Source organism: Oncorhynchus gorbuscha, linkage group LG23, assembly GCF_021184085.1.
Source record: "Oncorhynchus gorbuscha isolate QuinsamMale2020 ecotype Even-year linkage group LG23, OgorEven_v1.0, whole genome shotgun sequence".
NCBI lineage: Eukaryota > Metazoa > Chordata > Actinopteri > Salmoniformes > Salmonidae > Oncorhynchus > Oncorhynchus gorbuscha.
In genome coordinates, this window is record NC_060195.1 from 34,656,008 (window position 1) to 34,762,300 (window position 106,293).

Genomic DNA, 106,293 nt, shown 5'->3' on the forward strand with positions numbered 1-106,293 from the left:
AAAATAATACAACTGCGTGGAAGGTTACTTCCACTACACTACCACGTTGTGGAAAGCACCTTCCACGTCGTGAATGTTTTTCTATATGTAACTTTACGTCCGTCCCCGCGAACCAGGGACACTCTGCACACGTCAACAGTCACCCTCGAAGCATCGTTACCCATCGCTCCACAAAAGCCGCGGCCCTTGCAGAGCAAGGGGAACCACTACTTCAAGGTCTCAGAGCAAGTGACGTCACCGATTGAAACGCCACTAGCGCGCACCACCGCTAACTAGCTAGCATTTCACATCGGCTACATATAGAACGCATAGCCCCTCGTTGATGATCTCTTACGTAACCATTACAACATGCTGTGTGTATGTGTTGTCACAGTATTGAGTCACCTTGTCCAGCAGGAGCCGTCCTGCTTCCTGCAGGTTGGGCTCCATCTGTAGAAACCCATAATAGTAGTAATACCACTCCAGAGTCTCTGAGAAGTTCTTAGCCTGGGACAGGAAAATTACTTATATCACAACAAACAGACAGGAGGCGTCCTGCTTCCTGCAGGTTGGACTCCATCTGTAGAAAGGTTGGGCTCCATCTGTAGAAACTCATAGAGTAGTAAATACCACTCCAGAGCCTCTGAGAAGTTCTTAGCCTGGGACAGTTGTGACTTATATCACAACACAAACAGACTACGCACATATCACACCTCACTTTTTTCAGCAGTTCTACTGTACCCAAAGTTCTTGGAGGCTTCCAGAGGAACCTCTGACTCTAGCAGCTATGTCACTCCTGAGTGGAGACAGCAAGATGAAATGGTAATGCATTATATAGTACTGTAAATTGAGAACTTGGGAGTCCTTCAATTGATATAAAACTCCCACCCAAGCCATTCAAGAGCAGAAGAGCGAGAAGCTGGGTAAATGTCTATTTATCTCAACCAAAAGGAACTGGCCTCACACTTTTACAGATTGTTGGACAATCCACTTCAAAGTTATAGCACGAGAGAGATAGTTATCTTGAGCCGGTACATCAGTAATTTAAAGCTATATGCCTTTAGTTCAAAATAATCCTAACATTGATGTACGTGCTGGATTGTGAATCCATCTCTAGTTTATTTATTTTTATCTGATTGACTGTTACCTTCAATCTAATGCGTTCGAACAACTGATCGGCAATTGCGATAGAGGTTTGATAACTTCCAATTGAATTAACTAAACATAGCCATTAATAATTGCATAATAACACAAGGCTGCAACAGCAATACATTGAAGTTATAGGCTATTTATTTGATCAGTTTGCCAGCTCCAGGTAGGATACACAAGTGGCACAAATTGATTTGCAATGCCTCCGGTGATAATGTCATTTCAACATATTTATTGTCTCGAATGGTAGCCTACAATGGAATATACATTAATAGGCTATTTCCACTTGCCTGATAGTCAGCAGCAGCAAGTCACAGTGGAATACTTTTTTTAAAGAGAAACTGCAACATTCAAGTAGCCCAAAAACCTGCAACTAATACATTTTCATCCGCGACATCATTTTCAAAGTAGCCCAATTTCAGGATAACCGCGAACATGGCAACCCTGCTCATGTGAGCCTGATAATCCAATAGAGGGCGCTATGCGCAAACATATCCTGTCAGTGAATCGTCTCACATGAAATACACCTCTGCCCTGTCTGTGTCACTGTAATTACACAAAACTCCAAATTCTTATTTCTTTACAGATGGCCAGCGAGACAGGAAGAACTTGGCTAGATTGAAAAAAATAACCCATCTTACTGATAACTTCATAAGTCTTGCTGTCAAAGTAAGCTTCAATATGTCAAACTATACCCTATGATGACTACAGTAGATAAGAGAGCTGATAATCTTCTCAAATTTCTGCCATAAGACTCTGCCATAATACTGAATTCACATGATATATTCCATAACATTATTTGACCAGAGTTTGAAGACATTATACAGCCAACTTACTTCCCGAGGCGATGGAAGGACAGACATCACAAAGTATTGAGGGTATATAAAGTATTGAGATAAACTTTTGTTATTGACCAAATACTTATTTTCCACCATAATTTGCAAATATATTCATTAAAAATCCTACAATGTGATTTTCTGGATTTTATTTCTCATTTTGTCCGTCATAGTTGAAGTGTACCTATGATAGAAATTACAGGCCTCTTTCATCTTTTTAAGTGGGAGAACGTGCACAATTGGTGGCTGACTAAATACTTTTTTGCCCCACTGTATATTATGGAATATTTAAAATATACAATATACTTGCAGTGAAGCCGCTCAACAACTACATCACATTAGTCATCTAAGAGCCTCCCATCCAGAGCGACACACAGAAGCAACAAGGTTCAACGCCCTGCTCAAGGGCACGTCGAAAGATCTCCCACAAGGTCAAAAACAGGGACCCGAACCAGCGATCCATCAGCCACCGGCCGAAGATCCCAGCCACCAGCCCTCCAAGATCCTCCTCACACTTCCCGAATAGCTGCCCCTCAACCATCCGAGACCCACCCTCCCCTTGAATTGTTAAACTAAATGAATTCCACACCCCCCAAGACCGCCCCCAATGCACCAACAACCAACAAAATGAACAAAAGAGAGACAAAGGGAAAACAGAAAACAACAATGCAAAAAACAAGACATCAAGGATAACAAAAATCATAACAGTAAGGCCAACTGAATATGTTTGAGTGCATGTATGGCACTATTTACATGTGTGTCCGTGTATGTGCACGTGTGCATTTGAATGAGAGTGTGTGTATATTGCATGTGCACAAACACCTTCACGGCATCAGCCTCAGACAAACCAGCATTAACTGTAACAACACTGTGTCATTCAAGCTTACATTTTGTTATGTTTTATTTATTTTTAAAAATACCCCTTTTTCTCCTCAATTTCGTGGTATCCAATTGGTAGTTACAGTCTCATCGCTCCAACTCCCGTACGAACTCGGGAAAGGCGAAGGTCGAGAGCTGTGCGTCCTCCAAAACACAACCCACCCGTACTGCTTCTTGACACAATGCCCACTTAACCCGGAAGCCAGCCGCACCAATGTGTCGGAGGAAACACAATACACCTGGCGACCATGTCAGCGTGCACTGCGCCCTGCCTGCCACAGGAGTCGCTAGTGCGTGATGGGACAAGAAAATCCCTGCCGGCCAAACCCTCCCCTAACATGGACGACACTGGGCCAATTGTGTGCTGCCCCATGAGCCTCCATGTCGCGGCCAGCTGCAACAGAGCCTGGATTCGAAACCTGACTTTATTTTTTAAACTTTGATCTTTGACCATCATCAAACACAAACTTGGTTACTGTCAGGCCCTGATCTGTTTCACTTGTCCCTGTGATTGTCTCCACCCCCACCAGGTGTCGCTTATTTTCCACCTGCCTGATCATCCTGCCTGCCCTGACCTTGATTCTGCCTGCCCTGACCTTGATTCTGCCTGCCATTCGGTACCTTTTGGACTCTGAACTGGTTTTTACCGTTTTGCCTGTCCATGACAATTCTCTTGCCTTCCCCTATTGGATTAATAAATATTGTAATACTCCAACCATCTGCCTCCTGTGTCTGCATCTGGGTCTCGCCTTGTGTCATGATAGGACGAACTGGCCATGACAGACCCAGCAGACTTTGACCAGCTCTGCCACGCTGTCTCCCTGCAGGGAGCCACCATTGGGAGACCTCAGCAGTTGCTACAGGGCCTTTTGGAAGGGCTCAGTTCCTTGACGGAATGCCACCACGTGGGTTAAAGGCTATTATGAAGCAAATCAGGGAGTTAGCTCAGAGACTGTTTGCCACCTCTGATAAATCCCAATCACCCAGTATTTTTTTCTGTATCTGTGGTGAGTTGGTACAGCCTATCCCGACACCCGGTAAACCCCGCTTTCCTCCTCCAGAGCGATATTCGGGGAATCCTGGTACCTGCCGGTGTTTTCTTTCTCAGTGCTCGCTTATCTTTGAGCTACAGCCATCTATGTTTTCTTCAGACTGATTGAAGATGGCGTATATAATTACGATTATGTCGGGAAGGGCGCTGTCCTGGGCTACGGCAGTTTGGGAACAACAATCTGGCATTTGCGGGCATTTGGAGAAATTCATGGCAGAGGTGAGAGGTTTTTGAGTTTCCGGTATCCAGGAGACAGGTGGCCAGCAAACTGCTTGACTTACGTCAAAACTTCCGTAGTGTTGCAGACTACACGGTGGACTTTCGCACGTTGGCCGCCGAGAATGCCTGGAATCCGGAGTCTCTTTTCGATACTTTTCTGCACGGATTATCTGAGGAGGTTAAGGATGAGCTAGTTGCTCGGGAACTGCCGGTGTACCTAGACTCCCTTATCGCCTTAATCAGTAAAATTGATGGACGTCTAAGGGAACACAAGGGTGAGAGGAGGTCTGGTCTCGGGAACACTTGTGCACCCGATATGGCATGTTCACCTCCTATGGAATCCGGAAGTTTCCGAAGGCAGCTCTTCTGAGAGGAGTCGAGGCCACCTGAGCTCTCTCGTGAATCTTCGACGGGTGAGTTGGATACTCCTGAGCTTATGCAGTTGTGAAGAACTAGGCTATCAGTTTGGGAGCGCTCACATAGGATGAATAATAACTGTTGTCTGTACTGTGGAGGGGCAGGACATTTTATAGCTACCTGCCCTATTAGGAAACCCTTGTCTCTAGAGGGTACCAGTACTATGGTGAGTCAGACTGGGAGTTCCCTATTTCCCATCACCCGCACACCCCTTTTTGCTCTTGTGCTGTGGGGACACCAATCTAAGTTTCTCCGAGTGCTCATTGACTCTGGGGCTGATGAATGTCTTATGGATGCCACGATAGCTTCGGAGCTTGGTATTCCCACTCAGCCTCTCTCTGTGCCCATGGATGCTAAGGCACTGGACGGCAGCTCTATAGGGGAAGTCACCCATAGTACTGTGCCCATTCAATTACCAGTTTCTGGTAACCACAGTGAGACAATACAGTTCTTCCTCATTACATCTCCCCATGTTCCAGTTGTTTTGGGATTTTCCTGGCTTCAAAAGCACAATCCGATGATTGATTGTACCACAAGCTCCATCCTGATTTGGAGCCCATTTTGCCATTCCCACTGCTTTAAAGCAGCACAGCCTTCCTCATGTCGTCTTCCTCTGGATGTTAGCAAGACTGTGGATGTCTCTGCTATCCCCACAGAATACTATGACCTCCTGGAAGTGTTCAGTAAGGCATGTGCTACTTCCCTTCCCCCGCACCGTCCTTCTGATTGTGCCATTGATCTTCTCCCAGGCACTACACCACCTCGGGGTCGATTGTATTCTCTGTCTGGACCAAAGACCAAAGCTATGGAGGAGTACATAGAGGAGTCCCTGGCCACTCGGGCCGTCCATCAATCTGCATCTCCTGCCGGCGCAGGGTTTTTCTTTGTGGAGAGGCAAGACCCTGCGTCCGTGCATTGACTACCGGGGACTTAATGACATTACTGTCAAGAATCGTTACCCCCTACCTCTCCTCGGCGTTTGAACCTCACCAGGGGGCCACTATATTTTCCAAGTTGGACCTTCGAAATGCCTACCACCTGGTTCGGATAGGTGAGAGGGATGAGTGGAAGACAGCCTTCAACACAGCCAGTGGACATTATGAGTTCCAGGTCATGCCATTTGGACTCACCAACTGCTGTTTTCCAGGCTTTGGTCAATGATGTGCTTTGGGACATGCTAAACCGGTTTGTGTCCGTGTACCTTGAGGACATCCTGTTTAATTCCCAATCTGCACAAGAACATGTTCTTCATGTCAGACAGATCCTTCAGCTCCTCCTGGAGAACCAACTGTTCGTGAAAGCCGAGAAGTGTGAGATCCACCGCTCTACAATCACCTTTCTGGGATATGTCATTGCTGAGGGCAATGTTCAGATGGATCCTGGAAAGGTTAAAGCAGTGGTGGATTGGCCTCAACCAACGTCCAGGGCCCCCCTCTCGGCACTCACCTCTCCCAAGGTACCGTTCAAATGGTCTCCAGCTGTCGACAAAGCCTTTGTAGACCTGAAGCATCGGTTCACAACAGCACCCATCCTCATCCATCCGGGCCCCTCACGTCAATTTGTGGTGGAAATAGATGCTTCGGATGTTTGAGTGGGGGACATCCTGTCCCAGTGATCTGCCCAGGACCAGAAGCTTCATCCCTGTGCCTTCCTGTCCCATCGTCTCAATCCTGCTGAAAGGAACTACGATGTTGGCAACCGAGAACTCCAGGCGGTGAAGATGGCGTTGGAAGAGTGGAGGCTCTGGCTGGACCGACCGTAAAAACCTGGAATATCTCCGTACAGCCAAGAGCCTCAACTCCAGGCAGGCCCGGTAGGCGCTCCTGTTCACCAGATTTAACTTCACCATCTGCTACCGCCCAGGGTCAAACAATGTGAAGCCTGACACACTCTCCCGCCTATACAGTTCCTCTGCCAAACCCTTGACCTCTGAAACCATTCTCCCTACCTCATGCCTTGCTGCCACTGTGGATTGGGGTATTGAGAACCTGGTCCGCGATGCACAATGCTCCCAGCCTGGACCCGAAGAGGGCCCGGCTAACCGTCTGTTTGTCCCTAATCCAGTCCGGTCCCGGGTCCTGGAATGGGCTCATTCCTCCAGGCTGACCTGTCATTTAGGGTCTCGTCATACACTAGCCTTCCTTCAACAGCGTTTCTGGTGGCCCACAACGGTCCCTGATGTCTCTGCCTTTGTCATCGCATGCACTGTGTGTGCTCAAAACAAGACTCCACGGCAAACTCCTTCTGGCCTCCTCCAACCACTACTGGTTCCTCATTGCCCCTGGTCTCATATATCTCTGGACTTTGTCACTGGGCTCCCTCCATCTGATGGCAACACTGTCATTCTGACAGTAGTCGACCAGTTCTCCAAGGCTGCCCATTTCATCCCTCTCCCCAAACTACCTGCTGCCAAGGAGACGGCCCAGCTTATGGTGCAGCATGTCTTCCGGATCCATGGACTCACTGTAGACATGGTCTCTGATCGGGGTCCTCAGTTCTCGTCTCAGTTCTGGAAGGCATTCTGCACCCTTATTGGGTCGTCGGCCAGCCTGTCATCCGGATTCCATCCCCAAGCTAACGGTCAGTCCAAGACCTGGAGACCAACTTAAGGTGCCTGGTCTCAACCATGCCCGGAACGCTCTTCCCAGGTCTGCAATGGGACTCCCACATTTCAAGTGTTTTCCTCAGGGTATCAGCCTCCACTCTTCCCTGAACAAGAGCAGAAGGTCAGCATACCCTCGGCCCAGATGTTGACCGCCGCTGTCGACGTACCTGGAGAAGAGCCAGTGTGGCTATTCTCAAGACCAACTCCAGGTATCATCGACAAGCGGACCGTCGCTGGATCCCAGATCCCCACTACCACATTGGGCAGAGGGTATGGCTGTCCACACGGGACCTGGCCATTCAGGTAGAGTCCGCAAACTGTCCCCTCATTTCATTGGTTCTTTTCCCATCTCCAGAGTCCTGAGTTCCACTGATGTCCGTCTTGTGTTACCCTGTACCCTCCGTATTCACCCTAGCTTCCATGTGTCTAGGATTAAGTCTGTGTCTCACTGTCCTTTGTCTTCTGTTTCCAGGCCTTCCCTCCCCCAGGGTTATCGGTGGCCAGCCAGCGTATACGGTGAGACGCCTCCTGAAGGTTTGACCATGGGGCAGGGGTACCTGGTTGACTGGGAAGGTTATGGCCCGGAGGAGAGGTGCTGGGTCTGTTTCACCTGTGATTTTCTCCACCCTCTCCAGGTGTCACTTATTTTCCCCAGTGTATTTATCCCTGTGTTTCCTGTCTCTCTGTGCCAGTTCATCTTGTATGTTAGTCAAGTCAACCAGTGTGTTTTTCCCGTACTCCTTTTGAAAATTCTCTTTTTGATAGGTTTTGACCCCTGCCTGACTCTGGACTACATTCCACCCGCCTGATCATCCTGCCGGCCCTGACCTTGATTCTGCCTGCCCTACCTTTTGGACTCTGAACTGGTTTTGACCGTTTTGCCTGTCCACAACAGGCAAGGTGTTGATGATTAGATTTCACTTTCACCATAGCTTGTGCACGTCGTGATAGTCTTTGAAGCAGTCCCTCTCTGCCAGGAAACAAAAAGAAAACTGGCATTTCACAATTTCTGTACCCCTGTGTTTTGTGCAATGCTTGTAGTTCTTTCTTTGGCATTTGGCATGTGTGTTGGATAGTGGAGCTCACCTTGATTGGGGGGTATTGTGATGTTTGTAAGGTTGCTTTGGGCCCCCAATTCAGCCATTACCAATACCAGCTGCTCTAGGAAGGCCAACTGGGAGAGAGGGGTTTGACCTTTTGCTTTGGCCATCTGCTTGTGGAGATTTATTTAACTAGCCAAGCCAGTTAAGAACAAATTCTTATTTACAATGATGGCCTACACTGGCCAAACCCGGATGACGCTTGGCCAATTGTGCACTGCCCTATGGGACTCCCAATCCCGGCTGGTTGTGATACAGCCTGGATTTAAACCAGGGTGTCTGTAGTGATGCCTCTAGCACTGAGATGAAGTGCCTTAGAATGCTGTGCCACTCAGGAGCCCTACTGAATTTACTGTAGCAATGTCCACAAAGTGGTAAAAAAAAGTATTATACCACTTTCTGGTCTTGTGGAGGACCTGGTAGTAGCCTATCAGAGTATCAGAAAGTTTGACACTGCCCAAGCTGGCATTGTAGTCCTTCATAGAAACAGGAATGGGGACATTCTTCTTCACCCATGCCCCATTGGCATTTTACACCCTCCTTGAGACATGGTTGTTATTGAATGCCTTATGCTGTGTGGTGAGCATGGTTATATTCCCTAGTGTCCTTCCATGTCACAAAAAGCAGCTTGTCAGTCTTGATCCAACGTATGGTCCCCCTCTCCGATGTCTTTGTCATGTCGTTTACCTTGGTCCTGGGGAAACCGGTTCTGTTAGGACGAATGGTGCCACAAGCCCCTATTTTCTTTTTTCAAGAGGTATATGAAAAGCATGGGAGGAGTATAAAAATTATCCACAAAGAGCTTGTACCCACTTCCAAGTAAGGACAAGTCTATCAGCTGCATGACAGAGATAACTAAGGCCCATACCTGTGGGTGTGGTAGATTGATTTTAAGCAGGCTGGTAGTACGTTTTGCATGCCTCCACCATGTCATGATAAAGGGGATTGACACTTGCAAGACGATCATACCCTGCAGTCCCCTTCTTCTTGGTCATTCTCCTGATCCTTTTGTGGGTCACTCATGTGAAGAGTACGGTTGATGGCCAATAATCGGTTTTCACTCATGATGGAGGTGGGGAACTGGCACCGGTAGAGTGGGGACTCTAGTTGTCAACTACTCTTGATACCTTTACCAGTCCCATGTAAATCACCAAGGAAATGTAGTTGAGCATGTCACCCATGATGACAGGTTTCCAGGACATCTTCCTTCCCCCCTGATGCTTCTTGTCCCCATACTTGTTGGTATTACTCATTTGTGTTCCTAGTACAGAGGTGGTAAAGTAGAGCTCAAACAGCTGTAAGGGGGTGTATGTTTCATCACTAACCAACTGGACCTTCAGGTCCTTTGGGTTTAAACCTAAATTGTTATGGCTCCTCATCATCTTCAAGGACCGTATTCCACCTGTCCTCAGTTTTATCTCCCTCTGTTGTGCTGCTTCCACTGCCTCTCCCTCTTCTCTGTTGAGGCATAGATCTCCTCCCTGCCCCCGCACCTCCAGATGATCTTGCAGAGAGGGGAGTGGTGCCAAGGCCTGCAGTGGGGTGGTTGAAGAGGAGTGGGGTCTTTGTCGAGTGGTGGATGTAGAGCCATCAGATGGGATGATTGACATAGCAGTGGGGGGTGAAGATCTTGACTGGAAGGGGAGCTTGCTGGGGAGGGGTGGCTCCCAAACGTCATCATCCAAATCCTCTGCATCCTCCACTCTCTGGTGACTAAAATAAAGGGATATATTGTTGTAAGACACCCAGAATTACAGTTGACTAAATTTACTAAACAACATAACTGTAAAGTAAGAACACCAAGCCTAAACTTTATCTGTACAGTGACTCACATAGAAGGTGTGAAGCACACACACAATGCGAAGAGTAACACTTTGGAGAGAAAGGTGGAGGTGACAACCACAAAAAAACAATGGCCATGAGAGTTTAGTGGCCTCTCCAATGATGAAACGTAGATCAGCAAACAGTGAACTATTATGAACCAGATAATAAGTTGACATCCATTGATGGAAGATTATCTGCCGTTTTTTAATAAGGGCAAATTATCTCTTTTTTTAATAATGTATATTATAATTGATTTTTTGTTGCCCTTTTTCTCCCCAGTTTCGTGATATCCAATTGGTAGTTACAGTCTTGTCCCATCACTGCAACTCCTGTAAGGACTCAGGAGAGGCGAAGGTCGAGAGCTGTGCGTCCTCTGGAACACGACCCCGCCAAGCCGTACTGCTTCTTGACACAATGCTCGCTTAACCCAGAAGCCAGCCGCACCAATGTGTCGGAGGAAACACTGTACACCTGTTGACAGCTACCTAGCTAGCTAGGCTACCCAGAGTGTGCTCCCAATTTTGAAAAAAGTAGCTATGAACTCACATTTCCCATTTGAGACAGACAGGTCCAGGTTTCAATGTAACAAGGCATTAAAAATACAAATAATATAACTAAGTAGCTAACGTAACCATTATCTTGCTAGCCAGCGAGCTAATGTTCCAGTCAGATGTCACAATGACAGCTGTAATCTTGGCGTCACATGAGCTACTCATGTGAGGTGATGAAGAACTGCACAGGGAGGTGGAGAACAGCCATAATTAAGGTGAGCCACCTGCCAGACTGAAATCTGGATGTGTCTTTATGATTGAAGCATCACATTTTCAGGCAGGCCTAATTCACTTTTTATAGAAATAGTGTTTATTTTTGTCAAAATTATTTTGTAAATGAAATTGAATGTAAACGTTTTAGAGCTGAAAAATAAAGTAAACTGTTCTTTCCCTCTTCTAGTGAAAACTTTTGGTGCAATTCTATTTTACACCCACAAGATGGTGTCAGATACTGGAGCACTGAATAGCCTTCGGCAGTCATTAATGTAGCCTATATGCTCTGATCCAAAATACAGTCTATTGAGCTAGGCCAGTGATGAGCATCGTTGATGGGGGTGGGGGCCACAAGAATTAAGAACTCATGAGGGGTCGCAGTGGCTTGCAGGTCTGCTTACCCTCATTCATTCATATGCGAAATTTTGTTGGCTAACAAAATCAATGGGGGCCACCCGGTCGGAAATGATTACTACAAGTTTAGGTAGCTGGCTAGACTAATTCACAAATTGACTGACATAAGTAGAAAACTGCTGATGCACTACCAAATTTGGAAATTGCACCTTGTGTATTCCACTATTCTAACTCAACAGTATGTTGAGACCCCAACTCAGTTCCAAAAAAAGTATTTTTCTATTTTTTTTGGGGGGGGGGCTACAAAAAGGGGGCAGCGGCCACCAGTTGCATATCCCTGAGCCTGGCTATCCACCATGGTCTATGTAGGTTAAAGATGCAATGAGGATAATAAACTATTTTTTTTAAACAACAACCTTTTTAATCATTTTTTATTTTTTATCAAATGGCTTTAATATAACTTTAATATAAAAGTATTGACATCGCCTACATAAAATGCAATTCCCAATTACTCCAGGTCAAGGTTACAACAGGTAAAAGTTACATATTAATCAAGGGATGATTGTTGGATGATGCTTTGTAAACATCCATCAAAACAAACTGAACATAACCCGATGGCCAGGACACAGTGCAGTGTGTGTCACGCCCTGGTAGAAATATATGATGTTTGTCTTCATTTAGTTGGTCAGGCCAGGGTGTGTCATGGGTTATTGTGGTGCGTTTTTGTCTTGGGGTTTTGTGGGGTGTCTAGCATAGTCTATGGCTGCCTGAGGCGGTTCTCAATCAGAGTCAGGTGATTATCGTTGTCTCTGATTGGGAACCATATTTAGGCAGCCACATTCTTTGAGTATTTCGTGGGTGATTGTTCCTGTCTCTGTGTTAGTTGTCACCAGATAGGCTGTATAGGTTTTCACGGTCCATTTCTTGTTTTTGATTTATCGGGTTTATTCATTACTAAACATGTATCAAAATTACCACGCTGCATTTTGGTCCGACTCTCCTTCGGCGGAAGAAAACCGTAACAGTGTGCTGCATATGTCAAGAGGTTTTCCACCTTCCTTTGCCATCATATGACAAAGAGACTTTTTCAATGAGGGGTATCATTTACGTCCTATTCCCATCATGGTCATTTGGTCACCGGCGGTCAGGGCCTCACTGAAGAAAGCCTTTGTTGCTACTTGCGCTCATTTTTACTAAGCCTTTTATTGTTGGTACAGAGGAAAGACTGCAAGCTGTGTGTGTAGAGCTGGCCCTCTTATTGTGTTTCCAACCGCAGATTCTAAAATAAAACGTCTTAAAACCCCTCTCCTTTCAGCTCTCCACTTCCAGCAATTGTTTCTGCCTGAGTCTTCTCTAGCTGCCCTCCCTTTCCCAAGGGTCATGTGTCCTGTTCTCTGAAGACTATCACATTAGAGAACACACTGGATAGCAGCTAGATCCTCACTCTGGGTGGGACATGGTGACCACATGACCAGTCTCACACGTTCTCATGTGGTCAGGAACAAAAGGTTTGATGAAGAAAATAACATTGTTTCATCATATTATGAATTTGGATTACATACAAATTGAATATATCCTCCTGCCTTTTTGTCCTCTCCATTATCTGTGGTCAATGAGATGTCTCTATTTATTCTTCACTCAGGGTTATGTAGCCCATATTCATGGCCTCTTTAGAGGATTATGTAGCCCATATTCATGGCCTCTTTAGAGGATTATGTAGCCCATATTCATGGCCTCTTTAGAGGGTTATGTAGCCCATATTCATGGCCTCTTTAGAGGATTATGTAGCCCATATTCATGGCCTCTTTAGAGGGTTATGTAGCCCATATTCATGGCCTCTTTAGAGGATTATGTAGCCCATATTCATGGCCTCTTTAGAGGGTTATGTAGCCCATATTCATGGCCTCTTTAGAGGGTTATGTAGCCCATATTCATGGCCCCTTTAGAGGGTTATGTAGCCCATATTCATGGCCTCTTTAGAGGATTATATAGCCCATAATCTTGTGGTAGGCCAATCTATGAGTTATTTTTTTCAAGCTTTTTAAAATTTTTATTGACACGTCAAATCGGGGAAAAAAAGTAGACACAAAACATACCACAGGACAGGGTATTCTTGATGTAGGATTGACTTATGTGCGTCAGATTGAACCGGCATTTCTGGACATATTATTTACCTTCAATAATCTGGTAAGGGTTTTGACGTTTATTATACTGTCACATTCATGATTAATTCATTCTATCTAGAGGTTGAGTTAAGTCATCACACACACTTGCAGAGCAAATGGCATTACTCCCACTACAAGTCAAGCTTTATCAATTCTTTCCCATGTTCTCATGTACCATATCACCATTTTGTCCCACTGCAGGGGAAGGAAGAATGTTGTTCTTCACAGATCATGGCGTAAGTAGTGGGTCTCACCTATCAGTTGCCCAGGGGCCATGAGAGAACACAGCCCAGATTGGCTCTGCGGCACTGCACTGCTGCTCAACTCCTCAGAATGGTAGGTCATGCAGGTCTTGAGTTGTGATGGACGGAAAGGTGAGGCAGGATGTTCTTATTTACAGTTCCTGCCACAGAGAGCTGCCAGAGCCATTTGTTGTAGTGATTGAGGAAAACAGTCTGCTGCACATCCACACACCATGGGGTGCTGCTTGGGAACAGAGGTCTCCTACCACGTACAGTGTTACCGGTATTTACATTTGATATAAAAAGCTGCATATCCTGTTTCCAAAGTTAAAAATAAATCCAGCAAATATTTATTGTAAACATTCTATCAGATATGACAATGGTTGTTTACTTTCTGAAAGAAAAAAAACATCTCTGACATGCTGATGGCTACCCCAGACAAGATCATTTCTACTTTTAAATACTAGGATTACTATTTTCAATTGATCAAGGGCAGGCACACAACCAAAGTAGCCGGTTTTACATTCACTTGGGACTTGTTTTGGGCAATAATGGGCTGTGTAAATTGGTGAATTGGGAAACAGTAAATTCAAGAATTGAAATTCACTGTAATGTTGATGTTGCATTAAATGCATCTGTTTTTGGTGTCTGACTGGTTCATTCAAATTCTTTCTCTTCCTGTCAGTGAATTCTTTCAAAGGTTCTTCACGTCATTCAAAACCAATAAAACAATACAAATGTTGGATGTAGAATAGGTGAGGCCAACACGGCATCAATAAATAGAAATATGATGTAGGCTGTTCACATGTCATATACAGTGAAATAATGTAGAAAGTGATTCTAGAACGTCACACTGTCACTGCATTTTGTCTGACGTTGCGTCCTTCCTCTGTTCTTCACTATAAAGACTCAGCGCGTGGACTGCAAGCGGTGCTGAGTACAGGGGCGGGATAAGAACTTCTCAGACAGCTGCACATGAATTAATCTACACTACCGTTGTTCAGAGGATGAATGGCTGATTTTGCTCTGTTTTGTTTCAAATCTGAGGCGTTTGTTTTATTCTACAAAATATTTGAAGAATCACCCACTTGGTGGCAATGCTTGTTTAAATACCTTTCACTCAGTTCCAAAGAGTAGAGGGAAAACGTCGCACCTGCACTCATCTGTCTCTTCAGTTGCAAGTACTAGTCGGAGTGGAACCAAAACTGCACAGGGGAGCTGTCCTTCAAAACAAGCTATGGGATACGTGGACAACTGCTGAGTTTTTTACATTTTGATCTAAGGATTTTTTTGGATTAAAAACTAAAAGGACACATTTTCATTTATATCACTTTTGGACTGTTACCTGATTGACTATATCGAGTTTTATTCTCAGCCAACACTTTTGTCTCTTTCTTGGGATTTTCTGGGGGTATCACCGGTGGTGGACAGAATGGCCCCGCTCAACTGTGCCAAACTCTCAGTCGTCTTTCATTTAATCACAACTATAAGCGGTAAGAATTATTCCATATGTATCCAGAGAATGTTTCTCCTTTTATAATTATGTTCCTTGAAGTCACGTAAAGTTAATGTCTCTACATTTGGTGATTTTTTTCCCTGTATGAATAAATTAAGATTGATATTCACATTTGCTCTGTTATTATGCTGGAATGCAGAGTATTAATGAGCAGAGGGCGTTTTTCTATTCAATTTGTTTCGAATGGTTTGAAGAGATGAACTAAATTTGTTTTGGACTTGTATCCATTTACGAAATATGAAGTTGATGTGGCAAGGATAATCTTGTTTAAAGCGTGACCATATCACACAATCCAACTGAGTTAAAAAATGTCACCTGTTGCTGAAGTTGAATGCACATGTTGTTTCTTGGGATTGAAATTCCATGTCGTTGAAATTGAGTCATTATGATAATTCAAGTTCATTGAAACATCCAACAATCCAAGGTTGAGGTTCGGCAGTTCGGAATCCACACACGTATGGACATTGCAGTACAACTTGTCACCAGTAGAGGTAGTCACTTTCCAATGAAGAGAGGATGTAATTGAGTAAACGCTGCTGTGGTGTGTTACCTTGAACTTATTACCTATACCTATGAGTTTATTACCTGTACTTACCTATGAGTTTATTATGTATATCTATGAGTTTATTACCTATACCTATGAATTTATTACCTTTACCTATGAGTTTATTGCTTATACCTATGTGTTTATTACCTATACCTATGATTTTATTACCTAATGAGTTTATTAATTATACCTACAAGTTTATTACCTATACCGATGAGTTTATTAGCTATGCCTACCCATAAGTTTATTATCTAAACCTACCTTTAAGTTTATTGCCTATACCTATGAGTTTATTACGATACCTACCTATGAGTTTATTACTTATACCTACCTATGAGTTTATTACGATACCTACCTATGAGTTTATTACTTATACCTACCTATGAGTTTATTACCTATGACTACCTATGAGTTTATTATGAGTTTATTAACTTATGACTACCTATGAGTTATTGCATGACTACCTATGAGTTTTTTGCCTATACCTATGAGTTTATTAGCTATACCTACCTATGATTTTATTTTCTACAGTACTGGTCAATAGTTTGGACACCTACTCATTCCAGGGTTTTTCTTTATTTTTAATATTTTCTACATTGTCGAATAATAGTGAAGACATCAAAACTATGAAATAACACACATGGAATCATGTAGAGCGTCTGCTAAATGACTTAAATGTAATGTAAATGGAACCAAAAAAGTGTTCAACAAATCAAAATAGATTTTATATTTGAGATTCTTCAAAGTAGCCACCCTTTGCCTTGAGGACAGCTTTGCACATTCTTGGCATTCTCTCAACCAGATTCATGAGGAATGTTTTTCCAACAGTCTTGAAGGAGTTCCCCCATATGCTGAGCACTTGTTGGCTGCTTTTTCTTCACTCTGTGGTCAAACTCATCCCAAACCATCTCAATGTGGTTGAGGTCGGGTGATTTTGGAGGCCAGGTCATCTGATGTGTTATGAGTCATTGTTCCTGTTGAAAAACAAACAATTGTCCTACTAAGCGCAAACCAGATGGAATGGCTTTTCGCTGCAGAATGCTGTGGTAGCCATGCTGGTTAAGTGTGCCCTGAATTCTAAATAAATCACTGACTGTGTCATCAGCAAAGCACCCCCACACCATCACACCTCCTCCTCCATGCTTCATGGTGGGAACCACACATGAGGAGATCATCCGTTCACCTACTCTGAATCTCACAAAGACACGGCGGTTGGAACCACATTTTTTAATTTGGACACATCAGACCAGAGGACAGATTTCCACCTTTCTAATGGCCATTGCTCATGTTTCTTGGCCCAAGCAAGTACTTTCTTCTTATTGGTGTCCTTTAGAAGTGGTTTCTTTGCAGCAATTCGACCAGGAAGGCCTGATTCACACAGTCTCCTCTGAACAGTTGATGTTGAGATGTGTCTCTTACTTGAACTCTGTGAAGCATTTATTTGGGCTGCAATCTGAGGGGCAGTGAACTCTAATGAAGTTATCCTCTGCAGCAGAGGTGAATCTTGGTCTTCCTTTCCTGTGGCGGTCCTCGTGAGAGCCTGTTTCATCACAGCACTTGATGGTTTTTGCGACTGTATTTGAAGAAACTTTCAAAGTTCTTGACATTTTCCACATTGACTGACCTTCATGTCTTAAAGTAATGATGGACTGTCATTTCTCTTTGCTTATTTGAGCTGTTAATGCCATAATATGGACTTGTTCTTTTACCAAATAGGGCTATCTTCTGTATACCACCCCTATCTTGTCACAACACGACTGATTGGCTTAAATGCATTAAGAAGGAAAGAAATTCCACAAATTAACATTTAACAAGGCACACCTGTTAATTGAAATGCATTCCAGGTGACTACCTCATGAAGCTGGTTGAGAGAATGTCAAGAGTGTGCAAAGCTGTCATCAAGGAAGAATCTCAAATATAAAACACTTTTTTTGGCTACTACATGATTCTATATGTGTTATTTCATAGTTCTAATGTCTTCACTATTGTTCTACAATGTAGAAAATAGCACAAATAAAGAAAAACCCTGGAATGAGTAGTGTGTCCAAACTTTTGACTTGTACACTATACCTACCTATGACTTTATTGCCTATACATATGAGTATATTAATTATACCTATGAGTTTATTACCTATACCTTTGTGTTTAATGCCTATACCTATGAGTTTATTACCTATACCTACCTAATGAGTTTATTAATTATACCTACAAGTTTATTACCTATACCCATGAGTGTTTTACCTATACCGATGAGTTTATTGCCTATACCTATTTATGAGTTTATTAGCTATACCTACCCATAAGTTTATTATCTAAACCTACCTTTAAGTTGATTGCCTATACCTATGAGTTTATTACGATACCTACCTATGAGTTTATTGCCTATACGTATGAGTTTATTACATATACCGATGAGTTTATTTCCTATACCTATTTGTTTGTTGCCTATACATATGAGTTTATTACCTATACCTATTAGTTTATTACTACCTATGAGTTTATTACTTATACTTACCTATGAGTTTATTACCTATACCTATTAGTTTATTACTACCTATGAGTTCATTACTTATACTTACCTATGAGTTTATTACCTATACCTATGAGTTTATTACCTATACCTACCTATGAGTTTATTACATATAATTATGAGTTTATTATCTATACCTTATTAAGTGAACTGTTCCCACTTAATCTCAAATTTGTTCATTCTTGTTGGTAGTCTTTTTGTGTATCAAGAATCTGTATTGGACATTGGTGGAGATATTTCGCAGATGTGTTACAGTTAACTTGGCCCCTGGAGGAGGTGAAATATATTTGAAAACAGAACCAGTGTTTTCAGTTATGGTGAAAATATTTATTTCAGCATTGTTATCATGTGGATCCAGAGTGAAAGGTTGTTCAACATCTTGAGAATAGAATGTGTTTCACAAAGTAAGCCACATTGTTATCATTTGCCAGTTCCAGGATCATGATGGCTCTCCACATAAGGGAGTGAACATTATTTATAAGGCTTACATGGAGAAAATTGGACCTCTGAAATGGATATTATAGCCCTCCCTTTAGCAAAATATATTTTACGCAAACAATCCCTGAACGCTTAAAAAAACAAGTGACCCTCCCCTATACCAAAATAATAATGAACACATAAATGGGATAGCAAAGAACATGCCTACTGTTTACCCTCACTTCTTGGACAGACCAGAGCCTTAGATATGCAGTTTTAGGAACTGTTTTTTGTCCTGTAAGCATTACATGGCATTGCAGGAATTTTGATAGTGCACAGGGCTTCAGGCCAGATGGTTGTGGGTTCACAGAACCACCGTTGACAAGAGAAGGGTTGGAAAGATCTGTAAAAGCATTGAATTAATCTATTCTTGTATTTGCAGGTCTGAGAACGCATGACCATTAATAAACATTTCATGCAATTCAACATTATTTTACATATTAGCAGTGTCTTTTTAATGTAACAAAAATTACCGACATTACAGGCTAAGAATGGACAGAGAGCTAGGCCTATGTGTTCATCTCATCATATTTCTCTAATGCCAAATCAGTGTGTCTTGTTTGCAACAAAAATAATTAAATCTGAGATGTCATTAGGAATCTGAGCATGGTACTTTCAAAAGTTATGCCTACCTTTCCACCCCAGACAGAGTAGGCCTACCTTTCCACCCCAGACAGAGTAGGCCTACCTTTCCACCCCAGACAGAGTAGGCCTACCTTTCCACCCCAAACAGAGTAGGCTTACCTGCTACATAGAAAAGCTTTAACTGCTGGCTACTCTTCTTCCATTGCTTAACCCAATGAGAGAAGTGTTTCCCCAAAATCTGTCTGGGTTTAAACTAGGTATGCACGATATATCGGTGAACATATTGGAATGGGACGATATTAGCTAAAAATGACAGCATCAGTATCGACCCGATGTCTCGTTTCATGCCGATGTTAAAAACCGATGTCAAAGCTGCCGTACATGCTTATATAATGTAGGTACATGACGTAATAACGCCACATCAAATTTTGCTCTACACATGCAACACAGCGTCCCTAACCTAGCCCACAATATCTGCTGTGTGGCTCGAGCAATCAACAAGTCGAGCAGTCATTTGAAAGAGGAAGAACATTTCAGCAAGACAAGTCAAAGGCGAAATCCATTAAAGCCAAGATAATGGAATTCATTGCCCTTGACAATCAACCGTTCTCTGTCATGGATGATGTTGGCCTTCGTCGACTGGTCAAGCACTGGTACACAATACCACGTGCGCTATTTTTCAGATGTTGCCCTATCGGAGTTACACAGTAATATCGTTACTGCTTTTAGCTTCACAACATACATACTATGGAACGCCATTTGGTTCTTTGCCTGTCTAATAAGATACAGTAGCACTGTCAATACTTGTACAAAAAAATCTGCAAACAAACCAACACCGGCCACGAAAGATGTGTTTACATCACCGCTTTGGTAATAAAGCATAATTTGTTCGACCGCAACTTCTGGGATAGCTAGCTTTAGCTTGGTACCTAGCTAGCACCAATACAACCAGCCTGAAAACAATGACCAGTAGAAACTGCAGCCATTCTCATTATTCTCAGCAATGATTTAGGAATCCTTGTGAATAAGTATTAGCTAGGTTGCCACTTGTTGTTCACCTATTGAAATTGAACTTCAGCTCATGAAAAAAAATTGCTGGCCAGCTACTTAACCCTGTTGCCCAAGCTAACGTTATAAGCAGTCGGCTAGCTTCATCTGGCTAGTGAGGCTCAACCGGACCGGGTTATGTGTTGTGAAGCTAGCCACAATAAGGATTAGGCACAATAGTGGAATTTGCGGTTTGCCTTTAAAATAAAAGTGTGTCATTGACAGTGATGCAAATTAATATAAATAGTAGAATTATGCCATACTTTTATTTTGAAGGCTAACCACATTGTCCATTATTGTGGCTAATCCTTATTGTGGCTAGCTTCACATAGATGGGTCTGACCACCATTAATCAAATACGAACTGTCTTATGAACGAGGGTTATTTTATATGATGACACCTAGCTATATAAACACAGCAAAAAAAGAAACCTGTCTTTCAAAGATAATTCGTAAAAATCCAAACAACTTCACAGATCTCCATTGTAAAGAGTTTAAACACTGTTTCCCATGCTTGTTCAATGAACCATAAACAATTAATGAACATGCACCGGTGGAACGGTTAAGACACTAACAGCTTATAGACGGTAGGTAATTAAGGTCACAGTTATGAAAACTTAGGACACTAAAGAGGCCTTTCTACTGAATCTGATAAACATCAAAGAAAATGCCAAGTGTCCCTGCTCATCTGTGTGAACGTGCCTTAGGCATGCTGCAAGGAGGCATGAGGACTGCAGATGTGACCAGGGAAATAAATTGCAATGTCCGTACTGTGAGACACCTAAGACGGTGCTACAGGGTCGACAGGACAGACAGCTGATCGTCCTCGCAGTGGCAGACCATGTGTAACAACACCTGCACAGGATCAGTACATCCGAACATCACACCTGCGGGAAAGGTACAGGATGGCAACAACAACTGCCCGAGTTACACCAGGAATGCACAATCCCTCCATCAGTGCTCAGACTGTCCTCAATAGGCTGAGAGAGGCTGGACTGAGGGCTTGTAGGCCTGTTGTAAGGCAGGTCCTCACCAGACATCACCGGCAACGACGTTGCCTATGGGCACAAACCCACTGTCGCTGGACCAGACAGGACTGACAAAAGGTGCTCTTCACTGACGAGTCACGGTTTTGTCTCACCAGGGGCGATGGTCGGATTTGCGTTTATCGTCGAAGGAATGAGCGTTACACCGAGGCATGTACTCTGGAGCGGGATCGATTTGGAGGTCCGTCATGGTCTGAGATTGCAGGCAATCTCAACGCTGTGCATTACAGGGAAGACATCCTCCTCCCTCATGTGGTACCCTCCCTGCAGGCTTATCCTGACATGAGCCTCCTACATGACAATGCCACCAGTCATATTGCTCATTCTGTGCGTGATTTCCCACAAGATAGGAATCTCAGTGTTCTGCCATGGCCAGCGAAGAGCCTGGATCTCAATCCCATTGAGCACGTCTGGGACCTGTTGGATCGGAGGGTGAGGGCTAGGGCCATTCCCCCCAGAAATGTCCGGGAACTTGCAGGTGCCTTGGTGGAAGAGTGGGGTAACATCTCACAACAAGAACTGGCAAATTTGGTACAGTCCATGAGGAGGAGCTGCACTGCAGTACTTAATGCAACTGGTTGCCACACCAGATACCGACTGTTACTTTTGATTTTGACCCCCCTTTGTTCAGGGACACATTATTCCATTTCTGTTAATCAAGATCTTGTTCAGTTTATGTCTCAGTTGTTGAATCTTATGTTATTTACACATGTTAAGTTTGCTGAAAATAAACACAGTTGATAGTGAGAGGATGTTTATTTTTTTGCTGAGTTTAGTTAGCTAGCTAACTGTAGCTACTGAAACAGATTATGTCGTTTTGCTATGTTTTTGGGGAAGAACATTGTTTGCATCCATGAGCTAGTTCTTTTTGAGGACCAGCACTGTAGATGCTCGAAGCAACTTTACCAGCATCATAGCATACGTATCGATGAATCGTTGTGAAATATGAAATACGAGTGATAGTCTAATCAATGTGCAATAACAAAAATGAATGAACTCGTTTAATTATTATGTAACGTGCAGTCATATTCAGATCCTGATTGGTCAACAAGCTTATTTGACACTTCAAATAGTGTTATTATTTGATGTGTATCTTTTTTGACATTAAAAGACCCCAAAGGCATTCCATAGAAATTCTGGTTGAGAATGAAATTACTGAACAACTGAACAACGAAACAGCAAAGCAATTAAGCGAAAGAAATAGGTTTTGATGATGTTTTACTGGAAATGGGGAAATACGTAAATGCCATCAAAATAATGTTGGGGTCAGTGTGGTGTGTGTGTGTGTAACCTTTGTTTAACTAGGCAAGTCAGTTAAAAACAAATTCTTATTTACAATGACGGCCTACACCGGCCAAACACGTACGACGCTGGGACAATTGTGCGCCACCCTATGGGACACCCAATCACGGCCGGATGTGATAGAGCCTGGATTCGAACCAGGGACTGTAGTGATGCCTCTTCCACTGAGATGCAGTGCCTTAGACTGCTGCGTCCATGTGTAATGTGTTAACTGTTTAACTGTAGTAGAATGCTTGAAAGGCCGCAAAAAAATGTAATATCGGTTATCTGTATTAGTTTTTTTGGGGCAAAGAATATATTGGATATTGGTATCGGCCTTTTTCAAGAATATTGTATTTCGGACCATAGCTTATAGGCTATGAATCGTTTGATTGAGACCACACTAAATATCCTATTTGCGGAAAATCAGAGATCAGGGGCAGCATTGGGCACACATCAATATATAGCCTAATAAGCAACTATTTTTTTAAACACTGAGAAATATAGACATTTCATCAATTAGAAAATGGCATGTCTCTCCCCATGACTAGATTTAAAAAATACTAAACCCTCCCCTTGACTGAAATTGAATAGCATGGCCCTCCCCCATTTTCCTCCAGGTAACCATTCTGTACATTATGATCCGTCCCTAAACAAGATCGAGCAGTACTTTCTCTACATTCTGTCTTGCCCGGTGTGCAACACAGATATGTCTTCCTCCCAATGTCCAAATTAACATCACATCCAAACAGAGGAAATACTAGCCCCTCCCTCCCCTGCTACTTTTTCAGTCTCTCTAGTTTATCTACACTGTTTCCAAGTAGATTTCCTTCACTGTCCACACGCAGAGCATGGGAAAAACACAAGGAAGAAACAGACAAGGGGTGGGGGAGGGCAGGAGGCACCCTGGAATTGTTCTGGCCCATAGAGGTCACGGAAACATGACACGCTACATTCTCATTGAAGCACCAATGTATGTCAAGCCCCAATCTCAAGACAATGAGGCTGAGCAAAGGTGGACCATGGTTTCTGCATGGCGGTTGGCTATATGGTAGAGCCATTAGTAGTAAACTCATCTCAAGACTGAGGCAGATGTGGAGAGGTTTGGTCAGTGGGACAGGTACGGTACAGCACCACAGAGATGGGGGGGGTGATTTGTCCTCTACAATCTGAAATAAACCCAACTAAGTTGAATAATAGGCATCTATCTATTCCTTGGGTTAAATGTGGAACACACATTTGGGTTGAATGCAACTGACTAGGTATCCCCTTCCCCCCTTTACAGTATAGAATTGGTGGTGCTACCTTGTTTAGCATTGAGATTGTTGGTGGATTTGTAAGGCAATGCTGGTGACAGGTGAAATAGGAAGCGTCGATTTCACTGTAGATGCTTGAAATTGGTAAATCCTCTTTCCTATTGCTTTTCCCCCTGACACACACACACACACACACACACACACACACACACACACACACACACACACACACACACACACACACACACACACACACACACACACACACACACACACACACACACACACACACACACACACACACACACACCAAGCGCCTCTGTTTCTCTTTGATTGACTGCCAACATAGCCACCAGTGGAGTGTTATTCCAATGTGAAATGTGAACTGAGCTGTTGGTGTTTTGCAGGTTCCTCAGATGTCTTACCTCTCCTGTGCATGATGGATTCTTGTATTGGGAGATTTCTACCAGCACAGCGGAAACACTTCAGTTGAATCTGGATGTTCAGTTGCTATTGCTGTTGTTAACAGGGATGATAGCAGCATCCCCCTCTATAAGACTTGTACATCTCTCTTGCTGAGCCAGCTGTATATTTAGTTTTAACCCCTGCATGGGATTTCAATTTCAAGAATCCTCCTGGCTTACGCAGTGGAAGAGCTCGTAGGAATCTCAATATACAGGATCTTCCTATAGTTAACCACGTTTAATTCTATATAACCAGGAAAAGCTGACTGGCCACCCATCTTGGCCAGATGTTCCTTTATTCTCCTTTTTTAAAGGGGAGGCTTGTGCATTCTGTCTCCAAACTCCCAAAGCTAATCTACGGACTAATAAAAAAGTCTCGCTTACTGTTGTCTTAACCATATTGTTGGCAGAGTGCAGTGCTTTCTGAAGGACCCGGTGTGAGAGTGCAGTCACAACCGTTAGAAACTCTAACTGCACAGTAAATAGTAGTAGCAACTTCTTATTTTGGCAGTACTCTTGTCATGGTTTTCAGGTCTCCGTTGTACATCTGCCAGCAGAGCATAAAACATCTTGTGAGTTTTGTCTTTGTGTTTTTCTGTTCTGAAAGACTCCAACTAGAGACAACTCACCGTGAAATCCCACTGTCTCAGAACGAGATCGCAGCGGGATGGCTGCATCGTCACACTATGAGGCAATGAACTTGAGGGATGTAACAGTACAGGACAGGTTAACCCCAATGTAACCTTACAAAACCAGTATAGCCCACCAACTGTGAGCCGGTAAAGCCTGGAAATGAAGAATGGAACATTTTAAGTTCCTTTTCTGGGAAATTCACAGCAGCATTAAAGCCAGTTGCTTAACCAAAATATATTGTGATAAATGTGTGGAAATAATGTAATGTTCCATTGAGGTAAAAATGGTGGCCCTGAGCACCACAGTGCCATACAGGAAGCCAGTGATCATGTCAGTGGCCACTGACTGACTACCGCTGACTACTGTTGTGCTTCTCTGCTATATCCATGGACACACTGCAGCGAAGATGACTCACAAGCCTCTGACCTTTCTCTTTCATAAAGGAGTGCACCCCCCCACCCCCCACCATCCTCTCTCTCCCTTTGTTCTCCATGTTGGACATACAAAGAGATGGAGTGGCAAGGTTAAACGAGGGAGTCATTATTCCACATTGTTGTTTTTGCCTTGAAGACCCCAAAAAAGATCCTCACTCCAGAGATGGCATTGCTGGTACATGGTAGGACGGGAAGCACAGGGAGACGTGTACCAGCCACAGATGAGGGAATTCCGTACATTATACCCTGCACTTTAAGGTGTGACTGGGGATTTCCTCACAAACACAGTGACAGTACAGTCATCTCATAACGTAATAAAGAATAGGGTTTTATTCCATAGTATCAGATATGAGCTGTTGGCCGCTAGCCCGGACTGCCTGGCACAGCCACATTCAGACTCCCACTCTTGTTCTCTCACTCGCTCTTGCTTTTGTTCTCTCTCTCTGTCGCTCTCTCTTCCTCTTTAAGCAGATTCACATTGGGTTCAGCAGTTTCTTACCCAATGGATTCAACATCATGAGATAGTTGTTGTATTACACAAGTGTTTGGCAGTACAGCTGAAACTATTTTGGGGTTTTTCAAGAGCACACTGATTTCCATGGGGACTAGACACAAAGATAGGGTTTGGATTAGTTTAAAAACAGTCAAATGTTGGAATTGGTCATTGTTTGTTCTCCGTTTTCGGTTTGGCTTGACCACAAACACTTCAGAATAGAACTTGGAATCCCATCATATGGGAGCAAAAGTCCTTCCTGGAAATGTAGCGACTGCAATGTCCTGTGCTGTTTTCCCAGCTTTAACCTGTAATGTGTACGCTAAGAATACAGAGACCACATTTAATAAATAACGGACCATGAAACACAAGTAGCATACAGACATGAAACACAGGAACAGAATCAATAACGCCTGAGGAAAGAACCAAAGGGAGTGACAGATATAGGGGAGGTAATCAGGAAGGTGATGGAGTCCAGGTGATTCTCATGAGATGCAGGTGCGTGTAATAATGAGTAAACTGGCTACATCGAGCGCTGGAGAGCGGGAGCTGGGGAAGACGTGACATAACCTACAGGTGTAGGATCTTAATTTGAGCCAGTTTTCTTCAGCAGGAAAATAATCCTGCAGCAACAGGAAATGTGAATTATTATGTTAATTATAGTTTATGGACTTTTTTGTAGGGGTTGATAAGGGCAAATCAAGTCTGACATTTTAAAGTGGGAATTGCAAACTTTAGAAACCTTTTTAAACCTATAGTACAAGTTAGCATTTCCTGCATTGCAGGAAAATTCTAAGCAACAAAAGAGTAATCAAGTTAAAATCCTACATCTGTAACGTTGCAGGCGTAAAATAAACACCTGAACGGGGTCAAATGAAACCGGAGGCATCTTCTTTGCTTTTCCTCTGAAAATCTGATGCTTCCAGTTTGTACCAACCCTGCTGAGGGTGCCCCAGCTCTGCACAGAGGGAGGCTTGGGACTTATGAATGGGGGGTCCCGGACTAACACTGACAATGTCAACTGCTGTTTGATAACACGCACAAGAGCCCAACACCAGCCAGCAGAGTGAGCTGAATATGGCAACCTAGAGAGACATCAGATAGTGGTTCCATGTCCATAAAATCCAATGCATTTATGTAGGATTCATAGAGAGGAACTGACTGTAAATGGAGGCATGGTCTGGTTCCACGTCTGTCCTCTTCTTTAATGTCTCCTAATGAGAACCAGGCCCTCTGAACTGAACCAGCACAACAAGCACAATTTCTAGAATTTCCAGGCGTTCCACTGGAGGAATGCAGCACACAGCTGTTCACGGGGGGTTGTGGCGGGGGGCCTGCTGAGGTCAGCGCTGGGCAGGCAGGTGGGGGTAGGATGGGATGGGAGGCTGTGGGAGGAGAGCGACAGGGACAGGGCAGGGAGTGGAGGGCTTGATGAAGGGGGTAAGCCGGGGGGGGGGGGCTTTTTAAGTGGGCTGCCGGGGGCCCCTGCTGAACCATCCATCTGTAGTTTGTTATAGTGCAGAGCGGGGAAACTGTTCTTGGTTCCAAAGTTGCTACATTCATTTTTGGACTTCATTTTTGAACTTATAAATGCAGGATATATACACACTGATTCTTGAAGAATATAACTTATAAATGTCTCATGAGCTTAGTTCAACTGTTGTACCTGATCAAAACCTCAAATATAAGCTTGTTTTACTCCAATGTTTGTAAACAATATAAATGTAAACAAACACTGTATAACCTCAAAACATGGTTAAAACTCTCATTTTGATATCATGGATGTTCAGTCCATGACAATCCACGAGAGTGGTTGCATTTCTCTAGGTCCATCCCTTAGCTTGGTAACGTAATATCAACAGTAGTGTCCCAGACACCAATATATATATATATATATTTATATATATACAGTGCCTTGCGAAAGTATTCGGCCCCATTGAACTTTGCAACCTTTTGCCACATTTCAGGCTTCAAACATAAATATATAAAACTGTATTTTTTTGTGAAGAATCAACAACAAGTGGGACACAATCATGAAGTGGAATGACATTTATTGGATAATTCAAACGTTTTTAACAAATCAAAAACTAAAACATTGGGCGTGCAAAATTATTCAGCCACTTTATTTTCAGTGCAGCAAATTCTCTCCAGAAGTTCAGTGAGGATCTCTGAATGATCCAATGTTGACCTAAATGACTAATGATGATAAATACAATCCACCTGTGTGTAATCAAGTCTCCGTATAAATGCACCTGCACTGTGATAGTCTCAGAGGTCCGTTGAAAGCGCAGAGAGCATCATGAAGAACAAGGAACACACCAGGCAGGTCCGAGATACTGTTGTGAAGAAGTTTAAAGCCGGATTTGGATACAAAAAGATTTCCCAAGCTTTAAACATCCCAAGGAGCACTGTGCAAGCGATAATATTGAAATGGAAGGAGTATCAGACCACTGCAAATCTACCAAGACCTGGCCGTCCCTCTAAACTTTCAGTTCATACAAGGAGAAGACTGATCAGAGATGCAGCCAAGAGGCCCATGATCACTCTGGATGAACTGCAGAGATCTACAGCTGAGGTGGGAGACTCTGTCCATAGGACAACAATCAGTCGTATATTGCACAAATCTGGCCTTTATGGAAGAGTGGCAAGAAGAAATCCATTTCTTAAAGATATCCATAACAAGTGTTGTTTAAAGTTTGCCACAAGCCACCTGGGAGACACACCAAACATGTGGAAGAAGGTGCTCTGGTCAGATGAAACCAAAATTGAACTTTTTGGCAACAATGCAAAACGTTATGTTTGGCATAAAAGCAACACAGCTCATCACCCTGAACACACCATCCCCACTGTCAAACACGGTGGTGGCAGCATCATGGTTTGGGCCTGCTTTTCTTCAGCAGGGACAGGGAAGATGGTTAAAATTGATGGGAAGATGGATGGAGCCAAATACAGGACCATTCTGGAAGAAAACCTGATGGAGTCTGCAAAAGACCTGAGACTGGGACAGAGATTTGTCTTCCAACAAGACAATGATCCAAAACATAAAGCAAAATCTACAATGGAATGGTTCAAAAATAAACATATCCAGGTGTTAGAATGGCCAAGTCAAAGTCCAGACCTGAATCCAATCGAGAATCTGTGGAAAGAACTGAAAACTGCTGTTCACAAATGCTCCCCATCCAACCTCACTGAGCTCGAGCTGTTTTGCAAGGAGTCTCTCGATGTGCAAAACTGATAGAGACATACCCCAAGCAACTTACAGCTGTAATCGCAGCAAAAGGTGGCGCTACAAAGTATTAACTTAAGGGGGCTGAATAATTTTGCACGCCCAATTTTTCAGTTTTTGATTTTTTTTAAAGTTTGAAATATCCAATAAATGTCGTTCCACTTCATGATTGTGTCCCACTTGTTGTTGATTCTTCACAAAAAAATACAGTTTTATATCTTTATGTTTAAAGCCTGAAATGTGGCAAAAGGTCGCAAAGTTCAAGGGGGGCGAATACTTTCGCAAGGCACTGTATATAAACATTAATGTAAAGTTTTCTAGGAATCTCAATGTACATTCTTTTTTTCTCAGCTCGTGTTCAAGATGCACCGGCATATTCTTCAAGGCCTTTGTTTATGTACATCGATCTATCCATATGGAAATACACACATGGGCAATAACGACTGAGTAATATCTACAGACTATTAATAACGTGTTTGTCTGGAGATTCTGATCTCTGATTATGTTTCGCAGAAGTAGAAGTATTAAAGAGAGCAATGTAGTATACTTAGACCCTATACTGGTAGTACTCTGTCATACTGAGAGGAATGTTTTCATCACTTTGAAAACCTTTGACCACATCCCTTCCCCTCCAAATAACCTTGGACTATGAAACAATGATGTTACAACATTTTGGAAGGAAATTGATATTTGAGTGCCAACGTTGGCACTGTCAGTTCATTCTTGGACAACAGCTGTTCAGACCCCCACAATAAAACACATTGCAACTCTGTGTACTTTTGAGTGTGTATGCGTGTGTGTGTGTTTGCTGTGTTCACCTGCATTTGTGTGTGTCTAGGTTTCTGGAGTCCACCCAGGGAATTAGCCTTGTTGTGTAATTCCATTGTCTTTCTGGATACTGTCAGCGCTGGGCAGGCAGACATTTGCTCTTAAAGAGAACCTTTTATAAACGTGTTTGCCTGGAAACCACATGTTGACTGTACACAAGCTGCTTGGGGAGTAGAGAGTCAAAAGAAGGAAATCACTTGTGAGACGGTCACAACTCACGGACAGCAGAGAGAATGACAGTGCTTCCTATGCTGAGCACCGCGAGCAGCACCTATCAACAGCTTCAGCCGGCCCACCAACAACTGGGATTTTTAATCCAACTTCCCCTTTTGTCCCTCTTCTCTATAAATGTAATAATAGAATACAGTGCATGCAGCAAAGGTCAGAGGTCAATCAAAAAGTGAATCTGCCCATATACTGTAAGTGTGTGTCAGCATTGTTATAGCATTGAGAAAGAGAGGAAGAGAGAGTCCCCACCAAACTAGATTGACTGATTGAGCTGGACGAAGGACTTGTGGACATGTTGCCGAGCTCATCTGGGTCTGCCCAGTTCTCCCCAGTTCTGACTGGAGTGACCTCTCTGGCTGAGGGGCACAGCTGCTCCCCATGCCCCCCCCTACTCCCCCCTCCCCTTCTCATCTGCCTCACACCCACTCCTCTCAAACACACTCACATAACTCATCACTATCAGACCAGACCAGTATCCTCCAGCACCCTACTCTGCACGGACTGCCCCGTAAACACCTCCCACCCCCTCACAGCAGAATAGACCAGCACTAAGTGAATACACATGGGTTGTACTCAGGAAAAAACTCCCAATGCATTTATCACACCACTGGTGAGTCAGACTGTAGGATTCAGAGAGTGAGAGAGGAACTGGTTGACTGTAAATGGAGGCATGGTGTAATTTGTTGTATGAGAGTACTATGAAGCGCCACTTTGAAGTGTTCAGAGTGTGTTCTTGTATCCAATGACTCAGAGTGTTAGCCAATGTCTGAATGTGGGTGTGTGTGTGTTTCTGTGTTGTACAGGTCAGGTCAACCTTCCAGCCCCTCTGCTGCTGCCCTTTGAGGACACACACCTTCTACACGCAGGGAATTCACTCAACCTCACCTGCAGGTATTATACACACACACACACACACTGAAACAAAATACTTAATGTCAGCTAGGCCAGGATAAAGAGATATATATGAAAAGGACTGCAGGAGCATCAGACCACAGAGGCAGATAGGCAGTGACTCTCCCAGCCAGGCAAACAGTGTGGTCGCAATTTATCAATCTGTTCCAATTGGGGGCCGGTGGGACCCCTGTCTGTCGGAAGTTCACACATTTGTTAAGCGTTTAGAGAGCCTTGCATCATTTTCTAGGCACTCCAGGAATGCTAACCCCTGTGGCCCAATGCAACGCTTCCCTACAAGGCCATGTGCTAAAAAGGCCCCGGACGGTAACTGTCTATGGTTTCTGGCCTCTGGATGAGAGTTTCTTGACCCCAGGCAATGTAGGCAGAGGCAGTGGTATGCAGTGAGACATATTTCAAGCTCCACCGGGGATCGCTTTTAATGGGACCTTAAAAAACGAACACTGGAGATAATGTGTTATTTGAACACATCGTCCCAGAGATCCCAGCCAGGTTCCCATGTAAAAGTCCCCGTTATCAAGATGACTCCAGGTTATTGGCCTTCGAACACTTCCAAATAAACAGAATTTGAGAGGTCCTGAGGGGAGGGGCCACTATCAAAGTCAAGTCAGGTCAACGCCAGCATTTAACACTGATTTCACTATCAATTCTATATCTAAGTAATACTGAGATCGAATATTGAGAGCTGGTGCCTGTGTCCTGTAAGAGCATGTTTGTGTGCATAAATCAGGTGAGACAATGAAGGTGTTTGACCTGGTGATGACATGCTGACCTGAGGATGACGACCCAGAGCTCTAGGGGGTGTAGGAGGGTAATAAGAAAGTGATGATGCAGGTGGTCTGGCTGACCCTCTCAGATGGACCCTCTTTACTTTGTCACTTAACTTAGAGGTTGCCCTTAACCACAGATCTCCAATCAGATGTCCCTATCCTCAATCTAAATCTTAACCATTAGGGATAATAAATAATATCGGATCCTGTGTCAGTTATTATGGATAACTTCTGCTGTCTTCATCAGAGGCGCGTCCCAGCTGCACTGGAGGCTGCCCTGGCGGAACGTCACCTCGGAGGGGGTTCATGTGGAGGAGTGCGAGCCCCGGGCGAACGCCCACTGTAGTAAGCTGCTGGTGAGAAACCTGATCCCCAACGACACGGGGCTCTACAGCTGCAGGTACGCCCAGCCCTCCGCCGACATCAGCTCTACCTACGTATATGTCAAAGGTGAGTCCCGCCTTATACTGTTCAGACATTGTAATGATGATGGTATAGCACCTTTCATACATACAATACTGTGTTTGCATCCCAAATTGCTTTCCATGTACATGCTGACAGAGTAGATCATCATTGTTGAGTTCTATAATGACATTCTCCCATGAACTCCATTGAAATCCAGCATGTGAAAATGGAAATTAAAGGGATCTCACTTTGTGATTAAATCAGTTGTTGTATTCTGTTAACTTTAACGCCGATAAGGAGCTTTTTCACATTTTTTATGTTTTTTTTTTAGTTGGTTTGTTTCACAGCAACATAACTTCAAGACATTCTCTCTAAGAACGGGTGGTGATGTTAAATGGGCCGACACCTTTCCAGTGCAGTGTGGTGTAAACAGAGCCAACCAATACAACCAGCTTAGAGCCTCTTAACGGCCAGGGTAGGGCCACGGTCACTGAACAGCCTGACGTTTTCCTGCATGATACAAGAGCAGGACGCCAGACAGTCCCCCCCCCCCCCAAACAAAAAATGGAATTAGAAAAGAGAGGCTCCATCCATTCCACACCTAATTTAGCCTAGCATCAAAAGCCAAGCTCTCCACATGTTATAAAGAGCATGTCATTACAGGTATATGAGTACATGTAAAAGGGGGTCGTCAAAGACGGGCAGGAGGAGTTGTGCTTCTAACAGGGAGAGGAAGGCTTTCCTCCGCTGCCCAACTCCTTCTGGAACAGGGAAGGAGAGTGTGATCGCATCGGAAGCCCTGGTCATTGACTATTATTTCCTGCTCTGTCCGGCTTCTGTTTTCCAGTCAGTCTGTCCTGGAGCCTCTCACGACACCGGCTATGGTCTCTCCCATGTTACAGGCCTAGTCCTCCCTTAAAATGTGGACAATTGTCTCTACTCAGTGAGAGCAATGCAGGACAACACTACATATCTTTAAACATTGTCATAGTTGAGATTGACATCAGTGTCCCTTTAAATATCGTAGTCTCAGTCTGAGGGATTGTGGTGGGGACACGTCTCATGGAATATCTGGGCAGAGAGAGATAAGAATGTCAAGCCTGATTAATAACCGTTTGTAGAAGAAAAACAGAGAGGTCCTTCTATCTCTCCAGGACATATTTCTCTCCAGGACATATTTCTCTCCAGGACATATTTCTGTCCAGGACATATTTCTGTCCAGGACATATTTCTCTCCAGGACATATTTCTGTCCAGGACATATTTCTTTCCAGGACATATTTCTCTCAAGGACATATTTCTCTCCAGGACATATTTCTCTCCAGGACATTTTTCTGTCCAGGACACATTTCTCTCCAGGACATTTTTCTGTCCAGGACATATTTCTCTCCAGGACATATTTTTTTCCAGGACATATTTCTCTCAAGGACATATTTCTCTCCAGGACATATTTCTCTCCAGGACATATTTCTCTCCAGGACATATTTCTGTCCAGGACACATTTCTCTCCAGGACATATTTCTCTCCAGGACATATTTCTCTCCAGGACATATTTCTCTCCAGGACATATTTCTCTCCAGGACATATTTCTCTCCAGGACATATTTCTCTCCAGGACATATTTCTGTCCAGGACATATTTCTGTTTATGACATATTTCTCTCCAGGACATATTTCTGTTTATGACATATTTCTTTCCAGGACATATTTCTGTCCAGCTCCTGTGTCTTAATGTCTGGCCTTTAGAACAGATGCTGATATTCATGGCCAAAGTAACATTGTGACGCAGAAAAGCACTGGACAGGTTGTGTGTCTTCCTACTGAGGTCCTAGCCTGACTCCCTGCCTTCTCTCTCTGTCTCCCCTGGCGATCTGACAGCCTGGTAGCCAAGTGTTTAGTCTAACCAGGATTCTTTCAAAGCCCTTCCAACTGTTTATTACATCATTTTCCCTGTTTGTTTTTCAAATACTAGTCCCTTTATCATGCCTAAACAGCTCAGCCTGCCACAAATCACTCAAGTATTTGTGTAACCACGAAGTTCCCACAGCAGGTCTGCGAAGGAACAGCCAGTCAGAGAGGCTCTGGATGCCTGCCCTGGTGAGAAAGACTGGAGCTGTGATAGCTATGATAGCTCCGTCTCCACCCTGTCTCTTTATCCAGATCTGCACCTAGCAGGAGGAGCAGGAGGGGGTTTGGAGTAGGAGCGGATCTCACTGGTCTGGAAGATTCTATTTGATCTCTGTGTGAGATGGATGGCCTAACATTATCCTCACTTTGATTTTTAAAACCTGTTTTTTTAAAGAAAATGTTCTCTCCTGCTTCACTTTAGGCTGAGGACCACAACTTTCAACTTTTATACAGCAAAACCATTTAGTTAAATTAAATGATATTAAAAACGTAGGACCTTAAATAATGATTGGTATTTTCTGATTTGTTCTACAGATGAAAAACATCCGTTTGTGGAGCACCATTTCCGCAATCCATCCACCCTGTTTAGCTACAGACATGAAGCCACCCTAGTGATTCCCTGTAGAACAACTTCTCCTGACCAGATCGTCACTCTTGAAGCGGTAAGACTTTTCATGATCATTTGTCATTTGAAATGGGCATATCATTCCCATTGTCTTTCAAAATAGAGCAAATGTTAGCATTTATTATGAGACTTAGCAATGTTAACCAGTTGTATGAGATAGTATGGGCATGAGATTGATGACTTTACCAGACAGAGTGTACCATGACAATGTCTGACAGACGTCACTAAAGTTAAGATCGCAAAGAGACATGGTGAACACAGGCCCTCTGCACAATGGACAACATAGGAGTTCTCACACCCATCAAACGGTAGGTCATTCAGGCATGCGGAAAACAGCCAGGGGACAGTGGCCAGTGGGAAGGGAGGCTCAGGGGCAGGGACAGAAAAGGGAGTCATCCTGTCTGCTTCCTGTTAAGAACAGGAAGGTCTTCCAAGACAGATTTTCCTCAGAATAGAATCTCTCTCTAAATATAGACGACCTCTTTTTAAACATCTTGTCCAGGAAATGCGAATCTAAAAAACAATCCATATCCAATCAGAGGAAACAATAGGCTGATGATGCTCCTGGGTATAGTTAAGTGATTTTTACTATAATTATATCAGGAGGAAATCTCTCTCGATGTGACCAAGCTCCTTGTCTTTTTGCAGTAGCCTTTAACACGAGACGGCCTTGCTATAAATCATGTGCAACAGTGAACAGAGTGGCTCTTTTCCTTCACGATGCCACAGCTCAGAGCCACCACCCTCAACAATAGATGGCTGTGTTTGTATTCACAGGGTTGATATATAGCTGCGTCTCACAATGCCTTGGACATGGACAAACAAGTCTTATTTAGAGGGCAAAGATAGTGGGTTGTGTGACCTTGCTACTGGAAGATCTATGGCATTTCTCCTTCCTGCCTGCCTGCTTCCTTCCTTCCCCTCTCTCCTCTCCTAGCAGCATAACACTTGGCTGGAGAACAAACAACCGCAGTGGTAGGCCTTGGCCACATCCATCCATTTCATCCTTTGTTCAAAGTCAATAGTGCTCCGCGCATCACTGCATGGATAATTGCGATGGTTACACTCCATAAAACCGCAAAAAGGAATTAGATGTCGGCTCTGACGGGCAGGCGTCGCCAGCTGAGATCATTGGAGTGTGGAGTTTCATACCAAACCCAGTTGTCCGCGTCGTACTTCAGTCTGACTGGCTGAGTGCTTTTTAAAGACTGCAGAACTAGAAGCTCCACTAAACATATAAGCCCCTTCATAAACACCTTTCTACCTGTCTCTTCTTTCAGTGGCCACCCTTATCAAAGGAGGTTGAACAAGGGAAGGAATGGGACCCCAAAATGGGCTTCAAGATCCCATACGGTCCCTACAAATCCTATCATCTCCTAACCTGTGTCACCAGCGTCAACGGCCAACGGGTCCAGTCCAAATACATCCCTCTGAGGACTAGTGAGTAACTTCTCCTTCTCTTGTTGAGCTCTTAGAGCGACAGGGAAACTAATGATGGTGTTAATTCACCCTGTCTTCCCTTCTACCTCTGCTTGCATAGCTATCTTGCTGAGGAACGTGAAGATCAACCCAAGACGTATCAAGCTGTTAGTGGGAGATAGCCTGGTCCTCAACTGCTCCGCAGAGACCACCTTCAATGGAAGGATCAACTTCACTTGGGAATACCCAAAGAGAATGGTAAGCTCTAAGTCACTCAACATCCTTTAAGATTACTGGTCGACGAATCCGCTGTTTCAGGGTTGTTGATGAGTGCCTTCGCGTCCCCAGGTCCATCGGAACCCTATCATCAACAAGTCCAAAGAAGATCCGGCTTTGGTCACCAGTATGTACCAAGCAATCACCTTGTCCAACATCACCATGGACAACAGGGGCGTGTACAGGTGCACGGCTGATATAGGGAGCGCTGAGACGGGGAACAAGAAGCACGCCTCAGCCAAAGTCACCATCTACGGTGGGTCACTGTGTTAGAAACTGGTCCTGCGTGAAGGCAAGGTCTCACTGAGCTAAGGCAGAGGCAGACATAACTCCACCGTAATGTTCATCTTCAGCAACGATTGTGTGATCAAGCGATAAGGCCAGAGGGTGTGGTGTATTGCCGATATAGCAAGGCTAGGGACTGTTCTTAAGCACGACACAACGCGGAGTGCCTGGATACAGCCCTTAGCTGTGGTATATTGGCCATATACCACAAACCCCCGAGGTGCCTTATTGCTATTATAAACTGGTTACCAACGCAATTAGAGCAGTAAAACTAACTATTTTGTCATACCTGTGGTATACGGTCTGATTTACCACGGCTGTAGGCCAATCAGCATTCAGGACTCAAACCACCCAGTTTATGATCTCATTTATAATACATTTATGGTGTTGTTTTTCAACAGTCGTTTTCATGCTCTCACTATTGGTCTTCTGTGTGATTTCAGAACATCCATACCTGAATGTGTCCTATAAGAATGAACGGGCCAGGAGAGTGGTCTACACCGAGGGTAGAAACAAGCTGATGTTTGAACCCAAGGTCAATGCACTGCCACCACCCGACACTATGACATGGTAAGACTGAGTTCAGTTGCTGGGACTATTCACTGAATGTATTGTCAACTCCTGATGAATATAATGGCACTGTTGTGACTGTGTGCACTAAACTGGAGCGTACAAGTGTTCGATTTGGGATGCAGAGTTGCTGAACTATTATCATCACAACTTTCATATTAGTATGTTACGATTTGCTGAACTTCTAAAGTAAATGTGGGTGTATCTCGTTCCCAGGTATAAGGATGGCGTCCCCATCAACGAGAACTCCACCTGTTACGAGTCTTCAGGCTACAACCTCTTCGTCAAGGACGTGAAGCAGAAGGATGCCGGGGTCTTCACCATCGCCCTGGGCAACAAAGAGAGAGGCCTCTACAGGAATCTCAGCTACACTCTGATAGTCCAAGGTAAAGCTCTTATATCCCCATGATATCCCGTCCTATATCCATCCTTTATCCCTCCAAATGACTGGCGATCCTGAGGAAATGAAGCAATGCCCTGGACTTTGGGCCTCAGCATTTCGATTAGTCTCAGCACTTTTGGGTTGTGTACCCCCTGGTTGGTGCAGGGCTGCAGGTGGCAGCAGCTCCAGCATGACAGGAACCTGGGGGCTTGTGGGGTTTGTTGTTTCCAGCCGTGGATTGACGTAGTCGGGCCAGCTGGTATTGATTAGCTAGGCTCTTTTTGAAGGGGCTTCGCGGGTTGTGTAAACGGCCCTGTCTCTTCACTCTACCCCACTCTAGACCTAACCTTTATTTACATCATGTGTATGTAGCCTACAGCACCGCTTGTGTAAACAACATGATACAGGGCTATATGTGTACTGTGCGTCCTTCTGTAGCTCAGTTGGTAGAGCATGGCGCTTGTAACGCCAGGGTAGTGGGTTCAATCCCCGGGACCACCCATACGTAGAATGTATGCACACATGACTGTAAGTCGCTTTGGATAAAAGCGTCTGCTAAATGGCATATATTATTATTATTATTATTACTGTATATGATTTAGCATAGCATTTGAAACAAATATATTGTAATGACTGCCATGTAAATACTGAATGGTCGTTAACACTAGCGGTTATAAACGTGGTCGGTATTTTGTTATGGGGCTTTGATAGTGAGTTGGATGGAGAGTCGGGGAGTGCATTGTGCTTGCCGTTAAGAACTGTGTTGAGCAACACATGTGCCACTCAGATACTACTCCAAGCTGTCGATGGGGGGCAAAAAAATGCATCACAAAGTATTCCATTCCGTTCCCTGCACATTATCCAAGAATCCTCCTACTCTGCCAAAGTGTAAAGGTCAGCCCCATATAAATTGTATTTATAGTCCCTCACGTTCCCGTTTGCTCCACAAATCATTATTATTGGAATGACAAAAAAAAAGACTCACTCTCACAGACACAAACAATGGAAGGAGAAAAATAAAGGAAATTCCTGGGAACAGTTAGGGAACTATTTTAAACATCGTTCATCAAGCGTTTGAAGTCCAGCCCCAGTGTTCCAGATCTCAAATGGATTCAGCAGCCGGGGCTTGAACTGAGGACATTACTGAGAGAAACCGTGTCACGACTTTGCACATACGCACACATGTACGCACGCACACAACACACACACACACACACACACTGACTGGTGGAGAATGATTAACTGATGTGAGCAGAGCATTCCTCTTGAGGTGGCATCCAGTCAGTAAGTCCGTCAGTCTGGTTTTGATTACTGCTGTGCTCTCCCACACTGCTGATCCACTGACCTGGGACGGGGCATAGGGCCACATCTGGCCCATAGGCAGCTGGGTAGAGACTGGGCCAAGCTCTGAGACACTGACACCCTGATGTGATGGACAACCCCCAGGGTATCAGGGCTATGCAATCACTCAACCTTTTTCAAGCACTTTACAGCCGACTCTCAGAGGTTAGAAGACAACTGGTGTCCATGGGACCTTTTCCATGGTTATCCATCATGATGACAAACCTCTCTCTCATTATAAAGACATTATTACCGCCAATGGCCAGGTGTAACTGTTGATGCAACAGTGTCTGATCTCTTTGTCTCTATGTGTGTATGTGTCTCCCACAGTGAGACCAAAGATCTCTGAAGAGGAGGTGGCCTCGGAGTACGTGCAGCCCTACATGTTTGGCATGCAGCATCAGCTAACCTGCACCGCCTTTGGAGTGCCCATGCCCAACATCACGTGGCTCTGGCAACCATGCCATCCTGACCCCACCGACAAAGAGTGAGTCACTAACAAAGAGTGGGCCATCCTAGGCTGTTTATCCTGGGCAATCCAGGTGGTTATATTAACTAAATCGTTAACGAAGCTGTGAAGTGAAGCTGTGAAGTGAAGCTGTGAAGTGTCAGTGCCTTTGAGCCTTCCAGTGTGTTCTGCACTTCTTGTTTTTACAATGTTCCTTCGTTCCTGATGTACTTCGATGTGTTCTGTTATTCATTGTAAACCATAAGAATATGTGAGAACTGTGTAGTATCTTGCACAACCATAAAGAACCACTTCCAGGAAACAACCATAAGGCACCACTTCCAGGAAACGACCATAACGCACCACTTCCAGGAAACAACGATAGGCACCACTTCCAGGAAACGACCATAACGCACCACTTCCATGAAACAACGATAGGCACCACTTCCAGGAAACGACCATAACGCACCACTTCCAGGAAATGACCATAAGGCACCACTTCCAGGAAACAACCATAAGGCACCACTTCCAGGAAACAACCATAACGCACCACTTCCAGGAAACAACCATAAGGCACCACTTCCAGGAAACAACCATAAGGCACCACTTCCAGGAAACAACCATAAGGCACCACTTCCAGGAAACAACCATAAAACAACCATAAGGCACCACTTCCCAGGAAACAACCATAAGGCACCACTTCCAGGAAACAACCATAAGGCACCACTTCCAGGAAACAACCATAAGGCACCACTTCCAGGAAACAACCATAAGGCACCACTTCCAGGAATCAAAGCACTAAATTCAGAACTGTGATGAAGTCATATCTTTTTTCTCAAAAACCCAGTCTATGAATCAAAATGTTCTGAGTCACCAGAACCATCTGACTGACAGAAACTGCTGGATCACGGGGAGGGTCACTGTGCATTTCTAGTTATTTCTGTAACATAGACGTGGTGTTCTGAGTTTATAGTTTTGGTTCATGGAAGTGCAAGACTCATACTTCCACGTATCGTCCATATGTCCACACAGACCCTGAGATGAATTGTCCTCTCGTCTGGTCTCTGTCAATGCACATGATTAGTGAAGCAGACCAGCATTGTCCCTGCCAGTGCACATCCTGGTTATGTTTTGGCTGAGTGTTTACGTTTGATCACCCTCAGGGGGGCCTGCAACAAGCGGATGCATCAGGTATTCAGGGGAAATGGAAAGAGAGCCTTTGACGCTACTTCCGCTTTTGGGTGTTAACAAGGCAACACTCCATCTTAACTCCTCCTCCACATTTACTGGATTGGTTCAACAGTGCAGAAGAGAACCTCCCCCGGCAGTTTATTTCTTCTCGTCAGGACTTTTACGCCTGCTGCGTTAAATTAGGGTTTGTTGATGCTGAGCTCAGCTGTCAGAGTATTGGAACTGGATCATACACACACACACACACACACACACACACACACACACACACACACACACACACACACACACACACACACACACACACACACACACACACACACACACACACACACACACACACACACACACACACACACACACACACACACACACACACACACACACACACACACACACACACACACACACACACACACACACACACACACACACACACACACACACACACACACACACACACGCACAAACACACACCACACACACACACACACGCACACACACGCAAACACACACACACGCACACACACACACAGAGTCTGTGAGTCTGGAGTCCAGAACCACCGGGCTAGCCCGAGGCTCCCTCTCCAGAAACAGGCTTGCATCCATTTAATTGACTCTGTCCCAAAATACAGACATTTGTCAAAGAAATGTAGCCCCGGGAGAATTCCCCACTCATTTGTGGCCAGTGGCTCTGTGGGTGGGGAGAGAGGATATTTTAGTCTCAAACTCCCCAAGCTTCTATAGAGCTGAATGGGACAGAGCGTGTGGTATGGGCGTGAATGTCGACCTGCTGGGGAACCTTCATAAACAACATTAACAGTGTATAAGACAGTTCGTATTTGATTAATGATGGGCAGTCCCACCTATGTGGAAGCTAGCCACAACAAGGATTAGCCACAATAGTGGAATTTGTGGTTTGCCTTCCAAGAGAAAGTCCCTCTTTGAACGTGATGCAAATGGATACAAATAGTGGAATCATGCCATATTTAGACTAGATAATGCTAAACAAGGTTAGTAGTATAAGTAGTATATGTTTTTTGACATGCAAAGACCCAACACCGTTCCATATTTATAGAGCTGAACGGGACAGAGCTTGTGGTATGAGTGATTGGGCGGCTAGCGAACCTTCATAAACAACATGAACATTCCCTGAGAGCCAGAGCTGCTATACCCCTGTCAGTGACAGCAGGGGTCCTTTCTGAGGCGAAAACTGAGGCAAACAATGGGCCATTACCGCGGGGTTATCAAGTGTTGGTTATCAGGACCCCACACCGCTAGAAAAACACGGCTCGGGGATGGCCTCACAATGGAGGGCCTGAATTATGTTACACTTCAGGCTCTGTAACTTGACAAATACTTCTGTTAATTATCCATCATTCGTAAAAAAAATATTTTGTAAAAACACTCCTGGTTGCCAAATTTGTAACAGAAATGATGGTGGAGGTTCAAGCTGTGTCAAGGTGCCTCATTTCTGCAGCCCTAAAGATAACCAGCTCTGGCATTGGAAAAAGTTGCTCATAAACGATTGAAGCTGAAAAGGGCCTGTTTTTTCAACAGCTAATGAGGGAGGTGCATCAAATAGAGGTTTCAGCCCAGCCACAGCCTAGTTGGAGGCAGATTGAGCCAAATGTTTGTTTATACAGTTCAGACCCCCTTCAAGTATTTCTCATTGCAAATTGAACATTTACCATTTCAGGATCAGACCTCGTGTAAATCACAGTCCCCTTGTGGTTGGGGAAGCGTAACGTCTTAGATAGCAAGAAAGAGGGATGGGAGAGGTGAAGGAGGCAGGAAGGGTTCTTTCTTTATCAGCAGCAGGGTAAGAAGGTATCAGCTGTCTGTTGTTGACCCACCAAGGTCTGGGGATTAGCCTTATCTCCTCTAGTCAGAGAATGAGGGGGTTTCCTGTGCGAGGTGACGCATAGCACAGCCCTTCCTATTACCCTGCCGTTTCCTCCTGCCTCCCAGCCCGCTTGGCCTGGCCGCCTCACTCCTCATCAGTCTGATTGTTCCCCTCAGTAGACTGGAGGAAAGCGAGGAGTGGAGGAGAGGCTGGCTGGTGTTTGTCTGGTTTAACAATCCTAGGCAGCCTGGGCTTTAGCCCGCCCTAAAAGGCCACACAAAATCTATAATGTTAGTCAGAGCCTCATAAGGCTAAATGCCTGACCGCTCAGAGCGACACATTGTAAAACTGTTTGGGCCACTTTCGCTGGTCCATAGTGTCATTTCTGATTCCCACTAATGAACTATAGGAAAGGATGACATGTCCACACAGCATTCTGCTCTAAGAGTCTTCTGTTTTGTCCACTGTTCTATACTAATTTTCAAAACAGACTTTATACTTTAGGTAACCTGCAGCCGTTTCGTCTAGATCAGTAATGACTGGTTTCCTCTGTCCTATAGGTGTACCCTTTACACTGAGCCAATCCCGGTTCAAATGGACGATAAGGGGAACTACTCACACAACTGGATTGAGAACATATACAACAAAAATCAACTGGTAAAAGGGAAGAACAAGGTATGCTAAGAGTATGGTTTCGATGTCATTAGATGTGTTATGTACTCAGAGAAACTGACACTTCTTAACGTTGGACAACATAGAACAATGATTCATGTACGTGTGCTTATCATATATGATGCATGTTTGATACTGAGCATCAATTTCCCATGACAAAATAGTCCCTTCTGTCGGTCAATACAACAATTGCTTAAAGATTTATATGAAAAGGGGATCTAGATTAAATGTCCAGATAGAGAGAGAGAGCAGTCTGAGAGATCAACACTGAAGTGGGGCTCTCCACGATCGTTCTCTTTGAGACGCCAACACCTAAACTTTACAATACGCCTTATTATGTCACTGTTTTATAATGGTTCATTCTATCTGCAATAGTTTAGACTTATGTAAATGTAGCCAAACGTTACGGAAGGAACATCAATATGCATTTATAATTGTTTTATTTTATTTAAAAACATATAATTTTTTAAAACTGTTTTGGATCAGTCATTATTGGGTGTTATGTGGAGAGTGATGAGTAAAAACATTTTAAAATCAATTTTAGAGTAAGTGTGTAACATAACAAAATGTTGAAAATGTTAAGCGGTCTGAATACTTTCTGTAAATGACAGAAAATAGACACATCAAAATATAAATATAAAATGTAAGCAGAAAGAAAGAAACGGTCATAAAAAACTAACACATTCATCAGTAGTAAGGTCCTCTATCGCCTTTCTGAATCGCCCCAGAGGCACCAGAACATCACATTCGTCAGTAGTAAGGTCCTCTATCGCCTTTCTGAATCGCCCCAGAGGCACCAGAACATCACATTTCAGTAGTAAGGTCCTCTATCGCCTTTCTGAATCGCCCCAGAGGCACCAGAACATCACATTCGTCAGTAGTAAGGTCCTCTATCGCCTTTCTGAATCGCCCCAGAGGCACCAGAACATCACATTCGTCAGTAGTAAGGTCCTCTATCGCCTTTCTGAATCGCCCCAGAGGCACCAGAACATCACATTCGTCAGTAGTAAGGTCCTCTATCGCCTTTCTGAATCGCCCCAGAGGCACCAGAACATCACATTCGTCAGTAGTAAGGTCCTCTATCGCCTTTCTGAATCGCCCCAGAGGCACCAGAACATCACATTCGTCAGTAGTAAGGTCCTCTATCGCCTTTCTGAATCGCCCCAGAGGCACCAGAACATCACATTCGTCAGTAGTAAGGTCCTCTATCACCTTTCTGAATCCTCTATCGCCCTGAATCAGAGGCACCAGAACATCACATTCGTCAGTAGTAAGGTCCTCTATCGCCAGAACATCACCCCCAGAGGCACCAGAACATCACATCGTCAGTAGTAAGGTCCTCTATCGCCTTTCTGAATCGCCCCAGAGGCACCAGAACATCACATTCGTCAGTAGTAAGGTCCTCTATCGCCTTTCTGAATCGCCCCAGAGGCACCAGAACATCACATTCGTCAGTAGTAAGGTCCTCTATCGCCTTTCTGAATCGCCCCAGAGGCACCAGAACATCACATTCGTCAGTAGTAAGGTCCTCTATCGCCTTTCTGAATCGCCCCAGCCCAGAACAGAGGCACCAGAACATCACATTCCTGTCAGTAGTAAGGTCCTCTATCAAAGCCTTTCTGAATCGCCCCAGAGGCACCAGAACATCACATTCTGAATCAGTAGTAAGGTCCTCTATCGCCTTTCTGAATCGCCCCAGAGGCACCACTCAGTAGTAAGGTCCTCATATTTCTGAATTAGAACATCACATTCAGGTCATCACATCAAGTCATGCTGTCAGTAGTAAGGTCCTCTTTCTGAATCGCCAGAACATCACATGAATCGCCTTTCTGAATCCATCACATTCGAGTAGTAACCTCTATCGCAATCGAGAGGCACCAGAACATCACATTTTAAGAATGTTTTGAAGATTGTTCCACGAATAATGTGCTAGAAAACGAAAATAATGTCCAGAGGCAGCCGTCCCTGAGAGCAGGTGTGGTAAATCCTGTCTTAAGTTTAGTAATGACATTAGGTACAGTGGGAGTTATTGTAAACTTGCTTTATAGATGACAACACAGCAATGTATCAAACTACATGAAATCAAAGGAGACCAACTTTCTGGTAGAGAATGCAGTGATGAGTGCTAAAATGGTTGCCCATAAAGCACTGTGCTGTATGATAAACTGCATTTAATGGCTTGAATGAAGTGGCATAGTCTATGACCGATAGGAATGTCGACTGAATAATATGCTTTCTACTATTTAGTGAGAGGCAGGACCTAGTTCTTTAAAAGAAGCCCATTATTATTCTCAGCTTCTTAACTAACTCATAAATATGCTTTTTAAAAGACAGCTTTTTATTTATCTAGATGCCCAGATATTTGTAATTAGGGACATGATCAATATGGACACCATCCAAAGTACATATGCTGAAATCTGTTATTTTTATGCACTCTAGAGGACATCATATACTTAGTTTTACCTGCATTCAATACTCAATTCAGGTCAATAATGTTTTTCTCTAATACAATGAAGGCAGGCTGTAGTTCAGATAGAGCCTAGTCAACCGAGGGGGCAATAGCATACACAACAGTATCATCGGCATACAAGTACAGGTTACACTTTTTTTTTATAGACAAGTCGATGCTGTTAATCTAAACAGTAAAAAGTATAGGACGCAGAATCGTCCCCTGCGGGACACCTTTTGTAATATTCAGGAAACCTAATTTAACACCATCAATAGATGGTTGAGTTCTTTCTGTCAAGTAATTTTTAAACCATAACATGCAGCCTGGTCTAGGCCAATTAAGGAAAGCCTCTGAATTAGCAGCGAGTGATCAACAGTATCGAAGGCCTTTGAAGAGGGCAGCACAATATTGCCTTTTATCCACACAGTTAACCACATCATTTGACCTGGTCTAAAGCCTGACTGATGTACATTAATGATTACATTTCTTAGATAAGGAAGATATAAGCTGAGAATTAATCAAGAATTCTAAAATTTTAGCTAGGCAAGAAAGTTTATAAATAAGGCCATAATTGTTTAGGTCACAAGGGTCAATAATGAAATATATTACAGTACATTGTAAATACAGTTAATTTATACATTGTTGTATAAAATACAGTATGTATAGGGGGAAAGCAATATATGGTAAAGGACATTTACTGTATATCAGTAGGTATATTTATGACAAGGAATCCCACTTTATTGTATACACTGTCTTAACTGCCAGGCATTTTTAAGCAACTCACAAGTCAATTCATATATACAGTAGTCAGCAACAAATAGACCATCAAATCTGTCATTATTTGCTTTTGATTAAAAGAAGCCCCTTAGCCTTCGATTATAGTCAAAGCAAGTTGAGCGCCAGAACTGCCATGAAGAAAAAGCATTTTGGCTCTCTTCAGGGCTGCTCTCCTGAGTCGTTCATTCGTCTGTCCTTCAACTGACAGACACCATTCATTTCACCCTGCTGGAGTGAAAAACACCCTCAGACAAAACGCAGGTCCTTGGATCTAAAGAAGCTAGGCCTGATGCTCCAGCCAAGGCTCTGCCTGCTCTGCCAGAGAGCAGCGTTTATTCTGACATCACTGGATCATTGTCTGTTGGATCACCGAGGGCTGTGGAGCTCTGTGTAGATAGCACAATACAGCCATATGGCTCAAGCCATGCGTGTGCAGACAGAGGAGACTGACCTTTTATAGGTTCCTTCCTAACTCCACTGACCTGTGAACAGATCAGCTGTAATACGCTGAAAACAAATACGATGTCACGCCCTGACCTTTGAGAGCCTTTTTATGTCTCTATTTGGTTTGGTCAGGGTGTGATTTGGGAGGATTTCTATGTTTTTTTGTGTTTCTTTGTTTTGGCCGGGTATGGTTCTCAATCAGGGACAGCTGTCTATTGTTGTCTCTGATTGGGAATCATTCTTAGGCAGCCTTTTTCCCTTTTGTCATTGTGGGAAGTTGTCTTTGTTAGGGGCACTATAGCCTTTGTAAGCTTCGCGGTCGTTTTTGTTATTTCTTGTTTAGTTGGTGACATTTCAACAAATAAAAGAAAATGTACGCTCACCACGCAGCACCTTGGTCTCATTCCGACGACAATCGTGACATACGCTGAAGCCTAGTAGGCTGACCACACCGCTAGTGTCACGTGCGTGAGCGTTGCAAAATAAATGTAGAAATCTATGTTATTCAATTATTTCACCCACACTGCTCGCGTGTGCCAACAAGCGTCTGCGTTGCCAAGGGCTAAAATAGAAGTCATTCCTATTTCTGACGCAGATCACGCTGCAAGTCCTGCCTCTCTCATCTCCTCATTGGTTTATAGAAGCAGGTACACACGTGCCATCTCCTCATTGGTTATACCCACGTGGGTGATTGAAAGACTAAATGTTTTGCCGGTTGTCGTGGTAATACTATGAACGTTTAGATGCCAATCACCATATAAGTTCAAAGATGAAAAAGCCGGGAAGGAGGAGAGATGACTAGAAACGATTCGGTTGGACGTTTTATGTGTGGATTAATTGTCGGAGTAGAGGATCTTGTGCATTTCAGGTAAAATAACAACTCAATGTTTATATCCCAGGACAAATTAGCTAGCAACTCCAGGCTAGATAAATAGGACAAATTAGCTAGCAAGTGCAAGCTAATTAGCTAAATTGCCATACATGTTTAATGCTTTTCGACCTGTCCCCAAATTAATGTCATTGGTTCAGAGTTTGTTTTTATATTTTAACCTGCGTGTCGTGATCGCGTTTGGTGTAGGCGGACAAGATACATTTATGCACGATGGCGCACGCGTGCAGCCGGTTTGGGTTCCGTGTAAGACTAAAGCACTCCTTAACTGTTTCTACCCACAAGCCGTAAGACTGCTGAACAATTAATCAAATGGCCACCCGGACTATCTACTCGCTGTTTATTATCTATGCATAGTCACTTTGCAAGTTACCTTTAGTATATAGTATATAGCTTCGTTATTGTTAAGTAATTTTCTTGTGTTACTTTTAGATTTGAGATTTTTCACTTTAGTTTATTTAGTAAAAACTCTTTTTCTTGAACTCCATTGTTGGTTAAGGGCTCGTAAGTAAGCATTTCACGGTAAGATCTACACCTGTTGCATTCGGCGCATGTGACATATAACATTTGATTTGATTTGAAAATATTGAAACTAAGTTTGAAAATTGGAATAATATGTTATTTTCATTGTTTTTGTCATATCTGTATTAATATGGTATAGCTGAAGGTAATGGTTACATCTCCTCTCACTAAAAATGGCCCACATCTTGGCATGCGTTCCCAAAGCTGAACATGGAGACTGTAGACATTGCAGCACATATCCTAGGGGAGCTTGTTACCAAAACCATTCACCCCAAACGTAATTAAGTGCAGGCCTCAACTGCTTTCCCCAAAAGCCTATTGGATTAGTTGAAAGACAGCCGTTCCAACACACTGGGTCAAATTGGGGCATAAATCCAGTCAGCATATAAATATTTCAACAGCACAAGCAAACCAACCAGTGAAGAAAATACTGGTAATTAGCCATTACCCAAACACATATACTGGTGTAGTAAACTTTTATTAAATGGTATTTCTCCTGCTTTACCCTAAAGGGAGATTTATGAAGGAGTTTCCCCCGGCTGATGATACATGGTTGATGGCATTTAGAATCATGCTAATTGTATACATACACAAGTAGTAATAGAGAGCCTAGACCTCATTCACTTCCAGCACTACCAATCTCTGTTTGACATAAATAGGGAGGCACTCCTTATTTACAAGCGCTTGCGGCCCAAACACCGGTGCTTTATAGGGGTGAGGACTAAGGGTCAGTGATAACAAGCGGCGGTTTAAAAGAGAGGGATTTGTTGGGAGTGAATTCCTCTCTGTCACCCCGCATAAATCGCCGTGCCCCGTGAACGAGAGTAAAGTGTTGGTCAGGGCTGCAGGGCTGGCCTCAGAGGGTCTCAGTGCGTCTGGTCAAGTCACCACTTAGGGACAGAGTGCACTTTCTGAAACAACTGTTTTCCAGCTCAAGTTACATTTATCATTGGTAATGGCAGTAACGCAACACCACACAACTACTCCATCAATACTCTGACCAATGTCATAGCAACTCAGGGTAGACAACGTAACACGACTTTAAACAACTTTAGCGAGCTTTTCCTTCCAAAGATGTTTAAACAGCGCACAATATGAGCTGAGACTTTGAAAACGTACTGAAACAGTGAAAATATGTCACACACAGTCAAGTCTCATGACCAAAGCCCTGTTTCTGAGGGTCAGAGCACAATGCCGCTAGAAACCCAGGAAGTTGACACCACCTAGACAATACAGCCACAGCATTCAGCACCTTTGATGTAGCTGCTCTGAAAACAGATGTCGTTCTGAACACAAAACAGAACCCCACGCGATCTGGCCCCTTGCCCAAATCTTACTCACTATTATGTCTACTTAAGCCGTTAAATGGGTTCCACTCCAACGGCGATAAAATCTAGTGTGGCATTGTAAATGCTCTTCGGGAAATGACATGGAGGGCCAGGCACTCGTTCTGGGGAGCGGTGCTGCTAGGAGAGACGCGGCAGGTTTTAAAAAGTCCAGATGTATCCTTCCATTAATGTGAACTAACTGAAGAGAATTAAACAGGCTTAAGGCAGACCTCTGACCCACCTGCTAATGACAAATAACCACACTGGTGTTGATGGAAAGTCTTCTGAGGTACAGTACCAGTCAAACGTTTGGACACACCTACTCATTCCAGGGTTTATCTTTATTTTTTGCTATTTTCTACATTGTAGAATAATAGTGAAGACATCACAACTATGAAATAACACATATGGAATCATGTAGTAACCAAAAAAGTGTTAAATAAGGTCATCTGATGCAGCACTCCATCATGCTCCTTCTTGGTCAAATAGCCCTTACACTGCCTGGAGGTGTGTTAGGTCATTGTCCTGTTGAAAAACAAATAAGAGTCCCACTAAGCACAAACCAGATGGGATGGTGTATCGCTGCAGAATGCTGTGGTAGCCATGCTGGTTAAGTCTGCCTTGAATTCTAAATAAATCACTGACAGTGTCACCAGCAAAGCACCATCTTACCTCCTCCATGCTTCACGGTGGGAACTACACATGCGCTGATCATCCGTTCACCTATTATGCGTCTCACAAAGACACAGCAATTGGAACCAAAGAACAGATTTTGTGTTTCTTGACCCAAGCAAGTCTCTTCTTATTATTGGTGTCCTTTTGTAGTTGTTTCTTTGCAGCAATTCAACCATATAGGCCTTATTCAAGCAGTCTCCTCTGAACAGCTGATGTTGAGATGTGTCTCTTACTTGAACTCTGTAAAGCATTTATTTGCGCAGCAATTTCTGATGCTGGTAACTCTAATGACCTTATCCTTTGCAGCAGAGGTAACTCTGAGTCTTCCGTTCCCGTTGCGGTCCTCATGAGAGCCAGTTTCATCATAGCACTTGATGGTTTTTGCGACTGCAATGTTCTTGAAATTTTCTGGATTGACTGACCTTCATGTCTAAAGTAATGATGGACTGTCATTTCTCTTTGCTTATTTGAGCTGTTCTTGCCATAAAAAGGACTTGGTATTTTACCAAATAGGGCTGTCTTCTGTATACCACCCCTACCTTGTCACAACACAACTGATTGGCTCAAACGCATTAAGAAGGAAATAAATTCCACAAATTAACAAGGCACACCTGTTTATTGAAATGCATTCCAGGTGACTACCTCATGAAGCTGGTTGAGAGAATGCCAAGAGTGTGCAAAGCTGTCATCAAGGCAAAGGGTGGCTACTTTGAAGAATCTCAAATATATACTTTTTTGGTTGATACATGATTCCATATGTGTTATTTCATAGTTTTGATGTCTTCACTATTATTCTACAACGTAGAAAATAGTCAAAATAAATAAAAATGCTTGAATGAGTAGGTGTGTCCAAACTTTTGACTGGTACTGTATATTGAAGACAATCGGAAAAATGTTCATTAAGCTTTATTTATACAGGTTAATCTCACTGAAGTGAAATCTATTTTGCAGGAGACACATGTACAGCAGATAGGTAAAACATTCGCTGGCTGTACTGTAGATCTAATGGTTGACTTATTCTCTCTCCTCCATAGACGGTGAGTACGCTAGTGGTGGGAGCGGCTCACATCTCGGGGATCTACTCCTGCGTGGCCGAGAATGAACTTGGCAACTGCACACTGAGAACCATTTTCTATGTGGACGGTAAGTGGGTCAACCTAACACTACACAGCGTGGGGAGTTGGTTGAAAGAACAACATTGGAGATTTTTTTGTACAGCATAAGGCAAAATGGCTTGTTGCTTTTTATTTCTACGTGCCAGGCGTGCAGAATAGCTGTTAACATACATGACTTTTAGTTTCCAATGACTTACACATATGCACTGTGATCGCGAGGCGACCGCTAGAATGCACAGGATGTATTGTGTAAAAAGGAGAGCTGCTCCGGGTGGACATTAATTGAAACCGTCTTCCTCTGGAGCAGGCAGGCTTCAGGACCGAACGGAAGAGGCAAACGTCCTGAGCCATATGCTACAGTCTAAAAACCGCTTTGAGCATTCACTGTAGCCGGCAGGTCATCCATCTTCTTCTTTGAGCCTGCTGCTGCATAATTCCCCTAGTTACATGTGTCTGAACAGTTCCAAATGTTGATGAAATGAAAGTTTCATATAGTCCAGTTGTGTAATGACAAGAGAAATCAGCTGGCTGGCCATACAAGCAGTCATCACTTTTGTCCTCAGAAATTACAAACCTGAACGATTTGAAGTTGAAAGATTGATGGTAGTTTGGAATTGAGAATGGTGGCGACACTGTGATTGGGGACACTGCTGATGATGCCAAACTCTGAAGACCCGGATAAGAATAAAGATCATTTTCAGGAAGAAGCACTGCAATGTACCACCATACCTGAGGTGGAGGTGACTGAGAGTGCTGGATTGCTGCTGAAAAAGAGGACGGCGGAATTGTAGTAAGAGCGGTCTTCTTTTACGGAACACCGAATGCTTCCCAGAGCAGTCTGACTCCCCTCAGGCCCGGCCCCCAGACTGATTCCTAATGGACAGCTGTAGGCCACCCATCAGCGTCGCTAGCCGCACACGCCAACCTGCTTCCAATTAACACAGTGATGACACAGGAAATAACTGCAAATTTGAAATTCCTAACATGGTGCAGCTTGATGTTTTAGAGATGTACTTTCCCAGGATAGGACAGCTTCAGTCAGCTGACTATCTCATGCTACGTGTCTATCTCCCTGAGTGAGAAGAGAGTTGTAGTAACATAGATGCTCTTGTAGCCCACTTACATACTGGATGAAAAATGCTCTAACACTCCTTATGACCTAATGTGTTTTCCCCTCTCCCCCACCAGATCACCCTCAGCACCTGGCCATCGAGCCCCAGACTGCCATCGAGGGTGATGACGTCACTCTGACTTGTCGCGGCACTCGGTACCTGTACACAGACCTGCAGTGGTACAACCCTCAGAACTACACTGTCACCCCCGCCAACATCACGGCCCTGCAGCTCAGCCCGTATGCTATCTCTCTCTCCCTCTCCCTGCACAACGTGTCCAGGAGTCACACAACAGGCTACCAGTGCTGGGCGGGTAACCTCCACAGCAAGAGGGTCATAGTCCAGACTGTGCTGACTGTGGATGGTGAGTAGGAGAGGAGGAGCATTGCCTGCTGGGTGATCAATGAGGTCTATCAGAACAGTAATTTCCGCACCACTGTCATGTCATACGGGTATTGCTCAACACTTTCTAAGAGTAACATGGTTGTGTTACATCACATTTTGGTGAAAGGTGACTCTTCCTGGATATAATCACACTCGTGATTATGCAACCCTAGGGGGATGAGTTTGTCTGGGAAAGTCTTGAAAAGCAGAGTGATCTAATTCAGATATGTTTCTGTGGTTGATGCAGAGAGGAAGAGGCCGTGGCTGAGACAGAACCTGACCAATCAGGATGTAAACAGCAGCAGCACTCTGACTATGGCCTGCTACGCCCTGGGTATGCCACCACCCTACATCACCTGGTACAAAGACAAGCTACCAGTACAGGAGGGTCCAGGTAAGAACTGCTGGAAATGACTCATGATTAGGGGCCCCGAGGTTTCCATTGTCGGGCCCTACTCATTGCTTTTAGTGTTTCAATTTAAATTATTATACAAAATTCTTGAAAATAATAGAATATTATAAACAGTATATGGTGGATACAACCTCAGCTCTGCAGATTCTGCTGCGAAGAGGCAAAATCATTAGATCACTTGTTTTGGTATTGCCCGTACGTAGCTTGTTTTGGTCACAGATTCAGGAATGGCTGAAGAATTGAAACATTAACTGGAGCTAACTCTGCAAATTGCACTGATGGGTGATCAGTCAGTCAATCGATCAACAATATAATACTCTTAGCAAATGTACAATCTGTCGAAACTATGAGAATAGAAAGGTTCAGAGCTTGTGTGAAACATCCTAGCACAGTTGAAAGACATATGGCAATTATAAATCAAAACTGGATGGTCTTCAGAGATAGATGGGAGGGGTTTAGGGGAGCTGAAGCTGGAAGGTGAAGACTAGGTATTGTTGTCCATTTCGACAAATCTAAGTTTGAGGTGTTCGGAGCACAAATAAGAACGTTCGTGAGACTCAGACAAAAATGAAAAAATGCTGGAGGAGTGCTTGACGCCATCTGTCAAGCATAGTGGAGGCAATGTGATGGTCTGGGGGTGCTTTGATGGTGGTAAAGTGGGTGATTTGTACAGGGTAAAAGGTATCTTGAAGAAGGAAGGCCATCACTCCATTTTGCAACGCCAATCCATACCCTGTGGACGGCATTTAATTGGTGCCAATTTCCTCCTACATCAGGACAATGACCCAAAGCACAGCTCCAAACTATGCAATAACTATTTAGGGAAGTAGCAGCCAGCTGGTATTCTGTCTATAATGGAGTGGCCAGCACAGTCACCGGATCTCAACCCTATTGAGCTGTTGTGGGAGCAGCTTGACTGTATGGTACGTAAGAAGTGCCCATTAGGCCAATCTAACTTGTGAGAGGTGCTTCAGGAAGCATGGGGTGAAATATATATATATATATATATATTTGGGGCAAAAAAGTATTTAGTCAGCCACCAATTGTGCAAGTTCTCCCACTTAAAAAGATGAGAGAGGCCTGTAATTTGGTCTTGTACGTCAGTACAATACTTATTTTCCACCATAATTTGCAAATAAATTCATTAAAAATCCTACAATGTGATTTTCTGGATTTAAAAAAATAAATTGTCTGTCATAGTTGAAGTGTACCTATGATAAAAATTACAGGCCTCTCTCATCTTTTTGAGTGGGAGAACTTGCACAATTGGTGGCTGACTAAATACTTTTTTTGCCCTACTGTATATACCCCCCACCCCCAAAAATGTGTTTTTTTATAATTTTCTCCATAAAATCTGAGCTGTAGACTTCATGCTGTGTTCCAGGTATTACTCTGAGGGAGGATGGGGTGCTGACGATCGAGAGAGTGAAGAAAGATGATGAGGGCTTGTACGAGTGTCTGGCCAGCAACAATGAGGGGAGTGTGAAAGCCAGTGCTGTCGTCACTGTCGTGGGTGAGTCACTTACCTCTTTATTTCCGTCATGGTCAATGAATCTAACTAAGGTACATTAACCACACCAGTGACCAAACACACCATGAACTCAACCAGCACAGCCACAGCCGGACCAATCACAGCTCTTGGCAAAACTGGGCTATGTTTTCTTGTCACCAGTACAAATAGCTCTGGCCAGATTCAATATGACAACCCTCCCCAGAGAGAGAAGCCAAGAGTCTGCCAAGAATGCCCAGCGAATTCCTCCACTGGCTGGGGGGGGGGGGGCTCATGGAGCTCTGAGGTCCCCACCCATGGGATGTGACCTGCAAGAAGTGTGTGAAGAGTTCCCACTAATGACTGTGGGCACGGCCAGGGGCGAAGTTCTCTCGTTAAAGAACCATGGGACTGGAAACATGATGACACAGACTGGGAGGGGGGGGGGGGGGGGACAAGGTCATGTGACTTATTCTGACGACTAGACTTGGCACCAGACATGAATTCCTGTTCCCTTAAAAAATGTCAATTTCCCTCAACGTCCAACCCCAGTGTCAGCACAATCCATTATATTACTAGAAGAAAAATGTCAAAAATGTGGCATTACTCTATCAAAACTATTTGACAGTTTCGTAAAGCTTTATGAATGTGAGCTGGCTAGGACAGTGAATGTTGAGATGGATAGTTAAGAAAACAGTTTAATGTGAGATGAATGTGCAACAATGTCGGATGCATAGCCCCAAAAAACTAAGAAATAAACAATGGAGTGTGTTTTGACTTTTAGTGCGTACCCAACTTGTCGGAAATGAGTTAATCTAGCAAAAAACGAAGAACTTTCAGAGAAATGCGTTGTTTAATTCCCGTCCTTGCAATCACTTGGCAAAATGGACTTTCAAGTTCTGCATAAGTAGGTCAGTGTCATGTTAGTCTAATATGTCGTAATACAAACAAAACCATTCCTCTGTTGTGTATGTCCCTGTATATATGTGTTGCCAGTTATCATATCGTATTCATTTTTCAACAAGCATATAAAACACCCTATGCAACAACAGTTGACTAATGGTTCCTGTGGTGTCCTTCCAGGTGATGAGGGGAAGCCCAACATTGAGGTGATCGTCCTGGTGTGTACAGGAGCTGCTGCCACCTTCCTCTGGCTCATGCTCATCCTCTTCATCCGCAAGCTGAGGAAGGTAACAAGAGATCTCCCTGCAATCACAGCTGGTTCTCCAGTGTCTCTCACTCTTCTTGACTGTGAAGACATTTGAGAGTGTAAACCGTTTGGATACTGAGCACTTTGCTCACCGCAGCATCATGCCATTTAAAAAATGCTCTTCTCAAGACCTATTCAAACACCCACACTACATTTTTAAGGGTTTTGTATGTGTTTCAGGAGTGGAAGCAATCTTGTTATACAAATTCCACGAACTGCGATCACTGAGTCATTTCTCATGTGAAATGCAAATTACTTTGGATCATTTTATCTCTATGTTTACGAGTTCCACATTTCCTGACATTGGAGAAGTGCTTGTGTACTGCATGTTGAGAAAGAATGGGTTCAGAGACAGCTTCTGTCTCCAAGCAATAAGACTGTGAATAGCTCAGCAATGGCTACCTACACACGGACTATCTGCACTGACTCTATGCACACTTATAGGTCTCTATCCACACACTCACACACACTTCAAATATAATAAAATCAAGTTGTATTTGTCACATGCATCAGGTGTAGACCTTACTGTGAAGTGCTTTCTTACAAGCCCTTAACCAACAATGCAGTTCAAGAAATAGAGTTAAGAAAATATTTACTCAATAAAATAACTTTGAAATAAATAAAAAAGTAACACAAACAAATGACAAAACAATAGCGAGGCTATATACAGGGGGTACCTGTACCGAGTCAATGTGCGGGGGCACAGGTTAGTCGAGGTCATTTGAACATGTTGGTAGGGGTAATGTGACTATGCATAGATAATAAGCAAAGTGGAGTTGCAATTCAGCGGCTCAGACAAAGGTGGCAGGGACTCCAGACAATCACGGATTATAAAGGGAAACCTAGCCACATTGCGGACACTGACGCCTTGCTCCCAGACAAGCTAAACACCTTCTTTGCTCACTTCGAGGAAAACACAGTGCCGCCGCCGCGAGCCACCGCCTCTGGCCATCTCTCCCTATCCCAGTCTATGGTCACCACTTACCAAAGAAATCAAATTCAACGGCTTAGACTCGAGACGTATGTGGCAGGGACTACAGACGGATTATAAAGGGAAAGCTGGACATGTCACGAACGCGTTGCTCCCGGACAAGCTAAACACCTTCTTCGACTGCTTTGAGGAAAGCACTTGATTTGATTTTGATTTGACTAAATGACTACCACCGGTAGGACTCATTTCTGTCATCATGAAGTGCTTTGAGAGGCTAGTTAAGGATCATATCACCTCCACCAACAGATCCACGGATGAGGCAATCGCCTTTACACTGCACAATGCCCTATCCCATCTAGACAAGAGGAACACTTATGTAAGAATGCTGTTCATCAACTATAGCTCAACCTTCAACCCCATCGTATCCTCCAAGCTCATCATTAATCTCAAGGCACTGGGTCTGAACCCCTCCCTGTGCAACTGGGTCCTGGACTACCTGATGGGCCGACCGCAGGCGGTAAAGGTAGGCAACACCACTGCCGCTATGCTGACCCTCAACATGAGGGCCACACAGGGGTGCATGCTCAGCCCCCTCCCTGTTTACCCATGATTGCATGGCCACGAACGTCTCCAACTCAATCATCAAGTTTGAAGACGACACAACTGTGGTAGTAGGCCTGATTACCAACAACGACGAGACCCTGGCGGAGTGGTGCCAAGAAAATGTCAACAATGCCCTCAATGTCAACAAAATGAAGGAGCTAATCGAAGACTTCAGGAGAAAGAAGGAGGAGGGCACCATCATCCACACCTATGGGGCCGCGGTGGAAAGGATGAAAAGCTTCTAGTTCCTCGGTGTACATTTCACTGACAACTTGAAATCGTCCACCCACACAGACAGTGTGGTGAAGAAGGCGCAACAACACCTCTTCGACCTCAGAACGCTGATCTTAGTCACTGTTACTACCTGGCTACAACCCGGTACCCTACCCTGCACCTTCGAGGCTGCTGGCCTACAGTATGTACATAGTTATGGAACACTGGTTACTTTAATAATGTTTGCATATTGTTTTACCCACTTTATATGTACAGTTGAAGTCGGAAGTTTACATACACCTCAGCCAAATACATTTAAACTGTTTCACAATTCCTGACATTTAATCCTAGTAAAAAGTTCCCTGTCTTAGGTCAGTTAGGATCACCACTTTATTTTAAGAATGTGAAATGTCCGAATAATAGTAGAGAGAAGGATTTATTTCATCCTTTATTTCTTTTATCACATTCCCATTTGGTCAGAAGGTTACATACACTCAATTGGTATTTGGTAGCATTGCCTTTAAACTGTTTAACTTGGGTCAAACGTTTCGGGTAGCCTTCCACAAGCTTTCCACAATAAGTTGGGTGAATTTTGTATATAGGATTGAGGTCAGGGCTTTGTGATGGCCACTCCAATACTTTGACTTTGTTGTCCTTAAGCCAATTTGCCACAACTTTGGAAGTATGCTTGGGGTCAATGTCCATTTGGAAGACCCATTTGCAACCAAGCTTTAACTTCCTGACTGATGTCTTGAGATGTTGCTTCAATATATCCACATAATTTCCCTCTTCATGATGTCATCTATTTTGTGAAGTGCACCAGTCCCTCCTGCAGCAAAGCACCCCCACAATATGATGCTGCCACCCCCGTGCTTCACGGTTGAGATGGTGTTCTTCAGCTTGCAAGTCTCCCCCTTTTCCTCCAAACATAACAATGGTCATTATGGCCAAACCGTATGATCTTTGTCTCCATGTGCAGTTGCAAACCGTAGTCTGGCTTTATATGGTGGTTTTGGAGCAGTGGCTTCTTCCTTGCTGAGCGACCTTTCAGGATATGTCAATATAGGACTTGTTTCACTGTGGATATAGATACTTTTGTACCTGTTTCCTCAAGCATCTTCACAAGGTCCTTTGCTGTTGTTCTGGGATTGATATGCACTCTTTGCACCACAGTATTTTCATCTCTAGGAGACAGAACGCATCTCCTCGCTGAGCGGTATGACGGCTGCGTGGTACCATGGTGTTTATACTTGCGTGCTAATGTTTGTACACGATGAACATGGTACCTTCAGGTGTTTGGAAATTGCTCCCAAGGATGAACTAGGCTGATTTCTTCTGATTTTCCCATGATGTCAAGCAAAGAGGCACTGAGTTTGAAGGTAGGCCTTGAAATACATCCACAGGTACACCTCCAATTGACTCAAATTATGTCCATTTGCCTATCAGAAGCTTCTAAAACCATGACATAATTTTCTGGAATTTTCCAAGCTGTTTAAAGGCACAGTCAACTTAGTGTATGTAAAGTTCTGACCCACTGGAATTGTGAAACAATGAATTATAAGTGAAATAATCTGTGTGTAAACCATTTTTGGACAAATGACTTGTGTCATGCATAAAGTAAATGTCCTAACCGTCTTGCCAAAACTATAGTTTGTTAACAAGAAATTTGTGGAGTGGTTGAAAAATGAGTTTTAATGACCCCAACCTAAGTGCATGTAAACTTCCGACTTCAACTGTATATGTTTTCATCAATCTACACACAATACCCCATAATGACAAAGTTGTATTTTTATTTTTAAATATCACATTTACGTAAGCATTCAGACCCTTTACTCAGTACTTTGTTGAAGCACCTTTGGCAGTGATTACAGCCTTCAGTCTTCTTAGGTATGCCTCTACAAGTTTGGCACACCTGTATTTGGGGAGTTTCTCCCATTCTTCTCTGCAGATCCTCAAGCTCTGTCAGGTTGGATGGGGAGCTTCACTGCACAGCTATTTTCATGTCTCTCCAGAGATGTTCGTTGGGGTTCAAGTCCGGGCTCTGGCTGGGCCTCTCAAGGACATTGAGACTTGTCCCGAAGCCACTCCTGCATTGTCTTGGCTGTATGCTTAGGATCATTGTCATGTTGGAAGGTGAACCTTCGACCCAGTCTGAGGTCCTGAGCGCTCTGGAGCAGGTTTTCATCAACGAACTCTCTGTACTTTTCTCCGTTCATCTTTCCCTCGTTCCTGACTAGTCTCCCAGTCCCTGACGCTGAAAAACATCCCCACAACATGATGCTGCCACCACCATGCTTCACTATAGGGATGGTGCCAGGTTTCCTTGGCATTCAGGCCAAAGAGTTCAATCTTAGTTTCACCAGACCAGAGAATCTTGTTTCTCATGGTCTGAGACTCTTAGGTGCCTTTTGGCAAACTCCAAGCGGGCTGTCATGTGCCTTTTACTGAGGAGTGACATCCTTCTAGCCATTCTACCATAATGGCCTGATTGGTGGAGTTCTGTAGAGATGGTTCTCTTTCTGGAAGTTTCTCCCTTCTCCACAGAGGAACTCTGAAGCTCTGTCAGAGTGACCATCGGGTTCTTGGTCACCGCCCTTCAACTTCAATTGCTCAGTTTGGCCAGGCGGCTAGCTCTATGAAGAGTCTTGGTGGCTCCAAACTTCTACCATTGTATGGAGGCCACTGTGTTCTTTGGGACATCCAATGCTGCAGATATCTTTTGGTACCCTTCCCCAGATCTGTGCATCGACACAATCCGGTCTCGGAGCTCTACGGACTATTCCTTCGAACGTAACAAAATATGGAAAAATGTATACTTTCTGAATGCTCCGTGCATATACAGTATACTGTATTTATATTCTGACATTGCGCTCGTTCTAAAATATGTAGCAAAATTCATTTGTTTATTTACATTTTGGGGATTGGTGTGTATTGTTTTATATTGTTAGATATTACTGTACTGTTGGAGCTAAGAACGTAAGCATTTTGCTACACCCACGATAACATCTGGAAAATATGTTTGGTTGTTACAGTCTTGTCGCTGCAACTCCCGTACGGACTCGGGGGAGGCCCATTTAATCCGGAAGCCAGCCGTTACCAATGTGTCGGAGGAAACACCGTGCACCTGGCAACCATGTCAGCGTGCACTTCGCCCGGCCCACCACAGGAGTCGCTAGTGCGCGGTCGTACGAGGACATCCCTGACGGCCAAACTCTCTTCCGGTCGTGGCACAGCTAGCACTGCCATCCAGGGCATTGGACCACTGCACCAATTGGGAGGCCTGTCCATGCTTTTTTATTTATTTTTATTTTTTTACCCCCTTTTTCTGCCCAATTTCGTAGTATCCAATTGTTAGTAGTTACTATCTTGTCTCATCGCTACAACTCCCGTACGGGCTTGGGAGAGACGAAGGTCTAAAGCCATGCATCCTCCGAAACACAACCCAACCAAGCCGCACTGCTTCTTAACACAGCACGCATCCAACCCGGAAGCCAGCCGCACCAATGTGTCGGAGGAAACACCATGCTCCTTTGGCCCGGCCCGCCACAGGAGTCGCTAGTGCGCGATGGGACAAGGATATCCCTACCGGCCAAACCCTCCCTAACACGGACGACACTAGGCCAATTGTGCGTCTCCCCATGGACCTCCCGGTCGCGGCCGGCTGCGACAGAGCCTGGGCTTGAACCCAGAGTCTCTGGTGGCACAGATAGATAGACCACTGCGCCACCCGGGAGGCCCTGTCCATGCTTTTTTAGATTCTATTCTGGATTTTATTTTTTAGGGAGGAACTTTTTCTCTGAATGGTTTACACCTGTTGTATTCTGTGCATGTGACAAATAAACATTGATTTGATTTGAATAGTTCCCGTAATAGTGTATTGATGTTAACAGTGATAGTAGAGCATGTGTTCTTGTCTTTTAGTTAACATACTTACTGCACAATGTGCTCCATCAGCATTTTATTATATTCTATTACATTCTATTTTATTCTCCCCCCTTCCAGCCGGACTACATGATGGGTCCATCCATCATCATCGACCCAGACGAGTGTCCTCTGGACGAGCAGTGTGAACGCCTGCAGTACGATGGCAGCAAATGGGAGTTTCCCCGAGACCGCCTCAGACTGGGTGAGTACCTTACTACAGCATACAGCACTGGTACAGTCGAAGAAGTCACTCACCATGACCACGCTGTAACTCAAAGGGCTATACGCACCATCAATTGGCACCTACTGTAAGCGTATTTACTTGTCCAGCCTACATTTCACATCCACAGGTCAATGTGATGTTGATAATGTGGCACCCATCTGGGTCCTCTTAAACTGTGTGACCCTGTTTGCCCATTACATTGAAATATAGTGCCAGAGAGGATGGTATGTGGCAGAGGTGACACCCCCCTGTGAAGAGGGTGTAGCGTCGTTGCTCATCAGCAACCCTCCACCGTCTTAACGGCACTATAAATCCCATGGAGGAGCGCTTCACGGACCCAGTGGTCAGAACCTCAGCAGATTGTTTTAATTACCCATAATTCCCCTGATAGAGAACCCAACCAGATTTACTACTCCCCAGGGGCCAGCCACTTTCATTTACATGGAGACCTATTGTAACCTACTGGCCTCTCTCTCTCTCTCTCTCTCTCTCTCTCTCTCTCTCTCTCTCTCTCTCTCTCTCTCTCTCTCTCTCTCTCTCTCTCTCTCTCTCTCTCTCTCTCTCTCTCTCTCTCTCTCTCTCTCTCTCTCTCGCTCTCTCTCGCTCTCTGTCCCAGGCAAAACTTTGGGCCATGGAGCCTTCGGGAAAGTGGTGGAGGCCTCTGCTTTTGGGATTGACAAGCTCTCGACCTGCAAGACTGTGGCCGTCAAAATGCTGAAAGGTATGGAAGAAACAAGACTTTAATCTGAACATTTTATATATGCTAATTTACTCTCATGTGCACTTCTGTTGAAAAACCATGTTGAAAAAAACCAAGTCATACAGGCTGTTTTCCACATAGCTTCCTTTCGCTCACACCTGGTGGAAATGGTACTGATAGAGGTGCTTCTCGCCAAATACAAACACAATATCCATTGTTTTGGATGTAACAGATGTAAAACAGCCATCTGTCATTTCAGCAGACAATTTGGTTTCTTGCGCATGATATGAATTCAAAAGCTGTGCTAGCACATGTGCATGTAATTAACAGTCGCGCACAGGCTATTTGTTCAAAGGAGGCGTGCGTTGGCTGCCTGAGACCTTGGTGTCCCTGATGAGGATGACAGTGTACAGATATGACAGGAATCAGGATAGCATTCCACTTGGTGTTAGTGATTGCAACGTTTAAAAGTGTAAAAAACAAAAAGTTGTCAAATAAAGGTTAGAAAAATAAAAGTGCTTATTAATAATTGTAACCCAGATGCTTTGGAGATACACAAACAATTGGAAACAATGACCCCCCCCCCCCACACACACACACACACACTCACACACCTGCTTCCCACATATGATTTATGGTCACCATAAATTATGGTCACATTTCAGTCTTTCTAAATCTGGCAGAGCATATTTATCCCATCAACAATTGAGTAAAAAACAGTAAAAAGCAATGCAGAAGGAGAGAGACTCCGAGAGAAGGGGAGGGGGGGGGGAGACTGTCCAAGGAATTTTACCTAGTGATCTTAGCAGAATAAACATTTCAGCCCAATATCACTGACACTGGCTGTATCCCCTTAGGGTTGATGTGGTCCAACTAACTTTCCTCCGGGTTCTGTTAGGATATTCAACTATAACTCTGTAGAGTAATGGGGCCACAGATGGATACTGATGGTAACATCTAGCTACATGGGGATGATAAATCAGGCCATTTGTTAGATATTTCTGTCAGTGTTAAAGCATTAATCATCTCTTTCCATTAATCATGGAGGAACCAAACTCACCAGGCCGGCTGCTGCTCCACTGCTCTACTCCAGCCCCCCCCCCCCAGGTCAAACATAATGAAAAGCAGCTCACTTCCCTAAACTGACCCTCCGTGCAGTGTGTTGAGACTCAGCGTCAGTCAACTCCAGCTTCCAGAGCAGGCTGGGACCACTGTGATGAGCAAAAATAAGACAGAGCAGAAGTACAGTCCCACAATTCACAAGTTTTCCATTCGTTATTTAAATTCAAGTAATTGATTCATTGTTTAAAACCTTTTACTGCAGTGGGCTAAATCAGGGTCACACAGAGTGTTTCTTGGTAGTCCTAAACAAATAAAGTATCCACCTCACACACATGGTTATGGGCTTTAAAAAGAAGACACCTGTACCATCTCAGATACAGTGTTTCAATGTATTCAATTTTGAGTTTGCATCCCAATATTACAGAAGAATATAACATGTTTATTAATTATGAAATTATGTAAAATATGAATAACCTTCCACCCATGAGGCCACTAGATGGCGATTTGGTCGTTTTCCCCCTCCATTTTTTGGGTAATTTGGTCATTGAACGTTCGCCATTCATTTTTTAAATTCAAGTCGTTGATTCGTTATTTAAATCGCCCAAAATCCCTGTTAGATTAAACCACATCCAGGGAGTCAGTGATGGCTGAGAGCAAGATTATTTTGCAACACCATTTTGTTCAGTCAATGTTTTCATTCTGTTTATCAGTTAGGGACATTATTGGTACCGTTGCTAACTCCAACCACCTGTGTCCAGATGAGCTTTTCAGATAAAAGAAGAGAGAGACATTACACAGGCACATTGGACGCATTAGGCTGCCACCCAACATTGACTAGTTGGTATTCCACAGTCTTTGAGATCAATGTTACTGAGAGGTTTAGAGGGACCGTTAATCTTGGCATCGATTCCACCCCCCCCAAAAAAAGGATGAGTCACTTTGGTTGTGTTTAGTTTATACGTGGTTAAATAAATCCCTCCCTCTGACCTCATAGCATTCCTGACCAAGATATTGGCCTCTTATATTATGTGTAGACTAGCTATACAACTGAGAAACAAAACAGCATTTTATATTCTGGGGAAAAATAATGTTACTGTCATATTGACTCTCCATGTGTGCTGCAGTGTTTATTGTGATGTAATGTGTGGCTGTGCTTTGGGTTGTTCCCTCATGTATGCGAGTATCTAATTTAATGTGAGAGAATGCTGATGTTTGTGTTTTAAGTCCTATATATTCCCATGTTGACTTCATTTATTTCCCGCTGTCCATCGTTGCATACCATCTTCACCTTGCACATCGAATGTTCTCATGCAGATAATCATATTACCGTATGTGAAAAATGTCTTGCCTATTTAAAATCTCCTCCGCAAGCGTAAACATCTGTTCTTTATTTTCCATCTATACTGTTTGGTTTCCAGACGTCCAGGAACGTACATCAGTTGGCGTAATCTTAAACGAAGATAAAGAATTTATATGACATTTTCATTAAAAGTCCAAAATACATCCACTCTTTTGTGGAGTATGAAACAGTATCCCCGCAATAGGACATGTACATTTAACCTTCATCCCTGTAAATAGTCTGTGTTTATGTTGAAACAGGAGGAGCTACGACAAATGAGCGCAAGGCTCTGATGTCGGAGCTGAAGATCCTGATCCACATTGGTCATCATCTGAACGTGGTCAACCTGCTGGGAGCCTGCACCAAGCCTGGAGGTGAGAGAGAGAGGACAGGGTTAACTCTTATGTTTAAACTTAGTCACACTGTATGACCTTGCATGCAATTTGTGAAGTATGTTTATAAATTGATGGAATCTCAGAGAAAATCCTGTTTTGACTGTTTATGAATTATTACTTATTTGGAATCTTCTTTGAATTCCGTGCGTCTTTCTTCTCAGGTCCATTGATGATGATAGTGGAGTACTGCAAATATGGAAACTTGTCAAACTACTTGAGAAGCAAGAGGGCTGATTTCATCGTTTATAAGGTAAATCAGCAGCTTTCAGAAATCCTGCTTTCTCATCAAATCAAAAGCCTTCATGATTTAGTCTACTTAGCTGTCAAAACCTCAACCTAACAGGAAAACCCCAGATTTTTAGAAGAACCGTTTTCTAAAGTGACTCAAGGTTTGCATCTGTATTTTTCATCTGGTGTGTGTCTCGTATGTCAGAGCCAGGACGGTAAGGTGGTGACGTCGGGGTCGGGCTGTGACCTAAGCGAGCTCATCAAGCGGCGCCTGGAGAGCGTGGCCAGCACCGGAAGCTCAGCCAGCTCCGGCTTTGTGGAAGATAAGAGCTACTGCGACTCAGAGGAAGAGGAGGAAGGTAAACTAAATGAGCCAACAGCGTCTTCCTTCCCCTCACCGCCCCCTTCACCCTTCCCTCTCACCTCCACCCACACTCCCATGCCCCCTGATTGTTTTCTTCCCTGGGCCTGATAGGACGTTTCCTCCTCCTATTCATTAATTAAATCGATAGGACAGGAACCCCGGGCTGAGAGGAAAAGGAGGAGTGGAGGAGGAGGCCTCTGTTGACATCCTCCTCTGTCCTGACTGCTGCTCTGCACGTCGGCCATTTTAAATATAATATATAACAATATGTATGAATGGTAAATCATGTATTGTCATTTTGGAGTCACTTCTATTGTAGATAAGAGTAGAATATGTTTCTTAACACTTCCACATTAATGTAGATGTGACCATGATTACGGATAGTCCTGAATGAATCGTGAATGATGAGTGAGAAAGTTACAGGCGCACAAATATCAAGACATGCTAACCTCTCACCATTACAATAACAGAGGAGGTTAGCATTTTATATCATACCCCCAAGACATGCTAACCTCTCACCATGACAATAACAGGGGAGGTTATCATTTTATATCATACCCCCAAGACATGCTAACCTCTCACCATGACAATAACAGAGGAGGTTATCATTTTATATCATACCCCCAAGACATGCTAACCTCTCACCATGACAATAACAGGGGAGGTTATCATTTTATATCATACCCTCAAGACATGCTAACCTCTCACCATGACAATAACAGAGGAGGTTAGCATTTTATATCATACCCCAAGACATGCTAACCTCTCACCATGACAATAACAGGGGAGGTTATCATTTTATATCATACCCCCAAGACATGCTAACCTCTCACCATGACAATAACAGGGGAGGTTATCATTTTATATCATACCCCCAAGACATGCTACACAGGGGAGGTTAGCATTTTATATCATACTCACCATGACAATAACAGGGGAGGTTATCATTTTATATCATACCCCCAAGACATGCTAACCTCTCACCATGACAATAACAGGGGAGGTTATCATTTTATATCATACCCTCAAGACATGCTAACCTCTCACCATGACAATAACAGGGGAGGCTAGCATTTTATATCATACCCTCAAGACATGCTAACCTCTCACCATGACAATAACAGGGGAGGCTAGCATTTTATATCATACCCTCAAGACATGCTAACCTCTCACCATGACAATAACAGGGGAGGTTAGCATTTTATATCATACCCTCAAGACATGCTAACCTCTCACCATGACAATAACAGGGGAGGTTAGAATTTTTGGGGGTATGATATTTATGCCTCTGTAATTTTCTCACTCACCATTTTTCACGATTCATTCAGGATTATCCGTAATAATGGTAGCATCCACATTAATGTAGAAGTATATTCTCATGTACAATAATAGTGACTTCAAAATGACACAATAGATTATTTACCATTAATTTCCATTGGGCACAAAATAATCTGAAACACAACCAAAACAAACTGCAAATGCATAAAAAATGGTAAAGTCACAAGCTTGATGTGACAAATGTGATAATTGCGTGCTAGGACTGTGGAACCAATTTATTTATAATTTATTTTTATATTTACATTTTTTATTTGAACTTTTGTCTACTTTAATAGACATATAAGTGAATTTGTCCCAATACTTTTGCTCCATTAAAATGGGGGACTATGTACAAAAAGTGCTGTCAATTCTAAACGGTTCACCTAATATGGATAAAGAAAATACCATCAAATAAAAGCTGACAGTCTGCACTTTAACCTCATAGTCATTGTATCATATAATTTCATGCCAAAACTTTTAGAGTTCACTGTACGTGTTACACCGTACTAAATCACGTTCATGAAAAGAGTTTGTATTCATTTCCACTTTATGTTCCGTTTTACCCTCAGAGCCAGAGGATCTGTACAAGAGAGTGCTGACAATGGAAGATTTGATTTGCTACATTTTCCAAGTTGCAAAAGGCATGGAGTTCCTGGCTTCACGCAAGGTATGCACCTCCTCCAGGCAAATTACGCTATCAAAATACTTTGCTAAAGGTAGTCTTGTGACACACATGTTGGGTATTAATCTAATACCAGTTTATAAAGCTTTATTCGGTCCAGTTGACTTTAGATTTAATAAAAGGCTGTTGTATTTTGACAGCTGGGGAAGTTGTTTTGTTCACATATTTTATTCATAGAACATGATGTTCCTTGCGAGTCTATTGGCTATAATCAGTCTAAAACTCATTCAGATTTAAAGGTTTGTCACAAGCTCCGCGAGAGCGGATGGTACTAATTAGTGAACCCATTGTTGTCAATATTAGAGAGAAGGCTTTAACCTAGGTATGGAACACTTCGCATTCCGAATACAACTGATGACCGTTCCATATGGTTGTCTTAGCTGACATGCACAGGGCATTGAGTGTTTCCTATCAGGTCACATGGTCAGGAAATAGTCCTTGCCATGCTTTATCACATTAGGCTGAATCGTAACCTGAGACATGTCCACACAACTCAAACGTTCATGTAAAGTCATGCATCGATGTCAATCCTAATCTAACTGGATGTTTTCGCTTATTTTGTTAGTGTATTCATCGTGATCTGGCTGCAAGAAACATCCTACTGTCTGAGAATAATGTTGTGAAGATATGCGATTTTGGACTGGCCAGAGACATCTACAAAGACCCAGACTACGTTCGCAAAGGAGATGTAAGTATGAACAGCAATCTGATCTTTTTTACAACGCTATGCTGTGCTACTATGCATCTGACATAATGAGTCAATTCCACGTGATGAAACGCACCAACGACTTGACGTCGATTATCGCCTGTTGTGTGAGAGAGAGCGGCATTCAAAAACACTCAGCTTGATGGAAAAGAACCAGAACGAACACGTGTTCTGTTACTACCGACTTGGCAAAAACAAAAGAGGGATTGAATAAATGCAGGAAATCTGGGAAATGGCAGATATTCTGGGCAGATTTCACTGTTTGTCTGAAAATGTAATAAACGTGTCTGTCTGCATAGACTAGAGGACGTTTGGTTGTTGAGGATGTTTGGTAGTACTATGCCATGAGGGCATTTACCCTACTTTACTCAACAAGCCCTTCTGCTTCACCTCAGATGTGACAGGTCTGTTATTGATGGTATTGATGAGACAGCCAGTCACACAGGTGAGATGAGATACTGATTTAAAAGAGCTGTCGTCTCTTATCTCCATCTCTCCCCTCACAGGCCAGACTGCCCCTCAAGTGGATGGCGCCAGAGGCCATTTTTGACAAGATCTACACCACTCAGAGCGATGTGTGGTCCTTTGGAGTTCTGATGTGGGAGATCTTCTCTCTGGGTAAATATACATACCAGGAATGACTCACCATGCCGTCTAGTCCCTCAGACACATGCACACACACACACGATAACATACGCATTATACACACACGTACACATGGATTTTGTGTTGTAGATATGTGGTAGTAGAGTAGGGGCCTGAGGGAACACACTTAATGAGTTGTGAAATCTGTTGTGAATGTATTGTAATGTTTTTAAAATGGTATAACTGCCTTAATTTCGCTGGACCCCACCCATGAAGAGTAGCTACTGCCTTGGCAGGAACTAATGGTGATCCATAATAAATACAAAAACAAATACCTCACCTCACCTCCCCGTTAGCAGAATGAATGGGCAGAAATTAACAAACATCTGTGCACAGCCATTTGGAACAATACAGACTTATTCAATGCAGATTTCCTCTGTTGTGTAGGTCCTGAATCACAAGGACTACAAGGACAACTGTTTTAGGATTGTTAATGAAACTGCAAACCTAGACTGCTTGGTGCACACTGATCTTTTCTGGCTTTTCTTTTTCTTTTTAAATCAAATAGTCACAAAATAGTTTGAAAAAAAAACATTGTCTGTATAATTATTTGCACACATAATCTTACAATGTTGCACACGGCGTGCAGTATTCCTTCCAAAGGAGGGTAGAGGTTTCGTTCTGTCATCAGCCAGCAAGGTTCAGCGAGGAGACTAGTCTCCAGTCAGCTAGCCAGGCGAGGCAAGGTGCCCCCAGCCATGCAGATCCTCCAGATGCACTGGATCATAGCTGGCTTCTGCTGCTGCGTAAGTGTGCCTCTGGGGCAGAAAGGGGTGCATTGTCAGCTTGCGAAAACTATTTTCATGCTGCTCCTGCAAAAACATTAGTGAACTTGGACTGTGAATTCTATCACAGGCAAGGGTCATTAAAAAGAAAGAATACCTTCCATTTAAGTCGGCCGTTGCCTTCCCAGCTGGCAATGCAAACGCCGTGTAACCAAGCAGCCGATCAATGTAAATGTTTGCCCCTGCTGTGAAACCACTGCCACCTTCAAGATGCCATTGTATGTCGGTCCATGACTGTCTATGCACTGTGCACCACAGCTGGCCTAGTTGTTCTATAGCAAGACTCCACATGACATATTGTATGCTCAAATGTCACCATAGGTAGCAAGGACAACATTCAGAGTAAATGTGACAAAAGTGTAAGGAAAGAACAGTACATCGATTCAGGGCTTTTGGATTCATTGGGCATGTACACTTCAACCTCTGCCATGAAGCCAATCATTTTCGGCATTCAAACACTCGTTCTTTCTCTCTCTTGCTCTCTCTCTCTTTCTCTCTTTCTCTCTCTCTCTCTCTCTCTCTCTCTTTCTTTCTTTCTAGCTCTCTTTCTTTCTTGCTCACTTTCTTTCTCTCTCACTCTCCCGTAATCTTTCTCTGTCAGAACCACACACACACAGAACCACAGACACTGATACCTTCAAAGAACCACTCACTCACTCACACATCTGGGTGGTGTTAACATGGTCTCAGAAAGATAAATTAGGACACGAAAACAACTGCAACATTTTTTTTCAAACACTCAAGTCTGGCAATCTGATACAGATAGGTGTTTAGAGGTCAAAAGTTTGCTGCAGTCCCATGGTGCTGGAACCTGCATATCGCAACGTGACCCACAGTCGAGCAGCTTGAGTTTTGTCTTGTGTTTTGGGATTTCACCGTCTTGTTAGTTTAGGTGCCAAACCTTCATCTACACTTCGGTTTCTGTGTTAGACATGTGTTACGTGGTAATCTGCCTATTTACATAGCGTGTTCGGTTGACGTGATGAAGAGAAAGTATAACACGGCGTACTAGTAGATGGTACATCGTACCGACATAGTGCGCTGGAGCTTTCGATGCTATCTGATATTGTGTCAGGGATGTCAGTCGGGTACATGAAAATATTGGTTCATGAGTCTGGACATTTTTATGGATTAGATGGCGTGGGCAATATTTTCCAAAACCCCAACTGGATTGGATATTCGATACAAGTTGGCTTCGTCGTGTATTATTGTTTTCGTTTCGGCTGAGCCCAGCATAAATTCTAATTATTCTAGGAAGAGTCTTACTTCAGCCCCAAAAGTCCAATTAAATCATATTGCTGTCTCTAGATGTTATTCAGTGTATAATATCATTGTTGTCGAGAGGAGAGTCATGACATTGTCCATGTGCAAGGTCAATCAGTTGAAGTCTTAACTGACTGTTTATGAAGCTTTCTTGTCTAATCTGTGTAAAGTATCCGGGCCCTCTCTGTGTGGGAGATTGAAGTGTCTGATAAACCCCCCCCCCCCCTCCCCCAGGTGCCTCTCCGTATCCCGGCTTACACATCGACGAGGACTTCTGCTGCAGACTGAAGGAAGGGACCAGGATGAGAGCTCCGGAATACTCCTCCTCTGAAATGTAAGGATCAAGCGATCTTTGTTATTCCATTACTTAACATACCGACCCCAATCTCATCCTCTAACTCAGGGCAAAAAAAGGAATACACTTGCAGTTTGAAGAGTGGCCCATGACAGAAAGCTCTCTCACCTCTTGGCAGTGCATAATGCATCGAGCTCCCTTGGCTCGGGAAACTTGTAAAGACCACGAAGCATGCCTCTAGTCCTCTCAACGTATCCCCCAACCTCTCCTGAGGGTAATTATCCACCAGGTACTCTTACTCAGGGCAACACATTAGAGGGCAGTAAAGAAAAGCCTCCCATATCGATATACTGGAGCTGAAAAGAGGCCTTGTATCTGCTCCTTCATTCGTTTGAATGAGTGACAGGGCTTGATAGGCATCATGGGTAATCCAGCTCTGAATGTGGAGGGGAGACAGGTGCTGCTGATTGGCAGTTAACCGAGGGGTGTGGTGGGCGGCGAGGTGCGGATCCGTTTTCGGACTGACATCGATGCGGTCGTAATTGAGCTCCACATTAAAGACTGTGGGAGTGGGGAGTGGCCAGGGGGTAGCTGGACACAGGGTAATGAGAGCAAGGGTCGGGAGACTCCCCTCCCTTGTCCACACAAGGGGGATCAGACGCAGGGCAGATGTGGATGGTGCTGCTGAAACAGAATATCTTTGGGGGAGTCTAGGGTGGTTTCTCCTGCCCCTGTGGTGTCAGTGCTGTTAGTCAAGCGGAGAGGTGGACTGAACAGGAGGAGCTGGGGTTGTTGCCTTTATGAGGTCACTGGACATGGGGATCTGGGGTTGTTGTTGCCTTTATGAGGTGACTGGGTGGCTTCTCAGCAGGGAGGACTATGTCCTGGGGCTCTCTCACTCACTGTCCCAGGCTATGGCACACGTCCGAGTTTACAGGGTTGGGGAGTAATGGATTACATGTAACTGGGTTTTTTTTTAAACTGCAGCTGTAATCTGTTACGTTACCAGCAAAAATATTGTAATCAGATTACAGATTCTTTTGAAAAACTAGATGATTACTTCTAGGATTACTTTTAAATTCAGAAAGGAACCTTTGACACCTTTCTGTTTTCTCAATGACATTCAAATCAACATTGAGAAAAGGGAAAATATTGGTCTCCCGAGTGGCACCGTGGTCTATGGCACTGCATCGCACTACAGACCCGGGTTCGATCCCAGGCTGTGTCACAACTGGCCAAGACCGGGAATCTCTTAGAAAAATGACTTGTGTCATGCACAAAGTAGATGTCCTAACCGACTTGCCAAAACTATAGTTTGTTAACAAGTGGATCACTCTGCTCCTCTCTGGGGGGTCTTTACTTGGCTCATCATGCTCTAGTGACTCCTTATGGCGGGTAGGGCACCTGCAGGCTGACTTTGGTCGTCAGTTGAGCGGTGGTTTGGCGGGTCACGGATGCATTACTCGACCTGTCCCGAGCCCGTTGGGGAGTTGCAGCGATGAGACAAGATCGTAATTGAAAAAGACAAACATTTTTGTTTGTTCCGCCTGAGCAAGTGTGACCACAAGTCAGAGACCTCTATGATGACTCACAAAATGCGTTTGATGGATCGAGTGAAAAGAGAAGGAATAGCCTTTTTTAGGCTAATGTCTTACGACTGCTGTCGGCATCCAAAGATTATATAGCAATGGTGTACACTCTTAGAAAAAGAAGATGCTCACTACAACCAAAAAGGGTCCTTCGACTGTCCCCACAGGAGAACCCTTGGAAGAACCCCTTTTGGTTTTTCCACAGAAGGTTCAACATGGGACCCAAAAGAGTTCTACCTGGAACCAAAAAGGCTTCTCCTTTGGGGATAGCCGCAGAACCCTTTTGGAACCCTTTTTTCAAAGAGTGTAGCCGATACAGATATCACTTATTATTGATATAGTATCTACACTTGAAGTCGGAAGTATACACCTTAGCCAAATACATTTGAACTCAGTTTTTCACAATTCCTGACATTTAATCCTAGTAAATTGGAAATTTGGAAATTGCTCCCAAGGATGAACCAGACATGTGGAGGTCTACAATTTCTTGGCTGATTTCTTTTGATTTTCCCATGATGTCAAGCAAAGAGGGCACTGTGTTTGAAGGTAGGCCTTGAAATACATCCACAGGTACACCTCCAACAAACAATTGTTGGAAAAATGACTTGTGTCATGCACAAAGTAGATGTCCTAACCGACTTGCCAAAACTATAGTTTGTTAACAAGAAATTTGTGGAGTGGTTGAAAAACGAGTTTTAATGACTCCAACCTAAGTGTATGTAAACTTCTGACTTCGACTGTACATAGTGCAAAGATCTGGATCACTCTGCTCCTCTCTCATTTAGCTATTTTTTGCACCTTGCAAATTGTGGTTGTTGTGGATGACTGTTCACAAAAGTGTATTTGAACCCAATAATGGTTGAATTCAAGAAGTCTATCAATCATTGTTTTTGCAACCAGTGGACAGACAGTTAAAAATGCACTTTTGCAACAGCTGCATAGTGTGGATCCCAGCCTATGGAATTAAAGTTTGAGGGAGTTCCTCCCTTCTAAACTCCTCCGTGGTATTGTGCTCGACAGTGTCAACAACAAGTTTCATTTAAGAAGACCACGAGTGGGGCTTTTATTGCTCAATCTAATTCTTGCTGATATCATTTTTTTTTAATATCCATAGGCCTACTGGACAAATGCTCAAACTCGCATACTTTTGATAGATTTCAACAGCTGCAAATGATTGAGATATCAGTACTGCTCAAAGCATGCCACTCCATGAGAGCAGCATTTCTTTTTTCAACTTGAAGCAATGAGCCCAATCAGTCCTCCATGACAGGGTTTCCCAAACTCGGTCCTGGGCCCCCCTGGGGGCATATTTTATTTTTTTGCCCTAGCATAACACAGCTGATTTGAATGAACCAACTCAACATCAAGCTTTGATTATTTGAATCAGCTGTGTAGTGCTAGGGCAACAAAAAAAGCATGCTCCTAGGGGGGTGCCCCAGGACTGAGTTTGGGAAAACTCGCTCCATGACAACAAAATCATAAACAGAGTAGTATAATTAGTCTTTCGTTTTTTGGGTTATGCTCCGGTAAAACAATTTGGCTAATCTATATTTCCAGGTAGTGGCAGGTATCCTAGCAGTTAAAAAGTTAGGCCAGTAACCGAAAGGTCAGACCGCTAGTTAGAATCCCCAAGACAACAAGGTGAAAATAGGTCTATGTGCCTTCGAGCAAGGCACATAACCTGATAATGGCAGACCCTGGTTGTGACCCCACTCTCCGAGGGTGTCTCAGGGAGAGTGTGATATGCAAAAAACACATGTCCAATTCACACATGTGCATTAATACACACTTGAACGTGTGAAATAGTCTAAATATAAGCACGCTCCAAATTATGTTATTTATTATTTTATTTCCAATTCGTATTCTTGAAGATCAAGGTGTGTTAAATTCATTGGAATGACTGTGAATCTGACAGACATATTACCTAAGATATTACCTAGCTTATATAGTATTATCTGTAGTAGAAAGCAATGGGTTAGAAGGAGCCTACATAACCAACCCATAAAATAACATGCATCATCCATTTAAGGCCAAATATGTAAACTCTAACACTGATGTATCCCGCAATAGATGTTGTTCAATTGGTAATATTGTCTCTTATGGGGAAAGTAATCTAAAAGTAACTGAAAGAAATCAGATTATGTTACAGAGTTTTTGTCATCCAAAAATGACATTACTAATTACAATTTTGAAAATGTAACTATCAAATGTAACGGATTACAGTTAGAAAGTAACGCACCCAACCCTGCGAGTTTACAACCTACTCCCAAAGGACCCCTCGCTCTCACATCCTGAGCACTGCTCTCAATCTATCTCACATTCTGCTATGTGTGTGTGTGTGTGTCTCTGTGCGTAGCGTTTGGATTTCCTTTGTGACAAAGCGTGGTGGAGTTAAACTCCCTCTGTCTTATTCATTTGGAAAGGATCAATCCTGCACTTATGTTTTATAACCCTTTACCACCGGGATGTCCAGAATGTTTAAAACATCTTGTGCCAACTGCAGCCAATTGAATGGATGTATCACGGAGACATGGGAGATGGTGATTGGAGTTGACCTGCAAAAATATGACCCAGACTGGAGTCTTAGAGCATGGGGACTGGGAATAGAACTAAATAGCAGCTCTGTAGATCCAGTCAGACCCACTGGTGCCAAGTTCTCCTCTCTAAGATCCTTTCAATTCTGGTTCAAAGCAAAGTGCTCCATTGACCGAATTAAGATAGAGAGAGCAGATAACACTCTGCTAATCTCATGCCAAGGAACCATGAACTACAACCTGCTGATATCAGTTTAAATGGGAAGCAGGGGAGCGGTACGCACTCTATTCTACAGGGGTAATACCCCCCTGTCTCCCACACTTCTCCTCAGAGCCTCCCAGGCCTGATGTTGATCATGTGTGTGGGAGCCTGGGATCCAGAGCCCCTGACCTTGACCCCAACCCCCCGTTATATGGATGATGAAAGGGGACGTAGGGCCGGGCGATATGGGGTGGTAAATCTACCCTGCTGCTGCTGCACTGGCTCATCAGGAATGTGTCCCTCCGTTTAGAAGATTGAAAGGTCCACTTCCTCCATCAGCCTAACGGCGCGCCGATCTGATGCATCCTCATCAGAATGTGGAAGACACTCCTCAAGACGTAAGAATCAAGAAAAACGGATGTCCACCTCCCAACGTCCCACAGCTTTCCTGCAGGGAAGAGAGAAGTGGACTTTGGAATTCATACCACCACAATGGCCCCCCACGGCAGCGTATTCCCTAAAGAGACAGAAGAGGGGTGGAACCAATTTTTCCCCATTATGAAGCAGACAGGAAGCAGGGTTGAAATTGTGCTGTCCACAATGCTGTCTACATCCCCTCCTCTTGATTTGTTGGCCATGTGGGCCATGGTGGTCTACTCTGGGCTTCCATCCTGTCACTGAGGATGTTACGAGTCCCTCCACCTGGCCAAGGACACTCATGAACATGGGAATCACAGCCCAGCCGCTTCCTCCAGCCAATCTCCACCGCACAGAGGGGAGAGGAGACGTCTCGCCAAGCCAAGGTCGAGGTGTCCTGAATACAAACACAGATGGAGAGGGCAAAAGGCGAGGGTATGGGGGAGGACCGAGGGCGTAATGGACCATCTGCTTTTTACTGTAATTTTCTCCAAACTCAAATTGACTCAATCTGGTGCCAATCAGAGGAACATATTGGAGCTAATGGGCACCTGGCTGTGTTTACGTAAGGGCCTCTGTGTTTGGGGGCCGCGCTCCATAGTGTGAAGAGAGCTAGGGATTCATCAACACCCCGGCCGAGCTCGTTCACCACGCTGGCTATGGGGTTTGATTTAAACAGCAGCAGCGGCCGGCGCTCCGTCTCTGAATTCCTCCACGTCCGAGTCGGCCATTATTACAGGCCACTGCTGCAGTGAAAACACAGCACATGACGGCCCTGAGTCTTCCCACATGGGCAGAGACGCTGACAGCTCGTCAAAGAGCTGAGGGGCGGGGTTTCCTAATGTTCACACCAAGACCTAGGGAACGAAATACAGCCCCAGAGACCAGATGATCGTTGGAAAATGAAATATTTGGTATATGAGTATTGTAGATGACAGTTGATTTGGGTGAATGCCAGCTACAGGTCATCTCTCGTGTCAGTCAGCGTCCACACACACACAGGGCCTGTCTGGTGGAGGAGGAGAGCATTGGGTTTCTATGAATGTCAAAACACTCCTGATTGTAAAAGATTGAGTATTGTTTGCCTTATGGTTAAATTTCTCAAGGCACTGCAGAGCGAAGCAAGCCTAGCAACCCATATGGATGTGAATACTTGCGATTATCATGTTATTACCCTAATTTATTTGAGTTTAGCTCAACAGTATAGCTACACAGTGTGTCTTTGTTATTAATGTGCATTTGCGAGCCAGCATAATGACATGATGTGTATTTTCCCTCAGATACCAGACCATGTTGGACTGCTGGCAGGCTGAGCCAGGAGACCGGCCAACCTTCACTGAACTGGTGGAGAGACTAGGAGACCTGCTACAGGCCAGCGTACAGCAGGTAAGATCCCCATGGATTTGTTCTATCATTCCTTCCACCCGTGAGAGTACCACTAATCTGAAATGAGTGACTAGGTGAAGGTGGTTGAACCCATGAAGGGTTAAGGTGTGTCACATGATGAAGACCAGGTTCAAGGTGACCTGGAGATCAGAGGTCAGCAGAGTTGTGGATAGGGCCTTGTTTCATCTAAGTGCTTAAGGCTTGTGTGACGTACTGTTTTTCTTCTGACCAGTAAATGTCTGTAGCTGAGGCAAGAGCCAAAACAGTGTGGAGGAGAACATTTGTGGATGACGTATGCTCCTCACGGAGTAAAAGGGTTTAAGTAAGTCAAGTTTAGGCAAATAGCTCAAAACCACTTCCTTGGGGTAAGCTAAAACCAAGTGAAGTACTTGAGCCACATTGTCCTTACAAAACCACTTTTAACAATGAAATTAGTCCCTGGTTCTGGATGGTGACTCACACAAATTGCAACTATTCAGGCTCCTCTGTGTAAAGCAGTACAGACTGTAGATGATGCGAAGGGGTCTGGCCCAGGGGGGTGCTCACGGGAACTTGGAGGGGAAGTCACACTCAACACCCCCCCTCCCCCCTCGACTCCCTTTGAAAAAGTAGCTGGCGCGTAAGAGGAACCGCACTTCAAAACTGTAGGAAAAACAACAGTAATACTAATATGACGCAATATCATAAGCTCTGTATTAAGGTATTCACAATGTGGTCAATTTAGTGCAGCAGTAGTATATGTGGGAGGGAGGCTGTACATTTGGGGAGGATTTGACATTGGAGAACTTGAGCACAATGGCCATTTATGACAATAGAAACATCCCAAACCCAGCAGGGAATGAGGAGGATCACTTTTTATCGTTAACAATGACAGATCGTCCTGAAAGGTCTGGAGGATTACAGATGTGATCTGACACTGACTAAATCCACACAACACTCCTCATCACCAGCCCCAACCACCAGCTGAAAGATGACCAGATTGAACACATCTAAATGTGGTTAGAGCGTTTGACTAGTAACCGGAAGGTTGCAAGTTCTAACCCCCGAGCTGACAGGATAACCAAATTCATTCAGAAGATAATAAAGCATGTTTCTTGTAGGGATTTCTTCTCTCAACTTGTTTCTATTACTTTCTACCACGTCTAGCACGTCTGTCGTTCTGCCCCTGAACAGGCAGTTAAGCCACTGTTCCTAGGCCGTCATTGAAAATAAGAATTTGTTCTTATCTGACTTGCCTAGTTAAATAAAGGTAAAATAAAAAATAATAATATAGGCCATGGGCCATATACTTTCCTACACTGCTAATAAAGAAAGGGCTGCTTTTGTGGTAATGGAATGACAGGGAGATTTTGACAATAAGGGATGGAATCAAGAGAGCGAGAAGGAAAGCAGCGAGTCCTGAAGGAAAATTGGCTGTTACCCCAGCGAGAACAAAACAATAGGTTCCCATCAAGTCCTTATAATGCCCAGAACGTTGAGTTTAAAAGACAGTCTAAAACTAAGTCACTGAGAGAATGGAAGACTTCCTCAGATATCTACAGCCACGCTCCCAGTTTCAACTCTCTCCCCTCTCCCAGACATAAGGCACAGGGCCCGGTTGCATAAAACACCCTAGGTAAGCTTTCATTTTAACTTAAAGTTTCCTTAACTTTAAGTCAGTTGCACAAAACATTTTAAGGTGCATTTCCCCCTAAATGAAGTGAAAAGGTTAAGGGTGCTTCATTCAGTATGGAGGTGAATCTTGCTTTCCTCTGCCCTGGTTTCAAAAGGAAAACATCAACCAGCTAGCTAGTTAGCTAACAGTTAGCTACTTAGCTAAACAATGGAAGGTGCACTACCCATGGCTCCAGAGCTATAGTAGCTGCTTAGATAGCTAGTTTCTCTGTAAATTCGCTTGACGTGGTAGAAAGTAATAGAAACAAGTTGAGAGAAGAAATCCCTACAAGAAACATGATTTATTATCTTCTGAATCAATTTGGTTATCCTGTCTTGATTGTAGAAGTACTATTTTGCCATCTCACAAAATACATGCGATTTCAGGCTTTATCCATGGTAACCAGATACTCTTTCTGCCATACATGCCTTGAAACTACCGTAAAACCCCTTAAGTATGCCCTTACCTAAGGACAAATTTGAGGGGCTCTATGCAACGTCATTAAACAATTCCCTTAGGTAACACTTAAAATGTTTTATGCAACTGGGCCCAGGTCCAGATAGTTCATTAACTCAGATAGTTCATTGACCCAGACACACACAGACAGGACTAAAATGAGACCAGACAGTGGTGGGGATAGTAAAGAGATGATAGCAGGCCAGACCTCCCATCAGAATAAAACCACAGAATTAAAACACTTTATAACATAACAGATGACTCGCGCTGAAAACCAACCTCATGGGACCCCATCCTGACAGTACAGAAAAGAGCTGAACAGGGAGGATTTCAAACCCTTTCATTAATATAGGTCTGTTACATACAGACTAATTCCTTTACAGGCCAGTCAGCGATGTTGTCTCCACCAGCATCATCACCCCTTCCTCAGACATTCTACGTTGGATTTATTAGGCATGACCTTGGTTTCTTTGGCAACATTCCCTGCTAGTCCTGGATGGATTTTTGTGAAGCACACGAACAGTATCAAGCTCAAATCTCCCTAAGCTTCACACGCTTATCACACACCTGTGCTTTCCGTCATGCTATGATAGCAGCTAGCTAGGCCTATGGTCTATGATAGCTGCTTGCTAGGCCTTTGGTCTATGATAGCAGTTAGCTAGGCCTCTGGTCTATGATATCTGCTAGCTAGGCCTCTCGTCTATGATAGCAGTTAGCTAGGCCTTTGGTCTATGATAGCATTTAGCTAGGCCTCTGGTCTATGATAACTGCTAGCTAGGCCTTTGGTCTATGCTAGCTGCTAGCTAGGCCTCTCGTCTTGATAGCAGTTGGCTAGGCCTTTAGTCTATGATAGCAGTTATCTAGGCCTCTGGTCTATGATAGTTGCTAGCTATGCCTCTGGTCTATGATAGCAGTTGGCTAGGCCTTTAGTCTATGATAGCAGTTATCTAGGCCTCTGGTCTATGATAGTTGCTAGCTATGCCTCTGGTCTATGATAGCTGCAAGCTAGGCCTCTGGTCTGACATGTTGTGTTCTCTCCTCTTTCTGTCCATTCAGGAGGGAAAGCATTACATCCCTATAGCAGCCCTGCTGTCTAAGGAGGGAGACCCCTCCAACACGGCCCTGTCAGAGGAGACCAACACCAGGCCACTCTCTTACCGCGACTCAGGAAGCACCTGGTAAGAAGGATGAGTCTGTCAGCTGGCCAGTCAGTACACTACATTACCCAGCTAGCTATATTACCCTCAACCTAACAGAGATATTATCCTCAACCTAACACACAAGATCACACTCACACCTGTGGCTCACAACAGTATTGAATAAGGTTCTCACATTTATTGTATTGCAATTTAGGGTTGTATTCAATCTACATTGTGGAAGTTCAGCATTACAGCGTGATTGAAATTTAAAGGCAATGTTCCCGCCTTAGCAGAGACTGCATTCGCGGAAGACCCTGCATAAGTCGGCTCAATGGGAAATTATCTTAAAATTTCTATCACGTAATCTGTAACGCTTCAGCGATATACATATTGAAGAGCGCTTATTTGAATAATTCTGCCGTAAGTCTATGTTCATTATATACCATTTAATAGAGAAATTTAAACAGTGAAATGTAATATCTCCATGGGCATCCTGGCTTAATGGTCACTTTAATTTATCTTTAAAGCTGTGTTATTTTAACTGAACTGAGTGTTAAGATAACAACCAATAATTTCCCCACTCTTCATTCAGTACATTGTCCAAAGCACACTCCATTTTCTTTACATATGCTTTGCTTGGCCGGTCAGGTACTTACTCTTAAAGAAGTGCAAGTAGATCTGCTTGAGGACAATGAAAGACCTGATAAAGATTGGGATGAAAACTATATACCCTGGCAGTCTGATGGTGAGGGAGCCCAAAGCATTGTGGCCCCTTCGAAGATTTTCCTCCCAAACCACAGACCCTGCACCAGGATTTATGTCCACTTAAAATAATATTTGTTAAACCCTCTTATTTTCATAGGTCCTACGAGTGGGTTTATTGAGAATGTATTAAAATGCTTTAATGTCAGTTATCCCTTAAGCTGAATTAAGCAGTTATTTGATTCTCTCTCTGTGTTGGAAAGCCAAGAAAATAGGGTTTATTTTTAAAGATCAATTCCCCCGACACTATGTAATTGTTGACTGAATTGATTATGTTCTCGATTATTGTGTTTTTTTTCTATGCTTTTTGGCGCCTGTATAATCTTGGATTTCTCTGGCTGGGACATTTTTCCTACATTAGGATCTGACTTTGGAAATTGTTTCCTTTCAGGAACATTAAGAACCGTCCAGCAAGTGTGAAGACCTTTGATGAGGTTACCATGGAGAACGGTTCTAACGACAACCATGAGGTGAATTAACCCATCACCCCTATCCCACTCTCACACGATGAACACCAAGTGACCCAAACCTCCCAGCAAACCGGGAACATTCCCAGAACATTTAGCTAAGATTCCCATGAAGTTCTAGTTAGGGTTGTATCTAACATTAGCATGATAGCATCCCAAAAACATTCGAAGAATGTTGGAATCGATCCAGGGTCTGTAGTGACACCTCTAGTACTGCGATGCAGTGCCTTAGACCGCTGCGCCACTCGGGAGCCGAGTGTTAATGTTTCCCCAGCAAACCAAAATTGGTTCTGTGAAAGTTCCCAGAATATTCGTTAGGTATTCTTATAACACAAAAACGGTCAAATCGTGCTGATTATTATACCATGATGTATAACACATTCGCCTGATGTTGCTAGAATATTCCCAGAACACATTTGATCTGTTCTTTAAAAGTTTCCAGAATGTTTCATTAGGTTGTGGGAAGAGTCTGGTGGAAACATTGTGGGGACATCACAAAAGATATGTTCCCAAAACACAAAAAACTGTCCAGTTGTGTGGATAATTATAAACTCAGCAAAAAAAGAAACATCCTCTCACTGTCAACTGTGTTTATTTTCAGCAAATTTAACATGTGTAAATAAGATAAGATCCAACAACTGAGCCATAAACGGAACAAGTTCCACAGACATGTGACTAACAGAAATGGAATAATCTATCCCTGAACAAAGGGGGGGGGTTCAAAATCAAAAGTAACAGTCAGTATCTGGTGTGGCCACCAGCTGCATTAAGTACTGCAGTGCATCTCCTCCTCATTGACTGTACCAGATTTGTCAGTTCTTGCTGTGAGATGTTACCCCATTCTTCCACCAAGGCACCTGCAAGTTCCCGGACATTTCTGGGGGGAATGGCCCTAGCCCTCACTCTCCGATCCAACAGGTCCCAGACGTGCTCAATGGGATTGAGATCCGGGCTCTTCGCTGACCATGGCAGAACACTGACATTCCTGTCTTGCAGGAAATCACGCATAGAATGAGCAGTATGGATGGTAGCATTGTCATGCTGGAGGGTCATGTCAGGATGAGCCTGCAGGAAGGGTACCACATGAGGGAGGAGTATGTCTTCCCTGTAATGCACAGTGTTGAGATTGCCTGCAATGACAACAAGCTCAATCCGATGATGCTGTGACACACCGCCCCAGATCATGACGGACCCTTCAAATCGATACCACTCCAGAGTACAGGCCTCGGTGTAACACTCATTCCTTCGACAATAAACGCGAATCTGATCATCACCCCTGGTGAGACAAAACCGCGACTCGTCAGTGAAGAGCACTTTTTGCCAGTCCTGAATGATCCAGCGACAGTGGGTTTGTGCCCATAGGCGACGTTGTTGACGGTGATGTCCGGTGAGGACCTGCCTTAAAGGCCTACAAGCCCTCAGTCCAGCCTCTCTCAGCCTATTGCAGACAGTCTGAGCACTGATGGAGGGATTGTGCGTTCCTGGTGTAACTCGAGCAGTTGTTGTTGCCATCCTGTACCTGTCCCGCAGGTGTGATGTTCGGATGTACCGATCCTGTGCAGGTGTTGTTACACGTGGTCTGCCACTGTAAGGACGATCAGCTGTCCGTCCTGTCTCCCTGTAGCCATGTCCCTAGGCGTCTCACAGTACGAACATCTGCAGTCCTCATGCCTCCTTGCAGCATCCCTAAGGCACGTTCACGCAGATGAGCAAGGATCTTGGGCATCTTTCTATTGGTGTTTTTCAGAGTCAGTATAAAGGCCTCTTTAATGTCCTAAGTTTTCATAACTGTGACCTTAATTGCCTACCGTCTGTAAGCTGTTAGTGTCTTAACGACCGTTCCACAGGTGCATGTTCATTAATTGTTTATGGTTCATTGAACAAGCATGATAACAGTGTTTAAACCCTTTACAATGAAGATCTGTGAATTTATTTGGGATTTTTACAATTATCTTTGAAAGACAGGGTCCTGAAAAGGGACATTTCTTTTTAAGCTGAGTTTACAATGTTTATTTTAGGTTGCAAAAAATATTCACCTGAAGAAACATTCTGGGAACCTTTAAAGAACAGATTAAATGTTTTTCTAGGAACGTTCTTGCAACATCAGGCAAATGTTTTATACAAACATTCTATGATCATCAGCAGACTGGAAAGTTTTTGCCTTATGAGAACATTTGCCACGACCTAATGAATGTTCTGTGAACTTTCACAGAACCGATTTTGGTTTGCTGGGCTAACATGATGATTTCTCTGAACCACGCGTAAAGAGCTGCCCCTTTAGTAGGGTGTAAAACATCTGGCCTATAAGAATAGACATGTAAGACCATTTTGGTGGACTCTGACTCTTTCTCTCTCTCATCCTTATTTCTCCCTCTATCGCTCTCGCTCTCTCTCTCTCTCTATCCCTCTTTCCCATTTCCCTCCCTCTCTCTGCACGTGTAGGGGGGCCAGTCGGACAGTGGGATGGGCCTGTCGTCTGATGATATGAACACCCTGAAGCGCCTGGAGTCCTTGGCCCGACCACTCAGCATCATGGCCCTGGCGTGAGTCCACATGATCCCTGTCACTGACAGCATCCAGAGACACAGGCTGAGGCAGAAAGAGGCAGGGGAGCCACATGCAGAGGAACTGCAGGCAGGGAGGATAAAGAGTTAGGGGAGGCAGAAAGTGCCAGGGGGAAAAGGAGAGGAAGGCAACTGGCCCTGCCCTGGAAACCCACCTGCTGGCCTGGAATGTCGACGTTGGAATTGTCAAACACACTCATATACACACACTCATACACACACACACACACACACATACACACACACACACACACACACACATATGCACACACACACACACACACATATGCACACACACTCATATGCACACACACTCATATGCACGCATACTCATATATGCACGCACACTCATATGCACGCACACTCATACACACACACACACACACACACACACACACACACACACACACACACACTCATACACACACACACACACACACACATACACACACACACACACACACACACACACTCATACACACACACACACTCATACACACACACATAGACACACACACACACTCACACGTCACACACACTCATATACACACACATACACACACACACACATACACACACACACTCATACACACACACATACACACACTCACACACACACACTCACATGTCACACACACTCATACACACACTCATACACACACACACACACACACACATACACACCCACATACACACACACACACTCACACACACACACACACACACACACACACACACACACACACACACACACACACACACACACACACACACACACACACACACACACACACACACACACACACACACACACAGTCCCTCTCACCCCTTTAACCTCAATGACTGGTTTTCCCTTTTGCCAAAAGAAAGCATGCTATATCCCCAGCGAGACAAAGGACTTGGGGGGAGGAATATTGCCCCAAGGTGACAACCCAAACGACAGGGAACAAAAGCTCAGTGGAAGTGTGACTCGGTGCCTGGGTGGTTTAAGAGCATGCACTAAAACTCGCTTTGGCGTTCGCCAAAAGGCTGCTCGGGCCTGATTGAGACGTCCACCGACAGCTTACTTGTCAAGGTTCAGAGTAGAGGCCGTGTTTCATACATCAATCAACCGCCATAGTTTGAGATGACATAAGAGGTTTGTGATACAGACTCTGTCCAGAGTCAAGATAACAGATGTCGTCAGAACAACACTGTTCTCCTTGGCTGAGGAACAGTTGTGGACTCAGGTGTCTCATCGCAATGGATGTTATCTGGTCCGGTATAAACAGACTGTGGTGTATGAGATGTCTACCATCGCCCTGTGTCTTTGAGGCTCCACTATGCAATGACCTGAGAGCTGATGTTCAGATAGAGAAAACATTCAATTATGCATGTACGGTACACCCACTGTCCCAGATCAGCCTGTACATTGTGTGGATGATTTAGGTCTGAGAGATTGTTTATCGTTTTGAATGTCAGCCAATCGCAGGGTTCATGTAGCAGGTCACACCCCTCTCTCTCCTTACACTCGGGTCCTCAACATGCTCAGAGAACGAGCAACATTCAAGCTGAGTAAACAAGGGGATGTGTTCGGGTTATAGAGAGTTTACTCTCGTGATACGGCGAGCAACCACCCCCTTTTAGAGTTACAACCGCTCCTTGTCATAACCCATTGTACCTGTGGAATAGAGAGGAACCAGGGCTAAGGACAGGTTAGGCTAAACATGACACATTATCCATTGTGTACTTCAAGGAGCAGAATTGCGTGAAACATATATATATAGATGGATTCTGTCTTTCAAATGCCCAGCGCACAAACACCTCTTCCCTGGACAAAAAAAAAAGATTAGGACGGATGCATATTTAAATGAGCAAGGACAGCTAACAAAGGAATGGTTTTTTTTAATGCAATAATCCTAAACTGACAGAAAGGGAGCATGAAATAAAAAGGCGAGGGGAGTTTGATATCATTTTTATGGGGCCTGCTGGTGGCTTTCACCAAGATTAATGAAACTCTTCCCAACCCCCAATGAACATACCGGAAGGTGTTGTTTTGATTAAAAACATTCTGAATCCTCTCCCTCAGCAACCATTGTACCCTCCCAGCCACAATCCACCCCCACACACCCATCAACTCATTGACAGTGCTCCCCTCCTCTCTGTGTCCCTATGTGATGCACAACGCTGGGCAGAGAGAGACGAGACCACTACCTGTGAGCACAGCCACAGCCTTTCCCATGTTGCCATGCCCTCTGCCATGGGAGAACCAGTCACCAGAGGTATACAGAGAATGGTCTATTTATTGAGAGGAAAGAACCCTCACTGGGTCGCCGCTCGATCACCGTCACCTTTGACCTTCTAGAGGTTTACAAGGGAGGGCTGTTGTAGCTCTCTCTCTCTGCTCTCTCTCTGCTCTCTACATTTACATTTAAGTCATTTAGCAGACGCTCTTATCCAGAGCGACTTACAAATTGGTGCATTCACCTTATGACATCGAGTGGAACAGTCACTTTACAATAGTGCATCTAAATCTTAAAGGGGGGGGGGGGGGGGTGAGAGGGATTACTTATCCTATCCTAGGTATTCCTTAAAGAGGTGGGGTTTCAGGTGTCTCCGGAAGGTGGTGATTGACTCCGCTGTCCTGGCGTCGTGAGGGAGTTTGTTCCACCATTGGGGGGGCCAGAGCAGCGAACAGTTTTGACTGGGCTGAGCGGGAGCTGCACTTCCTCAGTGGTAGGGAGGCGAGCAGGCCAGAGGTGGATGAACGCAGTGCCCTTGTTTGGGTGTAGGGCCTGATCAGAGCCTGGAGGTACTGAGGTGAGGTTCCCCTCACAGCTCCGTAGGCAAGCACCATGGTCTTGTAGCGGATGCGAGCTTCAACTGGAAGCCAGTGGAGAGAACGGAGGAGCGGGGTGACGTGAGAGAACTTGGGAAGGTTGAACACCAGACGGGCTGCGGCGTTCTGGATGAGTTGAAGGGGTTTAATGGCACAGGCAGGGAGCCCAGCCAACAGCGAGTTGCAGTAGTCCAGACGGGAGATGACAAGTGCCTGGATTAGGACCTGCGCCGCTTCCTGTGTGAGGCGGGGTCGTACTCTGCGGATGTTGTAGAGCATGAACCTACAGGAACGGGCCACCGCCTTGATGTTGGTTGAGAACGACAGGGTGTTGTCCAGGATCACACCAAGGTTCTTAGCGCTCTGGGAGGAGGACACAATGGAGTTGTCAACCGTGATGGCGAGATCATGGAACGGGCAGTCCTTCCCCGGGAGGAAGAGCAGCTCCGTCTTGCCGATGTTCAGCTTGAGGTGGTGATCCGTCATCCACACTGATATGTCTGCCAGACATGCAGAGATGCGATTCGCCACCTGGTCATCAGAAGGGGGAAAGGAGAAGATTAATTGTGATTAATTGTGTGTCGTCTGCATAGCAATGATAGGAGAGACCATGTGAGATTATGACAGAGCCAAGTGACTCTCTCTCTCTGTGATCTCTCTCTGCTCTCTCTCAATTCAATTCAATTCAAGGGCTTTATTGGCATGGGAAACATGTGTTAACATTGCCAAAGCAAGTGAGGTAGACAACATACAAAGTGAATATATAAGGTGAAAAACAACAAAAATGAACAGTAAACATTACACATACAGAAGTTTCAAAACAGTAAAGACATTACAAATGTCATATTATATATATATATATACAATGTACAAATAGTTAAAGGACACAAGATAAAATAAATAAGCATAAATATGGGTTGTATTTACAATGGTGTTTGTTCTTCACTGGTTGCCCTTTTCTCGTGGCAACAGGTCACAAATCTTGCTGCTGTGATGGCACACTGTGGAATTTCACCCAGTAGATATGGGAGTTTTTCAAAATTGGATTTGTTTTCGAATTCTTTGTGGATCTGTGTAATCTGAGGGAAATATGTCTCTCTAATATGGTCATACATTGGGCAGGGGGTTAGGAAGTGCAGCTCAGTTTCCACCTCATTTTGTGGGCAGTGAGCACATAGCCTGTCTTCTCGAGAGCCATGTCTGCCTACGGCGGCCTTTCTCAATAGCAAGGCTATGCTCACTGAGTCTGTACATCATCAAAGCTTTCCTTAATTTTGGGTCAGTCACAGTGGTCAGGTATTCTGCCGCTGTGTACTCTCTGTGTAGGGCCAAATAGCATTCTAGTTTGCTCTGTTTTTTTGTTAATTCTTTCCAATGTGTTAAGTAATTATCTTTTTGTTTTCTCATGATTTGGTTGGGTCTAATTGTGCTGTTGTCCTGGGGCTCTGTAGGGTGTGTTTGTGTTTGTGAACAGAGCCCCAGGACCAGCTTGCTTAGGGGACTTTTCTCCAGGTTCATCTCTCTGTAGGTGATGGCTTTGTTATGGAACGTTTGTGAATCGCTTCCTTTTAGGTGGTTGTAGAATTTAATGGCTCTTTTCTGGATTTTGATCATTAGTGGGTATCGGCCTAATTCTGCTCTGCATGCATTATTTGGTGTTTTACGTTGTACACGGAGGATATTTTTGCAGAATTCTGCGTGCAGAGTCTCAATTTGGTGTTTGTCCCATTTTGTGAAGTCTTGGTTGGTGAGCGGACCCCAGACCTCACAACCATAAAGGGCAATGGGCTCTATGTCTGATTCAAGTATTTTTAGCCAAATCCTAATTGGTATGTTGAAATTTATGTTTCTTTTGATGGCATAGAATGCCCTTCTTGCCTTGTCTCTCAGATCGTTCACAGCTTTGTGGAAGTTATCTGTGGCGCTGATGTTTAGGCCAAGGTATGTATAGTTTTTTGTGTGCTCTAGGGCAACAGTGTCTAGATGGAATTTGAATTTGTGGTCCTGGTGACTGGACCTTTTTTGGAACACCATTATTTTGGTCTTACTGAGATTTACTGTCAGGGCCCAGGTCTGACAGAATCTGTGCATAAGATCTAGGTGCTGCTGTAGGCCCTCCTTGGTTGGTGACAGAAGCACCAGATCATCAGCAAACAGCAGACATTTGACTTCAGATTCTAGCAGGGGGGAGGCCGGGTGCTGCAGACTTTTCTAGTGCCCGCGCCAATTCGTTGATATATATGTTGAAGAGGGTGGGGCTTAAGCTGCATCCCTGTCTAACCCCACGACCCTGTGTGAAGAAATGTGTGTGTTTTTTGCCAATTTTAACCGCACACTTGTTGTTTGTGTACATGGATTTTATAATGTCATATGTTTTACCCCCAACACCACTGTCCATCAGTTTGTATAGCAGACCCTCGTGCCAGATTGAGTCGAGGGCTTTTTGAAATCAACAAAGCATGAGAAGACTTTGCCTTTGTTTTGGTTTGTTTGGTTGTCAATTAGGGTGTGCAGGGTGAATACATGGTCTGTTGTACGGTAATTTGGTAAAAAGCCAATTTGACATTTGCTCAGTACATTGTTTTCATTGAGGAAATGTACGAGTCTGCTGTTAATAATAATGCAGAGGATTGTCCCAAGGTTACTGTTGACACATATTCCACAGTAGTTATTGGGGTCAAATTTGTCTCCACTTTTGTGGATTGGGGTGATCAGTCCTTGGTTCCAAATATTGGGGAAGATGCCAGAGCTAAGGATGATGTTAAAGAGTTTTAGTATAGCCAATTGGAATTTGTTGTCTGTATATTTGATCATTTCATTAAGGATACCATCGACACCACAGGCCTTTTTGGGTTGGAGGGTTTTTATTTTGTCCTGTAACTCATTCAATGTAATTGGAGAATCCAGTGGGTTCTGGTAGTCTTTAATAGTTGATTCTAAGATCTGTATTTGATCATGTATATGTTTTTGCTCTTTATTCTTTGTTATAGAACCAAAAAGATTGGAGAAGTGGTTTACCCATACATCTCCATTTTGGATAGATAATTCTTCGTGTTGTTGTTTGCTTAGTGTTTTCCAATTTTCCCAGAAGTGGTTAGAGTCTATGGATTCTTCAATTACATTGAGCTGATTTCTGACATGCTGTTCCTTCTTTTTCCGTAGTGTATTTCTGTATTGTTTTAGTGATTCACCATAGTGAAGGCGTAGACTCAGGTTTTCCGGGTCTCTATGTTTTTGGTTGGACAGGTTTCTCAATTTCTTTCTTAGATTTTTGCATTCTTCATCAAACCATTTGTCATTATTGTTAATTTTCTTCGGTTTTCTATTTGAGATTTTTAGATTTGATAGGGAAGCTGAGAGGTCAAATATACTGTTAAGATTTTCTACTGCCAAGTTTATACCTTCACTATTACAGTGGAACGTTTTACCCAGGAAATTGTCTAAAAGGGATTGAATTTGTTGTTGCCTAATTGTTTTTGGTAGGTTTCCAAACTGCATTCCTTCCATCTATAGCATTTCTTAATGTTACTCAGTTCCTTTGGCTTTGATGCCTTGTGATTGGGTATTGCTCTGTTCAAGTAGACTGTGATTTTGCTGTGGTCTGATAGGGGTGTTAGTGGACTGACTGTGAACGCTCTGAGAGATTCTGGGTTGAGGTCAGTGATAAAGTAGTCTACAGTACTACTGCCAAGAGATGAGCTATAGGTGTACCTACCATAGGAGTCCCCTCGAAGCCTACCATTGACTATGTACATACCCAGCGTGTGACAAAGCTGCAGGAGTTGTGACCCGTTTTTGTTGGTTATGTTGTCATAGTTGTGCCTAGGGGGGCATATGTGGGAGGGGATGCTGTCACCTCCAGGCAGATGTTTGTCACCCTGTGTGCTGGGGGTGTCAGGTTCTTGTCCGGTTCTGGCATTTAGGTCGCCACAGACTAGTACATGTCCCTGGGCCTGGAAATGATTGATTTCGCCCTCCAGGATGGAGAAGCTGTCTTCATTAAAATATGGGGATTCTAGTGGGGGGATATAGGTAGCACACAGGAGGACATTTTTCTCTGTTAGGATAATTTCCTTTTGAATTTCTAGCCAAATGTAGAATGTTCCTGTTTTGATTAATTTAATGGAGTGAGTTAGGTCTGCTCTATACCAAATTAGCATACCCCCTCTCTCTCTCTCTGTGCTCTCTCTATGGTCTCTCTCTGCTCTCTCTCTCCTCTCTCTCTGGTCCCTCTCTCTCTCTCTCTCTTCTCTCTCTCTTCTCTCACTCTCTCTTTGCTCACTCTCTGCTCTCTCTCTCTGCTCTCACTCTTCTCTCTATCTTCTCTCTCTGCTCTCTCTGCTCTCTCTTCTCTCTGCTCTCCTTTCTCTGCTCTCTCTCTTTTCTCTCTCTGCTCTCTCTCTCTCGATAGCGCTTTCTCTCTCTATAGCTCTCACTATAGCTCTGTCTATAACTCTCTCTATAGCTCTCACTATACCTCTCACTGTAGCTCTGTCTATAACTCTCTCTATAACTCTCTCTATAGCTCTCACTATATCTCTCACTATAGCTCTCTCTATAGCTCTCTCTCTATAGCTCTCTCTATAGCTCTCTCTATAGCTCTCTCTCTATAGCTCTCACTATAGCTCTCTCTATAGCTCTCTCTCTATAGCTCTCTCTATAGCTCTCTCTCTATAGCTCTCTCTCTATAGCTCTCTCACTAAAGCTCTTTTATACCTCTCACTATAGCTCTCTATAGCTCTCACTATAACTCTCTCTATAGCTCTCTCTCTAAAGCTCTTTTATACCTCTCACTATTGCTCTCTCTCTATAGCTCTCACTATAGCTCTCTCTCTAAAGCTCTTTTATACCTCTCACTATAGCTCTCTCTCTATAGCTCTCTCTCTATAGCTCTCACTGTAGCTCTCACTATAGCTCTCTCTATAGCTCTCACTATAACTCTCACTATAACTCTCTCTACAGCTCTCTCTGTATCTCTCACTATAACTCTCTCTATACCTCTCACTATAGCTCTCTATAGCTCTCACTATGGCTCTCACTATAGCTCTCACTATAGCTCTCTCTCTCTATAACTCTCACTATAATTCTCTCTATAGCTCTCTCTATAGCTCTCTCTATAGCTCTCTCTCTATACCTCTCACTATAGCTCTCACTATAGCTCTCTATAGCTCTCACTATACCTCTCACTATAGCTCTCTATTTCTCTCTCTCTCACTCTCTATAGCTCTATGTCTCTTTATAGCTCTCTCTCTATATATATATAGCTCTATCTCTCTCTCTCTATAGCTCTCTCTCTCTCTCTCTCTCTCTCTCTCTATAACTCTCTCTCTCTATATAGCTCTATCTCTCTCTCTATAGCTCTCTCTCTCTCTCTCTCTCTCTCTCTCTCTCTATAGCTCTATTTCACTCTCTCTATAACTCTATCTCTCTCTCTATAGCTATCTCTCTCTCTCTCTATAGCTCTATTTCTCTCTCTCTATAGCTCTATTTCTCTCTCTCTATAGCTCTGTCTCTCTATAGCTCTCTCTCTCTATATATATATATATATAGCTCTCTCTCTCTATATATATATAACTCTATTTCTCTCTCTCTATAGCTCTATCTCTCTCTCTATAGCTATCTCTCTCTCTCTATAGCTCTATTTATCTCTCTCTATAGCTCTGTCTCTCTATAGCTCTCTCTCTCTCTCTATATATATATATATATATATATATATATATATATATATAGCTCTCTCTCTCTATATATATATAACTCTATTTCTCTCTCTCTATAGCTCTATCTCTCTCTCTATAGCTCTATCTCTCTCTATAGCTATCTCTCTCTCTATAGCTCTATTTATCTCTCTCTATAGCTCTGTCTCTCTATAGCTATATCTCTCTCTCTATTTCTCTCTCTCTCTCTCTCTCTCTCTCTATAGCTCTATGTCTCTTTATAGCTCTCTCTCTCTATATATATATATAGCTCTATCTCTCTCTCTCTATAGCTCTCTCTCTCTCTCTCTCTATAACTCTCTCTCTCTCTATACCTCTATCTCTCTCTCTCTATAGCTATCTCTCTCTCTCTATAGCTCTATTTCTCTCTCTATATAACTCTATCTCTCTCTATACCTCTATCTCTCTCTATAGCTCTCTCTATATATATACCTCTATCTCTCTCTATAGCTCTCTCTCTCTCTATATATATATATATCTCTCTCTCTATAACTCTATTTCTCTCTCTCTATAGCTCTCTCTATATATATACCTCTATCTCTCTCTATAGCTCTCTCTCTCTCTATATATATATATATCTCTCTCTCTATAACTCTATTTCTCTCTCTCTATAGCTCTATCTCTCTCTATAGCTATCTCTCTCCTCTATATATAGCTCTATTTCGCTCTCTCTATAGCTTTATTTCTCTCTCTATATAGCTCTGTCTCTATAGCTCTATCTCTCTATAGCTCTATCTCTCTCTCTCTATAGCTCTATTTCTCTCTCTCTATAGCTCTATATCTCTATCTCTCTCTATGTAGCTATCTCTCTCTCTCTCTCTCTCTCTAGCTCTATTTCTCTCTTTCTCTATAGCTCTATTTCTCTCTCTATATAGCTCTATCTCTCTCTCTATAGCTCTATCGCTCTCTCTATAGCTCTATCTCTCTCTCTATAGCTCTATCTCTCTCTCTATAGCTCTATCGCTCTCTCTATAGCTCTTTCTCTCTCTATATAGCTCTATCTCTCTCTATAGCTCTCTCTATATATAGCTCTATCGCTCTCTCTCTCTCTCTATAGCTCTATCTCTCTCTCTATAGCTATCTCTCTCTCTATAGCTATCTCTATAGCTCTATTTCTCTCTCTCTATAGCTCTGTCTCTCTATAGCTCTATCTCTCTCTCTATATATATATATATATAGCTCTATCTCTCTCTCTCTCTCTCTCTATAGCTCTATTTCTCTCTCTATATAGCTCTGTCTCTCTATAGCTCTATCTCTCTCTATAGCTCTATCTCTCTCTCTCTATAGCTCTATTTCTCTCTCTGTATGGCTCTATATCTCTCTCTATAGCTCTATCTCTCTCTATATAGCTATCTCTCTCTCTCTCTCTAGCTCTATTTCTCTCTTTCTCTATAGCTCTATTTCTCTCTCTATATAGCTCTATCTCTCTCTCTATAGCTCTATCGCTCTCTCTATAGCTCGATCTCTCTCTTTATAGCTCGATCTCTCTCTTTATAGCTCTATCGCTCTCTCTATAGCTCGATCTCTCTCTCTATAGCTCTATTTCTCTCTATATATAGCTCTATTTCTCTCTATATATAGCTCTATCTCTCTCTATAGCTCTATCGCTCTCTTTATAGCTCTATCGCTCTCTCTATCTCTCTCTCTATAGCTCTATCGCTCTCTCTCTATAGCTCTATCGCTCTCTCTCTATAGCTCTATCTCTCTCTCTATAGCTCTATCGCTCTCTCTCTCTATAGCTCTATCGCTCTCTCTCTCTATAGCTCTATCGCTCTCTCTCTATATAGCTCTATCGCTCTCTCTCTCTATAGCTCGATCTCTGTCTCTATAGCCCTATCGCTCTCTATATAGCTCTATCGCTCTCTATAGCTCTATCGCTCTCTCTCTATAGCCCTATCGCTCTCTCTCTCTATAGCCCTATCGCTCTCTCTCTATAGCTCTATCGCTCTCTCTATAGCTCGATCTCTGTCTCTATAGCTCTATCGCTCTCTCTATAGCTCTATCTCTCTCTATATAGCTCTATCGCTCTCTATATAGCTCTATCGCTCTCTCTATAGCTCTATCGCTCTCTCTCTCTATAGCCCTATCGCTCTCTCTCTACAGCTCTATCGCTCTCTCTCTCTATAGCTCGATCTCTGTCTCTATAGCTCTATCGCTCTCTCTCTATAGCTCTATCTCTATAGCTCTATCTCTCTCTAGCTCTCTCTCTATAGCTCTATCTCTCTCTCTATAGCTCTATCGCTCGCTCTATCGCTCTCTCTCTCTATAGCTCTATCTCTATAGCTCTATCTCTCTCTAGCTCTCTCTCTCTATAGCTCTATCGCTCTCTCTCTCTATAGCTCTATCGCTCTCTCTCTCTATAGCTCTATCGCTCTCTCTATCGCTCTCTCTCTGTAGCTCTATCGCTCTCTCTCTATAGCTCTATCTCTATAGCTCTATCTCTCTCTCTATAGCTCTATCTCTCTCTCTATAGCTCTATCTGTCTCTCTATAGCTCTATCTCTATAGCTCCATCTCTATAGCTCCATCTCTATAGCTCCATCTCTATAGCTCTATCTCTCTATAGCTCTATCTCTATAGCTCTATCTCTCTCTAGCTCTCTCTCTCATTGTAGATGTGTGGAAATGCTTGGGATAGTATTGTTGTCAGTACTTGACTCACCAATCTAACATTTACTGATCCATTCTAGAATATAATCATTTTAATACACCACCCTGTCATTTCCCCACTCTCATAGTCAATGCAGCCAGTCAGTCATGTGATTTACCCCACTGAGAGCCGACCTTGGCCCCTGTGAGAGAAGTTCTGGAAACTCCTAGCAACCAGAAGACAATAGTAGTTAATTACTCATATTTGGAGCATTTACTGGAGTAGAAGAAGTCAACATCCGTGAGAGAGGCCAGAGAACGTGATTGATGATATGCTTCATGAACAATTATCATGGAAATGCATTATTGTTATATTTTTGTATTTTACGGATCCCCATTAGTTCCTGCCAAGGCAGCAGCTAAGTCAATTATATTTTACTGAGTCTGTTATTAACCAGTATGTGCTCTCTCTCTCTCTCTCTCTCTCTCTCTCTCTCTCTCTCTCTCTCTCTCTCTCTCTCTCTCTCTCTCTCTCTCTCTCTCTCTCTCTCTCTCTCTCTCTCTCTAGGATGAAGGCAGTGAGTAGGAGTAAGGAGTCGGTGCTGACTGAGGGAGAGAAGGACAAATACCTTCAGCCTGTCTCCTCTCTGGACTTCACCCTGGATGACTCGTCCCTGGAGCCCGGTCTGGAGTGCCACAGCCCGCCCCCTGACTACAGCTATGTAGTGCGCTACTCCACCCCACCTGTGTAGCCGTCGCCGTGGGAGACGCCCCCGTCCACCCTCCGCCCCAGGGAGAATCTATCTGACTAAATGCCTCGAGGCCTTTCCTTTGTTCTCCTCTGTTCTGACTCCGTCTCCGGACCTCACAGCGCACCGTAAAACGGCTGCTGCCTCCGTCTTGTAAACTTCTTCCATTTCTCCTCCTCCCCGAGGCTTGAGAGAGGGACACGTTTGAGACGCTTTATTACAACGTGAGATCTGTTACTTAGGGACACTCTGAGACACCTTACTGTAGATCTGCACTTAGCCTGCCTGCTTCCCATCAGCCCACTCTGCAGGAAGGAGGAAGAAGAGCCTGCCCTCTTCTGTAAAGGTCTCAGCCTGACCCAGAGGTTCGCCTATGTACTGCTGGCCTTCTCCATAGCTCACTCTGATAGCCACACATAACAGCTAGCTATGGAAAGATCCCTATAGACTTCTGTAGACCTATAGACAGCCTCAGGTATTCCTATAATCTACTGTGAACAACACCAAGAAAAACAACCGATTCCAGACTTGTAACGAATGACATTCCCATGAAATGTATTATTGTCAGTTTATACTGTAGTGTAAATGGACAATGTGTTACCATGGGGATACAACATGTAGATGAGAAGGAAATAAGATGGGAGAATTAGGGTGTTTTCATTGATACTATTTTATTTCTGTACAAATATTTTATAGACTTGAAAACTGTAATGTGCTATTTTATTTTATTATATGTAATGATTATTGATATAAGGTTGACAAAATATTTGTGTCACAGAGTGGATCTTTTCAAGCATATTCCTCAGGTTGACTTGAGCTAAAGCTCCCGATTAAAAAAAATAAAAAAAAATAAAGGCACCTGTCAGACAGATTACAGGAACAGTTTGTGAGTAGTGGAATGTGCCCGTCAGAAAAGATTTCTCACTTGAGTACTCCAATCTCCAGTATTCCCAGTCAACATGTTGTTGTTGGTCAGAATCTTTTTTCCCCTTCAACTCAGATGGAGAGACACATGGGTTGACAGGGTTGTCTACAGTAGATGGATATGGCCCATAGTCCCTTTGGCTCAGTCTGAGTAGTAATAGGTTAAACAGCCAATAGAATCCCAGCTCCCAGCGTCTCTGAATGGGGTTAAGGCATGAAGAGGACAGGAGAGGACAGGACAGAGAGGAACACCACGCTGCTTTGCAATTAATACTACATCTCTACCGTGAAGCTATTTGAAATGAAAAGTTACATTTGGATTCCTTTCCCGATATGGGACTAACTCTGTGTATTATTGTTATGGCCGAGTGGAAAAAGGGAAATTGGATGATACGAGAGAGACTGGTTTATTTGTATGTGTAAAAAGCTAGTTTAAAAACATGAGCTTGGGTTAGAATTTCATATGAAGAGGGTCTATGAAAGCACCAGTGAAATAAACAATGCATATTTATTTAGGTTTATATTCTACAATGTCACTTATTAATTTCACACTGAAGATTGCCGCTGCCTCCTTGACAACACGATATGTAACATTCCAGTATTTAATTATATATTCCGTTTGCACTGCTGAACACACTATAATTACATTAGTAAAGATGAAGGAATTGACTGTTTGCAAGCAGGAATGTTTGTAATGGAAATCGTCTGTTGCTGATCCATTTTGTTGTGCTAAAAGTGTGACTAAAGCTTGCAGGGCAGGCTCCAGGAATCCTACATGTTATCACCAGGCTGGTCACTATACTGGTGACTACTTTAGCACGTTTAGTCTACGTAATTACCTTTAAAAACAAGGCTGAAAAATGATCAGGATGAAGTGTCTAAATGTTTGGATTATTCCAAATGTTTGGTTCAATTAGAATTCCAGTCACTCCAGCTAGTGTTTCGTTACACATAGGAGAGAGGGAATAGCTTGTGTGTGTAAACTGCTAGATAATATTTTGCTGCACAATACATTATTCTTTAATAAGATTTATTATGAATGCTGTCTCTACACCCTTAAATACTGCCAAATGATGTTTGTATTGTTAATGTGGACTGATTGGGTCTTGTGTCCATTGTGGAGGAAAAAAGTGTATGCACTGATTTTGTTTTCTATCAAATATAGATTTTTGTACTCTAAATGTATTTGTATTATTAACTAAGCATAAGAAGTGAATAAATGAATAAAGATCGATATATTTATGCATTACGTCTAGTGCAGAGATATTTTTTGCTAGTTGCTGAAGTTGCTAACATTGATTCATACATCAACCTTCAGCTTTCTCTAGGACATTCTACCGTTTTCTACCCTCTGAAGTCCTGGCACCAGGTCATCAACACTATTTGAGCACCTAGCACAACGGTACAGACTCTAAAAATGTGTGTAGCACAACTTGTCTCTGGCTGGGAATGTGGGGATGGGTGAGGCGTGTGTCCACCGTTGGTGTGTGTCATAAGTAGGCTACTCTCCCCTCGTCCTGCTCCATGGACCAGCGAGACACACTTCCTGAGCGGGGCAAAATGTGCCTGTCACTGGGACAATGCCCCTCCAAGCGGGAAAGGAAGGGGCCCTTAATCATCCTGGTACGTCACCACGCAGAGGGCTTCCTACGAGGCCACGGTGCCCCCACCCCCGGCACAGGGCGAGTCCACTGGGAACGTCATGCAGGACAGGTTGGGCTCTCCACTGTCTCCGCTCATCACTCTTGAGATTCACTGTGTTTACAGATAGGTGATCGAGAATGCTTAACACTCCTGATATACAGGACCAACAGAGTGAATTATTGAAGTCTCAAGCCAAGCAGTTCAGCTCCGATGTAAACTGATTCCGGAAAATGGAGTGTAAACAAACATGAGAAGCATGTTGGGGGTTAGGGACCTTAACACAACAGGGCTTGTGTATTTACGCACGCACCTAGTACAGATGTAGGATCTTAATTTGACCAGGAAATGCAAAATCTTTCAAAAGTTTCTGAAGTTTGTCATTTGCACTGTTAAGTTTCAGACTTCATTTGCCCTAACGAGAACTGTATCAACCCCTACAAAAATGTCCATGAATTATAATTTACGTAATAGTTCACATTTCCTATTACTGTGTATTATTTTCCTGCTGTAACAAACTAGCTCAAATTAAGATCCTACATCTGTAGTTTTCCACAGACAGACACAAGCAGGAAAACCTCCCTCGGCCTTTCTTCAGGGCTGGTCACCAGACAGACAATGCCTCTTTTGTGAGTACTAAGCAGTCATATAATAATAATAATAATAATATATGCCATTTAGCAGACGCTTTTATCCAAAGCGACTTACAGTCATATCTTCTGAGTAAGGTCAAATAGGAATCTCCTAAGACAATTGGCATTGCAAAAACTGCATTTGAAGCTAATAATGTGCAGAATATTGATAAAATATTATAATGTGCACTGTACAGAATGGATATGGAAGTTGTATTGCGTCAATTCAAAATATACGACAAACCAATTCCTTTTACATGCATCCATGAACCTTGGATGGCACTCTAATACAGGTAGAATTCAATGTGACACCAATGCTGCAATAAACTACAGTGCCTTTGGAAAGTATTCAGACCCCTTGAATTTTCCCACAGTTTCATACATTACAGACTTATTCAAAAAATTGCTTAAATTATTCTGCAATCTACACACAATACCTCATAATGAAAATAGGTTTTTAGAAAGTTTTGCAAATGTATAAAATAAAATAAAACTGAAATACCTTATTCACATAAGCATTCAGACCCTTTGCTATGAGACTCGAAATTCAACTCAGGTGCATCCTGTTTCCATTGACCATCCTTGAGATGTTTCTACAACTTGAATGGAGTCCAATTGTGGTACATTAAATTGATTTGGACATGATTTGGAAAGGCACACACCTGTCTATATAAGGTCCCACAGTTAACAGTGCATGTCAGAGCAGAAACCAAGCCATCAGGTCAAAGGAATTGTCAGAGAGCTCCGAGACATGATTGGTCAAAGAGGTGACCAAGAACCTGATGGTCACTCTGACAGAGCTCCAGAGTTCCTCTGTGGAGATGGGAGAACCTTCCAGAAGGAAAACCATCTCTGCAGCACTCCACCAATCAGGCGTTTATGGTAGTGGCCAGACGGAAGCCACTCCTCAATAAAAGGCACATGACAGTCCGCTTGGAGTTTTCCAAAAGGCACCTAAGTCTCTCAGACCATGAGAAACAAGATTCTCTGGTCTGATGAAAGCAAGATTGAACTCTTTGGCCTCAATGCCAAGAGAACCTGGCACCATCCCAACGGTGAAGCATGGTGGTGGCAGCATCATGCTGTGGGGATGTTTTTCAGCGGCAGGGACTGGAAGACTAGTCAGGATCGAGGGAAAGATGAACAGAGCAAAGTACAGAGAGATCCTTGATGAAAACCTGCTTCAGAGCACTCAGGACCTCAGACTGGGTCGAAGGTTCACCTTCCAACAGGAAAACGATCCTAAGCACACAGCCAAGACAATGCAGGAGTGGCTTCGGGACAAGTCTCTGAATGTCCTTGACTGGCCCAGCCAGAGCCCGGACTTGAAACGGATCGAACATCTCTGGAGAGACCTGAGAATAGCTGTGCAGTGACTCTCCCCATCCAACCTGACAGAGCTTGAGAGGATCTGCAGAGAAGAATGAGAGAAACTCCCTAAATACAGGTGTGCCAAGCTTGTAGCATCACACCCAAGAAGACTTGAGGCTGTAATCGCTGCCAAATGTGCTTCAACAAAGTACTGAGTTAAGGGTCTGAATTTACTTCTGTAAATGTGATATTTCTGTTTTTATTTTTAATAAATTAGCAATCCCCCAAAAATAGTTTTTGCTTTGTTATTATGGGGTTTTGTGTGTAGATTTATGAGGGGAAAAAATGTTTTAATCCATTTTAGAATAAGTCAGTAACGTAGCAAAATGTGGAAAAAGTCAAGGGGTCTGAATAGTCTCAGAATGCACTGTATGATGCAATGAGTGGATATCTAGGAGAAATATGTAATTACTGGAACTGACCAATGAGTGGATATCTAGGATAAATATGTCATTAGTGGAACTGACCAATGAGTGGATATCTAGGAGAAATATGTCATTACTGGAACTGACCAATGAGTGGATATCTAGGAAAAATATGTCTTTACTGGAACTGACCAATGAGTGGATATCTAGGAGAAATATGTCATTACTGTAACTGACCAATGAGTGGATATCTAGGAGAAATATGTCTTTACTGGAACTGAACAATGAGTGGATATCTAGGAGAAATATGTCATTACTGGAACTGACCAATAAGTGGATATCTAGGAGAAATATGTCATTACTGGAACTGACCAATGAGTGGATATCTAGGAGAAATATGTCATTACTGGAACTGACCAATGAGTGGATATCTAGCAGAAATATGTCTTTACTGGAACTGACCAATGAGTGGATATCTAGCAGAAATATGTCTTTACTGGAACTGACCAATGAGTGGATATCTAGGAGAAATATGTCATTACTGGAACTGACCAATGAGTGGATATCTAGCAGAAATATGTCTTTACTGGAACTGACCAATGAGTGGATATCTAGGAGAAATATGTCATTACTGGAACTGACCAATGAGTGGATATCTAGGAGAAATATGTCATTACTGGAACTGACCAATGAGTGGATATCTTGGAGAAATATGTCTTTACTGGAACTGACCAATGAGTGGATATCTAGGAGAAATATGTCATTACTGGAACTGAACAATGAGTGGATATCTAGGAGAAATATGTCATTACTGGAACTGACCAATGAGTGGATATCTAGGAGAAATATGTCATTACTGGAACTGACCAATGAGTGGATATCTAGGAGAAATATGTCATTACTGGAACTGACCAATGAGTGGATATCTAGGAGAAATATGTCATTACTGGAACTGACCAATGAGTGGATATCTAGGAGAAATATGTCTTTACTGGAACTGACCAATGAGTGAATATCTAGGAGAAATATGTCATTACTGGAACTGACCAATGAGTGGATATCTAGGAGAAATATGTCATTACTGGAACTGACCAATGAGTGGATATCTAGGAGAAATATGTCATTACTGGAACTGACCAATGAGTGGATATCTAGGATAAATATGTCATTAGTGGAACTGAACAATGAGTGGATATCTAGGAGAAATATGTCATTACTGGAACTGACCAATGAGTGGATATCTAGGAGAAATATGTCATTACTGGAACTGACCAATGAGTGGATATCTAGGATAAATATGTCATTAGTGGAACTGAACAATGAGTGGATATCTAGGAGAAATATGTCATTACTGGAACTGACCAATGAGTGGATATCTAGGATAAATATGTCATTAGTGGAACTGACCAATGAGTGGATATCTAGCAGAAATATGTCTTTACTGGTACTGACCAATGACTGGATATCTAGCAGAAATATGTCATTAGTGGAACTGAACAATGAGTGGATATCTAGCAGAAATATGTCATTAGTGGAACTGACCAATGAGTGGATATCTAGGAGAAATATGTCTTTACTGGAACTGCTCTGCCAGTAAAGACATAAAACATTGTTAAGCAGAAACCAAATCAATTGAGTGGCGCTGGTCTTTCATAACAGAACCTCTCAAATGAAAACATTCATCTTGATAGTACAGTGAAAATGAACGTTGCTCCTAATACAGCTTTACTCAAGGCCGTTAGCATAGCCCACCATCACCAGAGTATATTGTTTGCCTGGTGATCAGAAACATGACTAATACACCACCTACACAGAGATGACACACAAAAAACACATAAATCTGCCATCTGAAGCACCCAGGGCTTGTGATGAAGCATCATTAATACAATGCTTTGACTGCAAGCCAACACAAAACAAGCTGTTAGTCACAGTTTGTGTGTTGCCCCAGGTAACCCCATGGTCTCTGCAACAACAACAAAAGACGGACCTGTAAAAAAACACCCAGTTTGCCTCTAATTAAAGGGCCTCACATATTGAGCTCTGTTTTCCTTTCTTTCATTTAACTATTGTATTTAAGAAATGTCCCCCCTTCCCTGAAATCCTACTTCCACAAACACAGGCACCCCCCCGTAGCAGAATTCTACATTAATCACTATAACAGAGGCGACACATTGAGGGCCTTCTGAAACCATGCCAAAACACATTCCCTTCATCAGGGGGAAATTAAAGCAGCTTGAAATCCTATCATGTGCCCATTTGAAGCCATCCACCACACAATAATGCCCAATAACTATTCCCAGACCCCTTGCCCCGAGAAGGTGGACTGTGGGTCACGTCCGCACCTCCTCTCACCTAGAAGCAGAACAATGGCCCGGATGCTGTCTGCAAAGACAGACTGGCTGGAGCTTCACCCCACCTTTCAGCAGCAAGGAAGTATCACAAGCAACAATAAGTGCAACTAAATAAAGATTCCTCCCGAAAATGGACTTGGAAACTCCAGGGGTGCAGAACAAGGTGTACGGGTGTGAGAAAGGATCACTGTGTGTATAGACCATCAGAGTTCCAGCAAACATTGTTATGCAGGTGAGTGAGGACCCAAAAGCGACTTAACAGAAACTGAGTTTATTCAAGTCCAAACAGAAAAATAACAAATCCTGAATCCTTAACAGGAAATGTCCAAACGGGGATAACAGAAATCCTCTAATTTGTAGAGGGGAATAACAGGATTAGCGGCCACAGACTGCAGGTCCCTTCGGGTAGGCGCAGGCCGTAGCTGACAGAGACACCTGCTCACACGCAGCATCTGATGAAGGCAAAAACACGACAGGACGGAACAAGTACACAGCGAACAGCAAACAAGGATCCGACAAGGACAGAAGCAGAAACAGAGAGAGAAATATAGACTTAATCAGAGGGCAAAATAGGGGACAGGTGTGAAAGAGTAAACGAGGTCGTTAGGAGAATGAGGAACAGCTGGGAGCAGGAACGGAACGATAGAGAGAGAGAGGGATAGAGAGAGAGGGAAAGAAACCTAATAAGACCAGCAGGGGGAAACAAATAGAAGAGAAAGCACAGGGACAAGACATGACAATATATGACAAAACATGACAGTACCCCCCCATTCACCGAGCGCCTCCTGGCGCACTCGAGGAGGAACCCTGGCGGCAACGGAGGAAATCATTGATCAACGAACGGTCCAGCACGTCCCGAGAAAGAACCCAACTCCTCTCCTCAGGACCATAACGGGAAATGATGAAGAGGGAATCTAGTGCAATTACTATTATAAAAATGAGACACAGGTAGAGAACTGTAAGAGTTAGAGCAATCAGGACCAAACAGGCCAGGAGAGTAACAACTATGGACAAACTGAGACACAGCAAGGCTAAGACCAGGAACAGGAGAGAGGCGGTGGCTGTGGACAGACTGAGACACAGCAAGTGCAGGAACAGGACCAGGAGAGATGTGGTGGCTGGGGACAGACTGAGACACAGCAAGGGCAGGAGCAGAAGCAGGAAGAGAGTTACCGGACTTAGTCTGCGCGCAGTCCGAACAAGCAGCCACGAAACGGCGCGTGTCACGCTCCTGAGTAGGCCACCAAAAACGCTGGCGAATAGAAGCAAGCGTACCCCGAACGCCGGGGTGGCCAGCTAACTGGGCAGAGTGAGCCCACTGAAGAACGGCCAGACGAGTAGAAACGGGAACGAAAAGAAGGTTCCTAGGACAAGCGCGCGGTGACGGAGTGTGAGTGAGTGCTTGCTTTACCTGTCTCTCAATTCCCCAGACATTCAACCCGACAACACGCCCCTCAGGGAGAATTCCCTCGGGGTCGGTAGAGGCTACAGAAGAACTGAAGAGACGGGATAAAGCATCAGGCTTGGTGTTCTTAGTGCCCGGACGATAAGAAATAACGAACTCGAAATGAGCGAAATACAGCGCCCAACGAGCCTGACGCGCATTAAGTCATTTGGCAGAACGGATGTACTCAAGGTTCTTATGGTCAGTCCAAACGACAAAAGGAACGGTCGCCCCCTCCAACCACTGTCGCCATTCGCCTAGGGCTAAGCGGATGGCGAGCAGTTCGCGGTTAGCCACATCATAGTTACGTTCCGACGGCGACAGGCGATGAGAAAAATACGCGCAAGGGTGGACCTTATCGTCAGTATGGGAGCGCTGGGACAGAATGGCTCCCACGCCCACCTCTGACGCGTCTACCTCGACAATGAACTGTTTAGTGACGTCAGGTGTAACAAGGATAGGAGCGGATGTTAAACGCTTCTTGAGGAGATCAAAAGCACCCTGGGCGGAAACGGACCACTTAAAGCACGTCTTGACAGAAGTAAGGGCTGTGAGAGGAGCTGCCACTCGACCGAAGTTACGAAAGAAACGCCGATAGAAATTCGCGAAACCGAGAAAGCGCTGCAGTTCGACACGTGACTTAGGAACGGGCCAATCGCTGACAGCATGGACCCTAGCGGGATCCATCTGAATGCCTTCAGCGGAAATAACAGAACCGAGAAAAGTGACGGGGGAGACATGAAAAGCGCACTTCTCAGCCTTCACATAAAGACAATTCTCTAAAAGGCGCTGGAGAACACGTCGAACGTGCTGAACATGATTCTG

At 43.7% G+C, this 106,293-nt stretch overlaps 1 protein-coding gene and 2 long non-coding RNA genes across 3 annotated transcripts in view; all 3 read left to right on the plus strand.

The window, feature by feature from the left end:
• Nucleotides 1-2,416, plus strand: part of LOC124011649 — a 20,057-nt gene extending 17,641 nt beyond the window's left edge. Inside the window, exons 2-3 of the long non-coding RNA XR_006834606.1 lie at nucleotides 1,715-2,006; nucleotides 2,277-2,416. This is a non-coding gene — a long non-coding RNA (uncharacterized LOC124011649). The remainder of the gene's footprint in view (nucleotides 1-1,714; nucleotides 2,007-2,276) is intronic.
• Nucleotides 2,417-2,518: 102 nt separating this feature from the next.
• Nucleotides 2,519-10,372, plus strand: LOC124011638. The gene is made up of 3 exons (XR_006834604.1): nucleotides 2,519-2,671; nucleotides 7,608-7,651; nucleotides 7,901-10,372. It is a non-coding gene; the product is annotated as an uncharacterized LOC124011638 (long non-coding RNA).
• A 4,129-nt stretch (nucleotides 10,373-14,501) lies between these two features.
• On the plus strand, nucleotides 14,502-98,913 carry LOC124010831 (vascular endothelial growth factor receptor kdr-like). The gene is made up of 30 exons (XM_046323550.1): nucleotides 14,502-15,077; nucleotides 30,978-31,065; nucleotides 32,104-32,306; nucleotides 34,701-34,828; nucleotides 36,072-36,231; nucleotides 36,332-36,468; nucleotides 36,559-36,742; nucleotides 37,215-37,341; nucleotides 37,558-37,727; nucleotides 39,395-39,551; nucleotides 43,110-43,224; nucleotides 51,340-51,448; nucleotides 52,609-52,896; nucleotides 53,164-53,310; nucleotides 54,713-54,841; nucleotides 55,901-56,007; nucleotides 61,777-61,900; nucleotides 62,538-62,642; nucleotides 65,283-65,396; nucleotides 65,579-65,667; nucleotides 65,851-66,004; nucleotides 67,896-67,993; nucleotides 68,574-68,696; nucleotides 69,221-69,332; nucleotides 71,642-71,741; nucleotides 77,725-77,830; nucleotides 80,997-81,118; nucleotides 82,233-82,311; nucleotides 84,751-84,851; nucleotides 96,560-98,913. Exons 1-30 carry the CDS (start codon nucleotides 15,017-15,019, stop codon nucleotides 96,741-96,743), a joined length of 3,921 nt encoding a protein of 1,306 aa, XP_046179506.1. The 5' UTR covers nucleotides 14,502-15,016; the 3' UTR covers nucleotides 96,744-98,913.
• Nucleotides 98,914-106,293: the final 7,380 nt, after the last annotated feature.

Excerpts from the sequence above, each read along its gene's own strand:
- LOC124010831 (XM_046323550.1), top strand. The coding sequence starts at position 15,017 with ATGGCCCCGCTCAACTGTGCCAAACTCTCAGTCGTCTTTCATTTAATC. Across the intron at positions 37,342-37,557 it reads CCACCCGACACTATGACATG|GTATAAGGATGGCGTCCCCA; the intron begins GTAAGACTGAGT and ends TCTCGTTCCCAG. Across the intron at positions 77,831-80,996 it reads TACAGGCCAGCGTACAGCAG|GAGGGAAAGCATTACATCCC; the intron begins GTAAGATCCCCA and ends CTGTCCATTCAG.